The sequence below is a fragment of the Anopheles arabiensis genome, chromosome 3 (assembly GCF_016920715.1).
Source record: "Anopheles arabiensis isolate DONGOLA chromosome 3, AaraD3, whole genome shotgun sequence".
In the NCBI taxonomy this organism is placed as follows: domain Eukaryota; kingdom Metazoa; phylum Arthropoda; class Insecta; order Diptera; family Culicidae; genus Anopheles; species Anopheles arabiensis.
The window spans coordinates 71,932,030-72,072,735 of record NC_053518.1 but is presented as its reverse complement, the minus strand read 5'-3'; the positions used below and the strand labels follow the sequence as shown (position 1 = coordinate 72,072,735).

Here is a 140,706-nt window from a genome sequence, read left to right as displayed (position 1 = left end):
GTTTTATTTCTTTACATGTTTTCCTCTCTGTTTCACCTCCACCAGATTCACCGAAGACTCGATGAGCTTCACCGGCGTGGGCAAACCGGAGGGCAAAAAGTACGAGCTGAACGTGGAGTTTTTCAGTAAAATCAACCCGGACAAGGTGGCGTCGAAAAACATCAAGCGCTGCATCGAGTTCGTCATTGCCAAGGCGGAGCCGCAGGAAACCTACTGGCCCCGGCTGCTGAAGGACAAGACCAAGCCCCACTGGCTGAAGGTTGACTTCAACCGATGGGAGGACGAGGGCTCCAACGACGAGGAAGGTGGTGGTAAGTAATGTGGACCTTTGGAGGCATGGAGACAAACGGTTTACGCCACTGTTATTTTCCTATTTCCAGCCGACCAGATGGACCTTATGCAGATGCTAAACGCTTCCCAGAACAGTAACAAACTTTCCTTCGACGATCTAAGCGACGAACCGGAAGGCGAAGACTCGGACGACGAGAGCATTCCCGGGCTGACGGATTCTTAAGCCGCTGGTAGTGGTGGTGGTGGAGGTGACGGTGGTGTTGGTGTGTGTCCAAAGGTGCGCGCGGTCGGTCATCCCACTTCCGCCGTGTTAGCTGCTGCTGCCGGTGCGCTGCCGCCCCCTATCCCCCCTCCCCGTGTTTTCCGCGTTATGTCAAATAGTATGTACCGCGAAAGTTGTAGCATTTTAAGCCATCTGTTTAAAATTAGCCATTTCCTGCTCCTTCCTTCCCGTTTTTTTCCCTCTCCCACTCCGGTTCTCTAGCTGTGTTGACTCTCTAGGGGGTTTCCCGGTGTTGGTGTGGGGGAAAAAAGGGGTGTTGGGGGGAGTTTGGAGAGGGATAGCCGGCACTCCCGACAGCAGAAGGCGCACTCAAAAACAAACACAGGACACACACTAACACACTCTCACATACACAGTTCATAGCAAGGGTTAGAGGTTAAACAACAAAGGATCAAAACAGCCGATGGATGGCGCACTCTCTCGTTCGTCACTTCACCTGGTGGTAGAATGAGGGAAAATGGCGGAAAAATCAGCAGCAGAAAGGTAGAAGAAAAACACACCATCACCCACACACAACATCCCCCCGCTCGCTCCTAAGTGGTTTCCTTCGCCGCGGTGTAGCGAACGAACGAAGGAAAAATAATGGGAGAACGAAAATGGAGTGGAGAGTGTTCCAGACACAATAATACACTATAGAAATTAATCCTTAAATAACCGAGCGGACAAAACTCAAGTATGCAGATAACAAACAAACAAAACAAAAAATACAACCAAATGGAGTTTTGGGACGAGACAGATAAAAACACAACACGCAATAATCGTGGCGCATTTTTTTTTTTTGTGGTCGGGTTCGAGGGAGACATGTGCGGGCGGCCGGGCGACAGTGGTTTCCGAAATTCAAATGTTCTCCCTTTGTTTCCTTTGTTTCCGCTTTATCAGTCAGCAAGCAGTAACAATACACACCGTGGTTGGTAGTATGTAGTAGGCAACGCGAGTAGTAGCATTTTGTTTGGTTTATCTCCATAGATTTAAAAATCAGTCATTCGACACACACAAACACGCACACCTACGATCCGGGTGTGATTTAGTGTTGGGTAGAGCTGATTCAGATTCATGCATCCGAATAAATTTTTGAAATGATTCTTAATTTCGACTCAAAGATTCATGAATTACGAAAGATTCTAGGATCTCCAAAGATTCATGAATTTCGAAAGATTCACGAGTAACCTACGTGATCATGTCAGCCTATACAGGCTTTCGGGACTTCTTGGCAAGTACCACACAGCCGCATAGTTTGTTTTGCTACGGGGACACGGTCCATGCGAGGCTTGAACCCACGACATCGCCCGGATCGACGGAATTGCTCAAATTCAATATTTTGATAGATTCATGAATCCTTGGAGATATATGGATTTTCTGGATATATGAATTTATAGGGCTTCTCGCGATTTATTGGTTGGTTCCCACAATTTGTTTGGTGTGTTCCCACGATTTTTTGGCGTTTCCCAGAATTTGTTTGTTCAATTGTGTTGATAACCAATCGGACGATACCAATAAATAATGGAAACAAACCAAAAATCTATGCGACACGATGAATAAATCGTGAGATGAGTCCAACAAATTATGGGAATCGACCAATAAATTGTGAAACCCTGTATAAATCTTATAGATTCATGAATTATTGAATATCTTTCATAAATCCTTGGAGATATTTCATGAATTCTTTGAGATCTTTCATAAATCCTTGGAGATATTTCATGAATCCTGAATCTGTAGAGACTCATGAATTTTTGAAGAGTCGATTCGAGATTCGAATCACTCATCACTGAAGATTCATATGAATGAATATCAACGAAAGATTCATGAAACCCAACACTAGTGTGATTGCTACGCGCATATGTATTGTATATTTTCGAAAATAGAATCACAACATAGAATTCAAAAACTGCGTTTCTGCGTTTATAATATATCTGGCGTGGTGAGAGTTGCGTGTAGAGTTCAAAACAAAAGCGCCTTAGTAGATAGTAATGAAATGAATGATGTACGTGTGTGTTGTGTAGATTTGGATGTAACTGGAGGAAGAGAAGGCGTTTGACGCCACACACCGGTACCATCGTTACATCGAAGGGATGTTGAACGTTTGCAGGATGTTCTTCTCCGTCTCGTCGATCTTCTCCAGGAAGGCGCGGAAGTTCTCGTGCTGGCTGAAGCTCTCGATGAACTTGGTCAGATACTCCATCGTGTCGCACTGGAAGATGGGGTCGTTCATCAGCTCCGCCATCAGCTGCCGGTCGTCTTCGTCCTCTTCCTCGTCCTCGTCGCCTGTGAAGAAAGCAAACGGTTTGGGTTGTCTCGGTATATCATTCAAGTCTCGGTTATTTTTTTAGTTTGCCCAGGCATCTTACCGTCATCCATGTGGGTCAGCAGCGTCAGGAACGACATCTTGCCACCGTCGCCACTGACCTCGTCCGCCGCTTCCTCGTCGCTCGAGCTGTTCGCTTCGTCCCCGCTGTCGGTGTTTTTGTTGAGCGCATCCTTCGCCTCCCGCAGGCTGGCCAGCTCGTGCAGCAGCAGCTTGAAAATCTTCACCAGCACCGGCGTATCGACCCACACCATCGGTGTTTTGGCGCTGGCCGACCGTGTGCGCCGTCCGGTGTTGCCCGCAGCGCCGGACGGTGTTGTGGCCGGCACCTGCTCCTTTATCATGACCGTGTTCAACCGATCGTCTTTGGTGGTGACACCGTGCTCGAATAGCTTGCACAGGGCCAGCGTCGTCACCTTACGCTCGTACTGCCCGTAGAACAGATGCTGCCGGCTGAGCCAGTTCGCCAGCACGAAGCTCATGGCCGTTTCACCGGTCGGCCCTGGGACAGTGCTCAGGAAGTTCATGACCGCATCGAGCTGCAACAGTATCAGGTGGGCAAAGATGGTGACCAAGCTCATGATCACGTTCAGGCTCTTCACCAGCTGCATCTTGCTGAGCACCGCTTTGAGCAGCAGATCGACCGAATCGCCCAGCAAGTTGCCCACCTTCGTAATGATCGTAATGACCAGCCGGCCAATGAACGAGGCGGTCGATTCCGTGTTCATCGGGTTCAGCAGCATCGTCGTGACCTGCAGCACATAGTTCAGCCCTTCCCCATTTTTGTAGCGACAGATTTGTTCGGGCGCGATGGCCAAAAACGAACGCAAACACTCACCGCCCGCCTGCATCACCGAATGGTCCTCGGTGCGCAGGATGCAGTGGACGGCCGATGGGAAGGCGCTCTCAATCATTGCATCGCTCAGTGGCGCCTGCGAGTACTTGACGAGCGTCTGCAGCACGTCCAGCGCAATGTCGGGCGCGAGCGTCTGCTGATCGCCACCCTGATCGTGGTTCAGGATGCTTACGAGCGTCGGGATGATGCGATCCTGCAGCGGCAGCAGGCAGAACGGATTTTGCGACAGTATCTTCAGCACATCCTGCACCATCTCGACCAGAAACCGGTCGTCGTGGAACTTCTGGAAGACGGTCATCGTAACGGTGATTACCTTCGGGCACAGCGTGGCCGTTACGTTCACATCGAACTGTAAAGGATGTGGGGGAAGAAAAATTATTGTTATCGATGACATTTCTCGAAATCGGACCTACTCGATTCCGATTCCGTGCTCGGATTCAAGTCCGGAACTGATTCCGATGCTGGAATCTATTCCCATTCCGGAGCCGATTTTGAAGTAGACTCCGGAGCCGATTCTGGAGTCGACTCCGAATTCAGAATCGATTCCGGAATCAGAATCGGTTCCGGAATCAGAATCTGCTCCGGAATCGGAATGGACCTGGGAATCGCAATATGCTCTGGAAACGGAATCAGAATTGATTCAAGAAATGAAATTAGGTCCGGAATAGGAATCAGTTCTTGAATTGGAATAAGATGCTTTAGAAGCGATTTTGAAGTTGATTCCGAATTCGGAATCGATCCCGGAATCAGAATCGGCTTCGGAAACGGAATCGACCTGGGAATCACAATTTGCTCCGGAAACGGAATCAACAATTGGAATTGGCTCCGGAATGAGAATCAGTTTTTGAATTGAAATAAGAAGTTCCAGAAGCGAAATCAATCCGGAAATCTCCATGAGAATGGATCGTTAACAAGTAAATTTAGATTTTTACGGCTATCAATACTTAACATCATTGGACATTAATGTCTACTCTTTTGGAGATGCCGAAACTGATGCCGATTGCGAAGCCGATTAAGATTCCAGCGCCGATCCCGGAACCAATTCCGGAGCCGATTCCGGGACCAATTCAGGGACCAATTCTGACTCCGTAGCCGATTCCGGAATTTAGAAATGCCAAAACTGACCAATTCCGGAGCCGATTCCAAAATCGATTCCGGAAGCTAATTCTGGATCTACTATCCGGAATTGATTCCATAAAACATCGGAGTTTCTTCTTCTTCTTCTATTTGGCGTAACGTCCTACGCGGACATGCCGACCTGTATAGGCTTTCGAGACTTAAGATTTAAAACATCGGAGTTAGCCGGAATAGATTCCGACGAAAGCATCATTTTTCCCATCACTAGACATTTCCAACTGTAAAACTGTACGTCATCGTTACTAACCGAAATTATTGCACTAAGAGCTTCCAGAAACAGACCGAGCACGGTGTTTTGTGACTGCTCGAACAGTCCTACCAGCCCGTCGAAAAAGTTTTCCAGCTTGGACATGATCAGGACGTGGCGTTCGTCCTTGTTGTCCTTCAGGTTGCTACAAAAGCCATAAATTGCCCTGCCAGAAAAAAAGAAGGAAAAGGAAAATGGTTGCGATTGTTATTCCAATTTCCCAAACCCCTCTACGGTTCCCGTTTTCCATCTTACCGTGCGGCCATAATTCTCAGCACGATTGGCTTATCCATCGACAGGCTGTCCACCGTAACGTTCACGATCTGCTCCATGAACGGCTGGCGCAGGATGTCACACTCGCAGAACCTGCTCAGCAGCCACAGGCAGCGGCCGAGCAGGTACGGCGACGCCTGGCTCTCCATCAGCATCTTGATCAGCGCCAAATACTGTCCCATATCGAAGCTGGCCGGACTTTCCACGATCATATCCTTAAACGAGCCGACCGCCAGCATCGACGACTCGTGGATCTTCCACCAGTGCGGATTGCCCGCGTTTCGGTCCACCTCCGCCACGGCACTGTGCTTGCCGAGCGCCTCCGTGAAGCAGGGCAGCAGCTGCTGCTCATACTCGCGCCCCACAATCAGCAGCACATCGTGCGCCGTCACCCGTATCGTAAACTCCACGCCCTGCTCGTCCTCATCGTCGACAAACTTTTCCGGATCTTCCAGCCACTGTTGGGCCTGCTCCTCCGTAATTTGCATGTACAGCACGGTAATGTAGACGAGATCGGTCAGCACGTTCACGATCGCCGCCTTGTACTTCTTCATCTCGATGATCGTGTGCACAAACTCAAATATTTGCAGTATCATCTGCGTGAAATCTTCCACCCCATCGTCATCGCCGTCCTGGTCGGTGCCGTTGAACGGGGCGGCTTCGCTTTCGTTCACCACGACTTTCACGTAAAAGTCGGCCAGCTGCGTCAGCAGCTGCCAGATCGTGGGCAGGATCGTTCCGACGTACGGTTGCACGAACTTTGACATGTCCGATATCATGTACTTGAGGACTGAAATGCGGTAAAAAGCGGAAACGGATACGTTAAAAAAACGGTTGCACGGTTCGACTAGTGCCGCTACGTACTTTTAATGATTTGCGTTTTCAGCTGAAAGCTACTGTGCGGACCGTTCGGTGCGGTTAGGCCCTCGATCAGCCGTTGCATAAAGTTCGGCAGCACCGGATTGAGGATGGCCGACTTTTCCTGGCGCGTCTCAATGTTCGTGTTGATGCTGCGCAGCAGCGAGTACAGTATCTCCACCGCGTACTTGCGCGCCGTCACGCTGTACTGGTTGGCGGCGGTGAAGATCCGGTACACCTCGGAAAGGATTAGCGGCGCCACCTCGCCCACCTGCCGATCTAGCTCGAGCGTAAACTCGACCAGCACCTTCATCGCGCCGTCGACCGAGTTTTCCGTGCCGCTGAGACACTTGACGATCACGTCGAACAGTTCCTGCCAATCGCCCGGCCAATCGTACAGCGCAATGTTCGCTATGCAGTAGGCGACGACGGATCGAATCTAAAGGGGGAAAGGGAGGTGAAGTATAAGCATCGTCTTGTGAGCATTGCTTACTCTACGTCACAATCGGGAACAGCTTACCTTGCTGTTTTGATCGTACAGTCCTTCCGGCAGGATTTGTTTGATCCGGCGCTTCGCCTCATCGTTCACCAGCAGGGCAGGGGTGGCCCCGGCATCAATTGCCGGCAGGTCACCGGCACCACCTTCCTCCACCACATCGCCTCCATCCGCCCAGCAATCGTTCACGTACTGTTTCAGCATCACTGAGGCAAGCTGCCGTAAGCCGATGTGCAGCTGTTGATCGATCGTAAACTCGGCCAACAGGACGCCATACCCTGCGGGAAGAAATGAACGGACCGAGTGTGAAAGGGGAACTGGTGTAGATCGTTTGGGGAAAGCTACCCACTGCCACCGCGGTACGTACATTCGGTGAATTTGAGCTGCGCCAACCGGGCCTCGGCCGACTTCCGCTGGTCCGAGTCGGGATGCAGTATCTTCTGCAGCTCCTCAAACATCGCCTGCTTGACGGCGTCCGAGTTTTGGGCCATTGTATTCTGGGGGAGGCACGGCACCGGTATACAAGCGTGTGTTTACTTGCAAAACGCAGAGGAAAAAGAGAGAGCCTCGTGGAGTTTTTGCAATCAAAACAATATTTTCCCGGCTTTTCACGGCATGCTTCTGTCAACTGGCTGTCAGCTCCGGCCTGTCGGTTGGAAAACGTTTGCACCCAATGAACAAAATTACATTATATGACCAAGTTTACCATAACATGCACTTATTTACTTATATGGCGCTACCATCGCTTTGCGGTCTTGGCTTGCCTTTGGAATGTCCGAAACTGCTGACGGTCTCGCACCTTCGTCTGTCAGTCCGTTATCTCGGCCTTAATGGCGGACGCCGTGGATCAACCACGCATCCTCTGTCGCGTTGTTAACGGCCTAAAAAGACTTTTCGGACTGGGTTGTCCGTTTCCATGCGTACAACATGGCCACCCCACCGGAGTCTGGCGATCTAGATACGCTATACCCCAAGTGTCACAAATCCACTAAACGACCACTAAACGGGCTCTAAACAACTCAAGCTCTCTAAACACAAGGTTGGGTATCCCACAAACAGATGGCGCCACCAGCTTTTTTGCTATTTTTAGAATGCATGAGTCGTTTGCCGTCTGCTAAACGAAGTCTTTCTATATTCCGTTTAGGTAGAGAACTTGAGTCGTTTAGAAGCCGTTTCGTGGTCGTTTAGTGGATTTGTGGCTCTTGGGTCATCGATTGGAGGAGAGCTTTCTCATTTCCTCTGTACTGTTGTATGGTTTCGCATTGAAGTTATGCATCGCTAGAACTAGAACGGCGATATGATTGATTAAATAATTAACTCCAATGGAAACCACCAGCACTAAAGCAAGTGAGATTTGAGTAATTGTCGTTGGGGTTGATACCCACGTATCTGTGACCACACGACCATTCTTATAGATTTTTGCTCAGAAAGTTAGAAGGCTATATAGGTCATGATAGGATGAAACTTGTCGAAACACATTGCACGAAAAGGATAGCAATATAATAATCAGTTTTAATACGCCATCTATTGATCAAACCAATGAAGCTGTGGAGCTTTCATTTTTTTACTATGGATATTAAATTTTCCAGTCTTTTAAGCTTAATCTGTGGCGCTTGGGTAGACACGCCCGTCCCCCAGGCGCAGTCCTTTGATGGTAGCAAAAGGCCCTGAGAGTTTTCCTTTCAGCTTCACCTGACAAGTCACGTTGGTCATTTGGAGTTGGACAAGTCATTTTAACTAGCCTTGTCAGTTTTGCCGGAATTCCAAAAGAGCTCACAGTGTCGTACAGTTTTACCCTGGCTATGCTATCATATGCAGCTTTGATGTCAATGAAGAGACCAGAACATTCAAGTTCCAAGCATTTCCAAGATGCTCCAAATACATAAGATGACGTGTAAACTCGGTCTATATAATTCCAACTGCATTTGGTTAGCATAATCAAATTTTTCATAGTTTTTCAAGAATCAATTTAGCAGACAGTCGCTTCAATACCACCGAAATCATAGCATTCTCGAGTTTTGTCCATTGGGACGAACGCTTTTTGGGAATGATATATACACCTTGCTGATTTTTATAGCACACGAGCATGGCATGAAACTGTCAAATCGAACGCTGCTGGTGTTGTTTTCTGCACGTTGTTTACATCTAGCAAAGATGAGGGGAAAGTCTGGTGTACCCGATCGGTAATGTTTTTTGTTAATTTTGTGATATTTCTACCGCCAAATGTTTGCTTCTTGATTGGTAATTCGTTACTAATAACGCATTGTTTTGTTTGCTTTCGTTCGCAGGTGGTATAACTACAGCTGCCATGGCAAAGTGTTGATCGACCGATTCATCGCACTGAAGGTGCCGCTCTCGCGGGTAAGTGCTGTACCCACAGTATTTAGTAATTAGTCCTGCCTGCTGAATGCGAATTGCAACTGCTTACAAGCCACACAAATATATCCTGAAACCGTGCAGTGTAATGTGGCTTGTAAGCCTTTGGCAGATACATAGTTTTTGTGTGACACCGCAAAGCGGCTTCCATATGTCAACAAACGAAGCGTCCCGAGAAACAGGTAGAATAATAACACCTACGACGGTAAGAAAGGCACACGCCAAATCAAGCGAAATGCTGTTGCTCGTGCTTGCCCCAAAGAAGGAGGCCAGCTGTTTGCTGCCCGCACGAAGAAAGAAGTCAAAGAACGGGCACAACAATACCGATTTTCCATAGTGCACGCGGCACGCGATGATGCATCGACCGGCAGACTGATGCGATCGCGCAAGAGATAGTCGTTTCCGATTGCTGCGTGTGTGTGTTTGTGTGCCGGCGGCAACGGGCCCTTTGCTCTACCTTTTCGCGTACCATCGAGCAGCATCCTTCTCGGGACGGGACGGACACCATCCCTCCCCAACCGGCATATGCATATATGTTATGTGTGTATGTATGTGTGTGTGTGCTTATGTTGGATGTTCTTTAAATCTGTCCCATTTTGGGTTGATGGCTCTTCCATCGCGCGGCATGGACGTGCCGCCGCCGTTGCCGCCGCCTGGTGTGCTTCTAAGTGGGGATTTATTTATGTGTCTACGTACCATGCTTGACACATCACGCATCTCTCCTCTACCACGCGGTCTAGAAAAGGTAATGTGGCAAACCGACCACGGCGACGGCGACGAACGAAAACCCATGTTGCACACGATTCCGCATGTGTTAACTCCGTTTGTGCCGGCGGGTGGTGATTCATCATTTCGCCCCGCATTGGCGGTCGTAAAGTTGGCTGCGCCCGTGTGTTGGATTGCCGAGCGGCGGGACACGGTTGCTGATGTTGGCTTGGGCCGCGCTGGCCTTTGCTGCCCGAGCCTTCTGTTTATGCTTGCGGCGAGACATTGTAGGGTGAATTAACGAGGGATCAAATTTGCGCCTCTCTTCTGGCGGGAAGTAAACAAACCTCTGTGGTCGGGATTAATTGCAGAGTTTGTGTGCTACTGTTTTGCCGGCTTTTTTTGTTTTAGTATGGCAACTATCTGAGCTGAGCGTTATGAAAGGCCACTACTGCTCTATCGAAATGAATTTGTCGTTATTTGTAATATTTCAGATGATTTAAAATTTACTTTTTTTCAGACAAACTGCTGATGGGTTTTTGTGTCTTTGAAATGATCGCAGGCTGATCTTCAATATGAAATCGGAATATCTTAACCACTAGACAATATGGGAAACCAAGAGAACAATCATACGATCCATGATCGAACCTCAACCTTACAAGAACCCACTTTTGCCAGTGCGATTCTTGCTCAACTCACAATTTTCATTCAAACAACCGGATACTGCTGGTGTAGTGTTATTTTTTTTTTAAACAAAAAATCCATCAATCAATCAAAAACCCTTTCGATTGCAATTCTACCCCCATCGTATTATCTCTAATTATAGTTTAATTTAAGAAAAAGCAGAAAAAAAGGTAAACAACACCGCCTCCCGTGTGTCTTCCGTGCGCAAGCGCAAGGGGAAACATTCAATAAGCCAAAACGAGCATGAGAAAAGATAACCTCCCCCCGTTTCGGTTGGAAATTGTAGTTATTTTCCGCGTGCAAATTGCACCACGAACACTTTAACCCGCCGACGTTGCCGGCGTGCCGGCGTGACGATGGGCACTTTCCATTGCAAGCCTTTCGCCTTTGCCTTTAAACAAACAGCAATTTCATCAACCACCTCCCGAACCCGGTCAGCTACCGTGTGTTTGTGTGTGTGTGTGTGTGTGTGTGTACGGTGTCCTCGAGTGATGTGTGCAAAAGGGCAAGCCCCCTCCCCTCAATCTGCTGCACCTTTCTCTACCGACCTCCCAGTGTGTGTGTGTGTGCGCGCGCAAGCTGAACCTTTCCCGGGCTCCAGTTGGGGCCTGTTCTGTTTCTCTTTCTTTCTCTCTTTTCTCTCTCCTCTCGGCTGCACTTTGTGCGTGTTGGATTATTACAAAGTTTAACACATCCTTCATCGCCAGGATGCGGATCAAGCAGAAGAATGTCTTAATTGTGCAATTTATCTTTTCCGCCCCGATCGCCCCCCCCCCCCGTCCGCCTGGTCGCGATCTTGATGCGAGATGAATTTCGGGGTGATGTGTTTTCTGACTGGGAGGGTGCAAAAAGCGCAGACGGAAGGAGGAGAGAGTCCCTCGGTGGTAGTAGTAGTAGTAGTAATAACAATAATAAAAAACCAACTTGCCTCGCTTCCCTGCTCCCCATAGCAAACGAGGGGGAGGGTAAAGTGAGCATGATTGTGATGATATCGGGGCGACGATCGACGATGGTGATGATCATCGATGCGGATCGATTCCGTCGGTTCGGTCGCTGTCGTTTCTTGTAGGCAATCAGCCCCGGACAGCCCCGTGGTTGGCCCTGCCGGTGGTCACATCAGACAGACACACACACAGACAGTAGGGGAGGAACCGATGTAAACGGATCGATAACGGACCGCCATCTCCTTGCCACACCGTTTCGCCCTTCACCTGGGAGCAAGCAAGCAGGACGCAATGCTACGGCGCGATCGTTTTTCTCTTCCCCTTTTTGCGCGTGTTGGGCGCAACTGGATGCGATTACATTTTGATAGCGCGCGCAAGCAGTCCCCCCTCCCGCCCTCGTGTCCCGTGTTGGAGGGTGCTGGAAATCCCATTTCCTCATATTTGGCACACCGACTACTTGGGGTGGCAGTAAAGCTATCATTATGTAAAATGTAATATAGCAAACATTCTTCGCCTTGGACACACACAGACACACTGTGGGGTCGTAGTCGCCGCCTGCTTGATTCGATTTGGCTGCTTCTTTCTGTCGCAACAGGCAATCTATGGACATACTCTCATTCTCTCTCATTCTCTCTCACTCTCTCTCTCGCGATCGGAATTCTGCGTGTTATGTTTCTTTCCTATCTGTGTTTTCGCCTTCTCTACTGCCACCGTCTCAAGTGCGGTTTGGGTTGCATTTTTGCGCATTCCATCACACTGACCGTTCCAGACCCGGTGGTTGATTCGTTCTCGGCTGTGGCCCTGGAACACCAACCGGTGACGGTGACAAAGGGCGGACGAAATGTGTCCTCTCGATCTCATCCACCTCTCAGCACCACTTCATTTTGCGCGATTCTTTGCCCGGGTTTGACCGATCATCTGCTGGCATGCTCAATTCAGGCTGGCAAACATCTTGATGCTGCTGCAGACCACACTACACACTATCGCTATCTTTCCGAAACAGACGACATCATCATCATCATCATCGTTTACCGACTCGATCGTAGGGGGGAGAGACCTGTGTCTCCTCCACACGATTGAAGCCACGATGTATTAATTAAAAAAGGAGGCAAAAAAGCGCTTGAAAACAGAAACAGAGAGAATGCGGTAATGTGAGCTGGCGCGCGCGCGCGCTCAAGCACACACACTCCGGGCCAGCTCGCCCGCACACCCGGAATTGCAAACACACACACACACACACACACACACACAGAGAAGGGCTGGCGGGTCAGCCGGGCAAACAGAGGCAGTGGTGCAACGGCAGCTAAATGCGCGATCACAAGATCTTGATGCACAAGGAACCGGGGGGCTTTAATGTATTATTATTGATAATTAATATTTTTTTCTTCTACTGTTCGCTACCATCGCACACTTGCCTCGGACACACTATCAGGCCGGCACTCGGTTTGCCACTTCTGGTGACTGGGGGCATAATTGAAAGTAGACCACCGGCGTCGTTCGATCGGTCCCAAACTCTCTTCGGTCCCGTCGATTCGTCACCCGTCCGGCGGTCCGGCGCGCAAAACGCTTCACATGGTCGCTTGGCATGTCGTCTGTTGCAGCAGCAACTATTTCTCCACACACACACACACACACACACATACACACACATACACACACATTGGTGGGGATCCTTTTGTTCCGGAAATTAAATCCCGAGCGCGGTCTCGGGTGGTGCAAAGTTACACATTTTTCCGCTGGAAGGTTCGAAGCAGACGCGGGAGGTGAAGGATCGATCGTATGTCGCTTTGGCGAACTAAAATACACCAACGACGATTAGAGCTGATGAGTTTGCACAGTGTAGGGAGGGGGACCAATCATGTGTGCGCCGGAACAAGAAGTGGGTAAATGAAGTTTACACTGGTGATTAGTTTGATTAGATCGATCGAAACCTGGGGTCGCGTCTTGATGAATCCCGGCTACGGTACACCAACCCAACCCCCTACCCCCCCTGTATGTGGAGATGGTGTGGGTACGGGACATTAAATTAGGGTTATAATATTGCAATGTGTTTACTTAAGGCAGGCAATTAAAGCCCCGAGAGGTAATGATGATCTGCGATCAAGAGCTCTCGGCGCGCAGATCGTATCCTGCGGATCGCGGGGAGATCCGCAACAAGGGCGTTCAGTTGCCTTTTTTCCCATTACGGTTTAAACGCCCGTTTTGCGATGGACAACATAATGAGCGCGGAGTGTGGAGAGCACGGAGAAAGATTACATTGTAATGTTCTTTTTTTTTTTTGTTTTGTTTTGAGCGATCTTTGCTGGTACAATGGTTTTGCAGTAGTAGTAGTAGCAATAGTGGCTCAACATTGTAGGTTCGAAGTCGCACGTAAGCTTCTTCTTTAGCTCTTCCACGGGGGAAAGAGTGTCCTTCACACCGTTTCCTTCACCTCGCTAAGCATGTTTTGCATTTCGTTTCGTTTCGCAGAGAATTCACTCCGTTCAGCACGATCGCCGCTTCACGCCCGAGCATGTCATCGAGAAGCTACCGATAGGGATGCTGATCGATCTAACCAACACGATGCGCTATTACGACCCGAAGCAGTTCACCGCGAGCGGTATCGAACATGTGAAACTTAATGTTCCCGGCCAGGTGGTGCCACCGGTGCGGATAGTGGATCGGTAAGGAAAATAAAAGGATACCACATGATCATCCAGATCCTCCGTCGATAAGCATTAAAACAAGCGCCCTCTCTCTCTCTCTCATTCCCTATTTTAACACGTTTCATTAGATTCATCGAAATAGTAAAATCATATCTGAACGATCCCGAAAGTGAAGGTAAGTTTGATACACTATTTAAATGTATATTTAATCCTATCTCATTGCGCACCTGGGCACGACGCCCCTATTCTCTTCTAATGCTGTAGGCAAACTCATCGGTGTGCACTGTACGCACGGGCTCAACCGGACGGGCTACCTAATCTGCGCCTACATGATACTGCAGCTCGGCTATGACCCGAACGAAGCGATCCGCCTGTTCAATGCCAAGCGGGGCCATCGCATGGAGCGCGATAAGTATCTGGAGAGCTTGCGACAAATGGCACCGGCCGGGCAGGATAATGGCCGGCTGGGTGTGCAACCGGAAGGAGGGTACACTATCCGGTCGGGAATGCATCCGGAAGCGTACGATAGTTGCCCGGGAAACCGGTCGGAGGAAGGAGGAGAGCACGATAGCCGCCCGGAAATGCGCTCGGGAGGATATAACAGCCGCCCGGGAATGCAGTCGGATGCTGGGTACAATGACCGCCCGGGACGGTACGATGAACGCTCCTGGAGACAGCCGGAAGGAGCATCCAATGGGCGCTCGTGGTGGCAACCGGAAGGAGGAAATAATGACCGCTCGTTGAGGCAACCAGAAGGAGTGTCCAATGATCGCTCCTGGAGGCAACCGGGAGGAGGAAATAATGATCGCTCCTGGAGGCAACCGGGAGGAGGATCCAATGATCGTTTCGGGAGGCAACCGGGAGGAGGATCCAATGATCGCTTCGGGAGGCAACCGGAAGGAGCGTCCTATGATCGTTCCGGGAGGCAACTGGGAGGAGCGTCCAATGATCGCTCCTGGAGGCAACCGGGAGGAGCGTCCAATGATCGCTCCTGGAGGCAACCGGAAGGAGGGTTCAATGGTCGCCAGGAAATGCGCTCAGAAGATGATTATAATAGCCGCCCGGTGAAGCAACCGGAAGTGCACGGTGGTCGCACTGCACGATTACCACCGGCAAACGATGGGATACAGCGGTCCAATCAGGAACGATGGGACCCATCGGTCAGACGGATCGTGCGTCCGCAAAAACACACCTACCGCGTTCCGGCACACCGGCGCACCGATGGACATGAGCTGCAGTCGAAGCACACAAAGTTTGAATGAACTAAGTTCTGTTTTTTTTTTTGTTTTTGGTTGATGAAATCTATTCTTCACGTACTTTTGGCACACTTTTTATGCCTGTCTGGTCTGTCCGTGAGATTGTGTTTTCTCATACGTAATGAATAAAATGGACGCATAACAACAACCCAGTACGCAACGCCAGTGATTTGCTTCTTAAGAAGGGTTAGATAGTGGAAAGAAATGGAATAGGGGAATGTTTAAAGAAGAAGGGAAGATCGCCTTTGTGGTTTAAAGTTCCAGTCCACCCACGCGGGGCCGTTGTCCGTGCAGTCGCATAATTACGCGCCAGCGCATCGGGGAATGCCGGGACAGCTGCCCTTAGACCCGAGATTGCATTAACGCTGTCCCACGAATCGTTTGATCGTTGGCGGCTAATGCGCCGTGGCCGTGTGCGAAATTACACGGTGCGTGCGCTTGCGCCGGTGGAGTTCCCCTTTACTTTTCCTCTGCTGGAGCAGGGGCCCAAGAATTAGAACTAGCGTAAAGATTTAAAATACCTGCCCCGAGAGTCATAAATCGGGGAAAGAAGTGATCGCGAACAAACCTTCCCTTCGACTGCAAGGATCGATTCGAGTGGGCCAATTTGGAAAGAGGAAGGGCACGGCATAACAATGCGAAGTAAGGACAGCGAGTGTGCGATTTGCAGCGATAAGCAAGCAAAACATAAAAAGCGAAATAATAAAAAAAGAAGATGAAAAACGCTTGCGGTGCAGCATAAGGGACAAAACCAACCCACCCCGTTCCCCGTCGGTAGGAGCAAAGAAGCATCCATCCATCGAAGCAACCATCGGGCCCGGCTAGCAAGAGACACAAACACACGTAGTGCTGGGCAAAGACAAAACACGACACACACACGGAGCACAGCAACCATAGGGCGATAGGAACGATTACATTACAATAAAGGGCCACCCCGGTATGTATGTGTATATATAAAAAAATAGTTTGCATTATTCATGAAACATACACGACCTCACCCCCCCCCCTCTCATGGTGGGCGCACACAACAAAGGGAAGCATAACTGGTGAGATGAAAAGTGTGTGCGTGTGTGTGATGGTGCAGTTTGGGGCGGCCCAAGTTTGGAACACACAAACTCTCCGGCGAAAACGAAGCGTTAGGTCGAAACGCGGAGAAGACGCATCATCGCGCGGACCTCTTCGCCTCCGAATGGAAGGTAGGTGGAAGGGGGGGGGAGAGAGGAGGGGGTGGTTTGGGGTTAAAAAGTGAAAAAGTAAAATATACATATATTTCCGTGCACACATAAACGCAACCTTCCCTTTTGGCTCAGGCAGGCTCGGGGTCTGTCCCTGTGGCATAAATGGTTTGGATATGAGAGAGATAGCGAAAGAAGGAAAAGACAAAAGTCAATGTAAGAAAAAAAAACATAACGTACGTTGACAAAAGTTGATGAAATTGACGAAAGCAATGAGAAAATGTATGAGAAATGCTGCAGTGAAGAAGAAGGGGGTAAACCAAGGGGCACAAACATCACATCACTCAATCAGATAACGAGATAAATGGTTAATGAGTGTGATCGAGACGGAGGGATGATGATATATACATATCATCAGCATACGTGGGGAGAGGCCCAACAAAAAACAGGGGGTTGTGGAGTTTGCCGGGGAAGTTTTGGCCGGAGAAACGGAAAGTTGGAAAAGTAGAAAGCCAACACCAGGCGAAAACAAGAGCCCTTTTGCGCTTGGTCCGTGTGTGGATGTGGGGGCGTCTGTCAGGCGTGTGCTGGAAATTGAAGTGCCATTTGCCAGGGGACGCCCTTGGCAATTTGACATTTTACAAATTTTTTTGGGGAACATTTCGCTCGATTTGGTTCGCGCCCGTAGTAGGCGATGAGGAGGCGCAGGAAAGATGCACACACATCATGCTAAGAAATGTCAATCGGTCCAAAACGGTTGGGATAGCAGCATGCAGCTGTTGTTGTTGTTGTTGTTGGCATGTCAATCGTTTACGTAAATTGGTTAGTCGCGAGACAGTTGGCGCAACGAAAGGGACTTTGTTTATAGTATTGTTCATGTGGAGCAGTTTAATTTTCCTACCCAAACGATGCAAAAAATGCAAAAGAACGCTTTGGAAGGGCACCTGTGTCTCGAAGGAAAGCAACTAAATCCTATGGCGAAAGAGCGAAAAGTGAACGGTGCTATACCACACCCAGCCCTTTCTTTTTAATAATACTTTCGCGAGTGCCTTTATCCTTTTATTGCACACCAAAATCGGGATGCAATCAATGCGAAATAGTCAACAATAGACGTGTGCATTCGCGAGTCTTTTATTGGAAGTGAAGCGGTTGTAAAGTTTATTTTTACTCACCTGAAAATGTGTTTTTCTGTTGAAAAGCACGCAAAACCCTTCACTAATTCACGCTTTCTAATTTTGGATTGCAAATAGATTCGGTCGAGCAGAAGCGTTGTAGCGGCTCTGCGTAGCAAGTCCTCGATAGTATAGTGGTCAGTATCCCCGCCTGTCACGCGGGAGACCGGGGTTCGATTCCCCGTCGGGGAGGCAAAGTGTTTTTTTTATTTATATTGCTCCCCTCCTATACAAATTATCTCTTTTTCTAGTTTTATTGCTCCTTGTTTTGTTTCACTCTACACTAGGAATTTCTTCAATCTTACCGCTCTAATCTTTCATCCATTGTAGTTCGGTTCTATTATCAGTTCCGTTTCGCATGCCATTCATTCATCTTGCTGCCAAACTCATTCATAACTCGCTCATTCATCATTTTCGTTGTTTATTTATATGGCAGGGCCATACATAAGTGATTTTAATATGTTCTTATCATGTGTGTTCTTATCGTTTAAGAGTATTTAGTCAGTCGCTAGTATTTTTCTTGCAATGTATAACCTTGTTTTTTTTTTACTATTTTAGCTTACACTTGTTCTACATAAATATATGATTTTAAACACTCTTAAATGGAGTGTGGACACAATCCTTACGAAAAGACTAAAATAGCATTGAAATAATTTCTTCAGTGTAGAGCTCATTGTAGTTGTATGTTAGTCAAAATCATCAGGAAACCTCCAAAACAAAATGAGAGAGAGAGAGAGAGAGAGAGAGAGAGAGAGAGAGAGAGAGAGAGAGAGAGAGAGAAAAAACTCCCTCCCAAAGTAAGTACACACACGCACACACACACGGCCGTAAGTGTTTGCATACGAGCACTCGTACGCAATAGCGAACATTGATTTTCCCACAGTTGGCCCCCGTTGGGACCCGTTGGGTTTGGTGGCCCTCTCGTTCGAATGGAGGTTTGGGCCGCCGCGAGCATGATGCGGTAAGCAGATGCGCTTTTTTCGGGTGCTTTGAGTGTGTTGGTCGTTGTGGTGGACCCGCCGCGGAAAGGACCGCCGGTTTTTTTTTGTACTCTTCTTCGATTCAACCCAGACCAAACAGAGCAAACAAATGTGTGGCTGGGCGACCGCCACCACCGCATGGCCATTGTGGTGCATACCACACCCATACCATGGGGGGAGGGAAGTCGGTGGGTGAAAGGTTGAGTTTATCGAACCAATAGAACTTCCCCTCAGGAGAACAGGGGGGGGGGGGATAGGGATGGGATGGTTGGGGGAGGCATACATTCGCTACGATCAGCATGCAACGGCCGTGTGATGAAATGAAAACGACGGAAAAGGGTGATCCTCCCGCCCCTTCATCTAGTAGGCGGCGGTGTGGATAAAAGTGACGGCAAGCGGCACTCCAGCGGTTGGAGGTAGAACGGGGAGGCCGGGTGGTATTTAACAAAAAGGGACAAAACAATAATAGACACGCACAATGATCGTCGCGTTGCATAGACGATCGTTCAAAACAACAAAACCGCTGCCCCAGCGCTCCTGACCTCCGTTGCCCGGGTATGTCGATCCCGATGACACTTTGAAGCGGACATTCCCGCGCGCGGGTGCGCTCGCGCACGCTCGTTTATGCGCAGAGTGTTCCCGTGCTGTCCTGCCACCCCCAGCTAACCTGCCCAGCTAGCCAACCCATTTGAGCCGCTGTTTGACGATTTGATTTTGTAAAGCAAATATTTGCCCGAAGAAGCACCGCTACATTAGACGGCCCACAAAGCGCATAAGAATGTGTGTCTATTTCTCTGTCGCTCTCTTCGCTCACTGCGCGCCATACCGCCCTTGTGACCTAAGGCGGTCAATCGACCGAGCTTCCTTTTCTGTTTTGTGAACTGCAGCAATATTTTCCCTCTTCCCTGAGAACAGGTTTGGTTGCAAGAAAATGACGCAAAGCTAGTCGAGTGAATCACTGCACTAAAAAAAAGGGGGCAACTTACTTGTGTAAAGGATGTCATGGAATTTATTCCACGTGCAGAGTTGCTAGGAACCTAAGAAGATGCACTTTTTGCAGCGATAAACTAACCTAGCGCCTGCTAAGGAGCATCAGACCTCGTCAAGAATCACGCTTAGCGCGGAGGGCTGACCCAAGGCACTAAACAGCTCAAACTGCAGTCACCGAAAGGGAGAAGTCCCCCTTCTGTTAATATTTTTTACGAGCAAAAGCTATGTTTGGTATTTAACGAACGCAGGCAAAAAACAAAGCCTATTTAATTGGTCGATTAGCACGGCACGCTGTCGCTACACGGTAAATACCATTCGTGTAATATATTATTGCGCGCATAACCTCTCCCGCGCATCAGGTTGACAATTAGTATTGCGTTTGCTGGCGACGTGGATGTGTGAAAAAAACCCGGGTGCCTGTTTCTGGAATTGCTGCCGCTGCTGTAAAGAGCGGCTGTGTGTGTGCAGAGCTGATTATAGCGTAAGTATGAAGCGCAATCGAGAAGTTCCTGGTTCCCGGGAATTGGTTGGAGCGTCCGTTAGAACAGTGTGGGAGGATCGTGACTTAGCTAGTTTGTGTCTAGCCGGGAGATATTAATTCAACAACAGGAAGTGTTAGGATAGCGCTAGAAAGTGTATACTACGCTGACATAATGAGCTGTGTTTACCTGCAGCCCTATTAACATGTTCTGGGGTTCGAAAACGACTTCTATTGATACTAATCTGTTTAAGTGCTCTTAGTGAGCGTAGGTTTTCTATCATGTCCTCTTTTTAAAGATCGTTCGTCGTCTTAAGAGCACCCCAATTGCTTAATTATCCGTGTTGGTTTAGCTGTAGAACATTAAGTCGTTCATATATCTCAAGTTACCCAGACGAGTGAGGCCCTGGTAGTACAACTACTGAACCATGTCTTATCTAAATTCAGAATAATAACAATATCTACAGGTTTCTTCATTTTGTGCAAAAATCTCGCGGCTTTGAAGACAAACTCGGAAGATTGAAATCAAGTTCCCCAATATGGCATTATTTCCGTTTTTAAGCCTTTACAAAATACAGATCTCATACCCAATGAGAATAAGTGGGATATTTGCGATGGTTAGCATCCGATAGTTAATAATCTATGCAATTTTGAAGAAGAACTTGATCCACGGATATCTATCACTAATCGCGAACATTCTTCAGAGCCTGTAGAACATGATGATCGCTGTAGGATTTAAAGTCATTAACACGGAAAATGCGGATTTATGTTGGCAGCTTAAGTTTGATTGGCACCCAGTGATACCTGAAAGGTAGCGCTAGATCGCAAGAGGCTTGGGGATCATTGATCTATATGACAGCCTTTATGTCTGGTACACTTCATCAAATCAGTATTTTCTTCATAAGACCTCCCTGGATTGATCGTACACTAGCAGGCACAATTGTCAGTCAATCAATTAAGAGCTTGATCACGTCCTACTGGAGCTGTTTCTTATCTTATTGAAGTCTTGTGAAACGTACAAAGTATTCACAACTGATTACTGAATGGACCTGTCACAGCGTATTGATTTCAAATGATCACGTTTCGCTCTGTTTCCAGAAAAAAATGTCATAAAGAAACACGTATCATTAGGATCATTTTATTCACCTGAGACAGCTGCGAGCGTTGATCGCTATTAATGAAATAATGAGTGTTAATTAAGGATTGAATTAGATACGATAAATATCCTTTTGGTGATGTAATCTTTCCACAGCAATAACACTTCCATCACCTGTGCCGTTTGTCAAAGTGAATGTTTAAAACTAACTTCCAAGTCTTGAATCCTGCCCAGTTCGCATTTGTGGTGAATTGTTCAAAAACAAGCCTTCTTCCGCCTAAAAAACACACACACAGACTTCCACACCAACACATCCCGATTAGAAGCGGCGGTGCATGTGGCGTTTTTATTGCCGTAAGGTAATTATCACCTTCTAAATGGCGTCTTCCTCTAATGCTGCCATGCTCGGAAACCCACGCCGAGTCATAAGAGCGATCGGAGCCAAACCGAATAAAGCCGATAAAACCTGGCGTGCAATAAACTTCTATCCAAAACAGCACCATGGATTGGAATTGCAACAAAACAGAGTAAAAAATAAAAAAAAACACCCGACATGGCAGAGCAAAAAATCAATAACACAAAAAAACCCCAACAACAACCAAAATAAATAGTCACTCGGTCAGTCCATGAATGAAACTCTACCCTTCCTTTCCTCCGAACTCCCTGGTGACTCTTTGCGACCCCTTGTCAAGCTCACCAGGCCTGGTGGTCTATATTTGGAGAGCCTGGACGAACCATAAAAATCTTATCAAAGATTGCCAATCATACTGATCACACACATAAACGTGCTGCGGAGTGCTGGAATGTTGCGGTTGTTGGGCGCTCTCTTTCTCTCCCTCTCTCTCTCTCTCTCTCTCTTGCGCCCAACTGCATATGTGGTGGCGGCACCCCTTCCATATCGCTCCCTCACTCGTCCGGGGCCATGTATTTGTATTTCGTTCGGTGGAATTTGTTTGCTTCCGCTTTCTGCTGGTAGGTGGGCAAACATATTCCGGTGCCCGATGTGTCACCCACCTGCGGGGATTGTAACTAATCCTGGCACCACACGGCGCGGTCGGGATAGTGCCATGCACATGAAACGAAACATGCCCGCAGGTTACATCCTGCTTGCCCGCCCCAGGTGCTTTATTTGTTTATCTTTCTGCGCTCTCACTTTCTCGCTATTTCTTTGATTTACAATCGGGTCGTTGGGCTTTTCTGACAGGTCCAACCATCACTGGCCGCTGCTCTGATATGTGCTATCTGCAAGTCCCCTCTCCCCCCTTCAGTAGGTGGACGGGATCAATAAATGATTGATTAGTAATATTGGAGGACGGATCGGATGATCGGTGGCCCGGTGAGACGTATGAAGACAACTCCAGGAAACAGTGCAACACAATACACAATACTATTGTTTCGCGCATCTTTGCCGCAGGGCTTGGCCACGCCGTGATAAGGATGGCCACCGTGGTGGGGAGGTGAGGTGAAAAGGATTCCATCGAGCAGCTGCGCGCGATACGGGATTATCGGTGGCGGGCCGATTATCAACATACCGAGCTGACATTCCTGGGCGCTGACAGGTCTGGAATTCCATCTTGATCTGTTGGCGCATGGAATTATACCACCAAGGGGTTTCTTTTTTATGGGTGGAGGGATGGGTCGCGATTTGAACCGGATTTTAACCCGTGATTTATGGCACTAACGAGAGAGATTAAGCGAAACGTTTTATAGGCCGGAAATTTGTCTCGGTTTTACATTGAAGCTTCGTGCTAAATAGGAGCTTAAAACTGCCCTTCAAAATAAGCCCAAAAGTCTTGTTGAGGTACACGCGCGATCGCGCTTGACGATTTAATATTCCTTCTTTGCTGAGCTTCATGTGCGCAGCCTTCCCGTGTATTAACTTCCATTTGCATACACCGTAGGCAAATAATTTCATGGCTCAAAACGGGGATGCCAAAACCGCTCCGATCGTCGTCTCTCGATTAAGGAATAACATTTGTTTTGACGCTAAACCAACCGCCTCTTTAGCAGTGGTTCTAACAGCAGAGCACGCAAAAAAAGAACCTGCACCAGCTTCCGATCCTTCACGGGGACCATGAAATTGAAATTTAATGGGCCACGCCTCGCGCCTTTTTGCGATTATCTGTGGTGCAGGCCCGGGTTTTTTCGTTGTTGTTGCTGTTGCTGCGTTCTCCTCCTGTGTTGCCAAATCCCCTGGGGTGTTGAATTTTGGGGTGCATAAATACTGAATAAAATCGTTCCCTTCTCGTTCACCTCTTTTTACCCCGTTCTTGGTAGAGGTGCAAAAGAGAGAGAGAGAGAGAGAGAGAGGGAGAGAGAGAGATGGAGCTTTGCATGCAAATCAGAGACGCTTGCCCCACCCGGCAGGCCTAACAAGGTGTACCGCCATAGGACACGAGCTTAATTCAATTATGCGATCATGTGATCGAGAGCCCGGGGAGAGTGGTTGGAAGGCGCTTTTCGGTACGAAGATGCTGTGGTCCTGTCTGCGGTTTGCGATTTTTGCCCGCGGTACTTGTAAAATGTGAACTTTATTACGAACAAAAGCATGCGCTCTAATGAAGGTACACGGCGTAACAAGCCTAAAACCTCTTGGCACCTGCTTAAGGGAAGAAACGGGCCCAGTGTCATCGGGTTTTTTGGTCATTTTTTTGAGTATGTGTATTTTCTGGTCATCGTTTTGGGGTTCCTTTGGAGTTGCACTCAATTGAAATTGGCTCCGGGAACGTCTTCGGTGGCAGATTGGCAGTACCATGTAACAGAGATGCCCCAAGCTGTTTGTCGTTGTGTTTTTTGTGGGTTGCTTTGGAATTTAAGGTTTTTTTGTGTCTTTCTTTGCATTGGAGCTCGGCAGTTTGGAAGGAGGGATGGATAGTAGGACTAGGAAAGAAATTATAAACTTCTAATGAGGTTCAAGGCTACCGCTGAAGGAGTTGGTTGCCGTTGGAGTCTTTTGGAAAACCTTAGCCTTGTACAGGAGCTTAGATACGACTACAGATACGACTTTGGAGACTGATCATCACATCTTTAACTCGATCTTGATCATACATTGTCACTCTACTTCAGCTGAACTCTTTCGTTGTTTGTGTATACGTGCAAGACAAAACATGATTTGGTAATTCAAGTCTGTGGAATGTCCAAGTTTATCCAAGTCCCAATGCTGCCTATAACTGCTTCTATGGTATTAAGGTCTGTTGTATTCTAATGCCGTGAATTCTTGAAATCGATTGTATGATTTTATACAAAAGTCCGTGTGTTTCCTTCTCTTTGTGACGCAATGACCAATAATAGACAATACAATCAAAGTTCATGAAGCGAAGAGACCTTGCCTCGTTGGTGCCGTTGCGTCTATCCGATAGACTATCGGTACGTCCCGACACTGTCACCATTTGAATGAAGTCGTATGATTTCGTCATGCCTGTCAACATCATGCTTGTGGCAAATCTTCGATTAGGGCTTAGTGGAATACAATCATTTGAACATTTGGACAAAAATTCATTGCAAAATGGCATTGCAAAACGCATCGATTGATATCAAAATGAGAGGAAAAAACCAAAAAAAGTGTCAATCAAGCCCATCACACACATCGTTCATCTCCATCTCAGCCAGCGCGTCTAGTTCCTAGCTACGTGATAGAGGTCCGGACCACACCGTTTGCAGGCACCACTTAATCTAAACTCGTTACTGCAGCTTTGCGACGCTTCTAATCATAATGACTATGCATAAACTTCCGATAAGAAACACGGTACCCGCGCGGAAGCTGCAAACGAACGCGCCTATCATCGCATGAATGAGCAGAAGGAAGCGTTTTGTAGGGGCTTTTTTTTGTCGTTGATTTAATTCAACAATCTAACCGTGTGTGCGTTTCTTTTTGGCAAACCGTAACTGCATGCAAAATGCGGCAAGTTGCGCCGCACAAGCAAAACAAAAAACCGGCAAAGGCGGGAGACCAAAAACAATTTGCCGATTACCGATGCTAATTGATGAGGGCCGTGGATGTTTAATGGGATGAAAGTATCTTGCTTTGCGGGGGCAGGTTTTTTTTGTTGTTGTGCCCAGTGTGCTGCTGAACCAGAAACGAACGAACGAATGATCGAGCGAACGATTCGGTTTAATTGTTATTGGGAAGCTTTGCATTAATCTAATGACAGTTTTGGCAAGTTTGTTGTGATTTAAGGGGGGGAATATGGCCGCAGCTTCACAAAGCATGTCAAAACATAACGTTATGGAAGGGGATCGATGACTTGTCGGTACGATGCGCTTTGATCATAGCAGGCCACGCGTGCATTTATTAAACTTTTTGCTCTGGAGCGATCTGCACCGCTCCACAAGATCTTCATCCATTTGTTTGGCACATTAGACCGAGACAAATTTCTTTATTTGATAATTTGGCACGGATTTATTTAATGTCTTCCTCTTTTTTGCGAGGGCAGAAAGTGGGAGTGTGTGTGTGTGTTTTTTTGTCTGTTGCTTGGTTTTTGTTGCTTTTTTTTTGCGCGTAAAGAACTTGTCAGTTTTTAAAGCTCCCTTTTAACCAACGGTATGGACAGCTCATTAGCGTGTAGAGCTTAACCCATTGCTTATTGCCCTGTTCCCTGATAAATTCCCACCCTCCCACACACACACCTGCACCACATGTGCGTTTGAGTAAGAAAGAGAACGAAAAAAAAGACTTTCAAGACGTGGCGAGCCACGCGATCATTACGTAGAAAATAAGTAATCCTGATTGGATCGCAGATAAGATAGGCGGTTATCGAAGACGTATTTTTTATATTTTTATTTTTGCCAAACTTCTCCCGTGTCTGCCGTTCGTTTAGGGCTACACAAGGGGGAGCATAAATTAGGTGTCATTAAATCTGAAGTTAATGGCCCTTTTACTTGCATAACAGATCAGTTTCATCAGTTGCGGACTCGGCAGCTCAGTTGATATAGAGTGTTGATGAATGAATCGGCTGCTTCATAACACATTTTATCTAAATTCCGTGCCTTTGGGGCCCATTTTTCCGTGCCGCATCAACACTGAAACAGGTTAAACGGATCAGAATCTTTTTTTTTTTTGTCGGCACCCGGCATGTTGGAAGACGATGATGGAATGTATGGAAATTGGATGGGCACACGATTGGCATTTGGCTTTTTGAAGGCACCGGTTGCCGGCGTTTTGAAATGTCACCTGTGCTTGCGGGAGGAACTCGGGCTGTTTATTTTGTGTTGCTGTGTGTTTCGTTAAGCATTCCTTTCCACACACCAGCACCAACAGCGGGTTGACCCAATCAATCAGGGAGCAGCGAAGAATGTGCCAGCAGCAACTCGCCCGATCGTGGTTAATGTTTGCCCTGAAGATTCCTTTCGCCTAAGGTCCGACTGGTGGTGGTCCGCGCTACAGTGGTTACTGGTAATGCGTGTGTGTGTGTTGTAACGATGTTGCCCTCCCAGCAAAGTTTATGAACATGGTGGCACCAAGGTTTCCACCGTATTTAACTAGCAAACAGAGTGAGTAGTAAACAAAGAGACATGATTTTGCACAAAAATTCTATTAATATTGATAAGCCGCCGAAGGCTCACTTGCTTTTGGTCTCTTCCACCCACTGCAGTGCTTCGGAAGGCGGCCCTCTGACACACAAAAATTCTTCACTTGATTAACTTGAGGTAACGGACCCGCCACGGACACTAGCAGGTCGAGAGCAGCCTCCCCCCACCACCCCTGCTTCGGACAGGTTGTTCCTTTGCCCACTGTTTACCATCCGATGGTTTTGTGTCAATACAGTGTCAGCTCAGTGTGTGGGGCTCGGAGGGCCTGCGGCACAACCCTGTGCAAAACACAACCCGTCCGAACACCCGTCCCGGAGGTGATCGTTTGAAAAGTTTGCCATCACACCGGTTCACACCTTCGCTTTGTCACACGTACGTACCCGTGGGTGGGGGTATAGAGAGTGGGGGTGTGAAGAACAATAAATAACACACATCCTTTGGAAGGGGTGCGCGAGCATCCGAGGTTGCTGGCGCCACCGCACGCGGATATCGCACGGAATGGCGCGTCTTGATGGCGGCGGCAGGTGTCAATGGCGTTACTTGAAGCACCGAGCGTTCGTCGCTGGCCATTCGTTGGTTCGATGAAACACACTCACACAGACACAAAGAAAAGGAGGCTCCTGGAATGAGAGTTAACGTATGGACCACAAGGAGGACATTGGTGGATATTTTAGAAGCAAAAACGCTTAATCCAGTGGGTTGTTTTGATGAAGTTATTCGGAAGTTGCAGTAGCTCACTTCGGAACGCCCGAAAAACACTCACACTGACTGTTTAGGGTTCCGTAACTCCAGTATTTCCGGTGTTTGCGTTTATCGGGCTCCAGTTTTAATGCACAGTAGTTCGCAGTGTGATAGCGCTCTTGTTGATAGTTTCACGACGTTTTCCCACAGGACACGTACCGCACGGAAACACGTGGATCTCCGTGCACCCGGGAACACCATCAAGCTGTTGTTGTTTGTTTAGAAGATTCCCTATCTGGTGTTGATTGGTTGGTGCTATCCACGAGGTGCTGTCTTGCAGGAACTAAGCGAACATGAGCAAGAATCCAAAACAGCGCGTTGAAATATGGCCGCACGATCGCGGTCGCGAATCGCTGACTGGTCGAGCCACAAGCGCTGAGGTTAGTAGAAGCAAAATGGCTGCCGTTGGGTAAGTGTCGCAAAGCGCTGTACCGTGTACTCGGGTCGACGTGATGGGATTTGGTGGTAGTAGTTACTCGTGCTTTGCTTATAGTTTGCTTATTACAACAACAACAAAAACGAGCTAACAAAGTGTATTTGTTTTGTCTCTCTCCCCTCCACAAAACAACGACAAACTTGTGAGTGGCCCGGAATGAGGTAAGTGTTATGTTTCATTTATTTGGTTCTGAAGTTCTACTTTACACCTTCGGTTGAGCTCAAGGAACTTTTTCAAGTGTGTCAGTATGGCCATTCTCTCACAATACGGAACTGTCTTCACGTGGAACTTGCTATTCCCGATGACCTAAATTCCGAATACGGCCGAAAGCAAAAGTTCTTCCCTACAAAGGGCCACCAAATGTGCTGTAACATGCCCCAGTCGGTAACAAAGAGACAATAGACGCTTACAAAAAAAAAAAGAGCGCAAGAAGAAACTCCTCCCAAAAAAATCGAACGCACACACAAGAAGCGCACACGCATCGCATTTAATCGTTTTTTAATGTGACAATGAATTGCACACAAAGTTCGTAGAGCCAGAGAGGGGAGGAAAACCAACCAGCCAAGAGGAAGACACGCTGACATTTACACCACCGCAGTCATATCGGAAAGGCATGATCGTGATGGGGGAGGCTTTCGACGTCAAACGACGAACCTCACCGTGGTGGTACGGCTGGTGGCGCCCCACATTTTAACTCCGGCTTTTTGAGAATTGTATACCCTGCCCTCTTCTCATCAGAATCCTACCAAACCTCAGGGCCCTGGGAGCGTAAAAAAAGGGGCGCCAAGGCATGCTTCGATTTATAGTTGTCAACTTTTGCTTCGTACGCGTTGCGTCTGGCGTGTGAGACGCGCACGTTGTCGTCGGCGTCTTCTTACTCCGGTGGATATCTTTCCCGGTAACGTATACGCGTATCCTATCTACACACACACCAATTATGATATCGATGCCAAAGTGTTGAAGAAGAGGTTGGTACGGACCCCTCCACCCCAAAGGGGAGTTGGAGAGGTGTGTAATCAATAAACATTAGTTTCAAAATTTGACACCCACCACCTTCGTGGCGCGCCGGCTTGATTAATATTTCATTTCCGCGGGCGTCTCGCAACACACACACTGTGCTGTCTTGAGCCCTTGCCTGCCCCTCCTCGCTCCGTACAAGCACAACGTATCGGGAGGAGGTAGGGCGATTGTAACCTCACACAAAAAAGGCTGAGCTTTCGAGAGCGACATGAGGAACCAAACCAACGGAACAAAAAAAAAAGATCACTTTGAAGGATAAATGTGTTTTAAGGGGACTTTTTCCCCCTGCAGCTGGTGGGCCCGCCCGCGTCTGTCGGGATGTCTTCGTTGCGTATGTCTTCCCCGATACAAGGTTGCAGGCGAACGGCAATAACAACAAAAATGCCCCTATCGAAAGGAAAAGAAAAACAACCAAGATAACACCGAACGAAACTTCTTTTTTTTTCGCGACCCGAGAAACCCAACGCCCGGTCTCGGAGGCGCCCACCACCCCCGCATACACATTGATTGTATTGGAAATGGGGGGTTGTGTGTGTGTTGCTCGATGGTTACTCGTTGTAGACGCTACTCGACCTACCAAGCGCCAGCAGCACCCATCGATGGCGTTGATATAACTTAATCTTATCGTGCCAGGGGACTATGGCAAGGGGCGTGAAGATATCGCGAGAGAAAGAGAGGTGAGAGTGTGTGTAAGCGATAAGGTCCGTGCACGGTGTTTCGGGCGCGCTCGCGCGCCTCCATTCCGATGGATCCCCCGTGTCCCGTTTGGACACGGAAACCGGTATGTAAGGCGCCAACGAAAAGGCAAGACTCGCTTTTTATTTGACCGTTGTTGTGGTTTGGTCAATAGAGTTGTCCAACTCCAAGACACAAAAAATACGGTGCGCAACAGACTAACAACGGGGTGGGAGTGAATGGGAAAGCGTTGACGATCGTGAGGATCATCTCCATTGATCGTGAATGGAAGTGAAGGGGCCATTCGTCGGCTGTTGTGCAGAGTTAATCGTACGTTAAATTAAATGATAAACATCATACATCTTTGCTGCTTAAATCATTCAAATTCAAAATGATCCTTTACCTTTTAAGGCGTTATTTGAAAGTGGGGGTAATAGCGATGACTTCTGCTGAAAGCGTAACTGCGAAAATGCGAAACCCCGTCCGCCCGGCAAAGAACACTGCTCCAGTAGTCCAGTCCAACCCGATACACCGAGTTGTTTCAATTAATTTCCGCATTCTTCGCTTATCGCGCGCCCTGCATCTGTTGCACCGAGTCGTCACCGCTGCGTTCCCTCTGCGGCTTGCGGCTTTGACACTTCAACTGCCCTGCACAATAATGCAGACACTCAGAAGTACACAGAGACACACAAACAGAGACGGTGTGCGCAGTGAACCTTTAGCTTGGTGCGACAAGAGAGTCCCCGCCCTCCCGATAATAATGGGTGGTTTGCTTGCTGGTGCACTTTTAAAATGCGTGAATCATGCTGCAAGCATCTGGATGGGTTGCCCCATTTATTTGCTCTTCATTTGCTTTCGCACGATTCTGGCCAGTATTGCGCTGCCGTCTGCTGTGCTGTTGTTGGACCTACGGACTGCACGGACACGGGAGATGGTGCCTTGTAAAGCCATCCCCAAGCCATCCGGCTTGCCCGATAATATGCAACAATGCGCACGAAATCTTGCAAAGGTTGGGCAATCAGGACGAGGAACCAAGTTGGTGTGGGTTTAATTTCGATTTGAACCGGCTTTTTATTGGCGGCAATTGGGTGGCTCACCTCATCGCGGTGAGGTAACTCGCGTGTCTGTGTATCACTGCCCATTATCACCCATCATCAGATGTGTTGATTCCATTGCTGGAAAATAACAAAAAAATGGAAAATAACAAAAAAATGTGTTTTTGGAGGTTCTTTGTCGACCTTTTCCGACCATGCAAAATAGCCACTGACATAGACACTAAATGCATATTCTGCGGAGCTGTAGGAATTCTCAAGGACAAAGAAACGGTTTTTTACAGATTTGACAGAATAAGCCCGAAATGAATCGTAAATAAGCCAAAACAGCATTGGGAGATGTGGTAGACAAAGAAATTAATCGCTCATAATTGCTTTATCTGTCGTCTCCGTACTCCCGATGAGCTCCAAACATGCAATAGTTTTGTTGCCTTCAATCCAACATCGTTCAATGATCAAGTTCCTAGGAATTGTGTGATTTTATAGAGCTCTTAAATTTTAAGACATTTATCTCCCTTTTCTGGGAACGAAGCTCTATGATTTCTAGGCGCGTTATCTTTAGTGCCGCATTCAAAACTTCCACTCGCCTTCCACTCGACCGGTACCTTATCAGATGTTGTAATAACATTACTTTATAGTATCAATCGGTGAAATGAGCACGCTTTTTTTCGGGAAACATGGCTACTTTCACCTCTACTTTCGGTGATTCTGGTGCGTGCCGGTCAATTGTCTTCAACCCAAAAAAACATTGGAGCATGTCACAACCCTACTGTCGCATCAGCTAACAGCGAGGAATGACAACACGCATGCGGATCGTGATAAAAAAATCCAGTTGCCCAAAAATCACCTTCCGGAACGGGCTCGGGGATTTCCCTTGCCCTGCGGGTCTTGGCTACCTTTGTCAGTGTCAGTAGCGACAAGTGACATGTGCACTTCCGGGCATTCTAACGCGTCTTATTGCGCTGTCATGACGGAATTCGTCACCTGGGTGAGTGTTGGTCTGCCCTCTGTGTTCGGGACGGTGTTGGTGCCCTCGGTGACAAGGACGCAAAGACGTTTGTGATTTTACATTCACTGCATGGTTTGGCATTATTTATCTCAACACCGAACCCCGAAACATTGGTCGTCTTTGAAGGACTTAAAAGAATAAAACATCTTCAATCCTTGTAAATATTTCCGCAACTCATCGGTAAAGCTCGATCGGATCGGATGCGTACAATTATCCACCGATCGTGCGCGAATCGCGAAGGCCTCGACAAGCCGTTTGCTGCTGACCTCCTGCCGATCCTGCTGCATAAGCGCTATTGGTGAAGCGCATCGATCGCGGCACAGCGACGATGGATTGTTTTATTGTGATGCCAACCCCACGGACCCCTTGGTGTGGCTTGCGGGTTTGTGTGTCTTGGCCCCCGTTGCTGATTGTGTTTGGATGCAATAAATAACATTGTTGCAGCGAGTTCGTCGAGTGCATTTGATTCATGGTGCTATTCTGTGGAGCTGTATGCTAAGCCACGTCAAAAGGTTCGGGGTCGATCGCGAGCAACTGCTGCAGCCTTATCGATGGGGGAGTAGGTTGAATAATGATTTATTTTGATTAAATATCATGTGAGGTTATACGGGGAATGGTGGTGACATCACGCTGGTTTATATAAAAACAACAGATGAATTAAAACTGGAAATGGTTGGAGCTGGATGAATCTTTTGATTGGCATTTTGAGTATTAGCACATTTAACTTTGAGTTTGCTGGTGGCGCTCCTAGAGCCGTGAGTAAGTGAATGGTCCTTTGCAGTGCAAGTCGTTGGTTCGAGTCCTATCTATATCCAACTTTCTTCAGAGCTTTTATTATGGGCGTTTTTCATACGACCATAAAATGGTATTGAATTCCATTCCTTTCAAAATGAGGTAATGTAAAAAAGGAATTAAAACTGTCCCAGTATAAATCAGTTTCTTTGAATCCCCCCACTGAAGAAACACAAGTCCTATTGGAATCCTTCGGTTGATTAAAATCTCTAAATACACTCCGGTAAACAGGACAACGTTTTTTGTTGTCCTTTGGTGGTTAGCAAGAAACGGATCGTTCCGCAAGTAAAAACCATATTGACATGCACTTGAGCGCACTAGAAAAGTTGTGGGGTATGCACCACCTAACGCGCGCTGTTTGTGAGGACTCACTCTCTCTACACGGCTACGACTTTTGTCCGTATTTGTTTTTCGCGTCCGCGCAAAGCTCTCTCTCTCTCCCGTTTGGCTCGTTATTTTCATTGCCTGGAAGGTGCGGAAGAAAAACAACCCTGATGCCGAGAAACGGTGCGAGATCATCCACCTCCGCAGGAAGCCCTTTAGGCGGGGGTTTTCCCGTTTGAGGACACACATTGCAACGATGCACCCAGCAAAAAGAGCAGCAGTAGCAGCACGTCGCAAATAAAATAAAAAAAAACCCCGTAGCCACTGTGACCAACGTGAAATTCTCCTCATTCCTTTGGGGGAATATCCCGTTTCTGCTGTTTGCGCGAGCTGAATCCGCCGTACGTGCAGCGGGCAAAAGTTCTGGCCAAAGCGCTGCTGTGGCAGCTGAAGCGGATGATGCCCTGTGTGTGTGTTTATTTGTTTATTATACTTCGGCAGAAGTGTTGCGGTTTGGGTTTTTTTGTATTCTCAAAGCGGCAACGTGCGACAACAGCAGCAGCAGCACTCGAAGAAGTAAAATCCAGGGCACCACGGGCGAAATTGCATTGTACACCGCGGAGGGGAGGCCCGGATCCGGGAAATGGTTATGACGCCAAAGGCGGCCCGGCACGGTTCCGTTTTGCTCTTTCGTTTTCATCCTGTTTTTCTTGCGTGCTATTGACACGCGAGAAGAAGGAAAGCCGGCAGCAAACCGTGGCCGGACGGACGTTTGGGTTTGGGTGGGCGGTCGGACACAGCGATGGGATTTCGTTTACGTAGTACGTTTAGTTTGCGCTTTCTTTCTTCAAACCCCCCGCCGTCCACGCTGGCCCCTTTTCGTTTCGTTTTGCATAATTTGATGTCGCATCATATTTCTCCCCCTTGCCCCCCAGCCTTACTCCACCCCATTGGAGCGGTTGGTTGTTTCTCTTCGGGTGAACCAGAACGCTTTGCGGGCAATAGAACTTGCCCGGCCGTCTCCGTCTCCTGTTGTGTGGCACAACAGTACAACAAAGTCATCCCCATCGGGCCAGGGCTGGAATCGCTTTTGGCACCGAACCGGCATAGTGGGTGAGCTTAAGTTCAACTCCGCGCACGATAAAAAAAAATCAAAAATAAAACACCAAGAGAGACCCGCTTTCGCACAACAAATACAGTACAAATATATAAAAGTGAAGTGAAATAACAAGCACACACCCGTGTGTTGCTCTGGTTGGTCGCATAAACGCACCAACAAACACACACACACACACAAGTACTGCTTATGATGTATGAGCGTTTCTCTAATGCAATTCCATTCAATGAATTTCGCCCAAGAATGTCTCGGACTTCTTCACCCTCGCACGGTGTGGGGGTGTTCCGTCCGCCCGGAAGGGGGTCTGGAGGGCGGCAGAATGGACGAGTAAGACGAGTTCGCTTGCCGTCCAGACTTTCTGGCGGACAGCCCACTGCGTGGTGACGTACTGGGGCCTGGTTGGTAGTTGAAGTTTTATCGAGAAAAATTTCACATTCTCAAACAGTTTGCCCTTCCTCATCCTCCACCCCCATATGCGCGCACACACACACACACACACGTAACTGGAGCCGCGATGGGGCGACCTACTTGCTGCTGAGCGCAATGTATGTGTGTGTGTGTGTGTGTGTGTGTGTCTCACCCGCAGGTCCGGTAAAGGATCTGGGATCTGGTTATGTGCAGCGGAGTGTCAACGAGGTGCCTTTTTGGAAAATTGAAAGACAACCAACACCACAAACACCAGGATGACTGGGGCTGGAGGAGGAAGATGATCGGAGGGGGGGGGGGGGGTGGATAGTGCAATAAACTATCTCGTGAAGGATAAATAAATAAACTGAAACGGAAACAGACACACAGCAACCCCACTGTACCGGCAGCACTGCTATCATCATCATCATCCTTTTGCGTCGGAATCACGGACATATCGTCGTCGTTGGTGGGCGACACGGCATTCTTGGGCGACACCGCCACCACCTCCCCCACCCGCCGATATGGCAAATAGATTAACTGTCGAGCGGTGGCACTTGACTGACCGCTCGATGCCGTCATTTCGATAATTATGAATGACCGCGTGCACGGCCGCCCGGTGCGAATTACCATCATGTACTCGTACTGGTGGCGCGATCTGTGGCCGTGATTTCATTGATTTGTTCAATTTCGGATGCCGTTCGGGTGGCATTTGCGAGCGGATGTCATGCTGAATGAGATCATGCTGTGGGGCCCCCCGGTTTTGGGTTTGGCTTGATTCGCCGCCACACGGGCTGGCAGCGTCGCCCGGTACTAATTGTTTCGGATGCGACGGGTAATGTTTATTGTGAATCATTATTTACCAATTCCATTACTTTAAAACGATCATTTTGTGAGGCGTGTACATCTGTTTTTTTTTTGCTGTCTACTTTTCGGCACCGATCTTTTTGATGATTTGTTGATGTGGGAGGAGGAGGGGGAGGGGTAGTGTGGGGTGATGGGGTGAAATTTGCAAACGTAAAATCTAATTGATTAGCCTGTCGGAATTTCGGGATGCATTTTGCTATCAAAAAAGCATGTCGTTTGCCTTGCTTGGTTTGTTTGTTTTTGTTTTTGTTTTGTGTGTGTGTGTTTTTTTTTTTCGGTAACAAAGTTCAATATTTAATGTTTGTACTCGCCGCTAAAGTTTGCCGCCGCCAGCCCGTTCAATAAGCTGTTTTGCAATTTACAATTTTGGTGGAATGGTTTTTTGTTTGTTTGTTTCGTTGGATTCATTTGCTGAAACAAAAACACATGTTTTTACCCGATCAAAAAACCTTTCACTTCGTTCTAAATCAATTTTTGGTGTTGTGGTGCATCAATTTAATAGGATTTTTCTTGCAGACCGTAACACCGGTTTGTTGATTTGAGCTCAGCAGTGAGTGTCCGAGTTTTCAAGAGACTGATGAATTCTTGAAGTGCTTGAAGCAAATTGCATTTTAGCTTGCACATTCGACCATTTAAAAAGAAAAGCAAATCCAATTGTAACAATATGAGGTCAAAGGGGTGATCTTTGTCCAGTATTTCATCCCGCCGGTGACATTTCCTAGGGAATGCTTATCGCACTGTGTTTTTCTTTTAATTTGAATTTGCTACTTATAATTCCGTGTTAACGTTTTATTTCCGTTCAAATAAAAGAAATGTGGCTTCAAGGATGCTAATGGCCTGATAAATTTTCAATAATCTCTAACTACATTTGGAATTTTATTTAAAAAGGAAGACATTACCAGAGCTCAAAAGATTTTAGCTTGCACAATACTACCAAAATCCAAAGAGTGTAATTATTCCTCTATTTTGCAACAAACAACCCATCAACGACGGGGATTGTAAAATCACCGCAGAATTGCGCTTTTTAGTGCAACACTGTTACGGAGGGATGTAAAAGTGGCACGAAGCTCGGCAACCCCCATCGGTAGCCTCGTGTTCGGATGTCGGGCAGCATCGCAGCAGTTTGAAAGGGAAGGAAAGCTAATGCAACACTAGATTTATCTCGCTTGTGATAATGCATTGGCAGGCATACGTGCGGGGTGCACACTCTTCACTCTAACGGCTATGCTAAAGCAACCCTCTATATGCAGGGGTGAGCAACTTCGTTGCATAAGGGTTTGTTTATAGGGTTTTCGAAGATTATATAGGCATGTTCAGCGAGTTGTAGATTCGTTCAGGCATATAATACTGACTCTTTCAGCGAGATATAGATTTGTTCGGAAGTAGGCGTTGACATGTTGGGTTATACTGTAGAGCTGCCACTTTCGTATCCCTTGGACTGCATCATTATCATCAGGAGATAAACAAACGGCTTTCGAAAAAAATATACTAGTTTTTTAACTAATTCATGTATTAAACAGCTTGGGGAATGATTATTAGCTACTTTTAGGACTTTTAAGAATGAAAAATTGAACCCTGCGGCACAATGTGTAAACAAAACAAATGACAGCACTACAGAATCGCTAAACATGTCAACGCCTACTTCCGAACAATTCTATATCTCGCTGAAAGGGTCTATTATATGCCGGAACGAATCTACAACTCGTTGAACATGTCTATATAATCCTCGAAAATCCTGTAAGATGTGTTGTTTATTTGCATACAGATTTTTACCCAACAGGCTTGGAATGTTGGGTTTTTCAGGTCAATGTTTTCAACACGCATGAGAACTCCAACGTCGATGTCAGAAAGGTTTGACATAATAATAAATATTATCATTTTTTTCCATTAACCTGTTGTATACTAAAGTTTTTGCTTTTTACCATATCAACACTACTGAAGAGCTTCTTTAATTCTTTAAGCATTACCATTTTACCCTTTTTGAGAATTCGTACATATTGTATCTAAGCATGTTTTTCTATTTTTTTTAAAGTATCTTCTATTCCAAATTTTTCAACATTTTTTTACACATGATAATTTCTCACCAACTCTCTCTCGAATAGCAATATTTGAGTTTGAAACCTGATGAATGAATAGTAGAAAAGACTATCCTGCTATAGGTAAATCAATAAGTCACTGAAAGCCAAGACCACTAGTGGTGCAGACAGACCTTTACCGACCACAGTGGTTGTGCCATAGAAGAAGAAGAAGAAGAAGAAGAAGAAGAAGAATAAATAGTACTTGATTTATAGTATTTTTAATCATCCTCCTTGAATGAGATTTTTCTTTAAGCAATACGGCAAAGCCGTCCCACCTGGATAAAAAAAGAGAAATTTCTCAATTGTACGAGAACAGTTACATATCCTCCTATGTTTATTTAGCCGTAGGATTGAACTCCGATGCTCCGAAGAAGAGAGATATATTTAAATTATTGCAAATTCAAATGGGGTCATTAAAATGTATATTTTTTACAATTGTTTATCGTACAGCAACATTGTTTTCGTGAAAACCATTGTTGATAAATCTGTACTGTGTTATAAACTAAAAAAAATAATTTAAATTAATTATATTTTATTACTTTATTGTTTTTAGTTTATAAATCAAGCGTCTAGATATCTATCGTTCTGTGCATATTGTGCCATTATTGTGTACACCCTACCACAATCCCTTTAAACGGGTTGCTCACCTCTGTCCCATCCACCAGTCTTCGGGTGCGCGTTTGCCTTTGCTCGCTCGCTGTCTCTGTCTCGCGCCTGCCCTCTCCCGCAATTGAACCGAGCGAGTTCGGCCCGAAGCCCAGCGTACCGAAGCGGCCAGCACAATCTCCGGTGGGTAGTGCGGCCAGACATCCGTGCCGTGCGTTTTAAATCGCGTTCAAATCTTCCGACCGGACGGTGTGCGTGCTTTGGGTTCGTCCCGCTGGTTTGTGGCAGATGACACTTGTGACTTCGCGATCGCGCAAACTGTTTCGAAAAAGGACGCACGGCCCCAATCGTTTCCATTGCGCTGTGCAAAGGTTCCCAGGAGAAATAAAAAAATAACGTGAGTTTTAAGCTGTGTTTTGTGGTGATTTTTGTTTTTTAGTGGTGTTTAGAATTGTCGACAAGTGGTGCTGGGTGTTGGATGTGCGCTAGGGAAGAGCTAGCGCTTAGGTGACAACCTCATTGGTTCTCTGTCGTGAAGTTTGAAACCCAACCAAGTGTGGTGCCACGAAAATAGACTTTGTAGAAGTGTGAACAGAACAGGCTAGGCAGTTTGAGTATCACCCCACCAACTTATGGACACTTTTAAAAGCAAAGTTGTGTCGGCGACAAAGTGTGGCACAGATTACGCCGTACCGACAGTGTGTATATCCTGCCGTGGCTTCAGGCTTCAAAAGTTCAAACCCACAAAAACCAAATCAATCCCCCAGGAAAACAAAAGTAAACCATCAAAGCAATCGACGGTGGGGAAGACAGTAACGGTGCGTCTACCACGGAGTCCGCAGTTGGAGAAGGTTTTTGACACATACGCACCCAAACGCGTAAGTGGCTCGTCTGGTGCGACAGGACGCCAACGTTTCCTTAAGAAGAAAAAAATACGTGAAAAGAAAAGGGGGCAAATCTTACCTCTTCCCCCGTTCCCCCGTTCCCCAGCGAAAGAGAGACGCACAGAACACAGACAGCCGAGTGTGTGTGTGTGTGTGTGCGCGTGTGTGTATGTGTTGCTTCAAATCCTGTATCCTTCGCGAGACAGAAGACGAACGGCGTTCCGCAAGGATGTGTGTGCGCACCGCGTGTTAGCGTACCTTGCCCGCGGGGTCGATGCGTTTTTGACGGGTTTTGCCTGCGTGTGTGATGCGGGGAACTGGCAAGCAGCAGGAACAGGAAGCAAAAGAAGCAGAACATACGCACAGCAGCCCCTTAAAGTGAGCGAACCACCGCCGCCGCCGCCGTCGCGGTGAATGAACGGAGACGAAGAAAGTGGCTCCCCCTCGCGCGCTCCTACCAACAAGAGAGAAGAAAAAACGCATGTTCTTTCGCGTACCCCCCAAAAGTGTACGTGTGTGTGTGTGTTTATCCTTGTGTGTGTGTGTATTTTGCTCGACTTTTTACCTGGAATTTCGCGGCTTGGTGGCACTTTTCTTTTCCACTGTTATTTTTTTCTCATTTCGCGCAAGTTTGTTTGTTGCTTTGCTACATTTTTAAGCACTTTTCGGTCTGTGACTGTCTGTGGCTGTTGTGAGTGTTTGTTGCCCGCGTGTTGCAGTGCGTTGAATGGGGTGTTTTTTTTTGGAAATCGATTTGCGAGGCGATGGTGGCGACGACGCGTGTTTTATGATGATTGGCCTCCCCCGTCGATGGGAAGCCGTTTTTGAAAGCGATTTTTAAACGATCTCTCCTGGTGCCAGGTTGTGGTGTGCTGCTTTATCCTTAACCGATCAGGCTAATTGGGTGGAAATGTTTTCACATCTTTTCTGGTGAACTTTTTCATGTGCCATGTGTTGCATTTGTGTTGGATATTTAACGGTTTTTGGAGGATCACAAAATGGGATTTTCGAAATGTTCAATAATGAGAATCTGTAAAAAAAAGGGTTTTGTAAGAAAACATGATTTCAATTAGAGTTGATTTTTCCTCTCTTAATTGTGTTTTAATAATTTTAAAAACAAAAAAAAACCGATAGGGGAAAGCTCCTAACGACACTACCGGAGGACATCGTACGACCGAGACAATCCTGTTTGTTTCCCTCCGTTCGAGCTGTGACCCCTTCTTTTTCTCTCTCGTACTGTGCAAACAACGCCGAGGATGCTGGGAAAATGAACAGTTGACGAAAGCAGGAAACGGAATGTGAAGCGATGACAGTTTACACAACACACACACATGCACACATGCACAGGCACACACATACTTTCAGGTGTGTCCATGTCCTCGGCAAAAGGGATGTTCCGATAATGCGCCGTTGCCCGTTGGTTTGATTTTGTTCACCTCGCGGTAGCGGATGCTGCTGTCGTTGACACACGCGCGGAGTTCAGCAAACCTGCCAGCAGCCTGGCAAGTCTGCCGTGTCCCGTCTTGTCCTGCCAGGACGAAGGGACGAATACACACTCACACACACACACACACATGGCATTTCCGATAGAATGGTAGTAACCGCGTGGTGGCATGACCCCTTTTTTACGTTTAGCTGCGAACACACATGATTAGCATTTTCCCTACATTTTTTTGCATACTTTCTCTCTCCCTCTTTCTCTCTCTCTCTCTCTCGGGCTCTCAGTCTCGGTAGGAAACAAAAGAAACCCTCGAAGGGGAAATCGAAAGAGCAAAGGATGTAAATTAAAGAGAGTTTTGCTAGAGGAGAACGTAGCACGCGGATATCCTTGAACGGTGAAGTTTACCGAACTCGGTCCAACACATTGCAACTTGTTTTTGTGTGGAAGGGAAAAACAGGCAAAAAAAGGATTCTACATATGAGCGTTTCTGCATGTGTGTGTGTGTGTTATGAGCTTGATTTATATAATGCCGTCTACACACTTGTGTACACTGAAAGGACAAACCTGTAGTTGTACGCAAATGCCACGTGTCGGAACGGTTGCTTTCGCGTGTGTAAGTGTGACTCATGTGTGACCCCGCTCTTGCCCCCTTCGTGTATTTTGTTTTGCCCCCGTTCCGGTGTGTTCTAAATATTGGAATCGGTATTTCGGCTACGAACCGACAGGTTTCCTGTTTGTCCCTTTTTGTGCCCCTCCCCCCATCTTGCTCCCCACCAGACAGACAGACAGTTTTCCCGCGGGTGTTTTTCCCCCAAACCCATGTAGAGATCGCGTTTTGAGCTTCGTCCGTACCCTGTAGTGTACGGTGGGAGGACGTCTCTCTAGGGCTGGTACCGAATTATACAACACTCTGCAATTGATTTATCGATTTGTGGTTTCTATTATTAATTTCAAATCGCACTCTGCACGAATTTTTGTGCCTCCGTCTTCCAGCGCATAGTGTGTTACGTCAGCTGAATGAGTGAGTGGAAAGGAGAAAAAACCAACAGCAACAACAACAGAAAGGGAAATCAAAATTTTGCCGGTTGAAAAGCAGAAGCAACATTCCAGATAAACGGTACCTAATTCTGCACTGAAAACAGTGCTATAGTGTTCTAGGTGAAGTTTACAAACGTAAATAATATTGTGCAAGTTTCTGTGTCAGTGCATCAGTGGTCCTTAAGAAAATACCACCCAAACCGCCCAAGGTTGTGGCCGACAAGTGACGAAGAAGCGAGAGGCATCTTCTTTGAAGAATGTTTGTGAAGGAAGAAAAACGGTGCTAAAATTGCAAATGCAAGCATCCGAGCGTGAAAGGCATCGGAACGCCAGTCCTTGGGCCAGTATATCCTGGTGACCCGATTTAAAACCGAGCGCCCCTGTACGACCGCGAGGGGAATTTGAATTGCAAACAAACGTGTGAAGAGCCTCGCGGCGCCGCGCTCCGTTGAACGGTCGGTTGGAACCAAACCGACCAGCCTTGAGCAACAGGCAGCGAAGAAGGAGAGGAGAGTCGCAGAGAGCTGCGGAGTGCAAAAGAGTGTCATTGTGGTGGCCAAGTGCTTTCTCTCTTGCTCTGTGATTGTGTCTACGAGTGTGTGTGTGTGCGCGCGTGTGTGTATGTGTTCCTAAGCTGGACACAGGATCCACTGTGTCTTGTGTCTGTGTAGTGTGAAGGCAGCACAACACAATCCCAGATGCTAACCGTCCACGTGTTAATGTAATCCTTCATTCGTGTGTTTCTGTGTGCGTGGCCGTCCGTTCGTGCGTGCGTGCCACGGCCTTGTGTGTGTGTGCGCGCGCGTGTGTCGGCAATGTGGTGCGGCAGGTGCGACACCGCCAGTTCACAATCGAGCGAGGATCGCGGCCGCCTGCCGTCGACCAGGCGCTCCGCCACGGTGTGTTGCTTGCCCGCGGTCCTATGCTACGGCCTGCCGAATGCAACCTGCGCGCCCCGCCACCCAGTACTGCACTATTGAAGAAGCAAACACAAAACCCACGAGAAAGAAAGTACAATGAGGCCAAATAAATACGATGTAAGTATGTGTGCGGTTTTTTTCGATGCGGTGCTGCCGCCTCTGTGCAAGCATAGGTGTGGGGCTTTAAATGGAAGTTTATCTTAATGACACATTAGAGTGTGCTGTAATGCTCTCTACCCGCAAAACGGGGATTGTTGGTAGCGTGTGGCATTTTTGAAATTCTTCCCAGTTGTGTGACATGTTGGCTTAGAAATGAGCGTTTGTAATACATACGATCACGTTTTGCATGATCCGATCCGATTCGTCATGCTGCATTGGAGGTAATGTTGCACTATTTGCTGATGGACGCTAAACAAAGAGTAAAAGTTAATTGTAACGCCGTGCTGGATGGAGCTGTCGCTCAGCGGATGTGGCAAGCGGTTGATCTCACACAACGAAGATCGTGTACTGAAGTCTAGTTTGGACCCGCGTGCACGCGTCTTGGTATTTGAACTTTTCAACGCCATTTTAAAGGGCCTTTTGTTAATATTTATGAGAGATGTGTTTTGAACTCATTAGTTATTAAGATAAGTGGTTCTTGTGGCATATAAATTTGATGAACAATTATCAATTGCAAACATACATAATCGCTCATTTGCTTAACATTTTCTCTGAGTATGATACAATTTGTAATTCGTTTCGAATAAAATCATTGCTCAGCCACTCAAACATGGTATTCGTCATGTGACGAGGAATGGTAATGACGGTGTTGTAACCTTCAGCTGAAGGCTATATTTGCACACCGGGCAAATATGGGACCATGTGCAATTTATTTCGATCTTTCCCACCCCTCCCCGAGCTATTTTGGGCGACTTTAAGAATAAATCCGTGTTGCGGAGAGACATTTTTATTCCTGCGAACGACATTTGCAAAATTTGCACAAATTGCACCTTCCACTGCTGTTTCTGCCTGTACCCATTGGTGCCGTTTGCTCGTTTCAGGGTTAATCGAATTGCTGCCCCAACCCAACGCAAACGAGCACAACACAACAAGCGGACAGCAGGATCGTTTTCGGTTTTGCCGTCTACAAATGGCATACAATCCGGCGCTAAGTGGTTGCAATGAGAAAGCACCCGATTGTTGTTTCAAACCAACAAACCGTCATCAGTGTGGGGTGGCGCAGGCGAGAAAATGTCACCGATTATATCAGCCACACACTCACACACCCGCAGCTATAGCCGCTCCGGGTGGTCTATTTGTCTATGACCATTTCACTGCCAGCCGCCCAGCCGCCCATCCGTTCGTGGTTCGTTTTTGGCATTTGTGGGCTATTCTTGCCCCAGCAGTGTGCTTCGTCATCTTCTCGCCATCCTGCTGTGTGTGCGTGTGTGCGCGGTTGTGCCCTTCATATTTATTGCATTGGGATTTTATTGGACAGATGCTTTTATTATTATTTGATGATGATCATCATCATCACCGCAGCCTCTGCAGCGCTGAGATTCCATTTGCCTTCTGTTTGTTTTTTTGTTGTTTCCTTTGGGTGTGTGGTATTGGGTAGCAAGCATGGTAAGCAGGCTCAAACGCAAACAACCACACAGCCACGGACATGAAATTTATGCTCTCTGTGTGTCTGCTCTCGGTGGGGCGGCCGTCTCGTCAAATCTAACGTCCCAAACGCCCCAGCAGCTCTCGGACGCGTGTGCCATATCGAACCTCCCGGGGGTAGGAGAGAGGATGTAGAGTGTGTGTAGTATTGTATGTTGCCCGTTCCAACCCCCTTTACCGGGGCCAACCCCCGGGACCGACCAGCGAGCGCTTGGGATTGATTGATTTGATTTATTCGAGACATTATAACCTCTGCCGCCAGCGCTCCGCGCGCGCGCTCGTTCGAAACTGCGACGACCGTTAAACGATGGTCAAGGAGCGAGCGAAAACACTAGAAAGGTCGTACAAGCAGAACCGGGGCGGGAGGTTGTGTTTCGCATTATTAGCAAGTTACAATATTTCACCATACGATGCCATACAATCGGTTGGGATGATGTTGCTACTGCTGCTGCTGACGTAGCCTCCAGAAGGTTTTCGGGAGTTTTGCTCCCATAAGAGACGGCACACAAAGATGAAAGGCAAGGAATAAAGGGCAAACCATTGAACGGCTTGCTACCGGAAGCTGGACAAATGTGTTTTCCTGTATGATTGAAGGTGACCAGCGTTCAGCATGCTTTGTTGTTTGATTGTTAGTTGGCAAACTGCACGTTTCTTGGGTGAGCGACCATCTGACCTCCTTTGATTGCCCTTGCACACTATGTGCTCGAATGACTGAGCAAAACTGAGCTAACCTTTTCCAGCTGGCCGTGTATCCAGTCGTATGTAATGTGTATGCTTCCTGCAGGTACAGATATTGCATTCTATTTATACTAAACCAAACCGATAGCGCGACGTTGATTCGCATCGTGCGTAAAATGATTGGCACTAATAGATAATGGAACACTGCGCCAGCCAGCTCCCCCGATGCTCGGGACAGCACCAGTTGTTCCGGTTATGATTTTATTCCCCTAAACGCTCTCTCCGCTTCTTCCCGCTCAGACCGCCAAACTCTTCCTGGCAGATAAGAAAATTGGCCCCAAACCGTATCGGCCTCGGGAAAGTGCGTAGCAAAGTTTTGTGGCCACAACCCTCGTGGCGCTAGTAGTGTAACCACCCTTCCTCACAGCCAGTTGAAGAGGTTCCCCTCCCGACCTCCGTTTCCACTTCCGCTTCGTGCATCGCCCCGACTCGTGTTCGAGTGGCGCGAGGATAAGGGCGCCCCCTCCCCAGATAAGATCGGGGCGCTGTTCGAACGCGAATCACACACCAACCATTTGCAGCCTGCCCGATGTTTGCAAGACCTGTGCTGCTAATCTGGATTTACTTTGTAGCGCGCACAAACTTCGAGAAGAAGTGCGCTCGTAGTTGAGAGGGTGGTGGCCCATTATCTAAAGCATCTGAAATGTGTAACAATTGCTTGCGGGAGGGATTTGGCAAAACAAAAACCATCCATGTGAATGGGAAACCACTGCGCCAATGTTGGATTTCACCTTTAAGCTTCTCCAAATGTCAAATCTGAGTCTCAGCCAAGCATTTAAAGCCATCCTCCACAAAAATAGTCATCAAATGTCTGCTTTGCCTTGCGCTAACGCGCCTTTCATTTCATTCCCCGTTGAGCGGGTTTGTGACTTTTTGTGTGTCTGTGTCGGCGCGTAAATCAACTTCCTCTTCCGGTGCAACGGTGTGCGGGGCCGGTGTCCCGTCATAGCGTAAATGGGTGCTGCAGGCGCGAGTGCAGTGTCCGGTCGGGTCCCCCTTCTTCCGACTAGACGACACACGAGACACGAAAACAATTGCAGCCATTCTGGTGAAGCTGACCAGCGGTTTCATCATACTATTTTTTGTGGCAGTGTTTTATGGTTTTTGTTGTGTGTTGTTGCTTACCGTTACCCCCGTCAATCAATGACCGGCCCCGGTGACTACGGGTCAAATTGCTCAACTTAACACCAAGAGTGTCCCTTCGCTACCTCGAACTTCACTCCTCTAATGCCGTCCCTAAACAAACCACCGTTCGGCCGACATTGAGGGATGGGTGACGGGATGAGCGGGGCTAGTGAAGTGTACTGCACAGTTGTGCTTTTCTGATGCAACGCACCAAAGGTTGACGATGGTAAACGCATATGCCAGGCGTGTCAAACATTTGAAGTTTGCGTAGAACTTTGGATGAGTGAGAAATCAATGTTGATTGGGTATATTTTTGCCTTGAGTTTTTATTTAAATTATTTAATCAAAAATGCTGCACGGCATGTCTGTTAAAGTCTTCAAAATCGTAATATTCAAATTTCAGTTAGGAAAATCTATTTCCTAACGGATCATGAATTGACAAATTTTGAAACAAGTTGGAGAGATTTTGAGCGCGCGCGACTACGTTCAACTAGTAGAAGAATTCTTTATAGGGTTGAATAGAGTAAACCTCTTGATAATTTATGTTTCAACTGCGGCTGAGCAAATCCACAGTCGAGTTTGACATAACTGACGTAAATGATTTCGTTTTTGCACGCGCCATCGAGGACGGTGAAGAAACTGCAGCACCCGCTGGAGTGTACGTGCGTTTTTTCTTCTTCTGCTGCGTGTGTGTGATTGTTAACTGCCCGGTAGAACTTCGGTATCCGTGGTACACCGTGCGGCTTCGGGTTGTACGCAGGCAGCTGTGATGCGAGCGGCGTGACTCATCCGCCGAGTGACTGTCAGCGCGAAGATGATGGTTCCAATGCACTATTTCAGCCAATACGCGCGGATGCATTGTGTTCAGTGACCGGCGATGGCAACCATTGGCGCCCTCGGGCCCAGACTGACGGCGGCACGGGATTAAGGCCGCCCCACAAACCGATATGCTCCTTTCGCCCTTTCTGGTGTGAGACCCGAGCGCCCGCGTACATGATCATTGGCGGATCATCGTTGCCTCCGTGTTTGCGACACATTCGGAAGTTAGTATCGTTTTGGCAAGTCAACCGCACAGTAGTGTTTGGAGGTATCGCCGTGGATTAGAGCCATTTGTCGCAAGAAGTTCGTCGTTTGCAGCTGCAGCTAGGTTCGTCACGGACCAGTTCGTTCTACTATTGACCGTTCAGACCTCAGGGGAAGATGGAGCTGCGCTTACTCGGCGCTGCGATCACAGTGGTCAGAGTGGTGCGGATCAGTAAACGTTCGATCGTACTGAGGTATGTGGTCTATGTTCTCCGAAAGAAAAAAAAAACGGTACCCATAATAATGTCAACCCAACGGGGGTAGTAGCGCTCCATTCATGTCCAACACACATCTCCAATTCCATGCGTTGCGTCCCTTTCACTCTCCCTTTCACTTTCCGGGCGTCCGGCGTGTCGTAGATCCGTTGCCCGCGGGATTTATGTGCACTCCACACTCCACGGTAGCGCACGTTGAATCGGCATTACCAACCCAACACGCGACGTGAGCAGAACATAAACAACAGTGGCAACACTTGGCACGATTTGTGAAGAGTGCCGGTGTGGTCTGAAAAAAAGGGGAAGAGAGTGGATCCCCGCCGTGGGGATAGCACGCAATGAAATGCGGAGCGACAAAGTGGTTCACCGCTTGCGCAGGTTTGGTCCTTCGAACCGGATTCTGTGTACGATGAGTAGTCGGCACACACTCTTTTGTGTGTAAGGGCGAACGATTCCGAGCTTTGTCGGCATGCGAGCGTGCTCACTTACGGATCGTGAGATAGCGTGCGGCTCATCCTTGATCGAATCACGAAGATCACGCCCTTGCGGGCCCTAATGGACTGGCTGGGCTGGGCTTGGGCTTTACAATGGACGGGGTTACGAACACTTCCCGGGCAAGGTCATGAGAAAGGGCACCACCAATAACGGTGCGTCTCAGAAGGTTAGAGAGAAAGAGAACCACACAAGCTGTGATTTTCGAATTCGGTCATCAGGATCTTCCATATCAACAGCTCTGTGCCGTCGAACAGCTCGGGACGGGTAACGACGAACGCCGGAGGGTTACGGAATAGCCTACGCCATGGGTGCAACAACCGTGCACCGTTGCGCTGTCCTAATTTTGTTTTTGATAGGGCTTTATCAGGGAAAGAGGCACACACTATTCTTACGACAGAGCAAATGTGTTTTGGAGTGTATCTGCGGCACGCGGTTCCCATCCACCCCCTCCTAGCCCTAGCCCTAGGCTCTTATCGACACACGATTTGTCACACGGCGTGCTGTGTGCAGGTGTTGGTGGGATTTGAGTGTTGTGTATTGATTGTTTTTACTTCGCGCCCTACTCAACTCTTCCCCTCCGTAAACCGCTCTTATTCCAGTGTATGTGTGTGTGTGTGTGTGCAATGCTCGCGATGTTGTTGAGATAAGAAAGTGGCCGAGGGTTGAACTAAATCGTTTCGCGTGGGGCCGGGGAGAGAAAAAAAAACACACACACAACAAGGGTGCGGGTTGTTGGGTCGAGATTCAACAGCCCCAACAGTTTGGGGGACAAGTCAAACAAAACAGTCAAGTGCGCGGCCAGTGCAAGGGCCAAACTAGGTTTACAGAAACTATCACCGCACATTCCTCATGTGGGTTTGGGCGCTCGATGCGCGCACTGATATGCTTCTGGAGCTGTGTTGCAGTGTGTTGGCTCGGTTGTCAACTGGCCGTGTTTTATAGCAATGGGTTGATCTATTTATGATCATAATTTTATGGTACTCTCGTTCGCGCTCGTTCTGTGTGTGCTGGGCGGCACTTGGAAACGATTCCTTTGTTGTTCAAGGAAAGTGTCGTAGCGCCTCTTGGCGTGTTTGTTGGCAAACAATTGGAAATGAAGTTACAGTGACACCTGGATAAGGGAAATTCCTATTAGAGATAACACTCGTAAAGCTAGAAGGTGAAGAAGGTCCCGGAACATTTATTCTGGGGAAGATCTCGATTGTTGTGAAAAAGCTTTTTCTGTCTCTAACCCAAATTTCTATAAACCTCCTCGTACAGATTGAAGAATCTAAAATGCTCTTTGTAGCATGAAACTAAGCGTGAATTCTTATCTTTCTTGATACGTTCTCTAATATCTAGATTTAATCATAGTACAAACTTTCATTGGTTACGAAATGACGCTGCGTCCATTGTGTAAACTCGCTCTCAAAGAATGGAAATCAATGTTTTATCGCTAGTAACTCATCGTTGTGCTAATAACAATCCGTCATTCTCTGAGTGTGTGTGTGTGTGTGTATGTGGGCGTTTGTGTATTCTAATTACACAAAAAAAGCAATCGCCTGTTGAGAGTATTAACCCGCTCGGTTGGCTCTGCCGGCGCGCTCGCTTCTCCGTGTCGGTAGTCAGCCAGCTGGAATGTTGGGCAATAACAGTTTTACTACTTTGACTGTTTTGCTAATGCGCATAATGTGTAGTAGTAGTAGCAGCAGCAAGCAGCACGGACGACGTTTTTGCCGTATGCTTGCCAGGAGGTGTTGGCGATGAGAAGCGAAAAACAAACGCACAACACTCTCGCCAACGACTACATAGCATCCAATGCCCCGTCCGAACGGCACGGGAACCCAATAGAGCATTTGTGAACCGAACCGGAACAACACTTTAGTTTGTGGAGGGCGAAACAAAGGGAAGAAGAGGTAGGATGGAAATCACGATGCACACCCGCGGACAGCAACTATTCAGCCGTGAGGCGCCTTGGTGTTAATTTATTGATATGTGAATAATTTACTAATACATTCCATTGCTGGCGACGCTGGCGGGCGAAAGACCGACCCATGCGCCGTTCCCGTCGGCGTCGAACCATCCCGGAGATGAGAATGATGATGATGATGATGGACACTAAACGTCTCGGGCTCTTAAAAGCCTGATATATGTGCTACCGCACACACACACGCACGCACGGTACGGGCACTTCGAAAACGGGTGATTTGTAGGAAGAATTTCCAGCATCCAGCCGGAGTTGACTCAGCGCCAACCCCCAGCAGGCTTTAAATTGACATTCTTTCATCTTCCTCATGACGTCATGTTCGGGAGGGGGTGTTGCGATTGGGAAGTTAATGATTCGATTAATGCCTGCGAAACGGAGGGGCGGCTCGAACAGTTTCTTATCTTTATTTCAACGTATAACACACTGCTAAACAGTTGTGGACAAGGGACTTCACTTCATGGAGCACGTGTTAGCAATTAACAGCATAATAACGAACCGCCAAAATTTCTCCTCCGATAACCATTTTCGCGCTTACACACGCGGGGAAGGGACGAGAATAGGCAAAAACAGCAACCGCTACACAACACAGCACTGTGTTTTGAAGGTTCTCGATACCAAAAGACCGCCGCCGGATCATGAATATTCATTTGCGGAGTTGCGGAGGACATGGAGACACCTCTATGGTTGGGTCCGTTTAGGGTCTTTTTTCGATTCTCCGCTGGCCGTGGGGAGGAAGTCGTCATTAGGAGCCAACAAAAAATGGCTGGCTGTGGTGGTCCCTAATCATCGGCGAGATAATCAGATTGTTTATAGGAGTGTGTTTTATATTTCGCGGCCTAACCCGGACCCCGTGTCGGGGGCCTCGGACATCTGTTTCGCATCTAGGGAAAAGGAAGTGATTTCACACCTCACACGTTCCGTTTCGTTATCAGATTGTTCCGCCACCCTAGCCCTGGGCGAATGCTGTGTTAATTGGTGTGTGGTTTAAGGAGTTGCAGCAGTTAAGAAGAGGTGCGAAGAAGGCAAATGTGTTACATTAAGTGTCAACAAAAAAAAATGCGATGAAAACATTTTAAAAAAACTAAACGAATCGTGAACATGTTTACCCACGAAACTATCACTTTGAGATTTGTTTAACAAAAAAAAAAAAAAGCAAATTCCATTACAGAGTTGCGAATTTGTCTAACATGGCAAACGAGTTTTGATCATGCAGGGTTTTCCATGTGAAGGAGTGTAAAAAAATAATAATCTTGAAATCTAGCTGTTTTATAATGGACATTCCACAAAAGCCTGAATGAATTAGGACTGCTCATTAACAAATCTCCCGTAAACAATAAAAGTAAAGAAACAGCATGCGCAAAAAAGAATCACTGAATTCCATCATCTTTGTTTTACGAGCTTGCGAGGCGTTCATGTTCCCCACATGTCAACCACCATGCAAACGACGACATAGGACATCGGTAGTTTTGGAAAGAACACGAGCTTTTACCGTTTCGCGAGGACGGCAAACAAATGGCATAGACATTGGCTTACTTTGCATACTGCTCGTTGGCGGAGTTTTGAAGACGGGAGAATTTATGCTTCAGCGATCCTGTTCCGTCAGCCCGAACAATCTCATAAACAACCACTTTCCTTGACCAGGTCAGGTGGTTGTTGCTGTTGCGAAATGATATTCGTACATGTTGCTCGGGATTTTTTTTCATTTCTGTTTCTTTCTGCTCGCACAAAGTTTTGTTTTATTGCTTTGTGCTGTTCACGGGGCTGTAAAAACATCTGTCTAAAAGAGGCATTTAATCAAAAAACATCCACCAGCACACAGAAACCAATCGGCAAACGATCAACCGACAGCACCATCCAATGCTCGCGATGATATACGGTCGTACGCAAATGAGTGGCAGAATAGCAGTGGAAATGTCAAAGCAACGGGTTGGGCGGCTGATAAGCGGATCGGTTTAGAGGGGAAGAAGACTAATTTACGATACCGGGCCGACAGTTTCGATTTCAATTTGGGATCAGAGTTTTGTTTTTTTCTTGTTTCCTTGTCGCTGCTTTTGTTGCGGTTCCCCTTGCGACGGTCTTTTCGCGGGCTCATCAAATCATTAGATAAGTGAGATGCGCTAATGAGCGTGCGATATCGTCGGTGGGTCCAAAAGACGCTGAAGGTGTAACGCAAAACAAGAAACGGAGGAAGTATTAACGATTTGAAACAATGCTACAAAGCAATAGAAAAACCAACACAGGACAGCAACCTGGCTAACCTTCAGGTAAGCAGGATTGACAGGAGTGTGATAGCGGAACATAATATATGTACCGTATTATTGACACAACTATATCTAGGATTATCTATCCTACCTTGGCGGTTACTATCCAGGGGTGAATTGTTTTGAATTATTGCTGGTTTTCTGGTTATCATTTAAGGGATTTTTAAACACGTATTTAACACAACTCCAAGCCCCAAAACAAACAACAAACACGCCCATTAAAATGATTGACCCACATTACTGGCCTGCCGGTAATCAGTAGCCGGTAATGGTGGTCCAGTAGTCCGGCGTACCGTATTAGCATATTCAGCAAAACGGAATATCAATTTCGTCTGTTAGCCTTCGAAAGGGTTAGCACGTTTGGGGAAGCGACAAAAATGTAAACACCGAAATGAGCAACAATATGCGAGCGAGATCTACATTGAAATGTGTTCACCGTAGGGTATCGTTCGACAAATAACAAAAAAAAAAAAGAATATAAATATTCGAAGAATACTAAACCTCATTGGATAAATGTGTCCCCCTTGCGAGGCCCAACGCATTTTTTCACATGGTGAAATATTTGCATACCACCACCCGCACGGGAAACCCCCGCAGCAGCGGTTATTGGAATTTGATCGTTGTGAGTGAGAGCGAACAGAGAGGGAGAAGAGAGAAACAGACACACACACACACGCGGAAGGCTGCAAAAAAGGGGCTAATACGATCGAGCGCAAGAAGGTGCGATAGGCAGTCCGCCGAGCGCCGATGTGTGGTGTGGAGATCGACATTGAGACATTAGAGCGCGGCAGGAAGGTGACAGATGAAAGACGGGTTAGGGGGAAGTTGCGGGCTTCGATCCGTGGGGGGTGCCGAGAGCTGTCGAGAGAGCTCCCTGCGTGCGTGCGCGCGCGGTTGTTTGCCAGGCAGTAGCCACAGACCACCAGCCGTGGCGTTGATTAGTCGCACGAGTTTTAATGCAACCCGAGCGACGGGGCGAGCTCCACAGCAAGGGGGCAGCAGGGAACCGCGGATACCTAAACCGAAATGTTTGTTTTGACAGGCTTTATGATTTGCCGAAACATTTGCATTCATGTTCCATTCCGAAACCCTTGCCGGCTGGTCTGCTGCTGCTACTGGCTGGCCCGCGGTGGACCTTCCAGAAGCTGTACGGGCGTCGCTCCCAGGTTGCGCGGTGATCACGCGTTCGCCGAAGCCGTCGATCGTCAGCTTTTTATTGAAATCGTTTCTTAATGTTATGCCCCGGCGCGTGTGCGCGCCGGGACCCCACCGTGGTGGCAAATCGGTGGCAAACCGAGGGCCTCGGACGCTGATATGCATATGCGGTGTCGGTGTATCGGGCAGAGCCTGCACGACGGAATCGAGTATCGATTCCAACGCTGCCTGATGCACGTTTTGAGATATTGCGTAAAACTCGACGACGACGGTCTTCGTGGGAACCGCGAGCAGAGTACCAGTGCTGATATATTGTGGCTTATTATATTGCGCTATAAATTTTTAATTCAAGCTATCTAAGCGTCTGGTCTGGGCGCAGTTTCAAATAACATTAGTGTGTTTTATTGGATGCAATTGGAACTGGATCTTATCGTTGGGAAGCAGATGTTGGCGAATCATTGTAGTTATTATTCTCGATGAGCTAGGTTTATTAGTGGGGTAATTAATGATCTAAACTAGCTTTTATGGATCGTTTACGTATGGAGATCGACATTTGGCGAATGACATTTGTGTCAACACTTCATACCAGAATCCACATCAGTCTATTGTATGTTTATTTGTTTATTGTTGAAATGGTTAGCTCTTGTATGATTGAATTCTTTTACTGAAAATCGATTAACTTAACGATGTTTTGCAATTTTATAAAAGTTTTATAGCCCTTTCTGAGTGCGACAAAAGCAAAGTAACGATTTTGAAGTTATTAAAATGCTTATACTTCTTCTTCTTTGGCACAACAACCGTTGTCGGTCAAGGCCTGCCTTGTACCAACTCTAGTGAAGTGAGCTTTTGGCTTTCAGTGACTTACTGTTACCATAGCAGGATAGTTAGTCCTACGTATGGGGGCACGGTCTATTCGGGGCTTGAACCCATGACTATAAATACTTATACACTATCTTATAAATCTAATATGGTGGGAAACTACTGGAAAATACTGCCCGTTTAATGATTGCTTCTCTGACATGGTGCTCAATAGTTCTCCAAAACATGTCAAACTGCCAGTAAAGTATAGAAATTGTAATGTTGATATGTGTTTTACCAGTTTTCCTTCATTTGAGGGTTATGAAGCAGCTCAGCTCCGAAAATTGAAACACGGTAACTTAGGACGTAAAACCATTCAAAAACTATTTTTTCAAAGGCTCTCGTACATCAAAAAACAGCTAGCTTTGAAATGTTATGGTCAATTGTGTACGTTTAAATAAAAAACACTAGCACACAAGAAATTTTCACCATAAGAGCGTTCTTATCGTGCTCTTGATAATGTAACATTACGCATGACGCTACAGCGTGCACTTATAGTATTGACGCGTTGTTGTTTTGAGCAGAGAGAACTGCGGCTCAACGGCAATGAGCAAACGGTCTGAAGCACCCGTACCGTTTAGCAGTTGGCATAATTCTAAGTTTTCGATACGCTGATAAAATAATGGCGATAAACGGGTGCCCCGAGTGAGCGGGCAGCAAGCATAGTGGCTAGTATGGGTGGCCCGTTCGTTCGCATAAGCATAAGGTGGCCGACGACCCCTGCCATAACACGCCCCAGAGACGACGACAGAACAGAACGGTTGGCTGCGTGCAAAATCCATTTCGGGCGATGTGGTGCGAAGGGCCAACATGCGCCTACTGTCGCCTCCCAGAACGTCCCGATAAGGTTCTTCTGGGTGCAGGCGAAAGAGAGGGCGGGATGATGGTCCAAAGCAATTGCCCATCCGCATGCTAAACACCATCAGATATTAATAATTGGAAGTTCCCCCCGATGGGACAGGGCACACACACACACCCGGTGCGTTCTGTCCAAGGCCGGGGTGGCTGATGCAAGCGCCACACCGGTAGCAGCCCATCAGGCCGAGTCGAGGCTGGTGAGATGATCAGCACTGATGGGCAAAGGCTATTGGCGATGCTGAGATTGGAAGCGATTGGCGTTGGAGTCATGGGGCACGGGGCACGGATTGGCGCAAGGGATAGGTTTATGCCCGCTGTCGACGGGTGGTCCGTTTGCTCGTTTGGCGGAAATTAACTTGAGCGGTTTTGAGCGGTAGCAACGATATAAGGCGAACAGCGAGCACAGCATGTACTGCTACTACTACTACTGCTACTACTGTTGCCGTTCACTCGACTCCGTTGGCACACATGGCGCATAGTGTGTAGCAGCCACAGCAGTAGCACCTTGGACGCGCGCAGAAGGGAACATTGGGTTTGCCTCTCGACGGGGGTTTAATTAACGGCGGCAGTGCAAACGATAAGTGCACACTACGCGGGCACAGCAGCAGCAGCGCCAGCCCCGATCACGCTCCGTACGTGTCCGTTTTTTCGCACTCTCTCCCTCTATCTCTATCTCTTTCTTGCTCGTTGATCTCTCTCTCTCTTTCTCTTTCACTACTCGACCTACACCTGGCTTCCCGGTTGGGAATGAATGCCCTGTACACAACAACACGACATTGTAAACGGAGTTTTATCAGTAGTAAATTAATAATTTTTCCAGCAAAACGATTGGGCACTACTACTGCCAACACGGCCCTACCACCACCACCACCACGATAGTGCTGCTACACACAGTAACTGCTGCTACTATCGGCTGACGCCGTGCTTAGGTCGCAAACAGCAACCGGTCAGTGGAACGACGCAGAAACAGGCGGCGAAGGGGCACTACAGTGCACTACCGGCCTGTGGTGACGAGATTAGAAAGTTCTTCCGCGCGTGCGTGTTTTGCTTGCTTGCTTGGTTATCGATGGAATGTTCCTCGTATTACAGCAGCATCCTCTACCGCCGCCCGCCGGTGTGTGATAAGCCGTATCGCCTCTTTGCCATTCCAATTAACCGTTCGGAAGGACATTATCACGCAGCTGATTGAAAAGCAAAGGGTTCAAGGAGCGATGTTTGTTTAGTCGAATTTGTTTGGAGGTCGTGTTTTTTTTTGGTCGTTGTTGTCACTCTTGTTTCGCTATTTAACCTTTGTGTGATCTTTCCATCTTCAGACTGCGTGCCGCTCAGATCTTCACTCGCGCGATTACGAGCGTCTCTTGCAGCATTGGCTTGGACACAATTTCTCGGGACAAATGTACCTTCTTCGGGTATATTTTTAAAGTCTACTTATTGGGCGCATTGCTACGAAAGAGACTAAAATGCTGCTTGTCGGCTTTAGCATAACATGGCTTTAAGAATACTGCGTGCTTTAGTATTGAATTTGATCAGTATGCGCTTTGACATAACAATATTCAAAACTGCCACTCAACAGACGATGAAAACTCATCTTCTCATTACACACACACTTTCAGCTAAACACAATCTTTCCCCTCTATTAGCAGATCCTCGTGTGTGGTCAAACAATCATATCACCTCTTTGACGCCCAAATAACCAAATCATGCGTGCGCTGAAAATACGTTCACCACTGTATCTGCGCACAAGTCGCTCGCTCGCTCATCCTCTTGAACGATTGCTCGGTTTGAATCGGTTCGGTTTGGTTTTGATTTAGCTGGTAGTGCAAACTGCGACGGTGGCTACCTGTTGTCTCCGTTTGCAGCCACACTCCTCGACCATGCCCACCATGCCGATCATATATACCGGATTGATTGGTCACAACCGTCAACGATCAGGCTTGACTTTGAGTGAGCCCCCCCCCATTGCTCCTATTCCACAGGCCAATGCAACAGGCCCAGAGGGGAACGGGAAGATCTTCAAACCGACATTCTTGAGTGATTCCGACCGCTCCAGCAATCGGGTTTCTCGGTATGGCACGGGTCTTGGAGTTGGATTTGAGTGTGTGTGTGTTTTTTTTACGACAGACAGTTTGAAGATGCGGAACTGTCACGGGATGGGACATTCTTCACAGCGGATCAAGCAGCAGCCGTAGCTCTTATCTCGCTCCCTCCCCGGTGGTGAAGGGGGACATGCGAACGCGTGCTAGAGTGGTTACGGAGCTTAGTTATATCATCCTGAAAATGGGCATAAACCGGCATCGAACCGGGAAACTGTTCTCCCCACCCCGGGACCGAGCCGTTATCGCGTGATTGTTAACATTTTTTTTTCTCCTCTCCTCACTCTATCTTCTGCTGCTACTGCTGCTTGGAAAGCTCAGAAAACGAGCGGCTGAACCTTGAAAGGCCGCCCCGGGTTGGTGGCATGCTAATTTAATTAATCCTTTACGTTTTTTTGCGTGGAAAGGGTTTTGCCCGTCGTCGGGTCAATTGGCTTCCCGCTGGTGTTATGGCGCAGCCATTACTCCCCTGCGAAGGATAAGTCGCCGGTGGTTGTGCATATGGATCCACCTGGATGCTGCAGGATGGCTTTTCGCTCGTTTGCCATTTTGTGTGCCACAGGCAGACTGCCCTTTTTCGGCAAGCGGGTCCACTGCACACGCGGACCTGCGGGATCACAATCAGCAGCTGGGGGAACGACCCATGCGGGCACGGGGCTTTCGACCGCACCGCTTTTACGGCCTTTCCGCGGATGCCTCGGGTTTTGCTTGCTACAGCTCAATTAATCCGCTGCACCACGCAGCTGGGTGAACTGATTTGCGTGTTGCAGATGCTGCTGAGATACACTCGAGCGGATTGATGCTTTCGTGGATCGTTGGCAAGCTATGAAAACGGAAATGGGTTTTTGTTTAGCAGTTCTAATTATTGTAGAAAAGAAAATACGAGAAAGAAGCATTTAATAGCGACAGATTGGAAACAGGAAGGCTATAACGTTTTAATTACTGCTCATTCCAGAAGCTTATCAATCCATCGTGCTTCGCATACGGACGCACACAATTAGGGACCGGGTGAACCGGCAGCGTGATGGGCACTGTTTCAGGTCAGACAAACGCTCACTCTCTCTCTCACACACACACACACGAACCTGGAGAGGATATGACACATTGCGCCGAGGGTGCGCGAGTTCAATTAATTAAATCGTTAACGGCTTGCATCGACTTCCCGTGCAGTGGTTTTCGCATCCCTAGGGCACTGTGTGAGCTTTTGCCAAAAAGTTTATTGTTTTCAATGTGATTTTTGTTTTCTCCTGCTACAAAGTTGGGTGGGCGGGATGAAAGAAATGCTAATTGGCCGCGTGCATATTTTAACCATTTTTGCTGTGCAATGGAGGAAAAGAAATGTTCAATCCCGCTGGGGGTTGGCAGTATTCATTCAACTCCATTCATTTTATCACACCATGGGTAGACAGGGTGAGTGTGTTGCAGCAGAGGGAGAAATAATGTTTGCTCTCCATGTTATTGTATCGATAATAATAATGTTGGGCTGCCCCGCGGTGTTAACTGAGGTGGAAAAATCATTTAGAAATTTTAATCAAGACATTACATGCTGGAACCGTTTCTTTGGTCGCCCTTCTTCTTCTTCTTTTTCCTTTTTTATGTTGTTGGCCGATTTTAAAACGAGCTCTTTAAGTGCAAACAAGCATTTTGAGAGGCTATTTCGCTACCCTGCCCCCCTTATTCCCTCCATTCATCATACATTACAATGTCCTTCGCAGGACATCAAGCGGGCGACCATTTTTAAGTGGCCGGAGTGGTACCACTCTCAGCGATTACCGTCCACCAAGGGGGACGGGGGAATGATGGAAAAGTGAGCATCATTATACTAATTTCAGTCCTTTTTCTTTCTCTCTCTCTCTTCCTTCTTTTCACAGGGTATCACAGCTAACCGTCTATGCCAAGATTTTGTGCCTCCTGATGGTAAGTGTAGCATCGAGTGGAGAGCAGTCCAAAAACAGTAAAAAAAAGAAAGAAACACACAGATAGCACAAATTAAAACACCACTTCAAACCACCATCGTTTCCCTCCCGACTCTTGTGATTGTTTGGCGGAGACTGACTGACTGGCTGACTTTTGCTGACTGCTGCTTGCTCCTTAATCGCTCTTATTGTGACACACATTAAACAACACTGGAAAGCCTTTGCCAACCTTTTCCCCAACCTTGATGGGATTTTGCATCGTCCTCCCCCCCCCCCCTGTTTCTTCTTTCGGTTGCTGTCATCGCCCTTCACTGCCGTGGTCGAGTGTGTGCGATGTGGGAAGGCTTCTAACATTAGTCGACTTGTTGTGCTGAACAGCCTGCTGGAATGTGGCATCGGAAACAATCTCATCCGCTCTTGTCCCCCGCAATCACACCCCAACGTGCACACTCGTGCACTTGTCTTTTGGAGACGTTTCCTCCATAATAAGGCGCCGTCATCCTGTCTCCTGTCTGTGCTGTACGCTCGCGTCCTGTGGACAGATGTCGCTCCCGGTGGTGACGACCACTGACAGAGCCTGTCACTTGCCCCCGTTGACACGTCGTTGTAATTTTGGCGTAATTTGAAGATGGCCACACCAACAGCACGCACCGGTGGGCAAACAATACACTCCGCCTACGCGTGGCCGTGTCGCAGAGGAGCCGTTTTCAAATCGCCACTTCTGAAAGCACCTTACTCCCCGCCCGTGTGGGCGTGGGAGACCCCCACCCCACTGATAACAACGTTCACAATCAGAGCTTCCAAGCGCACGCTCTCCTGGAAGAGCTGTGGCGGTAGTGGAACGTGCTGGGGCTGTGGCCGATTGATTGCCGTAAACGATAGTGGGGGAGCCCGCTACTATCAGCCCGCTCGCATCGCATGATGGGCGACCCCGTTCCGCCACGTCCCACATCCCTAATGTCCTACCGTCGCCCGCACCTGACAAGTGATTGCTGCATGTTGATCGAGCGCGTCTATCTCTATCGAAACCCCTAACCTAGCCCATAGTTCCTTCCGTCCGACGGGCCGCGACTCGACTCAATTTACTGAAATAGATACCCCCGGACGCAGGGGAGGTTTTGTTTGTTTCCCAATTTTCCTCCCGAGCGCGATGTAAAACTAGTCCGAACCCGATTACCCGGCCCTTTTGCCGACGTGTGACAGACATCGGACAGGCATGTTGAGCGACGAGCGAGCTACTTGTCGTAGTTTTGAGGTGTTGTGTTGTTGGTAGTTTCTGCCCACTCCAGGGGGGAAAAAAGCAGGAGGTTTGTTTAACTATATTTGCAGCTTTCATCATCCAACTGTATCGACCTGTGGTGTTGTGGCCGTGTGTCCGATCAAACCACTCGGACGCGTGCACTATCTCAAAGTCTCCCTTTTGTACAGGTGTCTGTGTGTGTGTGTGTGTGTGATGACATGCAACGCCACGCATGAACCAGATAGTCAATTGTCACTATCGCGCGCACGGGGTAATTGAGCGAAGGGCAAATAGGGGTGTTATTTTCAATTATTGTTAACCGCTTTTCGCGCCTATTGACCCTTGTGATCAGCGACGGTGTGCTGCGGAGGTTCTGTTCATCACCCATTAGCAGCAATCAATGGTGGCCACGATCGATTGCGATCCGACGATCGGGGAAGGGTGCAAATTTGCATTTACACTAGTTTGCATTGGAATTGTGGAATTGTGTTACAACAATTTTTGAAGAACCTTCAACATTTGAGCGTTGGGCTTTGGGGGAAATTTTCCATTCCACAACACTCGGAGAAAGTTCGTCAAAGCTCGTTTAATTATCGGTAGTTGTTGTACTACCCCTTGTAAGATGTCCAATAGGTTGACGAAAGCAGACAGCTAGACAGTTCAGACAATTTCCCGTTCGATCGTACCTGTCCGTGGTTTTCAGTGGCGCTCGCGAGCAACTCATAAAAAACGCATTGTTTTATTTATTTCTTGTTCTCCCAACCACTTCCAGACATTATTCAGTGCAGGAGCATCAACGGGGAACGACCAACATCTGCAATCAGCGTGCAATCTAAAGTTTCTACGTGCCAAAAACGGTTCCGTGTTCGCCGACGACAACTTGGAGAATGGTCAACCACGTAAGTGTTTAAGCGTTTTTTTGTATCTAACGATTACTTCGTCCAAAATCCATCCCATTTCCGATGCAGCTATTATGCTAATGCTACCGTTCCGTCCACAAGTGGATGAAAATGAGCTTGACGTTTTATGCCCGACCCTGTGTCATAATATTGATCCCAGCTTAATACGGTCGACCTCGTGCGATCGTTGCCAATTCTATGTACAATCAAAACCAGCAGCGAGCGAGTGAAAATCTCCCCAAAAAATTGACTCCTTTTGTGATACTCCCCTTAAGCTGCAAACCAGTTCTCGGGCTCCCTTTATGGCAGTTGTAAAACCGTAAAAATCGTCACGACTCGCGCATTCAAATCCCCAAAACAGGGGAGCCTTGCATCGCAAAAATGCTGCGCTCAGCTGATTCGGGGCAGCTCATGAATGCTTCCGCGATGTTCGTTAAGAATTGAAGATCGTAAAGAACTGAAAGACTCGTAAAACCACAACACACACACACACACACAAACGGATGAAGACGAGGGTGGTGCAGACACAGGAGAGGAATTCCTGGGATTTCCAATTTTGTTTCCGCCGTGCGGCGAAGGCTCGCAGTTTGCTGAAGTCCTTTTTGCTCAGGTGGCTTTTAATTATCCCTACAAATCTTGAAACTGAATGAGGTTCCGTGTGGAGGCAATTGTGTGGAAAATGGGCGAAATTATAATCTCACGCGTCAGAATCAGCGACCAGTGGGATGTTCGGGAAGATGCAAGAAGTATGCGAGGAGAAGTTCGAGATGAATTTATTTTGGGTGTTTCGCTTTTTTGACTGCCCAGTGTAGCAATAATATCCCTCAGCAAACACACACTCGATGATCCTCTTCGTGCGTTTAAGGCAGTCGCCCCGTGACTCAGGCCCCTGTGGCTGTGTGTATCCTGATGCACTTCATTGGAGAGGGTACGGTGGCGTCTTCGAAGAAAAAACATGCTCTCCGAGCAAACGCCCTGAGCCCGTGCTATTATTATCGAAAATTGATTTCTGCTGAGCGCAGAGCCGGCACAGATTATAGGTCGACTTCCTTTTCATTTGTGGTCTTTTTGTTGTATCCATTTGCTTCTACGCCGGCGGTCCTGCTTGCCGATACCGTACCGCCTGGGCATCGATTTAGCAGAACACGCGACTAACTGCTTTGGCGCACAACGGGATCTTCTAATGTTGAATTTAGGCTCGGCTCTATTTTCGATAGCCCTTTTACAAATGTCCGCATCAAACCGAACCTCAAACAGACGGAAAGGTGAGCAATTCGATTAAAGAAGGAAAGTGTGGATGAGCCTGCACGTGATGCCGTAAAGCGGGAAGTAAAGCGATTAGCGTACAGTCTCAGCACACACCTCAATTCGGGTGTATGGTTTCATCCTTCCGGCATCGGTTGTCACTTTTGCCCAGTCTTTCTAAGCTGTGCGTCACATTAGGGATATTTTTCCTTTTCCTCTGTCCCACAACGGGGCAATAGGATTTGCCGGTTTGAAAGGGTAATATCGTGGAATTAGGCGGGCTTTGAGTGAGCTTTTACCACGTGTTTCGTCCCTGGCTCTTTCAGTAACATCCAGCACAGTGACATCTTCCCCGATGCCATCTGATGGTTTGACAGACACAGCCACAGCCTTTACTCACACACACACACACACATGGCCGGGCCTAGCATTGAGTTGTTTTTAAGCCGTCTTTTATTGCAGTCATTGGCGATTAGCCGGCGAAGGAGGAGGATTTTTGTATGAGCAGATTATACGATTGTTGTGCTGACCACAAATAGCATTAGATGAGGGAGGCACACGAAAGCATTAAATGGCTATTTGGTAGCATTAGGTTTGATGAGGTGAGGCAAGGGGCAGGTGTGTTGATGAGGCAGATGGTTGGGATGAGCACTTACTCAAAGCGACACCCCAAGGTGTTTGATCCGCATGTGCGCTATATGCATATAATAGAAGGATAATTGCTTTTGGATGGAACGGGGAAGTGCTTTTTTGGGACCTTATAGGTTTATCAAAAGTAGAGAAATGAGTAGCTTATTGTAATTTAAAGCATTGTGACTACATTTGCTTCAAAAAACATGGAAGTAATGTAAAAAATATGCTTAAATTCGTAAAGCTATCCAATAACTTTCAGAAACAAATTAGGAAAAAAAACTAATTATTACAATAATATGGAAGAAATATTGAGAGGGTGTCGTCCACGTCTCGTTAGATGATAGACTGCAGCAAACAGTGTTTGTGCCGAATGAGGTAATAAAAACAAGCAAAGCCGCTCCTCCGTACCGAACATACAAACAAAATAAAAAAAGGAAAGAAAGGAAGGTGGAAAAATTAATAGCACAAAACGGCACGTTCAATAAGAGAGAAAAAAAAACACACACACATTTCAAAAGAAGAGGAAGAAGCAGAGGTGCAGAGAAGCGTTAGAATGCAGCAAAACAAAAGAGGAAAAGGTAAAAACGGAAAGAAAAAAGCGTGCAAGAGCTTACTGCGGGAGGCTGAACGGGAAAGATTAAAAGCTAAACGAACGAGCAAACAGGGGAGGGAAAAACTATCGCTGAAAACGGCGCGACGCAACAACGGAGGAACAAAAGAGAGGGGCGAAAGAAAACTGCTCACAAAACAAAAGTGGGAAAAATAAGCAAGTGCAGCAAGTAAAGAGCAGGAGAGTAAAAAAAAACACACACACAAAACAGTTGAAAACGAAACGACCCAAGAGGAGCGAAAAGTGGAAAAGTGGCAGAAAAATGGAAACTGAAGCCGAAGAGGCTCCTCCGCTCCTGCGTCACGTGTTTGCATGGGTAGGTGTTGGGCGATGCGGTGTTAAAAAGAATTAAGTTATTTTGGCCCTCTTTCTAAAGTGAGGAAAATAACACCCATAAACATTTAACGATTCTTTTGCACAGTTTTTGTTGTTGTTTTGCTGTTGTTGGTTGGAGTGAGTGTGTGTTAAGCTCATGCTTGTATTGCGTGCCTCATTCTCTCTCTCTCTTACATCCTTGGCGTGCTTTTTCACCTCTTGAAGCTGAAGCTTTTTCCTGAGCGGAGACTCGAAGCAAGCAACCCACCAGTAGGCGAGGAGCCGCTGCACCGGTTCTTGGTGTTCCGGGCTGTGGAGTGTGCATTGTTGCGATTGTGCGCTGCCCTCTTGACTCTTGGGTACCGTCGCCGGTGGTAGACGATCGATTTGAAGTGGCTGCACCCCCACCCTCCCCCCACACTCCGTCACACTTCTCCCTTCCCAACTCAAAACCAATCATAACGAATGACGCGTTCTTTGGTGCGTGTGTGTCCCGCAGGATCGTCGGGAGGATTGTGTTGTGGCTGCGGCTGCACGTGGAATGTGTGTGAGTGTGTGTTCGTCTCGCCGTTTAAATTGGTCATTGCATTGTGCGTGTACAAATGAAGGTAGACCACACACACGCACACGTTGTGAAATGCATTTAATTTCTTTCGAACAGCAGCACCCGGCAAAAACAAACCCCTTTGAAGAAATAATAATCAACGTTGCTGGTGTGGATTTTGCGCCACTGCACGTATGCACGCACGCACGCACGCTTTCCTTTCTCCTTTTTTTGCCCCTGAAGGTGTTGGCGTCCTTTAGGGGTGGTCTCCTTCCCACGGTGCGGACAATCGGTTCCGTTCCACACATCCGCATTGACGCGTTGATTAGTTTCGGGCAATTTGGTGGAGGGAGCAACAAGAAAAACAACAAAAAAAGAGGTGAGAACTCTGCTTCGGGGTTTGCCTGCCGTGTGCTGAACGTTGACGTTGACGTAGCCCCTGACAACGCGGTACGAAGATGGCTTTATTAGATGCACTTTTTTTTGCCTGTGAAGTGCGCTTCAGACAGGGCTTGCTTTGTTTCCGCGAGTGTGCCACTCGGCTTTTGGTGGGATGCAACGATGGCTCAATTTTCGACGGCCCCTGGTCCTTGGAATACAATAACGAGAGGTTTGCCGTGTTACAATGCTCAACAGAATAATTAAATTCTTTAGCACGTCTTCGGTTAGAACTTTTTGGTTTTTGTATTTTGAGAAAACAGACCCGTCTGTCGATGATTCAAAGTCCTTGAAGCATTGAAATGCAGGAAGTGCTCAACAAAGATGATCCGAAGTACCGTCAGTGTGCAACAGAAACCCGAAATCAAATGAGAACCAAACGATAGGTTGTAGGTGGATCATATCTTTACCTCCTTTATATGCATTTTCAAGCAAACGTTGGTTAGCCACGGCAGCACCTCCCAAAAGCCTACCGGTGGAACATTACTCGGACGCTTCTTTATGGAAAAACTCCTCGCCATCTCCCTCTAACGAGCCCAGTCCAGATGATCCCGGTTTACGATCGCATGGCGCCAATGTGAAACACGAAACCCAATCATAAACCTGCCGATCGAAAATTGGATAACAAACCGATCGATTTGAGTCGGGAATTGGAAATGAAAGAGGGACGCAACGGACGCTCCTCATGGAGCTTGTGAAGAGAGAGGAGTAGGAGGTGAGAAGACGCAGGAGTACACATAGAGGCATACGATTTCAGGGACACACGAGCATCAAAACAGGCAAGATCGAAATGATATTTTATCACTGATCCATTTATCATGGGCGACCTTTTACATGTAATGCTATTAGTTATTCTCGTATTATGTGGTCGGATTTACGTTTCTTGTTGCTTTTGTTATACGGTGTGTTTGTGTGTCTGCTTTGTTTTTTTTTGTTGAATTGTGAACATTACACGCTGCATTTTATGCCTACATTTCCTTGGACGATCGTTCGGAGGATCAGAAGAATTCGATGAAGATGCGGTGTGCTCATTGGCGATTTAAAAGTGAATTTAAAAACCATTTCCAAGCGCACTTTATACGTGCGAACCTGGCCAAGATTTCTAGTTAAGAGATTAAATTGTTTTAAAGTGCCTATTTAGCATATTCCATGACCTCTCCATGAGCTCCATTTAGAGTCGTTGGCGAAATGACGGCATAAAGCGGGACGGGATTTAAAATCAGTTCTGGTTAAATGTCACATCGTTATTATAGAACCATTTAAAACGGCAAGTTTATGGGACGTTGCGAGGCATCGTAGAATAGCAATAGTATGCTGGGCTTTATGTTAAACTGTCCCATAATGCTGTAGCTAAAACACTGCTCAGGGTAATTATTTGGGTGTTTTATGGCGAGGCAAAATAAGCTACATTAATGTTGCGCGACATCGGTCGGCACGCGTTTGGCGTAGAAAATAAAATTCACGGTCGCGCGAAAAGTATGCGCACCACTTCCGCCTTTGACACCATCGTGCAGCCGCACGTATTATAATGGCATTCGGACACCGATGGCCGTTTCTGCTCGTCGCTCTCCGTTGAGTGTTGAATGGAATTGCTTGTATTGATATGATGGGTTTGACACTTCCATTCAGCGATATTAATAACCGTTTCATTGAAGTCATCGTAGTCCAACGAGCAAAACAGAAACCTTAAAGGACACGGGCGATGAGGCAAGAGCCGGCAAGTGAGCGATGTTTCGTGCGAGAGTGGCCACTCTAAGGACGTATCAGATGACATTCGGCCGCCTGTCGGCATAATTGTGTTTCGCGCGAGAAGATGAAGCACCAGCAGCACCATGCGCATCAATGAAGTGATTGTGATGTTTTCATCTGCGCCAATTAGCTTAAGCTAACACTTTACACAGCCGAACCCAGCGCTCCCTGTGACACACATCGTGTCCTGCGGCTCATAGTTTGCTTTTTTGTTGTTGTTACGGTTGCTTTGCGTAAAGAGTTTTGGGCTGTGCTTCTTCACACGCCGATCGTGGCCGATGGTCATCCTTCAAACTGATCGTGTCGCGGGTTTTTTTGTTTCTTTGCCACTCTTCACTATTGCGGCGCACGAAGTTCGTGTGTGCGTGTGGTTTTAGCATTTGCGTCTGTTCAAATTAATTAATCGAGCCGTCAAGGAAAGCATTTACGAGTAGGACAAAAAACGCAATACTTGATTGTCACTTCGGTAGCGCGTATCCGCGGGTGGGTGGGATTGGGCGTATGGCCGCTGGCCGGGGCAGTGCCTCGGTACGTGCTTTGAATTGTAAATTTTTCGTTTAGTTTTCGGTTGCTTTGGTGGGAGGAAAGAGGAAGGACGGGTAGAGCATTCTTCGGCTTGTCACTCATCGTTGTAAAATTTTGGCCTGGTGCGCATCGCGCGTTCGTCACTTTGGGGGCCCATCACAGGGGGTTCGTCACTTACGTGCGCTAACTTCTGTTTACTTTCCACAGCTTCAGCGTTCGGTAGCAGAAGCGCCTGAACATAAACCCAAAAAATAGGGGGCGGGGCGGGGGGGGGGGGGGGGTTTGTTGGCAGATGAAGAAGAGTGTGTTTTCTTTGGTGTCCGATTGCATCTCGTTTTCGTCGCGAGATGGCCGGAGGGATTGTGGAAAATGGCGGCGCAACGTTTGCCTGTCATGTTAAACACATGTCCGCAAAGCGGTACTATCACGTAGCGTAGTGGCACCGCGTTGACCCGCGGCGCGCGGGGCTACCGAAAATTAACGAAACAGAAATGCAAAAGCGTTTCAACCAACAACCAAAACAAAAAAAACGCCAACCCCTTCCGACAAAGTTGTCGACGTCAATTGCGGCACACGGTCGACTCGCTTGAGAAGCAGGGAAGCGATAAGTCAATATTTTACCTCACCGACTACAACACCGACCTGACCGGCAACTGAAGGCCGAATTGCGTGGGGAAGGATACGAAATGCGAGACGCTCGACCGCGGGATGCTTAAGCACACGAAGAATTCCGTGTGCATTTCGCTGGCAGGCAGGATGGTGGCGGCGACGGCATCAAATTCCTGTATCCTCCACCTCTATCAGCAAAACAAATCGCACAATTCACGGATACGGTACGCACCGTATGATGTCAAGGCGCGTTAAAGACATTTTTTGTGTAGTTGCTTCTGCTTCTCCCGTTGTTATAAGAACCGCTCGGTGTGACAAGTGCCCGAGCGCAGGAATTCCTCCTTCATGGGTAACCTCTTCTCTTCAAACATTCAAATTTCAATACCAGAGCATGATGGGTGGGCGAAACAAAGGGACACACACGCAGGCCTGTCTTGCCACGAAACGCTGCCATCGATACATCAATTCTACAAATTCCAGCAGAACATTCCTGACCCTCCTGGCGCTGTCTTTACGGGCCCCGGTTGAGCTGTTTTGATTGGACGGCTAAAGCGCTACATTGTAATGCGAATCCTTCCATTCCACCTGGTTGTGGTTGCCACAATATTTTCATTTTCGGATAATAAATGATGATGTGGAGCGCGCATGGACGCGAGTTGTCAATTATAGTGGAGTTTGAGTTGTGACGGTGACCGGTTGTTTATTGTTATGCCAGGACGCAACAATGTGGCAATGTGTTCTTGCAGTCTTGCCCTCCGCTCGCAGCTCAGGGTGGTCTACGATCGCCAGCTGAAAGTTGGGAAATCATCTGCCCTTTGTAGAAGTTCAAAAACAATAAAACCCCTGAACACTGATTTGCAGGACCCCATAAAGACACAAACTTCACGTTCATTGCGCTTCCTTTCACCTTTCACCAGGGGGAGTACAAAAGGGACAGGGACAGGGTTCTCCGGAGGTTTTTCCATAGAGAAATTCGGCACCTCATCCTTCGCTCAACGTCCAAACTTTCACGCACGCGCGCACTTTTATTGTCACCCAATGAATGCCCGTGGCCAGATGACACTTTCTTTATACAGTGGAAAGATATGTCCCTATCCGTTGTGCGTGTCTGTTTTTCCCCTCGCACAAAGGGTGGGTGTGCAGCACAGAGACAACGGGGCGGGATTCAACGATGATTGAGCCTCACCTGGGGAAGCCGTGCTGGGTCGGAACATGAAAAGCTAGCACGGGTTTCCGTTAACCTTGTTAAGGGAGGTGAGCCGAAGAAAGGTGAAAATCAATCGTATCGGTTGACCAGCAGGAGAAGCGAGGCATAACGTAACACGATGCATTTGCTAGAACAATAACGATCTTGTCCGGCTGTCCGTGGCTCATTGGACGTTGTGTAAACGTGTGTGTGTCTTGTGTTTGTGACACGTAACTCCTTCCACCAGGGGGGTAGAGAGAGAGAGAATGAGAGAGCGAGAAAGGTAGAGACAAAGAACAGTTACAGTGATGAGGAATCTCATCCACTATTGCCCGAATGCCCACTCAGAATGCCCACCCGAGGCACGTTGGATATTCAGAAGATCCCAGAAGATCAGCAGGAGACGTTTCAGAATTCTTCCAAATTCTACCAATTACCGACTGCTGGGCAGAGGGCTTTAGCCGGACGTCTATCTCCTCCGCATCCATTGATCGGTCACACCGCGTGTGTGTGTGTGTGTGTGTGTGTGTGGACTTGGATGACTGTTAGATGCACATGCATTCCAGGTTGTAGGCTTTCTCCTTCCCTGGGCTGACTTTTCGCTCTCTTCCGCACCTGCTGCTGCTGCTGCTGGCACTGTTCCTGGTCCAGTGTCCCACAGGTCCCACAGGAACGGACGGAAGAGGAATGTCTCCGCCTCTCGGTATGTGGCGTGCGGGAGAAAGTTGTCAACTGCCCGCTGCCTAAGAAGATCAATGCGTGAAGGTGTTTTTTTGTTGTCCGTTCGTCCCGGCCGTTGTTTTCTTGATGTAAAGCTTTTTTGGAAACCCATCCGGCCCAAAGATTCCCAGGTATGGTGTGGCCCGCGCCACATGGCATCGACTTCAGGGGCGTTTATCCCAAAAAATCAATGTTGTGGGCGACAGGTCACACACCGACACACACACACGCACACACACACACACACATACGTACGTAAGACCGTGTGGGATGAGTGGGAATGATGAGTGAAAGGAAAACGAGTAGGTGTGCACATTGTTTTTATATTAGTGAGTTGTGCGTGTGTGTATTTTTGTTAAGTTACACACGATCCAAGGGCTCTGGAAGATTACTGCAAGACGAAGAGCAGTCCGCCGTCTGTTTCCTTTTTGCTGGTCGCCGACTGCCGAGAGGAGAAAAAGATGCACTGGTCGGCGAAAAAAAAACCCAGGCACCCCTTAAAGCGTCCCAAATGCACACTCTCCAGGGATTTCCGCTGCACCGAAAGGGCATGCACCGGGTGAGATAAAGACCGACCGTTGACTGCCGAGCACGGCTCATCGGTGCCTAGTAGAATTGCCCACGGCATCCCGCGGCAAACGTCAAAGAAGATGTCAGCGTCATCGTTCGGCCTGCGTTGGCCGTTTTCTGCGGAGATTAATGCTCGATGATAAATTGATGGCAAATTGACTTTAAACTCGTCCCGGGGACCGGGTTCCGGGACGATGGAACACACGTGCGGGAGTAGGTTTGCAGATCGCTGATGTACTGCCCCATCACTACGGGCGGCTACCTGCGAGCGCAAACCGCGTAATCCGACGTGTCGAAGGGCGTCCCAGTAAGGGCGTTTGCGTTGGGCGGTGTGTGGTAAATGGCGGGGTAAATGGATTAAGATGCCGGGAACGGGCGCACTGCACTATCTGCAAGTGGCTCCTGTCAGGTTGCGTTGTCCCGAACATCGAGATATCTCGAGCCCGGTCCCAGCAGCGGTTGTCGTGTACATCCAGGTACATACTTCCAGCTATCGACGGCATGCAAGTGCAGGAGTGTTGAGCTGAAAGCTGCTAAGCGCACCGGTTGGGTGTGCATTTAGAGTGTGGAAATCTTGCGTAGTGCCGGGTTGTCTTTTCAAGCGACGAAACATGTTCTAATGAGACGTTTTGACACAATGTTTTGTAGGATAATTGCTTGCGTACTACTCTGCGCAACAAGACACACAGTTGTGACATGGCGAGCAGGTTGCCGAAGGGTGATTGAAAACATGGCAACGGTTTGGAGTTGATCCAATAATTAATTGGGGTTCCAGTTAAGGTTAAGGTTACCGGGTGAATGTCTGGAAGTGGTCCATCTCGAATGTCTGAACTGTCCGTAATGTCTTGCATGTCTCGAAAGGACATGAAAAATTACCATACTCGATATTGACACAGGCGATAAGTCATCGGGTCCTCTGTCAGCATGAAATCCCATCCCAGCATCATGATCGATCTATTCCAACCTCCCGGAACACAGAACCTTGGTGATGCATCCTGGAGCGACCAAAATCGTGCAAATAGAGCATTATCTAGTGCATCAGCCCAACTACCCAATGTATCAGCAAATCCTAATGGGCAAAAGATACGGAGGACAGCACCGAGCACCATTAATTCTCCTAATGAGCTCACCAGTTGGAAGCCAATTTGTTGTTGTGTCGCTTATTGGCCTATTGGCCGTCCCCGCTTTGCTTCCGTGCCGTCCTGATGGCATTCCGGTGTTAAGCCCACGCTGCAGTGTCCTCCCGGGGATCATCAAAACAAAAGGAAAACAAAAAGGGTCAATTGAGGAAAATTCGACCGCCTTTGCTATTAAGCATCTCCCGACGCTTACGGTTGTCCCCCGGGGATGATAGCGAACGTATGTATGAATTCCACATCCCTTTCTTTCGGGCCAGGGGTTTTTTTTTCTGCCGCAGCCTTATCTGCTGTGTGCTGTGTGTTAAAATTCCACGAAATTTGTACCAAGCCCGAAAGAACAAAAGCATTTTCCTTCATTAGAGCGACCAGCCATTAGCACTCGCACGCACGTACATATATGTGGTCCCTCTACGTTTTTGTACCGATGTGTGTGTGTGTGGGTTTGCCTCCTACCTCTCTCTCTCCCTATGGGATATATGTAAGTACCTTATCCTAGACTTCCTGCGGGGTGCGGGAACCTTAAAAGCGGCCCCTGAAACCACTATCATCATCATCCTCATCATCGCCGTCATTCGCCAAACCACGTTGACGGAAGCCGGATTTCCAAACGGATTTCACCATCTCTAACTTCCAAACGCACTGTGGCAGCTGGTGTTAGTGTTGGCCGGGGGAAGGGAGGATGACAATTGCGCTTGCAATTAGTAGCGGAGGGGCGAATGATGTATTGTTTTATTTATCAGGTCCTCCACCACGGCACGGCGGACTTCCTCGAAAGCGCGCCTGCATTGCCGTTTGAATGCGGGCCGAAGCGTTGCATCACTGCCTGCCCGGCGACCCCTGCGGGTTCTTCTGGAAGATTTATTTCTCTATCGGCGATCATCGATTGCGATACGGTTGCGATCGTGCGCGTTAGATTCGGGTGCGCGATGAAGGTGCTGGTGGCAGTTATAATTAAGTCAAGGCTGTGAGTGGGGTGAAACATATGTTTGACCACCATCTAATTAGCCATTGTTTTGTGGCCTGGCCTGCGTGCGCTTAGCTTATCGGGGCAGATAGTTTTGGAATGTTCGGTATTTTGCCCTGGAAGTTATTAAATCAATGCCCGCCCTCTCTCTCTCTCTCTCGCTCGGCTCGATGATGACGGAGGCTCCTGAGGTGGAACGAAATGTCCCGAAGGGTGTTATTTATGACCATTTTGTGCGCTCGGTTTAATTAACAGGAGAAGCCATTCTTTCCAGCGCCAGTAGTTATGAATATTAATTATAATTTTAAACTTTATTAAAACTCTCGCTGTGCGCTTCTGTTAACCCACTGTTAACCTGTTTGAAAGTATTTTCCCCTTATTTAAAGAAGCCCAAAACCCATTGTTTAAAACTTTAAAGCTGACAGATGTTCTGGTGAGGTGGGTGTGTGTGTGTATTTTTCACCATTGCCCATCTACCACGGCGTAGTGTTGTCTCTCCCACCATCCTCACGACTCCTGGTGGATGCAAATTGGATTTTAAACGTCACCCGCAAGCCGTTACCACTCCCTCCCTGGTTTCCCGGTGAGGGCGGAAAATTTGATGCACGGTGACGAGAAAAAGTTGTGTTGTTTTTATGTTTGGTTGAGCAAATCCCCTCCTCCTCCTCCTCCTACTTTAGCAAACAAATGGGACGCGATTGGGCGCGACGATGACGACGGCGACGGAAATTACGTTTCCCGTTCCGGGAAATGAGTGAAAATCGTCAAACTCGCTCTCTTTCTACATTTCTAAAAGGATGACTGTCGCACAGATTGCAGTTTTTGCTGCTTTCTCGTCGAACGGTTTTTGTTTAGTTTATCTGTGTACAGGGTGTGTGTGTGTGTGTGTGTGTGTGTGTGTGTGTGTGTGTGTGTGTGTGTGTGTGTGTGTGTTTGTTCGTGTTCGCCTATCTCACCACCAAAGTGACTGTTTTCCGTCAATTTTCGAACCAACGGTTTTTGTCGTGCACTGTTTTTCCGGTGCGATAAACAAAAACAGGCAAGGCCGGACACGTCACGTCAAAGATGGCGGCACACACTGCCGGTTAATTGCAAACTAATCACCAATTGGCTGGATTGGCTGCAGAGTGAAGACCAAGAAGAGTCACCCGTTTTGGAAAAGTCGGGCCGCAAAGCAGGCAGGTGCGACGCATCCAGGTGCCAGAGTGGGTGATTTTAATTAACATTAACCCCGTTGCACAGCGGCAGCAAACGGCACTGGGACGAGGGGACGAGGAGTGAAAAAATAAAATAAATACATTTAATGCAACCTTCGGTTTAGGGGCCCGTTTCCTGCTCGTTGCACCCTGTGGCTGTGGGGCAAATTGTGCAAAGAGAAAGTGAAATAAAGTAGCAAACACACCAATACGGCACACACATGGTTGCGCTGTCGAGCGAAAACCGCAACTTCTGGCGAGCTTCCAGTAAAGCGACGCGTTTTCTTCTCCCCCCTTCCTCCCATCGCGAAAGGTGCTAATGGCGATGGGCTGGAGCCGTGTGATGAGCGGTTTTGGCATTTCGAAGCGTCCGTCCAGATGGGTTGGAAGTTGGAAGTCAATGAAAGAGAGGTTTAAACGGCACTTTTCCGTTGGAATAAAGCAAATTCTTTGTCATTGAATTGAACATGGAAAGGTGCCTCGTTTTGTTACGCCACAAAAAAGAAGGATCCATTTGCCTCCACATTTCCATTATGTCACAAGAATGCACGCGCTGAACTGTGGATAACGAAACTGTCCCGCTGCTGCGCAATGCACTCGCAAGCGCCCCGTGCCATTTTCATGCCACTGGACGCGCCCGAAGTGTACAGATTCAATTTACATCACCAACCGCGGGACTACCGTTTGCAATTAAAATGGAGGGAAGTAGCAGCAGCAGCAGCAGCGGCAGCAACAACGACAACAACAAAATCGCACCACTCGCACTTAAACCGCCGTGTAGAGTGAGCGAAGTGTGCCCCTCCGTGCCCTCCGTGTGCATGCACATGTGTGTTTGCATTGGGATTTTGTGTCAATTTCATTGAAGAAAAATTGACACCACTTAAAGACGAAATGTGACCTCGCACCCGGGTTGGAAAGGAAGGGAGAGGGCCGCGGGTGGTTTGATGGTGGTGGTGGTGATTGGGGAAATAAACTCAAATGACTTTCTAGTCGACCCGGTGCTTCCCATTACCGGTCAATGATAATCGAACGGCCTCATAAATGCGATTCTGCAGTGTGTGTGCGGCTGCATGTGGCTGCAAAACGAACTGCACGCGTAGGTGTTGCTTTTTTCGGCCAGTACCCCATCCCCATGGGAAGAGCAAATGTCAAATTGCTATTGATCTTTTGGCATTGGTACATCCTCCGAAAACGCGGTGCGCGGTGCGCAATCGTGTTTTGCGCTGCGCAACCACGCGACCGCCGGTGGAAAGGGAAAGACCGCAGCAGACCCAAGCACACCACCGCAATGGCAGTTTTGGTAAGGTAGGTCTTGCTTGCATCTTGCTGTATGCGATTACAAAGTTTCAGCAAGGAATTAAAGGCTATTAGTTTCTGTGTTTTTTTTTGCGTGATGTAACAACGTTCGCTTTGAATGGCTTAGATGGAGAAGATCCGTCCCAAAATGAATGTGTTTCACGTCCTCTAATTGTAATTCGGTGCTTCTTAGATACTATTCCCAGAAACGCCATAAAAGCGTAAGATTTATTACACATTAACGATTCACGTCGTCTGCCTCCCTGTTCCAATCATCAACCCGCTCTCCAATCGTTTAATCTTTGCACTGGTTGGACGTTCGTCGTCTGCTGCTGCTGCTGCCGCCCGGGGGTTAAATATATCTATTAACTTATCAATCATTTAACGTCTCTGTTAAATCCGTGTCGTTCCGTGTTTTGTTGTCCGCGAGTTGCCATTACCGCACGCTATGCTCCAGCCCCCTTTCCCCCTATTACTGCGCGTCTAATGAGCAAAGGCAGTAAGCTCGATATCCGAACGTGCCCGGGTTCGAGGTGAGCACCTTCTATTAAGCAATGTCTAAATTTCAAACCCCCTCGCGCACACCCGAGATCCGATTGGTGTGGCGAAAAAATCAATTTTGTTTTACTTTTTAACGGCCGCCGTAAAGTCGGTGGAATCATTGCCCCACTCGGGGTTGGGTTGTGGGAGAGTGTAACGGGCGTAACACGAGCTGTTTCGAGAGCTGGCCTCTCGTAGCGATTTGACTGACAAATGGGTATGGGTGTGAATGTTGACAGTGATTATTAATTTCATTAAACGGGCATAAAATTAACGAGAGAGATATGTTAAGCGCTCGCGCTCGGACCTCTTTTGCAAGCTAATTAATAACCGTGGCCGCAGTAACAGAGTAGTGTACCGGGGGTTCTGCAGATACTTGAGAGAGAGAGATTTTCAACGGCACAAATGAAAACAAAATCCCAACTCCCGATAGTTTGAATAATTCAATAAAAGTGTTATCCTCGGCTGACGATCTTGGCGGGCATATGATTCTCCGATGTCATAGATATAGCTGCTACACAGCGCAGCTATGAAAAGCAGATGATGAAATGCTGCCCCGATGCGATGCAAAAGAAAGCTCCAGATGAACGGCGATAAAATGGTAACTGCTCGGCGGTCGGGGTCGAGCACGGGGAAACAAAACGCGCGCGCGTAACAAAACAAAAGAAACGAGGAGGAATGAAATAGAAACTGGCGGGCCGGTGTGTGTGTGTCTAGGGCCTGCAGCTATTACCCCTTTGCGACCGCATCGTCATCATCCTCGTCAGCAGCATAAAAAGACGTTGCGAAGCGACAGCAGCAGCAGGCGGCAGCAACCACAGCAGCCGCAGCAGCAACAAACCACTGCACAAAGAATGTGAAATGTAAATAACACCATATCGCACACACATACACAGCGTGTACGGGGCCGTTAGAGAGGAAGGGTTAATGGGGCAGGAGAGGGTCAATGTGAAGGAACCGGGGGAGAAGCGCGACCGTGTTACGGAGAAAACGCCAACGGTTCAAGCCCAGGGTTTGAAGGAAGGCGGACACTGCTCCGCGCTTATGTGCGGGTCTACCGGGTCTACCAGGGGTCTATTGAATACTCATTCTCTCTCTCTTTCTCGTGCACAAGCTCTAGATGTCCTCTGCGGTCTTCGGTCTCGATCCTTTAGGAGTTTCATGTTCGGCAGCCTATCGGTTGATTTCCGTTAGCATACTTGAACCTCAGACAGGTCAGAATGCTTTAGCCCTTTCAAGCAATTGAAGATATCATAACGTAATATGCACAATATACTATCCCGAAACTACTAAAACACTCTTTTGAGTGAGATCAATCGAAATAGAAGAGTGAAGAGTAGAGAGTCAAATGTCCTACTCTCTTTGCAGATTCATAACTCGCTATTTTGTTATTCAACTAACTCACTCTTTGAATCGAAGAGCAATTCACTCTTTAGAAAGAGTGATTAAAAAAAGATGAGTTATCGCAATGCTTTCTTGAGCACTCACTTAAGTGGTTCTAGTGACTAGCTCGCTTTTTTCATTCAACTCACTTGCTCTCCGTGCTGACCAAAAAATCACTCTTTTAAGATTTAATTCGCTCTGGGAGAGATGCGCATCAGTTGAATAGTAAAAGACTTGAAAAAAGCTGTACCTGCTGAATTGTATCCATATCTTCACTAGCAAGATTCAAATCATTCATTTAACCTCTTACTGCGGGTGCACATCGCTAACGCTAATGCTCCCATTTGATTTCTGCTGCTTGCCTCTGTACTTACCTCATGCTTTCCCAACCATCCTACTGACTAGCCCTCCGGTCCCAATGGCCGTGTTCGATGACTTACCTATTAACACTTGGGAAGTCTCTGCACAAGCGTCGGAGCCCGCCTTCCAGCATCTTGACGCTGGTTGCTCATTTAATGGCAGTGCAGAGCTCGCAACCTTAGCCGCTCGAAAGCAAGGCAGGCGCTTTCATGCCACCTAGTTATGTTTGCATGTCTGCCTGGCTGCCTGCACTCGACGGTGGGCCCAAACTCCGAGAAGTGCAGCGATGCCTCTTCTCGCGCGTTTGTGTGCAACAAAACGCGATGTTTGATTTTCTCTTTGTCTACCACACGGGCGGTGCTTGAAGCACTTGTGCCCGACCGGGTTACATTACTTTTTCGCCCTCCCTTCCCAATCCCCCCCCGTCTGCCATTCATTCCCCTCGGAGTCTCCGCTTTGCAGAAGTTTGAAGATGTCCTTTAACCTTTCGCTTTAAAAAAAATCCCCGGACCCGGTATAGGTGCCACCAATGCCTAATTTGTTGTCCTCTTGGCGTTTTAGCAGGTCGACAGGTTTTTCTTGGGCAAACATCGGAGTCCTCAGACTCCGAGGGGAAAGCGAGTGGCTTGGGTTTGCTTTTTTTTTGCACTTTACCACTCCGTAGCAAGATGGAAATGGACCCCCAGCTGGGTTTGAAGCTTCGCCGGCGATCACCCGGCGTGTCTGTGTCCTTGCCGTTGTTGCTGGGTCCGGGGTGGATAGATAAAACTGTGCGCTTTCAACCTCCCGGTCTGTTTGCCTCCTGTAAGTGTGTACATTCCGAAACAGTTCATCTTGTTTGTTGCTTTTCACTTCTTGTGAAGGTGATTCTTGGATGCATCTTGGGAAACAAACAACACGGCCGTACTCCAGCTTTATGCTCTTGCCGTGTGTTTTGTTTTTGCGCCTTCGCTTGTGATTGCGTGTATGTGTGTTTTTGTCTTACTTTTTCTGCCCCCTTTTCCGTTGTCTATTGACTTTAGGAACAATCTAACCAAATTACGCCGGGGCTCGCCGTCTGGAGAATACGCCGTCTGTGTGGCCGCTGCACTGTTTTTGCTGTAAGGTCGGCCTTTTTTCTGCTGCTCTTGAGCGTTTTTGCTTGGAGTGTGAATTTTTCGCCTACTGAGACCGAAATACACACACACACATACTACATTCTCGTTTCGTTTATGCAGCAGTGCGTCCCGGTAGGTAGACCGACGACGGCGTAGGAGTATGTAAACACTTGTCCGAACCTACGGCCAGCCACGTTTGGCGCAAAAGCTGACGATAATGATGTATGGTGGCTCTTTTTGTTTTCTTCTTCAAGGTTTGCCTTTTTCGGCGGGGAAAGGAACGCTCGGTTTCGGTTACGTCGTTCGCGTACCGTTTCTATCACCTCGCCTCGGAGTGGTGTTCGTTAGGGGTCTCTTCCAAAGATAATATTTACCCACCCCGACAAATGAGGATGATGGAATCTCACGTTGGAAGTTACCCCGTAGCCGTTTCGTTTTTGTTTTATTTTGCTCTACCACCTTTTTGCACTCCCGTCATAAAATCTCTCCTCCGAGTGGTTTTTTTCGGCTGAAGTTGAAGGGGTTCCGGGAAGGAGTGCCAAAATCCTTGCACGGTCTGGTGAGAAGTAGTTCCGAAAAAACCGAAACCGTGGGCTAGACGGTCTAGAAGCTGACAATTGCAGTGAAATAAAATTAAAAAAATATAGAAACTCACACACACACACACGCACGGAAAGACGAACAAATAAAGGTAGCATTAGATGGGCGTTTCGTCATTCGGCGTAACAAATAGGGCGAAAGATAAGGCGCGTTGCGCGCTCGCTCATTAAGAAACAAGGCCCGAGGCCCCGAATTGAACAAATGAAGGTCTGCCTTTGTTTTGCTAACGTTATGCGTTTGTTTGCTATCAATTATGTTTCGTGGATAATGCCTGTTTGCCTCGAGCGAGTTAGTGTTGCTAATTTGGAAACGTTTTTACTAGAAAGAGAGGTAGAACAGAAAAGGTTCGTTCTTCCAAAATGTGTTGCAAAGGTGTGCTTAATATTTGTAACACGCAATAAATGGCACGTTCCTCATTGTAACACCTTTACACAACCAAACCTGCACTATGGCTGGCAATCTTTAAGCTGTTCAAAATGAGTTTTCTTCGACCTTTTCGGACACATTTGCACTCCAACATACTCCTCTTTAGCGCATCACTCACCCTCTCTCGTGCAGTCGCGCTGGGTGTTCACAACCGCCTAAACAGCAATTTCCTCGACCGAATCCAACCATTCTCCCCCAAACCATGCCATACCAAAAGTCCTCTTCTTGTTAGCCACACAGTGCCAGTAAGCCACAAAAGAGCTCTTATAAAGAGAAGAGAGTGCACATACACACAACACAGAAGAAAAAAAAAATGCTGAAAGGCTCCTTAACACCGCCAAACACACGGTGGGAATCTGCCACAACTGCCAAGGCTACAGGGACCAAGGCTCTGCGCTTTGTGTGCTGCGCGCCAGATTTGCGTCACGACATATGAATTTTCCTGCCCGTAATCGAAATATGTATTTCCCACCCGCCCTTTTACCCCCTTCTTTTATGCGCAGCATTCGTAAAATACGAATGCGGATTATTACGATTGAATATGCCTTCCAGGTGTGTAAGCCGCATGTGTGCGCCTGTGTGTGATATGTTTGGTGATTTTGGTGGGTAAGGGCCGGCGCGAAAAAAAAACGGGGTATAATCGAAAAAAAGAATATACGCTGGGAATATGAGGCGGGATCAATAACAAGCGCAGCGCAGCAATAGGAGAGAGGAGTAAATTCCCTCGTTGGTCCGAATGTGTGGTTCTACTGTGGCTTCGAGGGCGAAACGAAGGGGGAACTCCCTTCCCTCCCTTCCCCCTTTTGGGAAGGGCCCTGCAAAGCGGCAATGGCAAAGGGGAGGGTGTTGGATCGCGCGTCAGTAGCGTGTCAAGAGGCGCGAGATGTTTGACTCCGGCAGTGGACGGCCGGCTTCGGGAGAGTATATTATTTCGCTGCCTTTTTTTATTATTATTAATCTCCTTGTACGGCTCACACACGCTCACGCTCCTCGTCTGCGCGTTGCCTTCGGTTGCCCTTTGCCAGCTCTGGGAAGAATGGTTGGGGCCCAAACCAAACCCGCTCCGCTCCATCGCCACCGTTTTGATAACGATCGCGCCTTGTCGTACTTCCGCCTACGATTTCTCACACTCCCGCGGTGCAAGAGCGCGCCGTGTTATGAGGTGCTTTATAATGAAACAAAAAATATTCTCACCTTTTCACATCCAACCCGGCCTAACCAAAAACGTTGTTGCCGCCCTCCCTTCACGATGCATGTAAATGCATTCTTCTACCCTTACTGCCCCTCCCGATTGCTTGCCGCTACCAAATGCCCCGGGAATGACCGCGTAGCAGTGGAGAGTGCCCGGCACACACACACACGCACACAAAACGTACCACTACAACTACCGTGTCAGTATGGTGTTGCAGGTGCCAATCATTGGAAATTTAAAATTAAAGAAACAATCCGATTGTTGAAGCTCAGGCACGCGTGCTTGGCGCGCGGGTTTCGGCGAGGATCGATCAGGATTTCAGGCACGGAAGGGACATGGAGCGATGAGTGTTGCAGCACGGGGAAGATCATGTTTCACATGACTGAAGAAAGGGAAGAGGCTTTTGGGGTCTTTGATCATGCCTCGTTGTTTATGGGTAACAATTGTTACTGGCGGTGTGTTGGAAATGTGCTCCAGAAGCAAGGAGAAGAATATAGTAAGAAGCTTTCGATCGAAATAAGAATCGGATATGAGTCTGACAATGAAATATGTCTGATTATTGAAAATGTCCAGTAAGGCGTTATTATCACAAGGCAGTAATTATAGCCATTTAAGTGAGATATTGTAATCTACCTGGAATGTGAAGGTTGAGAGGTTTTAACATTAGTCAGAACGAGCAGCTTCTCAGTGGAGTGGTCAAACCGTTGAGCTTATTTATGCTTCGAAGTTCGTGGGTTCAAACCTGATGTAGACCTCTGGATTTTTCTAATTAACATCTTTTACAGTAGGTGTATATAATTGATGTAGTATACATTTGCAAATAATTTGATCATTTATCATCAAAACGATTCAGTATTCTCAATTATGGAACGCGCGGAGGTGAGGGAATTTAAAAAATACAGAATAATATTTCTAACCAGTATTAGGCTATTTTATTCTGATTAAGCAATTTTACCGAGGTGTTCAGCAAACATTCATTCCCCCCTCTCGGATATGGTCAATCTCGGGCCTTGTGCACCGACACCCCGCCACCACAAAAGAGAGTAGTGTATAGTGCGTGTTAAGTGTATCCGGCTCTCTTACCTGATAAGAGGGCGTATCGTGGCGCTCGCTATTCCGCACTCCTCTTCTGCCACCAAACATCCTTCGATTGGTGCAGCTTTTAAAACGGTAGAGAGGTGTTCGACCCCCTCTACGTGTAGCAGCAACGTGTTCGCGGGGAGAGTGTTGGCTGTAGTACGGGAGAAAAGATTCCTTCAAAACCTTCATCATACGATGGTTAACGCCTCCCTATATACCAGGTTCCAACCTCTCCGGCTTGTTGTTGGTGGTGGCATATGTGTGTACAATACACCACACACCAGTGTCGAGTGAGTGCTGCGCGACTCCTCTTTGAGGCCGCGGGGCCATGGGGATTCTCAGCGCTCATTTTCTCAAGCACTCATGAGTGCTTTTGAGAAATCCTCGTTCTCAGCGTTTGTCGAATCGGAACAAAATCGGTTTTGAGAATCTTTGAGAATCTTTGAGAAAGTTGACGATGCAGCGATCGGCTAACTGAAATATGAGCAATTGTGCTATTTGTTTTTCGGTAATCACTTTGGAAAATGTATTCAATGTTTATAATTGAAAAAAAAAATAAAAAAATGCGATCAAAAATATATTTTCTATTTAAAGCTCCAAATAAAGCATGAGTGGCAATATCAGTTTCTCAGTGTGAGAAAAACTGACGACGGCCACGGGCTCGCGTCTGAGAACAAGATTTGAGTGCTTGAGAAACTTAAATGAGTGTTTGAGAATGATTTCTCAGCTTGAGAAAGCCCCATGGCCCCGCGGCCTGAGGTTTCTCTATGGCTTCATGGGGTCGCACAAGGTAACGTATGATTAATTTTACCTCCGGTCGGTCGGCGTCCAGTGGTCGCACGACACCCTACCCCTAACCCAGCTCCAACAATACACACACACACTCTGCTCCATTCCCTCTTGCATCTTCAACCTGATGCGACCTGCATACACACCCGGGGCCGGTTGGAAAGAACTCTATCCGACTCGAATCTCTCGCCGACCCCGAAAGTCCGGCCCCGGTCGGACAGAGAGAGAGAGAGACGGTTATTGATCCAAGGAGGGGGCATGGCGGTGATCGAATAGGGGAAGAAGTGCACTGATCGGACTGTTCGGAACCGCATTAAGAAGAAGCAGCAGAAGACCAGGTTCTCCCGGGTGCGGAATGCGTACACTGTCCCGGGCCCGCCCGAGACACTTGTGAGGCGTTTTCAAACGGTTTCCTCCCGCCTGTGCCCCAGCAGCTTTTCCGGCTCTCCTTAAGGCGCACGTATTACTGTTCTTTTTCTTCTGTGCTTCTTTCACTTCGCCTGTCCCTCCTTCCCCTTGCTGTTTAGCCTTCTTCTGTTTGTTCTTCTACATATTATGACGCGCCGAAGGGAACCTGGAACCTAGCAGAGGGCAGTTGAAGTAGATTTGGATATTCGGACGGAGGGCAAAAGGGTGTACGTTTGTTGTGTGTGCGTCCGTGTGTTCCCTTGCCAAGCGGCTGCGGGACTGTGGCCCGGGAGCTCCAGCCCAAACAGGTGATAATGAAATTACCACACAAACCACACAAGCGCGCGCGCACACACACACACGAATGGCCCAGGGGAGGAGGAAGAGTTTGTGGAGGTGATCGTATGCGCGCCCGGGCGTGTACCGAAACACGCACACGCAAGATCGATGACGGCTCCGGCGGGGCGATGGCGCACACCGGCGATGATATTCGGGGCGTCGGTCGATCACACGGTGTCCGGTCACACGTAAATACCATCGATTTATAAACACACGCACACACACACATACGTGGTGATGTACATCAAACCGGCACCAACGGTGGAGCGATATGATGTCCAAGGCTCTTTTTGTCCATCGATTTTTGAAACTGATCGACCTCCAGACCCCCGGCTTGGAGAGATATTGGGCGGCGGTGGGGGATCTTTTAAATTCCTGAAATGTCTATGAAAATGAAACGGTCATCGTTCAAACCACACTTGCTTTGCGCTTGGGAATCCGGGTGAACCGGCGGCCAACAACTTACTTACTTATTTGCTTATTAGTGAAGGAAGACAGCAACCAAAAGTGGAAGTGACGTCCCGAAAACAGGGGAAAATGGGCACCAGGGAGAATCTAGCACCACCACGGACCCGTGGGAGTGAGCGAAAAAGCGAGAATCTGAACTCGGCCAACGCGGCACCCTACCGGACCGGTTTTATTACATTTCGAGATGCACCGGGAATATCCGACGCACTATTGGGCTTCTATTTTCATTTATCACACCTGTCTCGGCGTCTTCCCGGGGCAGGCATTTCACCACGCTACTGGGGCTGTCGGGCGGGGCGGTATGGTGGGGCCGACGATCCTCTCTGGTCGATCGATTGGTTAAACAGAACAACGTTCCCCCCGTCCGGAATATATCTGGAACGAGTTAGAACGAGTCCTCAACGAGTGCTGTTGAGCCGGTTGAGCCGCCACAAACGGGGAAGGCAGGAAGTGCCTTAAGCCTTCTTCCCCAACAGTCCATCAATGCCCCGGACACGCTAGAGTTAATGGAGTTGCGCTGCGTTCTTTAATAGACAACCCCAAACGCCCTTTTAGTTTGGTTTCCGAGGGCTCATCCCCATCTCACACCGCACGATGGTGGTGGTGGGTGCCATAAACCCCGTTTTTGGCAGGTTTATTGGACATCGCGGGTCCGACAGCATCGAGGGTGGATCGTGTTTGATGATGGGCACACATTTGTCTTTAATTTTCGGCAGCCCGTTGATTGTTTTTCCCATCAGCGGGTTTTTCTTGTTGTAGGGGGATATGGTCACGGTTCTCCCGAAGGGCGAGAATGGTTGTCAGCGCGGCTTAACAAATTAACAATGCAATTATCGCTAGTGCGCGCCCTCAAAGGGATGATCGAAGATCGACAAATTAGTCATAATCATCGGCTCATTTAGAGGTGGTGAGGGCCTATAAAGGGTTTTTTGGAGGGCGTTGAAGCCAACAGTGGAAGAGAAGTGGAAGTCGTTGTCGGTTTTTTTACTCACCCTCAGCCGCGTTGGTATAAAACGACTATTGTGTGAAAATTCACAGACAATAAATGATTGACGAGTGAGTTTGTTTTTATTATTACTATAACTATCCTGCGCGGGGCTTACAAGGTATCGTGGTTTGTGTCTAACCGTCGACGGTGTCGGTGGAACACACCCATGTTCTGCTGGGGCCGTGCTGGTTTGGTGGAATTTTCCTAATGCCCCACGGGGCCGCCACGGGTGTGAAGAATGCGAGATATTTATGATTCATTTAACTCGCAAGCGACGAACGCGCGCTCGGCGAAATCGCTGCGACCGCTACAATGTGTGTATGTGCAGGATGAAAAGGGCGAAACGGGTGAAAACACAGCAAACAAAACGTTGAAACGTGAAGTGTTTTGTTTAACGGATGCAGTGTTAAACCACAATGCGCGGGTGGGCGGCTTAGGGTAAACCCATTTTCCTTTCAGGTGCGATGATCCTGTGGCCTGCACTCTATCACGTGCACAGTTAGGTGTCCTGCGAAAGGACTCGGTTTGATTATTTCCCCATACACACACACAGCCGTGTTCAATGGCCGTTGGGTTGGGATTAAGAGTCCTGCCTGGGCTAATAGAATAGAAGTGTTAAGCCATTTAGCAGTAACAGCAGCAGCAGCAGCATTGGTTCTTTCCCTTGGTCCCGAGAGGATAATGCGGAATGCCCGCCCGTCTAAAGGATGTTTTCCTGTTGTATGCGCACTTTCACCGGATCAGCACAACAAAAAAACACGCCGTTTTGTCGGCCTCTACTTCTGTAGCACACCTTTGTGTAAGGCAAATAGAGCCGAAGCGAATGTGTCGTTGTTTTTTTTTACTCTCCTGTATTCCAACCACACAGCCCCGAAATAAGCCCACCCCGGAAACAATCCCGAGGGAGTAATTTGTGTGCCCCTTTTCCTCTCTCAACGATTCTGCTCCAGCCCATTCAGTGCACTCAATGGGATTTATATTTATAACGCTTCGCCTAACAATACGAAACCATTTAGCTTTTTCAGCACGCCCTTTGCTGGGAGAGAGGCATCATAAAAGTGTCATATGCGAGTACGACTTAATTTTTTTTTCCTTCTGTCTTCATTGAACAGTTTATGGCTGCTCCAGACACAAAAGACGCCTAAATCATCGCCATTCTGATTATGGCGGGGACACACACACACACAGAGACGGTGGCATATTATTTTTGTAAGAAATTTCTCCATTGACAGTGACAGTGGTTGCATGCCGGTCGGTTTTATGTGTCCCTGAGCGGTATGGCCCTCCCTCACGAAGAAAAGTGCGCTTTCCCTCACGTTCCAGGACAACCGTTTTTTGAACGGGCGCAGACGGATGGCATCTTCCTTTGGCAAGCTTTGAAGCATGTTTGGACAAATTTATGGAAAACTCCGTTCGACAGCCGTGGGTAGGAATGAAGAGCTTTGGCTGCTCGCGGCAGAGGCCCCCAAAAGGGCCATAAATTTTGAGCCCATTCTTATCCCAGAAATCAGCTTGCTGGTGTAGTATTTTTTCCCCCATCCCGGTCCGATAGTACTGTCGTTTCCATAATAGCTTACTCTATTTGAATGAAAAATAGTTATAATGAAAAAAAAACACACACACACACCCAAACCCTTACCTCGCCGGGCGAAAAAGCAGTTGTGTTGTGGAGCGGTTTTCATTGTCGCGACCGGCAAATGAGAGAATCACCGCTGGTGGTCACTTCGACAACTGTTGTATGATTTATGCTCGTAGCCAGCATACGACAGATTTTTGCACAGCAACACCACACACAGAGAGACAGCCCGCCAGACAGTCTTTTGTTTCCTGGCCGCTGGTGGATGGCATGGTAGACTTGGAGACTTGGTGGAGCATGGGACCCGATTATTTACTAACCATTTAAAACTGTGCGGACCCGGGGGCGCTGTGGTCGCCCCATTCGGGTTTGGAATGATTCATTCATCTCCCAGAAGACAGGCAGTGATTCTTACGCTGTCCGTGTCCCATCCTAGACGGGAATGAATCCTAGGGGGGTTTGCTTGTCCCGGGGAGGAGGCCTTCCAAGTACGTAATAAATAAGTGTGGCTCGAGAAAAGGGCCTATTTTTCCGCTCCACTGTTTCCTTTTTTAAAAATAAAACGGCTGTCTCTGTGTGGTAAATTTTGTGTCCTTGTGCAACCACACCGTCTGGACGGGAAGTTTGATGTGCAGGGCCCGGTCAGAGGAACGAGTCGCTCGTTCCCACCCATGCTGGCGCATAAATAGTATGCGGCGATGGTTGCGCCGCACCGTGTGACCGTTTGCGTTGTTTTGCGATGGGATAGAATTAAACCGATGGAACACATTGGCTCACGCACAGCACGGGGGGAAAACGTGGTGATTTGGCCGTCGAAGGACACATTTCGTTTGGTTGGCGTAGACGCGCATCCTCCGATTGTACATTTTCGTTCTTCTATTTTTAAAAGTGCACTCTTCCGCGCTCATCCATAAACATTTTGAAAGCACATGAAATATGTATGATCTGTTTGTGCCTCCCTCAAGCTCCCTGCAATCCCGTCAAGTATTGGCCAAGGTGAAGAGGTGTGTCATTCAACTATTGGAACCCTCCCTCACGCCCGGGTTTGGTTCGCGTGTGGTCGGTCTTTCGAAAACAATTTTCTTCAACCGATCCTCTATGGTTAGCACATTTTGAACCGCCACATTAAGATGCCGTAGCATTAAGGTTCTAGCGTACGAGGAACTCTATTCTCTCATCCCACCCCAAATAAAGACTGATCCCCGTAAAGAAGCGGTATAGCGAAAGAGTTCTTTTATGGCTGCCCTTATCGGGGCAGGCGGGCGAGCAAGGATCGACCCAGAGCGCCCCAGAGATCCATGGATCGAGTTCAGCACAGCGCGATGGCTTTAGCGAGTTTAGCATTCGATTAAAAGTCCATTGGTTTCGCTAATTTGACATGCTTTTACACAGTCACACTTCACAGTTGCTTTCGCAAGTGGAAGGAAGAGATTCCCGGCGGCGGCGGCGGCGGCGCTGTTTGTTGCACCGATGGCGTATCGATAAACGATTCTGCCAAGAAGGGCGCTGTCGAAGCCGTTGTCGAAGCCACAATCGACGACGACGGCGGTGCAACAGAATAGCAGAACACTGCCCCGAGCGCATGGGGGCCAGAGGGAGAATGCGATTCCTTTTTGCCAGCATATGAAGTGTACCATAAAGTAAAACAAATTATATTCTGCCTCATAAATGGCATCAATTTTCCGACACGCCTCTTCGACGCAGGCAGGCAGCAGGACACATGTGCGAGTGCCAAACAAATGCAATAAGCGACATGAATTATTATGTCGCAAAGTGTGTAGTTGTTTTTTGTGTCTTCTTTTCTTCTGCTCTTGTTGCTGATGTTGTTTGTAGTTTTCGTCGTCGATTTGCTGCTCTTTCTCCTTTGTCCTTTTATATTTATCGTTTTTTGCTGTTTTGTTTCTCCTTATCCATGTCTGTTGCTGCTCAATTTGCATTATTGAATTACTTTTAAGTTTTCTTGAATAGTTTTGATGTGAGTTTTTTGTGTTTTTTTTTCTATACATATCAATAGGCAAGAGAGACGCCCTTCCTGACCTTTTAACTTTTTGCTTTGAAATGGAGGCTTCTTTTGCTATTTTTCATTCATTTTGTAAATTTATTACGATTTTAAACGAAAAAATAACGAATGAATTGATCTTGCTACAATAAATGGTCTCTTTCTTATTATTTTTACACATACCGACACAACGGAACATTGTGTCCAAGTCATCATCGAAATCTATCGTACAATGAGGAATAACCTCAATTAAAAGTTGGACGAGAACGAGCACGACGTATTGATCCGATCTAACACCCAAGAGCAAGGAAAGGATTCGATCTCATGCCCCTACCGTATGTCCGCCTGTACGCTTGCCCCTGCACCATGAAGCCGCACCTTCCAAACGCGTGCTCAAGAGCAATATAATAGCGTAATTAGTGTAATCGCACAGATCGTTTTCAAAGACGAAGGCGCCAAAACATGTGCGAATAAATTAGTCACGCTCACACGCTCGTCGGCCGCATCAAATAAACTTCCATCAAACAAAAAAAAAAACAACACAGAACCATTTAAAAAGATACCGCCAAATTGAAACGCATTAAAACAAAATGCGCAAACCCGCCTAAATGAAGCAGATTTGGAAGTACTTTATGGGCGCCCTTGCGCCGGGGATACATTACAGCCCTGTCGTAACTTGCCACACACTCACACGGAAGGCAAACGTTGCACATTTGTGCCGATAGCTTGCAGAGAGAGAGAGAGAGAGAGAGAGAGAGAGAGAGAGAGAGAGAGAGAGAGAGAGAGAGAGAGGAAAAAACCATTACCCCGGTTCCGATCGATTGAGATCGTCTTTTTCGCAGAATCGTTTGGGCAGAGGAGGTGCTTAATTGGATAAAATCTTCCAACCACACGGCGCTCTCCCTGCTGGCGTGTGATCGGCGGTTTGCCCGTGCCTTGTCGGGATGTGGCCCCGGTGCATCAGAATGTCTGTTGTGCCTGTTGCTTACCCGGGCGCAGATAAAACCGACGCAAAACAGACGATTAATGTTCGCTTAAAGATCGCAAACGATCGATAATCCATGATCGTCAGACACCGTGGCATAATAGAAGCAGGCAATACGGAGGGATTGGAAGCGGGGAAAGGGGGTGGGGGAGGCATCATGTGCAAACGGTGATGGTGCAGTTGCAGTTCGGTGCTGGGAAACCGAAATGGGAACACGGACGCGGGAAACATTAGCAACAACTCACATCTCTCTGTAAGACGAAACAACGTTTAACAAAACGGTGCACAACACACGCCGAGCGAACGCACGGAGGGGATCCCATCTTATCACAACGGTCCCTCGTACCTTGTTGTGTGTAGAAAGGTGTGTGTGGCATCGTGCGAAGGGTTTGTAGAAAGCGCTGTGTGCAAGGCTTATCCTTTTTCAGAGTAGAGAAGAGATTGACTCACTTTTCACGCGCTGCACATCGTGCAGAACAGTTTCTCCTGATGTTATTTCAACCATTTTGAGAATGTAACGAATAAAAAGCTCCAACGCTTTTGAGCTCCACTGCCGTTGAGCGAGCGCGGCAAGGAAGGAAAGGATTCCCGATGCCGGGCGAAAGATGCGATCCCTATCGGTTGCAATCGATGCAAAAAGCTTGCCCCGAAACATCCCGTCCCGTCTTTGGCATGGCTTTGCTTTCCGACGCATCGCCCCGATGCATCTGCAACTTGCCGACCGACCGACACCGACATCCTGGTGCCTTATGCCCGTGTTGGGCTCGGTTGTTGGCCACCCTACATTTCCACGAACCACGTCCAGACGCTGTCTCGCGCAGCGTACGTTTATCGTACGTCTTTAAGGTCGCTTTTTAGATTTTAGTAATGAGATACGATCTCTCAAATGCGGCAAGTTAGCCGCGCGGCATCGCACCGGGACCGGGGCATGGTTTCCCGGGTGTGTCCTCTATTGTAGCTCTCGCGCATGGCGCATGTCGCTTGCTTATTATGGAAATTAGATTAGCAGCAAAGATAGGGCGAAACTTGGGGGATTTGGGTTTGGAATTTTTAATAGTCGATCTTTTAGATCGGAATAGCAAGATGAAGAGCGCTCTCCATGTTTGCTAGTGCTCCATGTAGCGCTGGTTTTGGTGTGCTGGAATGCTGGCACTGCCCGAACGAACCACCACGCGCGGATGATGAACGTTTGATTTGTTGGCGACTTGTGCCGTAGAGCATACGAGTGATCTTTCGATCTTTGGGCATATTAAATTAATCTCTGATCGTACCATCAACCACTCGATATCGTCGCGATCTGCAGTAGAGGATCGTTTTTAACAGCAATTCTTTCGTATGCCGTTTTTCTCCCTCGACAGCGTTTGCGTTGGTCCCCCCATCGTTTTGCAAACCGTTTTGTGCCGTTATGCCAGCCGCTCAATTTATGTAATCGGTTTTGTGACACTTCCTCGCATAATGCCTCTTCATTGCACCTTAAACCCTCCAAGCAGCTCCGTATCGAATTGTGGGCCCCATCGTACGAACGCAAATTAGCGAACGCCACAACTCCTCGTAACCCGCGGCAATACATTTTACTGCACCCGCGGATACGCCCGCGGAAGAGGCGTCACCCATCGACACATGTAACAGCAGCAGCAGCAGCAGCATCACAAATCAATCAGCGGCGTGCGGCAGAAGATTAAAATAAATGAAGTTCCGCGCCGCGGTTTTTCGCGCATTTGATTGGCAAACGTGCGCGCACCGTTTCTGGGTGCAATTGCGGGCTTCCCTGCCCGGACCATTAAGCCGTTGCCCTTTCCGTTGTTCCGTGCCCATGCGGCCCATGTACGTGCAGCTCTTTACGCCCGTGTTGTGCCGTGTTGCCTTTTATTTCTTTCTTTACGACGGTTCCTAGGGGCCATCAGATTGACCGTTGCTGCTGCTGCTGTTGCCTGCTCGAATGCCGGGATCTGCGGCTTTGTTGGATACTTTCTCATCTTTCATCACGTGTACACGATGGCATAATAACATAATAACATGGCCAGTGGCAGGCGCAATGCACAAACCCTTTCGGAAGCACACGCACATACACGCACACACGCACATACAGGCATACCAATCGCTTGTGTTTAGTGAAGACATTGATGTTAAGTGATATGTCGAGATGATGATGGCTCCGTCACCTTTACTTACTTCCGAAGGCGGGTTGCTTACCGTCCCGGACGCGGAATGGAGTAATAAAAAAAAACAACACACAGCGAGAAACACACGTGTGCGACAATGGTTGAGATTGTTGATTGCAGGGAGCAGCAGCAGCAGCAATAATACACACACAAAAAAACAAGGAAAGGGTATTTGAAAGGGCCCTGTCTTGACCGTCGCATATTGACACTTGTTGGACCCGTAGCAACAGCAACCGCAAAAAAAGAAGCTATCCATAAAACAATGCGCCAGTGTGTGTGTGTCTAATGGTTGTAATGTAATGAGTAACCGAGTAACGCTTTTTTGTGCAATTCCCGGTGCAATTCCGCTGTCGACAAAAAAAACCGATGGCAAACGCGGTCAAACGGCAGCACAAAACGCCTTCCCCAAGTCTGGGACGGACGGGGAATGGGAAGGGACGTGTATCGACTTACCTGTCCCAAAAAGGGTAAGGTGGGGAAGAGAGCAGGGGGTTGCATTCGCGTACATACGCGCCTGCCGTTTGCTGATTTGTTGCACCTGTGCCGTACGCTCTCTCTCTCTCTCTCTATCGATGCTTCCCTCCAGGCTTGCCACCGGGTTTCGGGGCTTCGGGTTACCCCCGTAGGAAGGGCGAGGGACAGAGGCAGCCCATTCACCCGGTGTACGGAGCGCCGATAAATCTTTCACTTAGCACACATTACACCTCATCCCTCTAATTGTACGATATCGGATTGCAGCTGCGGGCGACGCAGAAGACGATCGATTACAGAGCCCGCGCGCAAAACGGTTATTTTATATTTCGTGTGCTTGCGCGGCGTTGTGGTGTTGTTTTTCCTTCCTTCGTCTTCTTCTTCCCTCGGTGTGTTGTACCCTCCATCACACCCCTCCGCGTCCACTCCTTTTCTGCGCACAAAATCGCCGTTCTCGACAACTTTCCTTTCGGTGCTGGTGAACGGATTTTTGCGTGCGCTTGCATTTGCTCGGATTACCGCTGGAAGCAATCGCTGGGTTGCCGCAGCAGGGAGGGGGAATTGTGCGGTGGAAAAATCGGACAGCTGGGAATGCGGTGCGGCGGCTGAAACAGGCATTTCGGTGTCCATTCCACGCTGGTGGGAGAGCAAGGGGGGAGAGTAAGGTGGAGTAAACATGCAACTGGGTAAAACAGCCCCGCAAACCGAGACGATATCGAAACCCGGGAGTGTTCATATTAGCTTTCCACGCACATACACACACACACACACGCACAAACATACATATGGCACAAAAGGGTGAAAAAAGTAAAAACGACAGTGCATCGTTTGCTAACTTTTGCCGCCTTTTCCCCTCCCGAACGATCTCGTCTTTCTCCCGTGTTTAATTCCAACACCTTCGTTTGATCCTTTTACTAGGGTCATAGGGAGAGGATAGAGACGCGAAGGGATAGGTTAGAGATTTATTGGCGAAAACTGTGTTACCGATGCAAGAACATTACTCGAATAACACTTCCTAACACGCATATATCATTCGCATTTGTGAGGAGAGAGAGCGAGAAAGGATAGGGTGAAAGCCGCAACCCAGCGGGCCCTCGAAAGGCAGCCCCGAATGGCGATAAATGTTATTATGAAACATTATTTAAATCGGCTTTACCCACCGCCCACCCCAGTGCCACCAGTGGGGGCTTTCATTACTGGTGGTGGCGAATAATTTGTTTCACATTCGTTTTTTTCCCACAATGATGGCGTGTTAAAATGGACGTAAGGCCACACGGGACGATGGGCCGGATAAGCGGTGCGAATGAATGATTGCCTAATTTAAAGCACATTTGTTTTGAGCTTTTTTGTGCGAGTAGGCTATTAGCAAAAGACGAAGTGCATTGCATTAATTTTTGGTTGGCAGATGAACCATAATAGTCCTTATGACGCACTAGCGTGCCGGCTTGATAAAACAACCGAATAGCAGTGACGCAAGCGACGCGACATCCTAGCGTAAGTGTCATGTGCATGATTTATGCCAAGGCGGATCGTGAGTTCAAGCCCAGGATTTAGGATCAGTTGAAAAATGTGATTTTAAGATATTCTATTTCAAGGTTTGCAGCTAGGAAGGTATATCAACTTCTCTTAAAAGGAATGACATTTCTGGAATCTAAAAATAGTAGAAGAATTTCCTCAATTAAATTAGCATAATTAATTAGATTTTCAAAGCAAAGTGTGTTTTATCACAACATTATCTCCATAACTATTCGAATAAGGTGTCCGAAATGAGATTCCTTTTAATTTGTATAAACACGCTCTCGTCCATCTCCTTGAGAGTAGTCAGTTGGATTAATTTCGAACTAGTTCCCCCTCCCCCCATATAGCGCTCCCTCATCATCCTCCGAGAAGAGAAGTGCTCGTGAGTTCAAGTCCAGGATTAGGATCGATTTGAAGTATTCTTTTACGCTATCCAATTTCAAGGTTTTTTGTATCCTCTTAAAAGAAATTGAATTTCTCGAATCTATAAATAGAAGTGGTTCCTTCATTCGATTTGCATTAACTATAAAAGCAAAGTGTGTTTTATCACCACTTTATCTGTCTTACTATGAAAATGGGGTCTGAAAAGAGGTTTCTTTTAATTTGTGTAAACACGCTCTTGCTGATCTCCTTGTAGAGTGCAGTCGTTTGATTAATTTCGAACTAGTTTTCCCCCCATAGAGCTCGATCATCGTCCTCTGAGGAAAGATATATCCGTCCATTTTGTTAATCTTCTATGCGCTTTAATAGAGAGAAAGAGCGTCTTCTTTTTGGCGTGCAAAAAAACACACATCGAAGACTGCAGGCCCGGCTTCTTGTACGTGCGTCATCGGTCAGTGGTTGCAATTAATTGTCCATCCGTTTCCTCCCCGCCCGTTTCTGGGAAAAGGAGACTAATGGCGCCTGATGCGGGTCTAAGAAATGAGGTGACATTCGGTGCGGCGCACCCTTTGATCAGTGGGCTTTAGTGGCAGGACCGGGGCCCGGGAATCTTGTCGACATGGGTTGCAATCGGCACCTACTTAGCAGCAGCAGAAGCACCAGCACCGGCTACCACATTCTTGTCCCGCATCAAAATGTCATATCGGTTGCTTTTTTTTCTTTCTCGCGACCGCGAATGACTCGCTGAATAGATCGGCAACAAGCTGGCGACTAATTGCTGCCACAGTCCATTACATTTTTCATCTTACCCTCGCGCAGCAGTGCACGGAGCTATATTGGGGTCTCTACGCTTGTTGCGGGCTGGCACGATCATAGCATAGTGTTGGTTTCATTCCGCTTTTTTGCCTTTATTTAGCTAGTGCGAATTAAATAGCAGAAAATTATAGCTAGAGACCCGGGAGCATAGAAGGAATGCCTTTTTGGTGAGCCGCTTTGAAGTATGTGATCTAGTATTTTGCCACGTTATGTTCACTGGCCGTCTGGTTTCTCTTCCCTTCTGGGCGGGAGGGTTTTTGGGAAGGAAATGAATTAATCACACCGCATTGGCTGGGCTACAATTTCAAAATACTTGCCAAGGGCAGTGTAAAACAAGTTCCGTGGACGCTGGAAGTTGTAGTAGGATAAATGTCACAGGGTGTGGCAAGAATAAATGTTCGGAATTGTTTAAACTTCAAGATTAAACCAATTTCTGTCGCTATGCTAACCAACACAAGAACAGAAGAACTGGACCGAATCCGAAACCAACTCGGCTCAATTAAAGATTTACCAGGAATTTCATCTGCAAATCTCCTAGAGAGGCTAATATTCTTGGAGATTCTGGGTTTTTGTTCAACAAAGATCGCCTTGTGCTCAAACTTATTGCAGTTTAGCCTCGAACGCCGCTAAGGCCTAAGTATTTAATTGGAGATACATTGCAGATGATCAGGAAATTGACTTCTCAGGATTCTCAGGTTTCTTCCGATTGAGTCTTGATGAGAGATTGGGTCTTCACTTACTAGCATATTTTGTATATCACTATTTCGTGTTATCTATATGATCTGGTTCTGTTATGATCAAAACGAGGACCTACTGAAGCTGAATGGATCATCTAAGGACATATGCAATTAAACCAAAGATCAATCAATTGCATGAAGCTTCAACTGGTTGGTTTAAGGTACTCTAGTAGCGGATGCTTAGACTTGTGGAATCAGTGGAATTGAACATATATTAAAGGAACATTATGTACAGCAAATGACCCTAATATAAAGATCTTCTTGATCATCATAGCGTGAATATGAAGTTGTACAGACAAACGATGAAATCGGAGGAATCGATTTCATCAACTTGTTCTAACTTCTGATGTCACTTTGAGAATGTCTGTTGATGGGAAAGAAGTGTTTGTTAATTAAATTTAATTCCAGAAGATGTTGGAAGCTTTTTGGCATTGTCCATTTGAGTATCTAAAAATAGGAAATACACAAAAAAAATGTCTGGCAACACCCTCTATCAAACGTTTCGTTCAAGCGATGGCACCAATTTTCCTTCTACCAAGGACCACGATCGTAAAACACACAAAACTCCGGAAAGAAATGCTTCCCGCTGATCAGCGCCACTGACAGTTTTCGGGGAAATTACGACGCTCGCAGGCGTGGGAGAAGACCCCTTCAAAGCCAAACTCAAAAAAAAGGGCCAACAGTTCTTTCATTTGCTCACTTTCCATTTCGTTTCGTGTTTGTTTCATTTGCTCAATTTTTCCATGCCCCGTTGTTGTTACACACGGTCCGCCGCGCGCACCCTATGTGGTCCACATTTTGGCGCCATAAATTAAATTGACCGTTGGCTGTTGCCGTTGGCGGCGACGGCTGCCCCATTGTTTCTCCCCCCACCCCGCGAGCCTATTCGAAGACACCATTGCGATGAACTTGTGCGTTACCCACGGCACGGCACGGGAAGATGTATGCAATTTATAACCTAAAATGGCATATTTTGTACCACTGATTATATCTCCATCGCTTCCATCGCGAGGCCAGGGATGCGGGATGGGTAAATTTTTGGGGTGATTTATTTAACCGGGGCAATGTAGTTTTGGTGGCTTGGTTTGCTTTGGTTGGCTTTGGCTGCCCTCCTGCAAGCGCAGCCGGTGACATGTGGCCGTTCGCTTATCTGCTGCGGACCGATCACGCTGTGTGCGCCGTCACACTTTTCGGCGCTCTCGGTGGGAACTGCGCTTCGAATGCGGTGCCTGCCACGCTGCGTCCTAACAATTGGACAATCGGATACCGATCACCAGCTGAGGTGGCATGGCAATCGGCAAACCCAGTCGTTCGCCCCACAGTCAACAGCCACAGAGAGACGAATTAATAAATTATCACGTAAAATATACGCACACACCGGGGTGTGTCCTCCCGTGGGATCGTGCGTCCCATGTGTGTGTGTGTGTGTGAACTGCCGCCGGGGACAGACAGAGATTGGAGATGAAAGACACGAAAAGTGTGAATTCGAACGTGCTTGCAGCAAGCTCCAATTTCTCAAGTCTTGGAGCAAGCTTCGCTTGGTGATGGTGAAGCCAATTGATATGACGATTGAGATTATTCTGCCTTGAGTTGATCGTAGTTGCTCTCTTGCGACCATTCTCTTTCAATCCAATCAATTTATCCTTTGTTGCACAATACTTGCCTGAACATTATGCACACCAAAGTTCCCTTTTTTGGGAAGTTTTGTTGGAGCATTGTTTTTTTGTGTGTGTGTGTGTGTGTGTGTACTATTTCGAATTGCTTTGACATTCCATCACTCGCGCAATGAAGAAACTGCATCGAAATCGGGGCGCCAAGATGCCATTAGAGGTGCCACACAATTACACACTGTCACTGTCAATAGAATGCGCCATTTAATTGCACTTTGTGGCGGTGCCACTGCCGCCACCGCCACGCAATCATCGCGATCGATCGTTCGGACTCGATCTCGCCCCGCTCTTGGGAGCAATTTCCGACCATTATTAATAACGAACTAACTCGCATCGCCAGCTCTCGGGCCCGGCCAGACGACTCCACCCGCCTGTGTGCCGGCTACTCCCCGCCCCGGCACGCTAATAGAGTTGTGAGTTGGCGACGCGTACTGGCCGCTTGCCGGCTAATGATACTGCGCAAAGGGGTTTCCGTTTCTGCGTGCGGCTGTGCCCGGTGGTCGTCATCTGGTTGATAAATGTCTTTCCTTCCCTCCCGCCTTCCCCTTCGGTGTCCCTCCCGAGCTCAGGCTAATAGTCTTGTTTGGCGTTGTCTTGGGCGTACGCGCGTACGGATGCTTTTGCGCGAATGGAATGTTTCCACCGCTCGGCAAGCATGATTAATAGCAGATCAAGTTTTGGTTTGAAAGGCAAAGATACTTGCTCTGTCTCCCACTAACTTACCACTGGTAAATCACAACCACTTTGCTCGTTTCGGGTGTCACAAAGCATGTTTGGCAAAGGGTGTTTATCGCGATCTTGGTAGCGATCGTTTGACGCGCGCGCGTCTGATGTAACGTGCAGAGCACAGACAAAGCACGTGTTTTTGGTTCGAAGTGTTCAAACAACACCCAAGCAGGTCGTATCCAAATAGGTTTGCGAATAATAAAACCCCTCTCCCGATTACCGTATCACGTGCTACGGCGGATCGTTAACCGTAATCTTATCACGCGCTCGCGCGCATCATTAGCTTTACGGCGCAAAACGAGGAAAAAATCGATAAAACCGGCAAAAATCACAACCGCGCTTCAAACGGGTAGATAGATTTGTTATCTTAAGTAATCATCGCCCGGGCGAAAAGCGCACGCCAGCGCACCGTGTGCGTTTATTAACCTATATATCCTGCATCAGGAGCACTCGCCATTCCGCGCCAACAAACGATCGTAGCGGCAATCTTTTTCTCTCTCTCTCTCGACACGGTCTTTCTGTCCGTGGCTTCTCGGTTCCGCCAAAACACACGATGAAGTTCTTGTTTTTTCGGCTGGCTGTACCGTACAATCCCAAGGTGGACCCTGGGGCCCGCCATTGCGCCCCAAGCGGTGCACGCTGATGGGGTTTTTCTTCTCTCCATTAACTGCAAATCGATTTGTGGACATCAATTTCCAGCCAAATAGCCTTATGTCCACACACACAGCGACTTCGTTGCACCCTCCCTCTGGTACCCTTTGCCTCCCAGTGCACACTTATTCACACACCGTGCCCTCGGTCACGTCCGCGTCGTAATCGCAATCCGAACGCGCTCTTCTCCACAGTTCTCGCGCCGGCGTTTGGAGCTCACTAGGTATCTTTCTTCCCCATTTCCCGTCCCTATAGCTCCTCCACTTCCCTCCTATCACACCGTTTTTTTAAGTGATGTCGATTAGCTGCAATTAAAGTGGCTCCTTGCTGTCCGACTCGTGGTCGCCGAACGCGGCCGGCAAAATCGAACCACGAACGTGGCGGCGGCATCGTTCTCGTCCAGCGGGGCACCGATCGAAGGGGAATTACCTGAATTATTACCCCGTGTCGAACGCCTCCCTACAAGTCCTCCTTCTCCTCATCCTCCTTCTCTCCCTTCCTCCTGTAACTAAGGGTTCTCCCGCACCCAGCCAGTGTGCGTACGAAAGCCGCCGAGACCGACCGGAGCGGTTTGAAGGATTGTCGCATTGCGTAAACAATTGCGCAAAGGCCCGAGCGCGCGCGGGGTTGAGCGAGCGCAAAACACACCACCACACCTCGCTGGTGTGGCGCAAAGTGTGCGCATGGTGCCGCGCACTTTTAGCGCGAAGCCAGGTTGCCATAGGCAGTGTCAAGATGCCGCGACCGCGCTGCTTTGTCGGGGCGCTGTGCCGGGAGGAGAAGCAGGACGCTTTCGATGGAAAATCAATGCATTAGATAATTTCTCTGTTTGTGCTGGCTTTTTTTCTGTTGTGTAGTTTGCGCGAGGTAATTCACCTGCCGCGAGCGCTCGTTGATGAGGGCGGCTTACTACGAAAGCGAATGGGTGGGCAAACGGTTTGAGCTGCGCATACCATCGAGATTCCATTCTGTTAGCGCGTGAATTATTATCTCACCACATCCGGTGCTAATTAGACATTCCAGAACGGTGGCAGGGCAGAATAATTAGATGCGATTGACACAGTGCGCCCGCCATTAGTTTGTCGCGCGATGCAATGTGTGAACCTTCCTGTACCTTGTGCGGTTATGTCGCCTGACACAAATGGTAGATAAATGCTGGATAGGATCGTTGTTGTTTTTTTTAATTGGAAATCGATTTGTTTGTTTTTATAATCCTGAAAAGTGAAAGCAACAGTTTGCAACTTCCATGGAATAATCTCGCTTGTGAAGGTTCGTCGCTTAAGCGACACAGTCGACTGGGCTGTTTTTGCAATACAGGGTTTCCCAAGTCAGTACACATTGTTATTCATCGCATGCAAAATGTTGTTCCACATCGATCTGACATTTCATTTGCATCACAATAATTTTTAATTTCTCCAGCATGATTTTCAACACGACTCAAGCTGGATTGAGTTTAACCGTTCTTTGTTATGTGTTGAAAATTATGTGTTGAAACTGAAATTTCATTTTGAATCAAATAAACCATTTGACAGCAGTTGAATAACGTCTTGGATGCGGCGAATAACAATGTTTACGTTCGGAACTGACTTGGAAACCCCTGTAAATTTAAAAAAGGTTCGTCGCTTATGCAGTTTCATACAAAATTGATTTGTTTGCCTAATATTTTAGTTTCTTGCATTTTTCAATGCAAAGTAAGTAAATAACACACTTTATTAATAAAAAAAACTTGTTTCATGTTTGTGAATATTTTCTTTTTGAGTATCATTAAGTTTTCATACTCGTTTTCTCATTGTTGAATTATTTGAATGGATAGACAATATTTTATCCATACAACACTGCTGAATTATAAGCAAGTATTTAGCGAAATGTTTAAAAACATGGTCGTTGATGTTTTTCATTTAAAATAAGAATAAATTATAGAACTCGATCTACAAAATTACAACAAAAAGAAAAATACAAAAAAAGTATTGAAAACATATGTACAGCCAGCATGCATGCAAGCATGTCTAAAACACAGTATCTTACAATGTTTAGTCCAATGTCTTTCAAATGATTTTGTCTTCAAATGCAAGGGAATGCCGTAGGTTTTGCATAAAAGAATAAAAATTTAAACTCATTTAAAGTTTCGAATTGGCAAACTAAAAACTGTCAGAAAAGATAACTTAATAACAGGTAAAAATGAGGTAAAAAGGATCAAAATGAAAATTGAAATCATTTTTGAGTTTAAAGTCATTTCAAGAGTCTTGAGACCTGACACAATGTTGGATTTCCATAGTTGCACTGGGGATGAAGGGAAAAGAGAGCTATTCAATGAACTTTTGTTCGTGCTCGTAACCGTCTATTAAAAATGCTGACTAGAGAAATACAAATCTTCATCTTCACAACTGTTAATGTTTCCCTTTTTCTTCATTTGCCCCATTGCAGAGATTTTCAGTGTCGTTGCCACGAAAATACGCGACAATCGGGTTGCCGTGACGATCTACTCCAAAGAGACGAATTCGTACATCTGCTTCGACAAAAACTGGCGCACCAAGGCGATGGTAAGCATCAGAGATCGAGTACCTCCCCCCGTCTTCATTCCATGACCGATCTAGCCCCCTCATCCACCCCACATTTACCCCACTCGACCCCTATATATTCCGCAGCGTGCCAAAGGGAACATCTCCAAGCGGTGCATGTTTATCGAGAACATCGAAAAATCGGGCGCCATCCGGTACCGGTCGGTGGTCAACAAGAACCGCTCCCTCGGCTTCCAGAAGAACGGTAAACCGATCGGGCCTGCGCGGGCCGGCAGCCGGAAGCGACCGATCGACGAGCGGTGCTACACCTTCAACCCGTCCGATGTGGGCACGAAGCATCCGGACTTACTGTCGCAGCCACCACCAGCACCACCATCATCATCACCACCACCACCACGGAAGCCGGAAGCGAATCTTCCATCACGTCCACAGCCACCGCCACCGCCGTCACCACCACTACCGCCACAGCCACGCCACCGGCACCATCGGCAGCAGGACGTCGCGTCGCGCAAGGATGCGTCGGTCGGGGAGGCGAACGCCAGCGGCAACTCGCTGCTAGCGGCCGGGCCGTCGCCCGACCAGCACCGACAGTCGCCGACGAACCGGCACCGGCACAAACACGGGCTGGTCGGTCGGACGGGTGGTGGCAAGAACCACCAGCACCAACACCAACACCAGCAGGCAGCAACAGGACACCCGAATCTCGATACTGGCGCGAGCGGAGCGATCGCGCCCACCCTGTCCTCGCTGTACGGCGCCATGCTGGACGACCGTGGGCCACTGGTGCGGGCCTACGGCAAGGGTACGCACCGCCGCAGCCACCTCAACTCGTACGCATCCGCCCCGGGCGAACTGGCGGCACCGTCGCTGCCCGCCGCCATCGTCACCAAGCTGCCGCCAAAGGTGGCGGGGGCAGGAGCGCCCGCCGGCAGTGGCAGCCTGCTGCTGGACGTCGTCGGCCAAGGGGGACTCTTCCGCAAGGAGCCGGCCAATGGTCGCAGCCAGGCGGGTGGAGGAGCAGCAGCAGTAGCAGCAGCAAGTGGGCGGAAAAAGTCGGCCGTCAGGAACGCGCCACCCTCCAGCAAGCAGCAGGGCGCGAGCACGCGAGGGAGAGACAAAAGGGCGTCGGGTTGAGCAGCCGCCCACCCGACTCAACCGAAAACCCACCCACCATCCCCGTTCTCACCGCCTCATCCTGCGCCTTTGCGAGGGGATGGCCCCACCTTTACAACAACAACAAACAACAAAAACCCGCTTGTTGGAGCTTTAGCCCCATTTTCTCTATTAGTGTTCACACACACACACACACACACACACGCACAGGAGCAGGACAGGAAGGAAGCAGCGAACCGTGACCGATTCGGAGGGAGTGTGTGTGTATGTGTGAGAGAGAGTGTTTGTGTGTTTGTGTGTAAAACGAAGAATGGTTAGCATATTACTATATTATTATTATATTAATATTATTATTATGATTATTAATATTATTATTATTATTAAAATTATGCCAGGTATGCTAAGTATGATAATATATACACACACACACACACACACACACACATACACAGACATACACAGACATACACAGACAGACACACACACACACACACGCACCTGCATGTAATATTATAGTTTTGTGACGTTCCAATGGGGTTTTAAGCCTTCCTCTTTAGTGTGTAGAATGGAGAGAGAGAGAGAGAAACAGAGAGTAAGTGTGTGTGTGTGTGTGTGTGTGTAAATGTATGATTTAGGGCACGACAAGTTTATACTTCCTTTTCTTCTTGTGTAACGTGATCTATTTTGCAAGGTTCGTTTAAATAGGCCGTTAATCGAGCGATAAGATGCTTGTGTGACGGGATGAATGATAGACAGGCGTACACACACAAACACACACACGCACACGCGCGTGCACATTGCCATAAAAAAAAACCTCCAAACCATACTCCACCTATTTGCAAGAGTGGGTGGGACAACACAAAGGTTCAATGCAATTGAGTGAGGCGTGTATGGTGTACGGCATCAAATCCAAAGGACGAACGCTCACACACACACACGCCGAGGGGCACACGAAGGGCAAGGGAGGACAAAAAGCGAGCAGGGGGGAGCAAATTGAAATGGGCCATTTTTTAGGTGAAAAAAGCTACAAAAAACACACACACACAAACACGATTGCGTTCAAGTTTTAATGTTGCGCATCGGTAGCCTCTCTATTGTAATTGTTTTTCTTTTTTTATTTAGAAGCTTTTTTTAAGAAACTCCCAATAACAGTACCAGTTTACGAGCCCTTGTAGCCCTTTTTTCCTTTGCATAGCGGCAAGAAAGGAAAGAGTAGCATTTTAAAATTTTGTTTATTAAATTTGCTTTTTGATAACGACAACAGAAAAATATTAAAAATAATTAAAAGACAAACAAAATGGAACAAAATAATAAAGCGCACAGTAGCGGGGAACAAAACCCCAACAAAGTGGGCAGGTGTGAGGCAGGTTTTTGGGGCAGGAGCGTCCACGTGGCCGTTAGCGTTGCAACGGCTCTGCAATAAATTGTGCCATGAGAGAAAAGGGAAGTCGAACTGCAAATGATAGAAGGGAAGGGAATGATAAGGATTGAAAAGAAAAAAAAGAAGCTATTTGCTTCATCCTCCACTTTCATTATTGACAATAGAAAGCTAGATAGAGCGCTGTGCGTGTGTGTATGTGTGTGGTTTAAGACATAAACAAAAAAGACAGGAAAATAGAGGTTAACAGAAAGATACAGTAATACAGTTGACTAACAGTCTCATAGCGTGTGCTAGACGTGTTGTGTGTTGTGTGTGTGTGTAGTGTAGCCATGGGCAAGCCAAGAGGGTATTAGTAGTGTGGTGGTAGTAGCAGTACTTTGTAGTAGCTGAGGTCTAGTGTCTAGTGTTAGTCGAGCCGGTAGCAGTAGGTTTGCTGAAGCGCGCGCGCGCAGATTGATTAGGAGCAGGAACGAACGAAAGCAAACAAAAACCGCAGCGCAAGAAATGATAAGGAAGAGTTCATGAAAACAAACAAACAAAATTGTGCCTTTTCTTGGTCCTTTCCACGAGCCTTTCAATAAGCAGCAGCAGCAGCAGCCGCCGCATGCTAGCCACTTTTCAAGCGAAAACGTCTAAACTAAACGCAATACACACAAACAAACAAGTATGATAATAATTAGTAACGCAGTACAGAACAATAACTCGGGCAGTGGTGAATGTTAGTAGTAGAGCAGCAGCAGCAGCAGCACCAGAACGCTTCACTATACAGCCCGGCCTTTTAAACCCAATTTCACTCTTGCGCTTTGCAACGGAAAAATGGAACCCTGCAAAGAAAAACACATCCTTAGACGACTGCCTGACGCTTGCCTGCCCGTTTGCCAGCCAATTATGTTCTCCAATACACACACAAAAAACAAACAATAGTACCGCACATAACCGCACCGCTGCGCGTCCACTTGCTCGTTTGCGTGTCGGCTTGCGCATGGTGCGGTTCGTCGCGCGCAGCGCGTTTAGCTCTCCGTGTCACCGTTGTTGGTTTACGTTTTCTCCTAGGGCTTACAACGCTATGGGGTGTGTTTGTAATCACGAGCACACGATGTCTACAATATATCAGTATTACCAGTAATAACCACAGCAATATTTAACATACACAAGCGCACACACAGACACTCACCGCGTGAAGAAATCCTTGCGAGGCTTGCTTGGATTGTTACTATTATTGCTCGACCACGGCGGGAGTGACAGTTGCCCAGGAATATGTAGTGGACTCTGTAGTGTATTGTATGTGTGTGTGTGTGTGTTTAATTTCAAACCACGTTGCCATTTCGAATATTGCGCGTTGAGTGCCTCTAGTTCGCGCGATTAGTATTTTTGTTTAGTAACGGATCGGTACATGTATCCGAATAGTGTAGAGTAGAACAACAAAAACACACACACAAATACTTTCTTTTTTGTTAAATGGTGTAGGTGTGTGCGTGTGTGTAGCATAGTAGCCCACTGAGAGTGTTTGTGTCGGTCTTATTTTTTTTGTCGAGCTGAATAGAACCTCCAGTATTTATGGTCAAGCTTATGGTAAGGCTTACTGTGTATGAAATGCTAAGATGATTGAGAGATGAAGTCGAAGATAAAGTTAAAAGTAAGGGAAAGGGTTCTCAAAGCGATGGAATCAAGTAAAAGAAGAAAACAAAAGAATAAAAGACATAAACAGAAATAGAATACATGTAGAGCACAGAAAAGGACAGTAAAAACAGAACAGAACAGAATAAGAAAAAGAAAAGGACAGTAAAATACAATCAGCAAAATGAAGCAAACCATTAAAAACAGTTGAAAATTGATTTAAAAAAACATTAAACAACACAACCACCACACACACACACGCACGTACACACTCAAGCACACTCACTCACACATGTTTGAATTTGAATTATTAGTGACAGTTTGGCGAAAACTCTCAACTAGCAATTATACTTCAAGGTTTGGCAGCCTAAAACCTTTCTGAAATGTATCTATTTAAACAAAAACAAAAAATCACACACACACACACACACGTGGAAAAGACCCAATTTAAACATTTACCCTATTTTACACTATATTACACACGCCTCCCCGCCACTATACACCGTAAATACACCTACCTTACTCATGATACCCACCCACCCAAAAAAAAAAAGAATTAATAACAACATAAATAAACGAAATAAGCGTAATTTCGACGAAGCGATACACAACGTGCGCCGCACAGCCACCGTTTTTTGCACCACGTGCGCGCGCTTGCGCGATATTTGCAATTTAGAAACGTATAAAAGGAAAAGAAGACTAAGTAAAAAGGCAGAACAAAGTACGCGAGTAGGACAGAGGGCAATTTAAATTAAAGTTATTAAAAACAGAACAAAAACAAAACAAAACACACACTATATTAGAGGTGCAAAGCGTACACTTACACAACAAAACAAATTATAGAGCGCAACAAAAAAAAACAAACAAACAAACAAACTAAAACACACTGAAATCAATCTCTTAAAAAGTGGATTAGCTTACAGCTTAACTCACAACCACCTTCACTAACCACCACCACCACCACCACCATCACCACTACTTCCACCGTTAACCCAGCAGGGAATTATGCGCAGGACAAGGCAGTGCTGAGTGCCACTGTGGGTCTGTGTGTCTGTGTTCTGTTTGTGTCGTAGAACAAGAGGATAACGCCAAACCTGGTCGTTTAATGCCAATTAATATTAACGCTCGCAGCACCAGTAGTAGCAGCATGTTGAAGAATCTCGAAATTAATGTAACTTCCGAAATATAGTAATGCAAAAGCGCCAACGCATGCAGCAATGGGCAGCAAAACGATAAGCAAAAATAATAATAATAATAACAATAATAATAATAGCAACAACAAAACCCGAAAACAGAAGAAAATAGAGATGAAAAATACATAACTAAACACACACACACACACAAACACAGTGCCCAGGCGTGTGATACGAGCGAGAGGCGAGCGAAAGGGAAAATGACTAAGAAAGACACACACACACACACACATACAAAAGAAGCGGAATAATTTTGAGAAAAAGTAGAAGAAGAAGAAGAAGAAGAAGAATAAGAAGAAAGAAGACAAAGAAAGGAGAAAGAAGAAAGAAAAGAAAAGAAGAAGAATGAAAAAGAGGAAGAAAAATGAAGAAAAACGCTTACGCTAATAATATATATATAAAACAAAACAAACAACATCAACAAGCAAAAGAAAACAATAAAACGCCAACAGTTAATGATAACATTCCAATTATAACCGCACCACGAACAGAGCATTCCGATTTGAAATCAAAAAAGAACAGTGAAAAACAGTAGCAGATTAAGAGGAGAAGGAGGAAAAAGATGAACAAAAAAACATAACGCGCGTAGCATCGTTTCGTTGATTTATGATCGTTTTCGATTTTTTTTTTTTGTTCGTTCTATGTGTGTGTGTATGAGAGGGGTAGGGAGTGGGGGGGGGGGTTGATTAGGGGAAGGAGAAGTGAGATGACATTTCATGTCCAGTTGATCACGGATCTTATCAGGGCAAAGGAGGAGGGGGGGGAGGGGTGAGTGGGAATTCACAGTTTTTGCTCCTTTCTCTTTCTGCGCTTTAATCGCGCTTGACGAGTTTGTTTGCGCTTGGCACGTGTGGTCCTTTTTTAGCCGGTTTGAATCCTGATTAAATGGAGAAAGAGCGTTGAGAGCAACGAGAGGGAGAGAGATAGACACACACAGTGAAGGTGTCACAAGCTGTTCTGATCTTTGTGCAACATGGCTACATGGATTGCGAAATTGTACTTTTCCGTGGATCGTACATCTTCTCTCCCACACAGCTCCCCACGTGGCGTGTAGCAGGCCATGCTTTCTCGTGTCTCGCGGAAGCCATTGTAAAAATAAAGGGTTTTTTGTTTGCGCGCCAACAAAGCTTCCCGCTAGATAGATAGTCTTCATCAGAGCGGGCTCATCATTGCCGCCCGGGCACACATGACATTATTGGGAACGTTTTCTTTTTTTTCTTCTTCTTTCGTTTAAGCAACTTGTATAAAAACACACACTCAAAACTTGTATTAATATGTTCTTCTAAGTTTAAAAAAGGGATGTATGGAACCCCGCCCCAGTTGGATAGGGCAGAAAACAGAGAGAGAAAGAGAGAGAGAGAGAGAACGAGAGAAAGTCTCTTTGAAACAAATCTTAGCCGATAAAACAATGCTAGAACATTACAGAAAAGGGAATAGGGAACAGCAAAGGAAGAAGCAGAAGTCATACAAATAGAATGATACCCTCACACCCAAATACACACACACATCGGAGGAGAGGACGGGGGGACAATTTTAAGTTCTCACTTTTTTATCCCATTTTTGCTTCAATCCATGTAGCAACCAAACAAAAAATCAAAAATCACGATCAATGTACTACCAACTAAAGAATGCCATTTTCATCTAGAAGAGCAGCATCCTTCGCGCAATATGACCTTTCATCCGATTCACTACAACCCCCCGCTCCCTCCCTCCACCGACCCTCACCATTTGCCACCCACCCCGCAAAAATGCCGTTTATTTATTCTGTAATGATTTTGTTTTTTGCAAGAAAAAAAACCAACTTATTTAAGTAATAAATTATCTACCACGACAATAATCGTTCATTGTCAACAGCAATAACTGTGGAGCGGTTTTTGTGTTTTTGTGTTTTTGTTTTGTTTTTGCTTGTTATACGCTGTGCACCAATTTAAATTGCCAACGTTGATAGCAATTTAAAAACTGGGGAAAGAAATCTGTATTTTATTTTATTTTATTTGCATTCCCTTTTTCTTCCGCTGCTGATTTTGTTGCGCATTGCTTCCGGATCGTTCGCTTTCATCTCGCTTCGCAACGCTTCCAGAGAGGACGGCAGAGGACGATGGCCACTATCAAGTGCTTTATTTATAACCGAACCTCGCCGACCGAAATATGGCCGGCGGCGTTGGGTGGAAACAGCGGAAAAAAGCTGCCTGCATGCGCTGCTCCATCGAGCCAAGATAATGACGATGAAAGCAGGGAACCATATGCGCTAACAAACAAGCAAAAAAAAAACGCCTGTCCCATCGGGAGGAGGATGCGCACAGTGATAGGGAACCGTGGCACGTGTCGCAATAATTCATTTATGGTCCATCACTTTTTGCGCCATTCCCGCGATGATCGCACGGCAATGGGCGAGCGCGCTACAATAAAACGGTTCGATTACACTCCTTTTACGCTCTTTATAATTCAATTAAAAAGCGGAAAACATGATTCATGCGCTCGTTAACGATCGTCATATGAAAGAGTACGCAACGGCGGAGGACACACACGCATACCCGCGACATAATTTCTTTCATTTTCATCTTCTGTGTATTACACACCGTGGGGTTGTTGCGCATCGAATCAAAACCGATCACATACACACACTTTATTGCTTTCATCACTTGTACATAATGTAACACATTTATGGCTTTTCCTATTGAATGCTTCAGTTAACGTCTTCTTCTTCTTCTTCTTCTTTTTGTTCCATTTTTGTTCAATAAGCTCACTGGTTTCCATCCTACACCGACCAAACCGATGGTGCGGGATACATAAAAGTATATAGCAGGGCATGATGATGATGATGATGATCATTTTAACCCTTGGATCCTTTCCCCCCCCCCCTCCCGGGGGTGAATCTTACACAACGATGCTGTGTAGCAAATGCTCCCATTGTACCCGATTTGTGTGCGCATTGTGGTGCTGCTACCCGTGTTTTTCCCCTGTTTCCTGTGTGTGATTCTGTGTAACAAACCCTTAGACACCATTTAATGATCGCTTAACTGATTATAAATCTTTTTTACGCTTTTGCTTTTGCAATATATGTGTATATATATATATCTATATCTATACAATGTAGTATAATGGTAGAGGCACATTCGATTGTTGCGCGTTTCGCGCCATTGTTGTACACAAAAAACATCCACACACACACACACACACGCACACACACAGACGTAACATGCTTTCGTTTCAAATACTGTTCAAACGCTGGATTAGCATTCGTTCTCTAGACTCCACGATCGATAAGCCACATTGCGGGTAAGACACAGCGGAAACCAAAACACCAGTGAAAGAAACGATAGGGAGAGAGAGAGAGAGAGAGAGCGAGAGAGAGCGAGAGAGTGACAATCCGTAACCGTGCACCCCGGGCGGGCGTCACTCCGTCTGCAGTGGCCGGATGCTGGTGTGCACCAGCAGTGTGGCCAGCTCGAGCTCCTCGCTGTACTTGTTGCGCAGCACCACGCTCCGGTAGCCGGTGCGGATCGAGCCGAGCGGAAAGACGGCCTGGCCAATAAAGTTCGGCTCGCCGAACATGTCCTCGTCCTGCACCTCGAACCGTATCATCGCAAAGTGTGGATTCGCTATCCGAAACTCGCAGATTTCGTTCCAGATCGGGTTCAGCCCGTTGTCCGCTTTGAAACGAGAAAGAAAATTGTTATTAAATGCAATGCTGGTAAGTAAAGGCACGCATACAGCCACGCGTGACACACCTACCTATCGCTCTGGTACGATGCTTGATGCCACCGTCGAACGATGCGCCCAGCACTTCCACCTCCACCAGCGGGCTGGTAATGTTGCGGCTCACCTTGCACAGATTGCGCCCGCCAATGATGCGCACGTTCACGATCACCTCGCCCACCCCGACCAGCGTGTTCGGATCGGTCGGATCGAACTCATCGCGAAACATAAACTCCGGCTTCAGCAAATACCCGCAACCGCCATTGTCCCGAAACTTGGCCTGATTCAGCTGCATCGGTTTGTCCGGCGTCTGGAAGTTGAGCGCAATCATCTGCGACCCACAGTTCCACAGTGCCGTCGGATGGTAGTTGGACGAGTCGAGCCGCTGCCCCTTCGGGTACACCCGGCTCAGATGGTTCCGGTGGTAGCGCACAAACAGGGCGCGCGTTTCCGCCTGCAGAAAGTACTTTTCCGCCTTCGTCTCCGGGAAGCTGGACATTTCGTAAAACACCCACGCCGCCGGATGATGCTTGAACGGCACGCTGCGGCAGTAGATGATCAGATCCGACATTTCCTTGGCGACGCGCGAGTTGCGCTCCATCTTGCGCCGCTCGTTCTCCATCGCGCTCGCGTTCTGCGCCGCCTCCTTGATCGCGCACATCCACTCGTACGCCAGCTCCTTCGTCTGCACGCCCACCTCGAACACGTTCTGCATCGTCGGGTTTTGGATGCGCAGGATGCGCTCAATGTCCGGATGGTTGCTGTACGCCATCTCCACCACCGCCCCATGCACGTCCAGCGAGCCCTTCTGCAGGCTGCCCAGCATCAGCGGCTCATTGGCGCCCTCCTCCACCAGCGTCCCGTCGTCCATCGCGCTCAGCTCCTGCACGTAGTTGGCGGGGAAGTAGTGCTGCCGCTTGCCACCGTAATCGCCCAACCACCAGTCGTTGCCCCGCTTCACCACGTTCGTGATGATGGCGTGCTTGCAGAACGACAGCTCGTCCTCCCGCTGCGCCTTGTAGTCGTACAGCGCCTTGACCGTCACGTTTTCGTTGGTAACCGTGGCCGGATCCATATACCCGTAGCCGCCACTTTCCTCCGGAACCTGTTAAAAATTAAAAAAGAAAAATGGTACTTTTGGAACGGAAAAGGGTCCTGCAAAACAGGTGATCACTACTTACGTCCATCGTGTTGATGCGGCGTATCATCTCGCGCGGTATCGGGTACGTGAGGGTCACCTTCCGGTACAGTGGGTGCTTCGAGTAGAAGTTGACCAGATCGACCAAACTTTCAAACTCCATCCCGCCCATCTCGTACAGGCGGCCTTCCACCCGGATCCGGCAGTGTTTAAACTTACCGTGCGCTCTGTCAAGCAGAAGAGGGCGAAGAAGTTAGTCACGATTTGAGCCAAACCGTCATACACTAGTGTTGGACACTGTTGGAACACTATTGGTGTCGAATCCGATTCCGGAGCCGATTCCGGAGTTGACACCGGAGCCGTTGGCGGATTCGATTTCGAATCCGTAATCGATTACGAGATCAGAATCGGCTCCGGAATCGGAATCTACCTAAGAATCGCAATTTGCTCCGGAAACTCCGATATCAGAAATTACTCCGGAGTTAATGAATTGAAATAAGAAGTTTCAGAAGCGAAATCGGACTAGGAATTTCCATGAGTATTGATCGTTTAGCAGTAAATTTGGATTTTTTTGCGGACGTAGCATCCTTGGACCCAAATGCATAGTCCTATGGAGATGCCGGATCCGGCTCCGATTCCGAAACCGATTTCGATTCCGGAACCGAGTCTGATTCCGAAGCATATTTCGGTTCCGGAACCGATTCTGATTCCGAGGCATATTTCGGTTCCGGAATCGGTTCTGATTCCGGAACCTATTCCAGAGCCGACTCCGATTCCGATTCTGGAACCGATTCCGGAACCAACTCCGCTGCCAATTCCTATTCTAGAGTCGTCTCAGATTCCTATTCCGAATCGGCTCAGAAATCAGAATCGGCTCTGGAATCGGAATCGACCAGACAATCACAATATGATCCAGAAACGGCATCAGAATTGACTCCAACTCCATTGGAATTAGTTCCGGAATGACGGAATGCGGCTATCAATACGTAGGATGATTGGACCCAAAAGCCTATTCGTATGGAGATGCCAGAACCGATTCCGATTTCGTAGCCGATTCTGACTTTTGAACCAATTCCGATTCTGATTCCTGATTTCCATACCGAACCCGATTCAGATTCCTGAACTGATTCTGATTCCGAAGCCGACTCAAGAGCCAATTTCGTAACTGATTCCGATTCTGGAACGGATTCCGGAATCAACTCCGGAGTCGCTTCCTATTCCGCAGTTGACTCCGATTCCTATTCCGAAGCCGACTCCGATTCCAGAACCGATTCTGATTCCGGAGCCGATTCCGATTCAGATCCCGAAACCGATTCCGATTCCGACACCAATTCTGATTTCTAAGCCGATTTCGATTCTGGAGTCGATTACAATTCCGAACCTACAAACCGAAATCGATTCCAAAAAACTTCGGAGCTAGTAGGAATCGATTCCGACGAAAACTTCATGCTTCCCATCACTACAAAAAACACACACACACAAACGAACGCTTACCGAAACGATATAACGAATGCTTTCGGTCCCTTTTCGCTCGGTCGCACCAGAAAGGCGCCATCCTGCGGTATCTGGTTGAGCACGATTTCCGATTGTTCGCGCGTGGTCGTCTGGTGATACCATTCCTTCGTCTCGTGCTTGTTCGGCTGGGGGACCGGTTCCTTTAGTGTGATGTAAAATTCCTACCAATACAAAAAGAAGAAAAAACAAACAAAATGCATTTAATGATAAAGAAAATGATAAATTACTTCACCCAAAAACCGATGATGTACCTACCGCACTTCGCAACGCATTCTGCCGGTAGTACATGATCAAGCTGTACAGACTTTCGAACAGCACGTTCTCCATCAGGTAGTACTTCGTTACGCCCTTGTCCTGCTTGAGCTTGATGCGACAGTGGTTCGGTTTGCCCTGGCGCCAGAACGACAGACAGTAGTCCCCCACGAAGGTGACACTTTCGCGCACGAGAAACGTCCCATCGCCGAGGTGGGAAAACTGTTGCAGCAACTTTTCCGCCTCCTCGCGTCCCCCCGACAGCTTGCCGTGGAACCAATTCTCGCCAAAGTGTAGCTCATCGTTCGACAGCACTGCGCCGTCCCGGGACTGTCGGTTGGTGGCGAATCCGTTCTCTTCGCGCTCATCATCCCGTCCATCCGCGTCACGATCGGGGCTGCGATGGGGTTGAGGTAGTGCAATTAATCCCTTCAAACTACATGACCCCCCCCCACCACGGTACTTACCGCTGACTGTCCGTGTAGAAGAGCTTGTGCTGCGTCAGCACGAAAAAGTGCGCATTCCATCCCTTGTCGACCGGGTCCTCCAGGTAGAGGATCCCGTTCTTCACCGTGTTCCGTATGTCCAGCTCGCTCTCATCGTTGCCGCGCATCAGTACGGCCGACTCCTTGCCCGCCTCGTCCACCACCAGCATCCCGTTCTCCGGCAGCTTCTTGTGCTTCAGTATAATCTTGCGCTTCAGCTGCTGCGGCGACGGTAGCTGCGCTTCCGCCTTGTCGATCGGTTGCGTCAGCAGCATCTCCCCGAACACTTCCAGCATCGCTTGCGCCATCCGGCGCTGCTGCGTCAGCGAGCAGTTCTGCTCGATCGACAGTATCAGCGGGTACTCGGACGTGATGAACGCGTGCTCCTTGATCGTGCGTATCACGTCCATAAACTTGATGCGCGTCGTGAACGTGTGGCCGTGGAAGATGAGCGGCATATTGTCCGGCCCGTCCCAGCAGTCCAGCTCGATGCAGCGGCACCCCATGCGCAGCGCCCGGGCGTACGCTTCGACCGACGATTCGCTGGAAAACTGGTCCCCGGTTAGGTAGGTGTTGTGCGACGACGAGATCCAGTAGTGGGCGAGCGGGCGGCTCATGTCCTGGTACACCGTGTCGCACCGCTTGTCCCAGATTTCGTTTTGGCGGGAAAACAGAAAGTCAATAAACTGAAACGAGCACATGGGAAAAGATTTTTTTTCGTTATCGCGGATTGCAAAAATCTCACTTTTGAACGCTTACCTCATGCAGCCGAAGGTACGGTTCGCTCACGTCGCGTGCCGGGTCCTGGATGTAGTCGTTGATGAACTTCGCCACCGTTTCCTCACTGTGCCCACCACCGGGACTTCCCTCATCCTCCTGCTGCTCTTTGGTGAGAAAGCGGCGAAACTCTTGCAGCGTCACCGTCTCCCCGTTCTGGCTGTACGTGGCCATCCGCAGGCCATCGAAGTACTCCGGCAGCGAGGCCGGCGGCAGTATCAGCCGCTGGTACAGGCGGGTAAAGTCGTCGAACCCGAGCTCGTTGCGGCGCCGCGTGTCCACCTCGTGGAAGACTTCGTTCAGCTTGGCGGTGGATATTTTGCAGTTAATCTTCGGCAGAAAGGACCGCACGTCCTTCAGGCTGGCTGTGCCGTTCGCCTCCATCAGGTAGAATTCGCGCCGCAGCCAGCGCTCTATCTGCAGCCAGTACGGTGCGCTCACCGTGTCCGAGATCAGATACTTCAGTCCTTTCAGCCACATGTCCGCTTCCTTTTCGGAGAATGCTACAATAAGAAGAAAATGTGTTTCATCGGTAAAGGATTGTCCTTTCTGCCGCAGTGCTTGCCCACGAGTCACTCACCCACGATCGAAACGGTGCGCAGCTTAAAATCATTCCCGTGCAGGATGACGAAACATTTGCGAGGTTCGCTCTTCTTGGCCTCTTCCGGCCACTTCTCAAAGTCTTTCGACTTTTTGCCGGGCCGCACCTCCTTCACCTCGCGCAGCTCCAGCGACCCCTCGTAGTTGCTGCGCCCGTTCGTCTGCACCGAGGACCAGATGATCTGGAAAGGGCGAATCGATTGCATTAGTGTTCCGTTCCGGCTACCATATGGTGTGCCCCACCACCACCAACCTGTCGCGTTTCGCGGCGCAGCATAAGCGTTTTCTTTTCCGGCCGTTTGCGGGGGTAAAACTTCTGGATCAGGGTGCCCCGCTCGAGCTGGCATATGATCTGTTCCATCTCGCCGAGCGCCGCCAGGCAGCTGGTGCCCGTTCCGCCGATGCTGAAGCTCATCCTGTTGCCGTTTCTTCCCTTTTTCCCCCTCTTTGGGGGCCCAAAATTGCGTTGCGCTGGCAGGAAACGAACGAATCGCGCGCACACACACAGAGGTCTATCGTTCTTTCGTTCTTCCACGAGACTATTATATCCGGGGGCACTATTATATCGACGTAGATCGGGCGCTGCGGGAACGGTGCGTGTCCACGATCTTGGGAAACATTGTGCCCCGTTTCGAAACTACCAAGAGGGCAACGGGGACGGGAGGGAAAAGAAAGTTTCCGTCCGTCCTATCGTCGACAGGAAAACTTAAGCTCGCGAGAGAGAGGAAAAAAAAGAAAACAAGAATAATAAACGTTGGTCGGATGTGAAACGTCAAACGCCAGCGCACAAGTGATTCACGGTGGAGGGGCCGACTGGACATGTGGATTCAAAATACGGCACCAAAACATTGCAGGGAGCATTTATTTTAGGGTCGAAGGATTATAAATATCATTTTCCTGACTGTGAAAAATTGCAAGAAAATGGAATGGAACTGTAAACTTATCAAAATTGGAAGAAAAAATACTCTTTTTCTTACTTCTATGTAAATTACCTTTCCACATGCAAGCACAGTGTATAGGCACCTTAATCTCTGAGCGCAGCGCCATCAAAGTGACCAGAATACCGATTTACCTATAAATTCACAGATGGGCACCCTAAAAATATCGAATTTTAATATTTTTCTAACAGAAAAAACACAGGTTTTTCTTAATACAGCATTAAACTGCTTTTTTTTATTTGAGTTTCAAATTTTAAAATCTACCGAAAACTACCGAAAAAATGTGAAACTCCTACCGAAAACCACCAAACTAATCTGGTCACACTGGCAATCAACCACGAGCTGTCAAACAGCTACCACTTTGACAGCAGCAGATAGGCAAAGATACAATTGGAACTTGCAGCGAAGACTTGCACATTGTTGTGTTATTTTCGTGCGAAACAATCGAGTTATTGGCGCGTACCGTGTTTCACCACAATCCCCCCACTGCTTCAAAGATGCATCGTTCTAAGACCGCACTAAACCTGCTGCAACGGTTGGACCGGCTGCGGACGGCTTCCAGCGGATCGCTCATCACAAGGTACGGGATGGACAAACAGCACGTTGTTCCATCATCACCCGGTGAAATGGGATGATGTAACTCCGAATGTTGCACCGCAATAGGCCCGGTTTGTGGCGCATCGTCCTGTTACTTACTACGCTTCCTATCTCTCTCCCCAAGACAAATGCAGATGGTCAGCACAGTACAATCAGCCCACAGTCGGTTGCTTTGGTCAGGGTGCAGCCACCAGGCACCGGTGCGCCACTTTTCCACAGAGAAGGACACAGCACGTGTCGAGGAACCGACCGAGAACGAAAAGAAGCTAACCGTAGAGGTGGAGGAGCTGCGCAAAGAAGCGGCCGAGCTAACAGAGAAGGTCAAATCCCTGGATGTACGTATGTGTTGGGCCTTATAGCACGTTCATCCTAATTGACGCACGGATATCTACTTACAGGATAAATACAAACGTGCACTGGCGGAAAGTGAAAACATCCGAAGACGACTAACGAAACAGATTGACGATGCAAAGCTGTTCGGCATTCAGGGCTTCTGTAAGGATCTGCTGGAGGTGGCGGACATTCTGGGCCACGCGACGGAAGCCGTGCCGAAGGATGAGGTAATGCGTTGCGTCGCCCCTTACGAAATTGATTAGCATTTTCACTCACACTGCTGCTACCTCTCATTGCGCAGATTTCCGATAAGAATCCTCACTTGAAAAATCTGTTCGAGGGACTTTCCATGACGCGGCAGCAGCTGAACAGCGTGTTCAAGCGGCACGGGCTCGAAACGGTCAACCCGATGAACGAGAAGTTTAACCCGAACCTGCACGAGGCCCTGTTCCAGCAGGAGGTGGCCAACGTCGAGCCGAACACGGTGGTGGTGGTCAGCAAGATCGGCTACAAGCTGCACGACCGCTGCATACGTCCCGCGCTCGTCGGCGTAACGAAGGGTTAAGGAGGAGCACACACACAAGAGCGAACGAGGGGATGAAGAAGCATGTTTAGCTGATCCTTTCGAAAGGGACACAAGCAAAAAGAATTCCACAAATAAAAAGAATCCGTAGGACCGTTGGTGTGTTTTGAGCGGTACAACCGACAGCTGTGTGTCTGTGGTTTGTGTTTAAATAAATCCTAAACAAAGATGTTGCAAATATAACTTAGGTATCGAAATACACATCCATTTCTTTCTATAGAACATTCGTGGAAATTGATCGTGTGTATTTGTGTGTGTACATATCTATTTATTTCTGACTTTAGCCACATACCGCGTATTCTCAGGGCGCAAAGTATCCCGAAAGCAAAGAAATTAAGGTAAGTTACTTCCCTAAAAGCCTACTTTTTGTATAATCGCACCGTTCTGTGTTTGTGGTATGGGTATGGAGATGATGCTTTGATGGGACAGAGACGCACAAAAAAGAACTGGAGAAACTTAAAAGCAGATTGATACTTTTCTTTGATTGAAATGCTCTCACCTCTCACACGTGGGTGCCGCTTGCCGTTAACGTCCTCTCTTCGCTACCTCGCGCGCGGTATTAAGGTATGACGAAGAGGGATAGCTAAAACGCGCGCGCGGTGCAGCAGAGTTTGAGCATAATTACAATTTAAAATCCTTGCTGGAACTGCTTCGAGTCCATGCGCGCCAGTATCAGCTCGAGCTGCCGTTTCGCCTCACACAGCGGGAAGTTATTCATGTCGTAGTACTGTGGGGCAATCTGCAGCAACCATTCCGCTGTAAGGGAGAAAAGTACCATTGAGAGTTACACATTCAAGCCCTTCACAAGAGTAAAAAACAAACAAGAAAAATGCTACTTACGCTTTACATCCGTGACAGTTCTGATGTAGTTTTTCGTCGTCAGCACAAACTCGTTGTAAATTACCCATTCCGGTTTGTGGTCCAGACAAGTGGACGGATGCAGTTGCACCACCTGGTTGTCCTTTATCGTCTGATAGTGCTTGGTTCGTTCCAAATGTGCGACCTGTTGGTGGAGGGCAGCAAAAAAGTATGAACAACATTAAGAACAAACAACTCGACAGAGGAAGGAACGCCGGCACCTACCTGCATGAAGAAGCCCTGTACCAATGCTTTGCGAATGTTAAAATAGTACTCTCTCGAGGTGAAGTCCGTGCTGGTGCGCTGGAGCTGGAAGCGGTCCATAATGCGCGCTAGCTGCTGTCTCACATTGTCGGCCGACTTCAGGGAGCGGTAGTTGATGAAGTTATCATAGCACCAGCCCTGATCTTCATTGTCTGTGAGGAGGGGAGAGAAAGAATCGCACAAATTAGAAAATCGCTTTCCATATTAACTTCAAATTGCGTGGCAACTTACTCTGCTTAAACGCATGGTACACGTTCAGCAGCGTCAGATGGTCGCCATCGACGTGCGCGAAGCGCATCTTAGCATCATCGGCCGCTTTCTTCATCTCGTTTGGTCGCACGAAGCACTGTGGAACTGTGGGGAAGTAGAAAAAATGCGTTGAATACCTTCCCAAACCACCAACATTCCCACTCCCCAAATGCTGACCCCCTTACCCGACAACATAGCGGTGATGGAAAGAATTTCGTTGGAGCAGTTGTGCTGACAGCTGGCAATTAGCATTTTCGCTAGCTGCGGATCCAGTGGAAACTCGGCCATAACCGCACCGAGATCGGTCAGGTTGCCGTCATCGTCCAGGGCGGCCAGATAGTTGAGAAGCTCGAGCGCACGCATCAGCGTTTCCGGCGCCGGCGGATCCATAAAATCGAAGTGAACCAAATCATCGATGCCAAGCTTCTTTAACTGCAGCACGACCGTGCCTGTAAAAAAACAATTGGAAAGAAAATTATTTGCCCGTGTGCGCAACGACATGGCGGGGTATGGCTTTGACAGCGAAACTTACCCAAATTGGAACGCAAAATTTCCGGATACGTGTTGTCCTGCATCTCCGTCTTGTACGCCTTCTCCGTGTACAGGCGGAAACACTTGCCGGGGCGCGTTCGCCCGGCCCGACCGGCCCGCTGCTGGGCCGACGCTTTGCTGATCGGTGACACGAGCAAACTTTCCACCCGGATGCGCGGATTGTACACCTTCTGCTTGCTGAACCCAGGATCGATCACAAACACCACCCCGTCGATCGTGAGCGACGTTTCCGCAATGTTCGTCGAGATGACCACCTTGCGGCCGATCGCACCGTTCGGCCGTTTCGGCGGTGCCGGTTCGAAAATCTTCTGCTGCATCGGCGGCGGCAGCGTCGAGTAGAGCGGGATGCACTTCAGCTCGCCCACGTCCGGGCCGAGGTTGTCGATTTCGCGCTTCACCCGCTTGCACGCCTCCTCGATCTCTTCCTGCCCGGTCAGGAACATCAGTATGTCGCCCTCGATCTCTTCGCACATGTGTATCTGTATGACGGTGCGGATCGCGGCCTCCAGATAGTCGCGCTCCGGCTCGGGCGTGTAGAAGATCTCGACCGGGTGCGTTCGGCCGGGGACGTTCATGAGCGGCGCGTTGTCGAAGTACTGCTGGAATTTGCCCGCATCGAGGGTGGCCGACATGACCACCAGCTTCAAATCCTTGCGCTGCCGGATCACCTCCTTCAGCACGCCCATCAGCAGATCGGTCGCGAGCGTCCGCTCGTGCGCCTCGTCGAGCAGGATGACCTGGTACGCTTCCAGCATCGGATCGCTCATCCCCTCGCGTAGCAGCATACCGTCCGTCATGTACTTGAGCAGCGTGCGCGGGCTGGAGCAGTCCTCGAAACGGATGCTGTAGCCCACCTCCTGCCCGAGCATCACGTCCATCTCCTCCGAGACGCGCTGGGCCACGGACATGGCGGCGACACGGCGCGGCTGCGTACACGCCACCCCCTTCGAGCTCGTCTGCAGCGCGTACTCCACGCACCACTGAGGTATTTGGGTGGTTTTGCCCGACCCGGTCTCACCGACCAGCACGATGCACTGGTGCTCCGACAGCAGCCGCATAAAGTCCGTCTTGTACTCGAACACCGGCAGCGTGATGCGCTTTTTGTACAGCTTGTAGTAGTTCTGCGTGTAGGCGATACCGTTCAGCGGGTTCTTGCCGCCCGACTCGGTGGCGGAACCGGCGGCCGCTGCCGCCGCCGCCGCCTTCGAGGCGGAGCTGGGCCCGCTGGAGGACGAGCCGGCCACATCGAGCTTGGACGAGCTGGCGCCAGCCGCCCCTTCGGCCGCTGCCTTCTCCTCCCTGTGAGCGAATGTGAAAAGGGAAACTATGTTAGCGTTTCATACACACAGCGAATGACGCCATGTTTGCGGGAGGAACGTGTTCAAGAGCAAAACACACACACACGCACACATGACATGTACAAACAGGCGGAAACGTGCAACTTACCTTCGCTTCTTAATGAAAGGGTCCATCACCTCGATACGCCGCTTGGACATTTTCGCGTGCCTTTTTCCCCTATTTACCCCTCGAAACGGTACACACGATGGGGCACGATGCTAAAGTTCCTGTGGCGGCTGCCACAAGCGTCCCCCGGACCGGCGTTATTCTACCTTTTTACCCCACCCTGGTCAAGCTGTGTGTTTACCCGTGCAGACCGCTGTGACCTTTCCTTCAGCCCTTTGTAGCGTGGGAATGACGGCGGGTCGCTTCGTTTTCTTCTTTGCACTCGATGCACGAGGAGTTTGATGTGTTTGATTCTGTCCCTTCCGGCACCGCGTAGCACAAGCCAGGGGCCAGCTCTTCATCCGTATGGTGCCACCGAGCGTCGCGAAACACTGTAGCACATCTTAGAACGGGGGATCTTATTGCCACAAGGAAAAGGGGATCGAAAACCGGAGCGGGCTTATAAAAGTTGGAGCGTATCCGCGAAACAATTATAACCACACTATTGATCTCGGGCTGCGTGCCTCGGTTGCCCGAAAAATGGCGTTCGGAAATGTCAAACGGGCGGCGGCGATGTTTTTTCAATCACAAGGTTGCTGCAGGTGAGGTGTATTCGCAAGGGGAAAATTCCAAAATATGTGCGTACATAAAACATCAAATTTGTGTAAAAATGAGAATGGTTGCAATTATTTGTATTTATTTTAATACTACATAAATTATAAATATTTTTTTATGGATCACAATATCTCGTAAATGAACTAAAAATACAAAACTTATATTTTGTTTATTGTTTTGGCCGCTATGCCCACCTCTACTCAAGTGACCTTGCAACATGTGCTCGGCCGACAGCCGTTTGACAGCAGTCAAAGCTAAACAAAGTTTCGCCTTTCCCCGCCTGTCCCAGTGGCCGCGGTTACGCAAAAACGTTTCCAAAACTCCGGGCGCAAACGTTTTCGGGCGAGAAAATGTTGCGAAAATCGTTGGCCGCGCTGGTTCCGTTAGCGGGCACTTCCCGCCCCCTGCACACAACGGCCGTGTGCAGCGAAATTCGCAAAATGGCTCGGCTGCGCGTGGTAGACAACAGCGAGATCGGCAAGCGAGCCATGGCGGAGGGCAAACCGCCCAAGTGCATTCACGTGTACAACAAGCAGAGCGTGGGCATGATCGGCGACAAGGTGCTAGTAGCGATCAAGGGGCAGAAGAAGAAGGGCATCCTGGTCGGGTGCAAGCAGTTCCAGAAGCCCAAGATACCCAAGTTCGACAGCAACAATCTGGTGCTGATCGACGACAACGGGACACCGCTCGGCACGCGCATTCACGTGCCCATTCCGACCATCCTGCGCACGATACTGAAGGAGAAAACGCAGGCAAAGGGGGCGGACTACACGAAGCTGCTCGGTATAGCTAGTAGATTTGTTTAATAAATCAAAAAGTTTGTTGGTTTTACAGGATTTTCTGTATGTGTTTTGTGTTCGTGTGCGGGGCTATTGTGTACATTCTACTATCCTTTCTTCATGTAATCTATACCGTTCACCAGGAGTGGATTGTCGGATTTGGCCCGCTTCTTGGCGGCGGCGTACTTTTCGCTCATCTTCTTCTTTCGCTTCGCGTTCATAATGTCCACCATTGGTTTCAGGGCGGCCGGCACCAGGTATTCCGGCACGTCGCCCAAATGTTCCTGCACGTGCACCGTGTGGAGGGGCCGGTCGTGTCGAAGCGTCTGCAGATCGCGTGGGTTTTCCTCAAAGAACGACTGTGGAATAGTTTAAATTAATTTTCTTTTAAAATCCTCTTCCTGGGCAAGCTTCACCGGTTAGCTTACCTTTAGCTTTTCCGAGTTGAATATTTCCATCTTCAGCTCCTTTATGCGGGCCTCTCGGATGGAAATCTTTGTGATCGCTCGCCATGCATCCTTCGCTCGGTACCGGAATGCTTCCACCTCGTCAAAGTTGAAGTTAAAATCCCTTAAGAAAGAAGGGGAGAGAAAAAAACCATTAAAGTATCATTTCTTCCTTCGACTCCGCGCGCTTTCAACCTACTTCATGGAAAACTCCGCATCATTCGACAGTGTTTGCAGAAACTCTTCGACATTCCGTTTCAGTTCCAGCTCCTCGATGCCAACGAACGACAGCACGCTGCCATTGTTCTGTCCACGTGCCGTTCGCCCTGCCCGATGGATGTACGAGTTGAGGTCGGAGGGGAAATCGAAGTTCACCACGCACGAAACGCACTGGAAGTCTATGCCGCGGGAGACGCTCGATTCGGCCTCGGTTTGCTGCAGCAGCTGCTTGGTGGAGGGCTTCTTGTCGCTCTTCTTCTTCACCAGTGCTGGATTTTCTGCCATTAGTTCATCCGAAGCGATGATTATATCGTAGCTACCCTATGACAAGAATCAAGTTTTTTGTTTAATTTAATGAATATTTTATAAACAATTTTATAAACGGCTAACTCACCTGATTGAACTGGTGGACCGTGTGACAGCGAATTTTGATAGGCAGCTCGGAGTTTAGAATGCACGACCGTATGCCGAACTGTTCCAAGAACAATTTCAATCTGCAATAAAAAAACCTAATTATTGATTTTTTCACTGATTCATCTTTCGACACACAATTGGCGGAAAACACACATTCAGAGAGAAGATTAGTCCAACAGTCATTCGACAGCCAATGAGTGATAGCGACCAAGATAGCCGCTATCGTTCAATGCTGCCTCCAAGAAGGAAGAGGATTCATCATGGCAAATTCCAGCACAAAACCCACCACCATCGTCCCTCCCCGCTTACCTGTAGCACCGGTCCACCGACTTGACGAAGATGATGCACTTGCCCTGGATCAGCTTCAGCTTCAGCACGGTGTACAGTATCGCCGCCTTGTCCACCTCTTCGGCCTCAATCTGATAGTGCGTCAGCTGCGTACCGACCGCCAGCTGAGGCTCCTCCAGCTTCAATATTACCGGATTGCGAAGCACCATCTTCTTCATCTGTGTCACATCTTCCTCCAGCGTGGCAGAGCACAGCACCGACTGATGCACCGGTGGAAAGTGTTTCAGCACCTCCTTCAAATCCTTCTCAAACCCGAACGTAAACATCAGATCGGCCTCGTCGATCGTCACGCAGCGCAGACTTTCTCGCACGTTCAGCGTCCCGTCGGCCAGCACGGTGCGCAGCCGGCCCGGCGTCGACACGACGATATCCGGCCGCTCGGCCAGCAGATGCCGGTGGGTGGCTTTCTCCTCCTTCGAGGACAGATCCGCCACCCGGATGAGCGGACCGCACGAGTACGTCAGGCTGGCGAACACTTTGGCGATCTGGTGGCACAGGTCCTGGCTGGGGGCCATCACCAGCACGGACGTTTCACGAACCGCCGTTTCGGTTTTGTACCGAAGCACGTTCTGGATAATTGGGATGGCGAAGGCGGCCGTCTTGCCCGAACCGGTGCGGGCGCGGATGAGCACATCTTTGCCTTCGAGCAGGAACGGGATGGCTTTCTCCTGCACCAGCGTCGGCGAGATCCATCCTAGCCGGGCTATATCCTGTCGGAATGGGCAGACAAATGAGCAAATAATGGCCACCGGAACAAAATGGCGGTTCTAGAAGGGATCAGTTACCCGCAGTAGACGATCGTCTAGCTCAAACTCGTGAAAATTCAGTCCCGGTCCCGGTTCGTCCATGGTGGTTTGTTTTACCTGCTGCTGGTATGTTTTCCTTGCTAGCGTAGCGCGTGCTTCTGCGACAGGTCATTTGACAGCTCCCTTCTGCACAGGGTGTATACACAAGGTGTATATGATGTGATATGTACGCGATGTTTTCCATGATCTGAACATTTACAGTAGGCTCTTCGCTTACGTTCATTTTGAAAGAAAAAGGTAAACATTCTACAGTTGTAAATTGTTACCAAAATAAACTTTAGCGGCGATGCTTATAAGTAAAATTACTATAAGCTTTAGGTTTGATCCCGTATTTGTATGAGGATAATGGAACAGCTGCATCAGGAACTGGAACAACGATTTCAGAGTGCAAATGAAACCGAAAGGTCAAGTTTGTTTGGCAAGAAAGTGTACGAAGAATCTACTAGCGTACATCGTAACCGATATGACACAGGATAAAGTAAGTGCAACGTGGAAATTGTTGATTAAACTTATTAGGAATTCGATTTAAGATAGTTTAAAGTATCAAATAACTACAATACGCAAACAGTCCTTAGATATGCCAATGTACAATAATGTCGTACTGCGAATAAAACTCGCTAGTTGATATCATTTGTACAATACCGGATGATCTAGCATCTCAACAGCGAATTGACCCGAATGGGGACTCTCAGCGTGCAAAGGATAAAGGCCCTGCTGATGTGTCGGGAATGGAGTTTCGTGACTCGAAATGCAAAGCTGAATCTGCAACAATTCACATGCAATTGGGGAGTGGGCTTCTTACCTCGGGGACCCAGGCGACCGCTTAATTCACGTTTTATTTGGTTCGCCACTCCCTTCTAGTGATGGGGTTTTTGGAGTGCATCCACGGTTCAAGACCAGGATTGACTAGAGCAGGTCTCGGTAAGGTCGGTAGTGTCGGGAGCCGCATGCAGTTCTACCCAGCCTGGGGGATCTTTAGCCTTCTAAGAACTGCCCACAAACAAGCCCTCATATTGATGCTTGTTAGAATATAAATTTGGCGCTTAATGTGAAACTGTGACTTAATGTGACTGTCGTAGTATAGTCGTCAACTCGTACGACTGAACAATATGCCCGTCATGAGTTCAAGCCCCAAAATGGACCGTGCCGCCATACGTAGGACTGACTATCCTGCTATGGGAGGATCAATAACTCATTAAAAGCCAAGCCCACAAGTAGTGGTACAGGCAGGCCTTGACCGAAAACGGTTGTTGAGCCAAAAGAAGAAGAAGAAGATTGTTCATAAATATTGGCTTTTTATGCGACAAAGCTGAACACTGGGCTGGAGTGATTGTCATCGCCGCCGGTACAGTCTGCACTTGACGGAATCGTGGGATGCGTTGCAATTCTTTGGAGTACTTGAAATCGTAAAAAAAATAACCCTCACATGCTAAAACTGCTGTTATATAATCGATGAATCGTTAATGCTTTATGTTACAATGAAATATGCTGTTTGCCGATGATTGTATATTCCTGCAAGACTGCATCGAGATCTTCTGTTCGTGGTGCAAGCGTAATGGACTGACTATCGGCATCGAGAAATGCTTCTGTGTGTTTTTTTGTCGATTCAGGAGCCCGATTACTGGTACCTACTTCAACACTGGACGGCACTGCAGTTAATCGACAAAATCATGCCAAAGAACTGGGCGTTCTTGTAGCCATGACGTTCTAGCCAGTGGAAACCAACTACTTGGCGTGGTTATCCGGGCAACTAATGAATTCCGCAACCCCATGTGCATCAAAGCTCCCTACAATAGTATCGTTCGTTCGGTTCTGGATTATTCGTGCGTAGTCTGGAGCCCAACTACTGCTTCTTCAATTGCTCTACTTGAGACGATTCAACGTAAGCTCTACGGGTCGCTCAACCTCGTTCCAGCGCTGGTCGGTCTGATCCTATGTTCCGCATAGCGGCTGTTTTCAACACTGTTTCGGATTGGCCGCAGTGAATTGCGGTACAAATCTTGATTTCGCTGTGTATTTTTGTTTGTGATGTTACTTATCTTAATTAGGCCATACGGCCCTGTGAAGATTAACCTATTATTTATTGGTTAATAATAATAATAATAATAATAATAATATTAGTAATATTTTACATAAAAAGGTAAATTATGACCTTAATAACTTCATTACTGACACTTGTCGATAGTAGTAACGAAGTTAATACAGTTATAATTCACCTTTTTTCTGTAAAAATTCCGCTAGACGAATACTTGATGGGCTCGCTGTAAGGAAAGCGTTGTGGAATGCAAAGCTTTTTTTGTCAAAAAAACGATGTGGATGCAGGATTCAATTTGATTAATTAAATAAACCCCTCTGTGCGAAAAACGAAGAAAAAGAACACGGGAATAGATTCCAGTCTTCCTTTGCTCCACAGGACGTCTTTTTTTTGGGCATCCGCTCCAGGATATTCTGTGCAGGTAATCGGACACCTTCTTCTTTAACCCATCCGCAAGGTCCCCCCGTTGATGAGAAGTCGCACGGAAGTGTTTTGACATTTGCTCTGACGGAAACAAAACAGCCTTTGATGTCCTTTGAAAGTGGGTTTGCTTGATGAATGAAGTTGTTAAAGCATAATCTAACAGGCATGTCAAAATATATGTGCTCGCCGTATAGAGGTAACGAGGTCAGTGTTGGGAAGCACAAATTGTTCCACAGATGCGAACACACACACGTGTTTGACCTTAATTCTCCACGAATTATGCGCCACATCAAAGTTGACCACGGAGGCGCTTCTTTCTGACATACAGAGGAAGTCGAGAGGACTTACATTTTGAATGTAAATGTTACGATTTTCGTCTTTATTACATACTGAATAGAGGGTCTCGTTCGCTGATGTGATGCTTACAACTAATTTTGTATTTTCTCCGCCAAAAAGGGACACCCCAATTCCTTGGCAATTAATTTACTCCTCTAAACTCTACTTCTCATCCGCCTCCCTGCCAAACAGACTCATAAACCGAAGCATCGTCCGGGCCGAGTACAGGCACAGTGGATAGCGCCGGTAACATTGCTTGTAGTTATCCTTCGCCTTCAGGTTGTCGTTGTACTGCAGCCCGTTCTCGAACGATTCCCTCAGTGGTGCCGGAACCGTTTTGCTGTTCTCTACACTAAACCTGTGCAATGTGAGCGGACCGTGTGTTGTTGTTTGAGTGAACTATTCGTATTCGGTTATCGTTTAACTCGGTACTTACGCGATAAATTCATAAATTATCTTTGCCTGCGCGTCCTGCGGTTCGGCACCGGCGGCCAGCTGGCAGACGAGGGAAAATGCACACTTGAGTGGATCCGTTTGCAGGATTTTGTTCCAGTTGATTTTTGACTCAAAATCCTAACCAAAAAAAAAAAAAGGATAAAAAATGAAGAATGAGGGTGGAATTTTAATAACTATTTTCGGGTGGTAAAACACTTTTTCGTAATATACGTTTTTGCACTTATTTACATGAATGTTTTCCTCCACCCATTCCTCTCATAGGCACACACACACACGGAATGGGAAAATTCTAATCCTAAGCTCCTCCCACTTTTCCCACTTTTACGCACGTTTTTCATATGCGCATGGCCGTCCGCAGCCAGCAACAGCCGAAGCATCCTTACCCGGGGAAAAGCGCGACCCCTGTGCATGCTTGCACGATTATGGCCGACGACTTTTGATGGCAGTCGGTATCACCCCGTCCATATTTTTGTTTTATTATTCTGTTTTTTTTTCGCTTCCCGCCGAATTGGAAAATACATAACACACATAATAATCTAATGGCGGTTGTACGTGGTTGTGTGTCCTGTGCGTTGTTTGCCATTATCTCTCCAATCCCCCCCGTAGGATGTAATTTCACTCCCACCCTCCCCTCTCCCCCTCTCCACTTTCCGTCGTGGGAGTAAAAGCACACTTGAAATGTGCATTAACTGGATAACAACTATCCTGCCTATGTGTCCTATTTGTGTCCTGCGGCATAATAGTTTGCCCGCACATTTCCTTGCACAACAGATAGGTCTTAAAAGGATTGCATAGTGAAAAGGAAAGCAGTCTAAAGCAATGAGTAAGAGTCCCTTTTGCAAACCCCCTTTTGTGAAGGATGTTGTGCTTTTCCGTGACAAATCTAAGCAGCCTGGCAGTGAGATGTAAAATGACCAAAGCCCTCTTTTACACTCCAATCCGTCTCCACCCCAACATACTTAACATGGCACTCGGCACATTGAATGGTGCAATGTGTCTTTCTGTTGTATTTTTTACTTCTTCTCCAATTTCACTTACCAACAGTGCGGCGGTTCGATTGTAGCGTAACGATGGGCCCAGATCTCGCTTCCCGGACGACATGAACAGCGGCTTCGATAGTTTCATAAAGTCTTGCGCTAGAAGATGTAACGTGAACAGCGAGCCGAGCGTTACTATTCCGAGAATGATTAATCTGAAACATGGGAAGAACAGGGATGTGTATGAAATGGTTTTAATATGTATTAATTGTGAATGCTTTGTAAGTATTTGCAATGCATGCCGTCGGTAATGTTGCCCTGCTTTTACATTGTTCTCGCAAATGATTTAAAATACTCGTTATTTTCAACATGTTTAAAGACTTTTTCTGCCCAAAGACCAAAAATCTATTCGATATAATATTCTTGACTCCAAAAAGTACTCCTTATATGTGTTCTATGTGGTCTATTGGCAATTTTTGTGCAAACTTCTACAGTAGTTCAGGACACATTCCAATGTACTATGCACTAATAGAATTCCGTACCGTAGTATGACAACTGTAGAAATTGTGCATGATTTTAAATACGGACGGTCCCCGAGACACACGGTTAATGGGGACCGATAATGGCCGCAAAAGATCGCGTGTCTCGAATTTCCGCCTAAGTCGAATCTTGTAATTTTCTGCCCAAATATTACTAATATTCGTATACTTTTACAAGCAGGGGGTTGTTTTATCCACTTAATTAATTATTTGATATGATTCTGACTGAATATACAGTGGCCGGCAATATAAAGCGGCCACTACTTACAATTTTACATTTTTTCCATTTTTTCCGTGAAAAATGAAGTTATTGTACTTCTTTATTTTTTGAAACATTGTTCGTGATATGTTTAAGAATGCGCAGTACCATAGCATGACAAAAGGAGAAGTTTGCTTCAAGAAAAAATATTTTTTCCAAAATTGATCAAAATCACTGTGCCAAAATAAAGTGCCCACTTTATTCATTCTACAAAAAATATTTTTCTGAACAAATATAACACCAAACTTATAATTTATATGCGTTCCTCTCGCATTCTTTACATGTTCGAGGATCTTTGACATAATTTATTTTCTTTTATTTGCACATATTTGGCATTTGTTCCTCCTAGGAGTATTTCAGAGCTTTATTTTGTTTTTCCTAATCACGTCATTCTCACCGCATTTGCATCAAAATTTGCACACGAAATCTCGATAGGATTAAAGTTAAGACTAAGTGGGAGTCATTAAAGAAGTTTTATTCGATTTGACTGAAAAAAAAAATAAAAAAATTCTTCGTGTATAACTTGAGTCGTCTTCCTGTTGTAACATAAATTTATTTGCTAACTCCGTATTTTAACTGGTGTCACAAACAAATAAATTTAAATTTAAAGCTCTTGATAACGCTTGTGAAGAACCAGATGCAAAAACTAGATGCAGAACTAGATAAACCTTTAAAAATTAGAAAAAAATACACCAAAGATCTTCGAACATGTAAAGGATCTTTGGTGTTATAAATTATACATATAAATTATAAGTATGGTGTTATATTTGTTCAGAAAAATATTTTCTGTAAAATGAATAAAGTGGGCACTATTTTGGCACAGTGATTTTGATCAATTTTGGAAAAATATTTTTCTTGAAGCAAACTTCTCCTTTTGTCATGCTATGGTACTGCGCATTCTTAAGCATATCACGAACAATGTTTCAAAAAATAAAGCAGTACAATAACTTCATTTTTCACGGAAAAATGGAAAAATGTAAAATTGTAAGTAGTGGCCACTTTATATTGCCCGCTACTGTAACAGTTTTAAACATTTTGAAATGGTTTTTTTTATATTCGTTTGAAAGGGTAATTATTGAGCATTTGACAGTTGATGTCAGTCAAATAAGTACAATTTGCTCTAAAAACTGTCAAATTTAGAAAACTGCGTATCTTTGAATTCACGTATGAGAGGTATCGTGTATCTCAGGGACTACCTGTACAAATACCTGTCTTTATACTGTGCGACACTGTGTTGACTGGGTTTTCCATACAAACGTGGCCTTTTAGTTGCACTGTAAAACATCCAATTGCATAGTGCAAGTGTTCTACTATTTAATTCGTACTGTACTTGTATGCCGGGCCGAGGTCCCGTGGTAAAGTCGCCGAGTTGCACGACTAAACAACATGCCCGTCAAAGGTTCAAGCCCCGTACGGATCTTCTATTCTGCAATGAGTACATCATTCAGTCGCAGATAGCCTCAAGGCCCCATTATTGATTTGTGTGGGTCTAGATAGTGACTGTGAGTTGTTGCACCAAATAAGACGAATAAGCAAGACTTTTTTGTGTCTACTACACAGGACACATCAGCATGATAGAAAATTTAAATAAACTTTATACATTCATCAACTTTGTATTTAAATACCACGAAAGTTGAAACGTTCGTGTCGAGGATCTGCTGTACATATTTTAGCCATTTTTTATTAATTACAAAATGAATTCTTAACAAACATATATTACTCCCGAGGGGACATAGCAAGGCCGCCGATCTACAACGCCCTCTCCACAAAAGTCTATTGCTGTTTAAAATTGAAATATTGCTATAGAACTTTGTATAGCATGTCTTGTTTTTTTTAAATTTTCTTATCACTTTTACTTCTAGCACATCATTAAACATCATAACACACTTCTAGTTATGCTTCGAGCAAATCATTCACTGTTGTTGTTCACAACCACGCACATTTTTACTTTTTCCAGCACGATTTCTTATCATATCACTAGCTTAAACCTACCTCCATCCCATCGTAGCTGTGTAGCGTTGTCCGTTTTGCGCAAAACCAACAAAAAAAAGTCACTCTTTACATAACTCTTGCTTCGAGTATCACCACCGCGACTCCCAAAGCCCTATATAGGAGGAGGTTTGGTTCTGGTTTGCCAACCGTTATCACACGCACACGGCCTCTTTTCGCAGCTTTTCACCAACCCGCCGCTGCGTGCACCACCATCGCAAACGGTGACCGCAATGGGTGTGATCTATTTTCACTTTCGCTTAAATCCACCCAACCGGCTCACCCAATTCGGCGAGTTGCGCTTCAGCAAAGGTCCTGCACGCGCAAGATCGAGATCTCAAGCTTCGCGTTTGGTCCAGTGCGAGTCGCGCGCGCGTCGCACCAAAACACTTTCTTCGATTGCGCGTACACGCGAACGTACCGACAGACGGCAATGGTTTGCGCGAACCGAAATCGAAAGTGTGCGCCGAGACCCTTGCGTCGGTTTGCTGCGAAGGAGAGGGGAGTGTGCTGGGTTGGTTAGTTAGGATATAGTACGTTTTGTATGTATGTTTCCCTACCGTGTACGATTTTTTTGTGGGTTTTGCTCGTCATACACGCACCAGTCATACCCAGGTGACAGTGTGCATTGCTGTCCGCTCACACGAACTCCAACGTGGTTAGTCGGTGGATAACGTTGCGGTGAAGCTTACCAACGGGCATCCAACACGTTTGTGTGGATCAGTTGATCCGAACCTAAACTCCCCTCAAAGCAGCTGGAAAGTAATCATCTCGTTGCGTACGGCCACGAGCTCCTCGGCAAACAGCTGCAAGATACGGTTGCCCGGCACCACACGCGGATTACGTTTCAATTGCCAGCCATTAGAAGAGGACCGCCGACCGACTAACCCGAAACCGGGCCCACCTGAACGACTTTTTCTGGGGTTGTCTCAGGTGCGTTGGGGCTGCGCTCTTTTTTTTGCAGACGACGAAACTGCACGAGAAAGAGATTACGTCGTCTGTCGTTGGGCTGTCGTCTTCAGCATGCGCGGTTGCCTGGGTAACTTGAGAGGCCGTCCGTCTGGGTAGCCGATGCTGTGTATGCCCGGAAGAACGAGCATGATGAGGTGATGAGATATTAGATACACTATTGATGGAATTACTGAACACCGTTTAGTGTGTTATTAAAAGGGGTTTAAACTTATTGAACTTAAGACAAGATTCGTTGGGTGCACTCCTCTGTCCACTTGCGATGACAGTTTTGAAAGGTTCTCTGCTCGGTCGGTCACCGATGGCAACTCCCTTACTTTATTTGAGTGGATTGACCAGTTTACTGTGATGCACGTGTGTCCTACATGTCACATCTATCCTCAAACGTGTTTGCTCTCTTGCACGAGACACACCAGGCCCGGGAAAGAAGTGATGTTGACATTTTTTTCTATCAACCACGAATGGAGACAAAACGAATTCCGATGCTCCAATGTACTCCAATGTACCGTGTACCTGAGCTAACCAGTACCACATGGGAATGTGGGTACAAACTTACTTTCTCCCAACAACAAGATCCACCCGCGGTAAAGGGGCACCGGTTTGTCGGTCATCGGTAACATCATCTGGCATCAGCTGCTGGCACAAACAACATCTTTAGGAAAGGGGGCTATTGACTGTTGCGCAATGCAGGAACACGGCAGGCCTTTACTTACAAAACAATTGTCGAATATTTTAAGCCCGGCGTGCAGGTTCGAGCAGCTGTGCGAGCAATGGTTACTTTGCTTGATCATCATTAGGCAGCGGTACATCGGAGATCGTGCATCTATAGGCGAACAATTTGCCTTTCGGTGGGTGGTTGGGTGAAGAAGATGATGCCGTGACTTCGGGGGTTATAAGATTAAGTGTTTACCGCATCGCACCCCCCCTGCCCTCCCCCTTCCCCAACTTACCGGTTTGTCATTTTGTTTGCACTTTTGGTTATGAAATTAAGCTGATGTTGTGTCTTTTTGAAAAATGATACCGCGGTTTTGGAAGCTGTTGCATAAACACTTTCTTTTGTTAAGGATGCGCCATAAATCCGGGTGAAGGTTTTAAGGACGCGTGTGTTACTTCGATAAATCAGCCTCGATTGTAGTATTTATGATATTGATGAGCCCTGAGAAGTCTTTTCTCTGTGACCTGCTTTTGTCCTTTTTGGGAGTGGTTGTAATCTTCGCAGTACAAGGAGTTGTTTTCTGTTATGTAAAGGCTGTTTAAATTAACTCATCACTTTTATGGGGCTATTATACTATCTCTATGATATATCTTTTATACTCATATTTAAATAAAATATCCAATTAGTTCTACTAGAATATGTTAAATGTTGTTATTAAGCAGTTTACTTGCAGTTCGTTTGCCGTGCCTTAATACTTGAACCTATAGATCAGTGGTCGTTAACAGAAGTGGTCTGCGGAAAAAATTATTTTTTAAAGAAAATGCATACATATATTGTTGAATTTTCCCCTACAATAAAGATTAAATTTTTAATAAGATTTAAACATCTTCTTCTTCTATTTGGCGTAACGTCCTTACGCGAACATGCCGGCCTATACAGGCTTTCGAGACTTAATTCATTACCACGCAGCCGGATAGTCAATCCTTGCAACGGGGGGACGGTCCATTCTAGGCTTGAACCCATGACGGGCATGTTATTAAGTCGTTCCGAGTTGACGACTGTACCACGCGACCGGCCCAAGATTTAAATATATTTTTGGTTAAAAACTTTGAACTAAGTCTGTAAAATGTATCCCCTCATTAGATGTGGGCTGCGGTAAATGTATTTTCAAATCAAAGTGGTCCGCGATGTTTAAAAGGGTAGAGAGAACTGGTATAAGATAATAATAATCATTGGTGCCATTCATTGCAGGAATAAAGTAACGCACTTTTAACACTAATGATAAGAAATTTAGGATTTCGTTAGCTAAGGAAACAGTTTCCAAATATGTTTATATTAGCTGAGAGTAACAACAAATTGAATAAGCAATTCAAACGCTTCAGGGTCTTTCGAAGATTCAAACAAAGAATTTTTGAAACATCCTCAAATTATCCCATTCCAATAGATCCTTATAAGTAGATAATTAAATATTCCTTGGATCAAACGGTTGTAAAGACTCTTTCGAGATTACCAAACCACCCAAACCATCGAATATCAGGCTCCAAACTTATTTGCTGCTCTAATTCACAGCGATGTCAAAAGGCTTCATAAAGCCTCTTGTGTGTCGGTGTATGATACACAATTGAATAACGATGATAATGTGAAGTAGCAGCACGTGAATGCAAAAAAAAGGATTGATGCGACATGATATGATCATTATACGAATTTTTTTATACCCATTACGCATTTCCCTCAATATGGAAACCGTTGCAGGAGTGGATGTTCAACCGAAGAAAGTGTTAACGATGCCCGAAACGACACTCTCATTTGCATTCGAACAGGGGACGAGGGACTGTTTTTACGCGCGCTCGTTTTCAGTGTAAATTATGCTGACGAATTGCTTTCCTGTGATCTTCCGGCTCGATTGGCGCGATCGGGCCGAGGTGTCGGCCAAGTGGGGGGCACGGGTGATAGCAAAAACCTCAAGCAACCTCATTATAACCGTTAATGGTGCTTACCGCATTAGGCGGAATTTCTACAGGCTTTATACAGGCGGGTGTACCGAAAAGCAAAAAAAAAAAACTCAATCCCATAACCAGAGCGTGTAGGAGAATGTGTTTGATAAGGAGCAAAAAATAAAAAAATAAAACTCCACCAGGACACGGGAGCGAAAAGCGGGTTGTATTACTGGCTAGAGGTCGAAGCTGAATAATGTATGAAACGAGTGAACTGCACTCCTGCTTTTCTGCAATCCCATCCGTTCCTTTGGCTTGCCTTTGTGCCTTCATTCCCACCACCTTTGGGATATTAGGATTCGCGTGATTTTTAACACGGCGTAACTGCTGCAAAGAGGAAAAAACCAGTCGGATAATCTATGAGCAATAAAACAGTGATGGTAATGATTTTATTTAAAAAAAGTTATTTTTCAAATCATACACAATCACAATCAAATCATAGTCACAGAATTCATGCCAGACAGCATATTATGTAGAGACAATTATGTCTAAAAGATAGGAATAAGCAAACATGTCTCTTTTACAGTGTCCCTAAGCGCCTACAAGTATGCAATGTTTGTAGTATTTCGAGTAATAATGTAGTACAGAGGAGCACCGTTTATCTGGGCTTCTCGGGACTTGCCTCCGCGCGGATATGCAAATAGCACGAATAATGAGTCAAATGATATATTTTATCACCAATTTCTGAGTAATTTTTGGAAAGTTATCTTATTTTTTGATAAAAATAACCTAGCTTTTATTAACTTCATGTTTTTCCAATGAGAATATTTGAAATTTGCCTTGAATTATCGTTATTATGACAATGTGTTCTTTAAACCGCTTTTTCAAATATCCTCCCCATAACGCAATGTCACCATTGTATTGAACAATCATTTCTCAACAAGCACGGAGAAACGGACAGCCGGATAAAAGGTACCCGGATAAACGGCGCTTCATTGTATTTATTTATTTTTCATTGTCTTTTTAATAAACGCAAATTTGCGTTTTCTTCTATTTGGCCATCGTGGTCATGCAAACGTTCGAAGTATCGTTTTGAAATCGGTTTCTTTTCTTTGATGTATGATGTATTTTTCATTCATTACAGAGAAAACTGATATTTAACAAACATATTTTTTGGTAGTAATAATTTTACATCGGTGGTATAGTTTTTTTTTGTACATTTGTTATAATAACTGGCAAATGAAACATTTTTGGTATTTCATTTGCATGTTTGTTGTTGATTTGCCTTAAAAGATCTTATGTAAAGAATAGATCTAACTTAGAATTAATCGATTTTATCCTCTGATTCCATCATTATTTTGTATGAATTAATAGTTTTTTATCACACTGAAAAGCAATGAAAGCAAGACTAGTGAAATTGCCTTCATAAACCTACCTTTTGGCAATAATTTCGGCAACCACTGTAGCCATCGCCCGAAGCGTTTGCAGCTTGCACTGCAGATTTGAAGCATGGTGAAGTGCCCTATCTACCAAACGCCTCTGCTGAGCAGGCCATGGAAGGCGAAAACCACCCAGTGGGACCCAACACCACATAGCAACAGCTATTAAGCAGCTAGCCAGCATTCAAATCTTTCATGTTTTCAAATCTCGCTTACAAACCAGTAGTGCCGGGTAACAATCGCTGTCACTGCCGGCGATGGCTGCAGTTTCTTATGAATATGGAGCTTCGCTCCGTCATGCTAGTGCCATTCTTTGCGCTTACCTTATCCATCTCGTCGTCCTGCCGAGAGCAAAAAGGCAGCAGACAGGGGGAAGGGGGAGGCTTACTAACAATGTCGTCGTCTACGGTACGCGGGGCTCCTTCCTTTCCTTTCTCACACCCGTTCAGCGTGTGCGTGGGGATGGCTGCTACCATTATCGGCGTCAAAACTGATGACGCCATCAGCGGCAAGGATTTCGTACCGTATCGTAGCGTTTTTTTGCTGCCACAGTTTCTGCTGGGAGTGTTAAAAAATGCCATAAAATTAATTACTGAATTTCGCCATTAGAAGCATCCTGTCCTGTGACAGAAAAGAAAGAAGAAAAAAAAAGTTCGTGAATGATGTAGTGGAAAATTATGCATCCCCCAAAACCAACAGAGAAAGAGAGAGAGAGCTGGAAAGCATTAATTCGAGCATCATCATTATTCCTTTTGCGCTTGGGCGCTTTCAGCAGGAATGACGCTTGCTTGCACCATTTTCCCTACAACCAGCATGCCCACCGCCAATGATGCCCGCGAGTGATAAAGCGGAGTAGAAATAGAGGAAAAAGGACAAAATTAACTCACACGTACACATAAACACACACGCCCACGTAAGGTTGGTTTGCCCCCTAAGGGCCCAGGACATATTGTACGCTTGGGGAGTGAGAAAATGGAAGCGAACGGGCAAATTTGTACGGGAAGGAAAGCAACTAGAAGATTGTGTTTCTTTTCCCCCAAGGTGTGGCGGAAGGGGGGATGCTGTGGAAAAGGCATTCCTATATGATCGGTGAAGCGTGTATCGTTGCCGCTGTGGAGTGTTTAATTACGGGAAAGAAACTAAAAGTTATAATATGTCTCGCACCGCACCGGGGCGTCCTCGTCGTCGTTCTCGTCGTCGTGTGGCTATTAGTGTGGCTGCTCATTTGGCAGTACCAGCATTCCGGCCACACCAGGGCATCCAATTAGGGATGGAAGCGCTGTGATGACTGCGGGCTAAAACACGCTATCCCCATTCCTCGTTATCCTGTAGTGGGAGCTTTGTAAAGGAGGTGGTGGATGATGTTTTTGTGGGCTTCTGTAAATTGAGTAATGAGCGGTGGTGTGGTTTTATAGCGAGAATATTTATGCAAGCGAATAACGATGTGGCTCCGTGTGAAAAACCTAAAAATAGTAATTAAATCTAAAGCTTTTGTGAAAGTTTTTCCAAATTAATTTGAAGGATGTTATTGTCCTTTTTTTGGGGAAATTAGACAGATTGTCGTGAAATAATTGTTCATTTTTTATTTCATCAGCAGGTTTTTACTCTCTGGTATTCAAGGTTTTAAATAAGTGATTCACAACAAAATATCTACTTTTCTTTTCACTGTAGCTGCTTTAGTTGATAGTGCATGCATTTTAACCAAACCTAATTTAAACCTGACGGCAAGAAGCTGCATTCTAATTTATTAATTTATTATGTCTTTTAATTTATTTACTGCTTCAATAAAAAAAACTGATCCATCTCATGATTTCTTTTGCTCTTGAAAGTTATTCTATTCCCACTTTGCACAAATGAATGATTATCACAACTGTTAAATCAAACGCCTAAATATAGAATTTGAACGATGTTCGAAAATGTCACGCGGATTGCATATGCCACAGCGTTTACGCGGTGAATGCGGATTGCATACTACTTTTTGAATTGTTGCACGCAATCCCTCTATTGGAAAAATGGGTGAACCAACGCTTTCAATCTTCGCAAGCAGCCAGAGCTGCTGCATGTTACAGCGGTACTTGGTTTTGGAACATTGGTTGAGGGCCATTTGACGCTACCTTTAAATGATGATTGAACGTTTAAATCTCGTTTTGATAACAAAATACTAACGTTACTTGTACAGCTTCGAGTAACCAAAGCTTGATTTTTGTCTAAGAAAAGTAAAAAATACAATTCTTTTTGAAAAAGTCATAATATCGTAATATTTATATCAACTCTGGCAAAGTCATCGTGGGCCGCATTATAAGCTCTTGAGGGCCGCATGCGGCCCGCGGGCCGTAGTTTGGAGACCCCTGGCCTAAAGGAAGCGCTGGTCAATTCGGTTTTATGTTTCTTGTTCACTCAAGTCGTGTCTGTTGAAGGAAAATACTTATAAAATGATAAATATAAACGATTTAAATTGTTATCGTAGAGATTTTCCAATGTCATAAGTATTCAAAATTGATTTTTAATGACATGTTTAAAAACATCTTCAAAATTAACTCAAAATTAACTGTTCAAAAATTAACTTAGAATTTTTAGATAAAAAGTTAGAAAACAAAAATATTTGAAGGGTTCTCATCTCTCTTTCTCTGTATATTTCTCTCTCTCTCTTTCTCTCTCTCTCTTTCTCTCTTCATCTTCTTTTTTCCATATCTTTTGTTTTTTTTTTGAAAATGTTAGAAAATGAAATGAACACACAAGCCGTAAGCATATTGATTGTTGTTAATAGTCGTTTTAATATTTTAGCAAAAGTAAATGCAAGCCTCCTCCAACTTTGCTCCTCAGTGTCATGTTTCAAAGGCACACCAAACGATACAAATTGACCGTAAGCTAACAATTGGACAATTAAACCAAAATCGCTAGAACAAGCAAATCCAGCCAGCTGAAACATGAGCCGGGTTCTAACGGGTCTAATTGATTGCCATGGAACGTGTTTTAATTAATTGTCGTTTAAACGATAGCTTTCCGGTCAGCTGTGTGAACCATTCTCCTGTTACAACCCTTTAGTTGGTTGTAGCTACCGAATACATTGTCAGTTGTCGCTTTTCGAATTGTGTTTGATAACTAAAGGTTAGTAAATGATCTACAATCGTAAAGATGAAAAGGGAAAAGGTATAGCTTCTTTTTTTCACACTCAATTCAAGTGAGGATTTCTTTCTGCTTCCAGTGTAAGATACATAACTTTTGAATTAGACGAAATTTTGTTAAAAAAAGGTTGAATATTTTAAAATCGCTGTAAAAGGGCCTAGGTGAATAATTGAACGAAATAAATTGGATTTAAAAATGGTCCGACGGTATTTTAACCACCGTCGGGCCGGGCGAAGGTTAGCTTACCGTAGCAGTTAGGAGATTTCAGCAAGAAGTTCAGTATAAAATTTTACACAAAACACAATGAAAAACCTCTATAATATGCCGAAAATGAACAGTGGTGGGGAACGAAGCATTAGTGGATGAAACTTTTTAATCTACGCTAAATCCATTATAAATGCAACTGATGCGATGGAAAAATGCGCCTACAAGAATGTATGTATGCGTATGCCTCAAGAAGCTTGTTCATGTAATTGTTGCATTACTTTGATCTTTGCACTTGAACCGGCATGATCAAAGGAGGGGACCCTCTGACTAAAGCTCCAATTGCATTTATTCCTCCGACAGCAACCCTTGGCGCATTGGTGCTTGGGGATACTTATGTATTTAACCTACTGTTAAATGCTAAGAGGCTCCTTTTCCCCCACAAGAGGATGTAAATTATTCCACAGCCACAAGTGAAATCATACATGGTTTTGCAAAACCACCGACGAGTAAAACTTTGTGCTGATCAGTTTAAAAAGCTGATAATACGGGGGAGCGCGGTGCTTGATGTTGATGAGATTTTAATTATTCACACACGCTGAAACGAATCCTTTTGATCGTCTGAAAAGTAGTCTGCAGCAGCGAGAAGATCTATAAGCGCAAGTTTATTTATGAGGGCCTAAAATCATGGTTTTTTTCCCCTTCCAATGTAACCGTGTTGTGTTGGAAATAAAACATGGATGGGGGATACAAAAAAAAGTTCGAAAATAGTCAAGGAGCAATCATCATTATGCAGTCAATGTTATTCATGGAATATAAATGCAATGTTTAACAAATGCTTGTAGTTGTAGTAGCACATTCATATTGAAGAATATGAATAAAAAAGGAATATATAATTTGTTGACTATATAACTATGAAATATTACTCTGATATAGACCACTATTTAGTGAAAATCAATCTTAATAAGCGTAGCAAATATACAAATATAACATATTTTATAAATGTGGTGTAATTTAGCTTCAGTTATGGTTTATTTTCGGCTAAATGAAAATACAGAACAAAATACAATGGGAAACGTTGAAATTGGGTTTAAATACATAAGAAGTCTAGAAGTAACAGATTTATTTATTTATTTATTAATTTATTTATTTATTTAAATCAAAGTTATCGGGCATTATGCCTAAATAACTTAATGCTTACAGAGTACAAGTTTAAATTATGGCCCTAGAACTAACCTGAATATGCTGACGCAGTTGACTAACGGATTGATTGAAATCTGCTGATAACCCTACCCTATTTTACACATCTATCATTTTGAGCAGTGGATCATTGGCACCAAAAACAGTCGATCTAAAAAGGCTTCTTAGTAGCTCTCTACTTTTAAGACCTCTAGAGGGAGTAGAAAAGCAAATAAAATTTAAAATGTCAGGTGCATCAAAATCTCCAATGAATAGTTTATGCATAAAAGTTATCTGAGCCGTAGTTCGCCTATGCTGTAAAGTCTCTAAGCCAAATAGTAAACACCGAACATTATACGAAGGACGTGGAATTTGGTTTGACCAGGGAAGACGATGAAACATAACACGTGTGATTTTTTTCTGATTTTTTCAATTTTATCTATGTATGTGATTTGATGGGGACACCAAACTACACTGGCAAATTCCAGGATGGGACGGACTAAAGAACAGTATAATGTTTTTAAACTGAAAGGATCTTTAAAGTCGGCCGAGACACGTAAGACAAATCCTAACAGTTTAAGAGCTTTAGTGACGATAGTTTGATAATGGCTAGATAAACTAAGCTTAC

General features: G+C 47.1%; 10 protein-coding genes and 1 non-coding gene across 12 annotated transcripts in view; 6 read left to right on the top strand and 5 right to left on the bottom strand.

Moving 5' to 3' along the window:
- Window positions 1–1,332, top strand: part of LOC120901502 (uncharacterized protein CG16817) — a 2,535-nt gene extending 1,203 nt beyond the window's left edge. Inside the window, exons 3-4 of the mRNA XM_040309502.1 lie at window positions 46–311; window positions 381–1,332. Coding sequence (XP_040165436.1) covers window positions 46–311; window positions 381–514 — 400 coding nt within the window. The 3' untranslated portion in view covers window positions 515–1,332. The remainder of the gene's footprint in view (window positions 1–45; window positions 312–380) is intronic.
- Window positions 1,333–2,393: 1,061 nt separating this feature from the next.
- On the bottom strand, window positions 2,394–7,373 carry LOC120901501 (importin-9). Its single transcript, XM_040309501.1, has 7 exons — window positions 7,111–7,373; window positions 6,768–7,021; window positions 6,254–6,686; window positions 5,372–6,179; window positions 5,117–5,282; window positions 2,920–4,081; window positions 2,394–2,836 (listed from the first exon to the last, which is right to left on the bottom strand). Exons 1-7 carry the CDS (start codon window positions 7,232–7,234, stop codon window positions 2,631–2,633), a joined length of 3,153 nt encoding a protein of 1,050 aa, XP_040165435.1. The 5' UTR covers window positions 7,235–7,373; the 3' UTR covers window positions 2,394–2,630.
- Window positions 7,374–8,848: 1,475 nt separating this feature from the next.
- Window positions 8,849–16,064, top strand: LOC120903577 (RNA/RNP complex-1-interacting phosphatase). The gene is made up of 5 exons (XM_040313097.1): window positions 8,849–8,926; window positions 9,032–9,104; window positions 13,922–14,115; window positions 14,226–14,272; window positions 14,362–16,064. Exons 1-5 carry the CDS (start codon window positions 8,898–8,900, stop codon window positions 15,357–15,359), a joined length of 1,341 nt encoding a protein of 446 aa, XP_040169031.1. The 5' UTR covers window positions 8,849–8,897; the 3' UTR covers window positions 15,360–16,064.
- Window positions 16,065–17,820: 1,756 nt separating this feature from the next.
- Window positions 17,821–17,892, top strand: Trnad-guc. The gene has a single exon. It is a non-coding gene; the product is annotated as a tRNA-Asp (tRNA).
- A 20,176-nt stretch (window positions 17,893–38,068) lies between these two features.
- On the top strand, window positions 38,069–101,613 carry LOC120901385 (espin-like). Of its 2 annotated transcripts, none has more exons than XM_040309293.1 (6): window positions 38,069–38,292; window positions 41,214–42,295; window positions 58,541–58,586; window positions 60,598–60,724; window positions 100,250–100,365; window positions 100,471–101,613. In XM_040309293.1, coding segments are annotated over exons 2-6 (1,299 nt in total). In that variant the 5' UTR covers window positions 38,069–38,292; window positions 41,214–42,293; the 3' UTR covers window positions 101,479–101,613. The 2 variants fall into 2 exon arrangements, with proteins under 2 accessions (XP_040165227.1, XP_040165228.1); XM_040309294.1 differs by lacking the exon at window positions 38,069–38,292 and adding an exon at window positions 38,345–38,773.
- A 6,616-nt stretch (window positions 101,614–108,229) lies between these two features.
- On the bottom strand, window positions 108,230–114,870 carry LOC120899719 (1-phosphatidylinositol 4,5-bisphosphate phosphodiesterase gamma-1). The gene is made up of 9 exons (XM_040305868.1): window positions 114,368–114,870; window positions 114,095–114,296; window positions 113,497–114,017; window positions 112,720–113,423; window positions 112,256–112,649; window positions 111,980–112,161; window positions 110,529–110,712; window positions 109,384–110,452; window positions 108,230–109,301 (listed from the first exon to the last, which is right to left on the bottom strand). The coding sequence occupies exons 1-9, from the start codon at window positions 114,527–114,529 to the stop codon at window positions 109,045–109,047; spliced, it is 3,675 nt and encodes a 1,224-aa protein (XP_040161802.1). The 5' UTR covers window positions 114,530–114,870; the 3' UTR covers window positions 108,230–109,044.
- Window positions 114,871–115,404: 534 nt separating this feature from the next.
- Window positions 115,405–116,732, top strand: LOC120899723 (grpE protein homolog, mitochondrial). The gene is made up of 4 exons (XM_040305871.1): window positions 115,405–115,632; window positions 115,774–115,984; window positions 116,048–116,209; window positions 116,284–116,732. The coding sequence occupies exons 1-4, from the start codon at window positions 115,550–115,552 to the stop codon at window positions 116,545–116,547; spliced, it is 720 nt and encodes a 239-aa protein (XP_040161805.1). The 5' UTR covers window positions 115,405–115,549; the 3' UTR covers window positions 116,548–116,732.
- Window positions 116,733–116,812: 80 nt separating this feature from the next.
- Window positions 116,813–120,484, bottom strand: LOC120899721 (putative pre-mRNA-splicing factor ATP-dependent RNA helicase PRP1). Its single transcript, XM_040305869.1, has 7 exons — window positions 119,935–120,484; window positions 118,469–119,787; window positions 118,122–118,385; window positions 117,919–118,041; window positions 117,649–117,839; window positions 117,406–117,568; window positions 116,813–117,321 (listed from the first exon to the last, which is right to left on the bottom strand). The coding sequence occupies exons 1-7, from the start codon at window positions 119,982–119,984 to the stop codon at window positions 117,194–117,196; spliced, it is 2,238 nt and encodes a 745-aa protein (XP_040161803.1). The 5' UTR covers window positions 119,985–120,484; the 3' UTR covers window positions 116,813–117,193.
- A 310-nt stretch (window positions 120,485–120,794) lies between these two features.
- On the top strand, window positions 120,795–121,382 carry LOC120899724 (39S ribosomal protein L14, mitochondrial). The gene has a single exon (XM_040305873.1). It carries the CDS (start codon window positions 120,897–120,899, stop codon window positions 121,350–121,352), a length of 456 nt encoding a protein of 151 aa, XP_040161807.1. The 5' UTR covers window positions 120,795–120,896; the 3' UTR covers window positions 121,353–121,382.
- On the bottom strand, window positions 121,331–123,673 carry LOC120899722 (probable ATP-dependent RNA helicase DDX56). Its single transcript, XM_040305870.1, has 6 exons — window positions 123,538–123,673; window positions 122,714–123,462; window positions 122,385–122,484; window positions 121,971–122,311; window positions 121,754–121,895; window positions 121,331–121,684 (listed from the first exon to the last, which is right to left on the bottom strand). The coding sequence occupies exons 1-6, from the start codon at window positions 123,598–123,600 to the stop codon at window positions 121,433–121,435; spliced, it is 1,647 nt and encodes a 548-aa protein (XP_040161804.1). The 5' UTR covers window positions 123,601–123,673; the 3' UTR covers window positions 121,331–121,432.
- A 2,692-nt stretch (window positions 123,674–126,365) lies between these two features.
- Window positions 126,366–130,996, bottom strand: LOC120902422. The gene is made up of 4 exons (XM_040311144.1): window positions 130,576–130,996; window positions 127,847–128,000; window positions 126,789–126,925; window positions 126,366–126,710 (listed from the first exon to the last, which is right to left on the bottom strand). The coding sequence occupies exons 1-4, from the start codon at window positions 130,584–130,586 to the stop codon at window positions 126,515–126,517; spliced, it is 498 nt and encodes a 165-aa protein (XP_040167078.1). The 5' UTR covers window positions 130,587–130,996; the 3' UTR covers window positions 126,366–126,514.
- Window positions 130,997–140,706: the final 9,710 nt, after the last annotated feature.

Excerpts from the sequence above, each read along its gene's own strand:
- LOC120901501 (XM_040309501.1), bottom strand. The coding sequence starts at position 7,234 with ATGGCCCAAAACTCGGACGCCGTCAAGCAGGCGATGTTTGAGGAGCTG. Across the intron at positions 6,180-6,253 it reads GAAAACGCAAATCATTAAAA|TCCTCAAGTACATGATATCG; the intron begins GTACGTAGCGGC and ends ACCGCATTTCAG. Across the intron at positions 2,837-2,919 it reads GCTGACCCACATGGATGACG|GCGACGAGGACGAGGAAGAG; the intron begins GTAAGATGCCTG and ends CTTTCTTCACAG.
- LOC120903577 (XM_040313097.1), top strand. The coding sequence starts at position 8,898 with ATGAGGGGAAAGTCTGGTGTACCCGATCG. Across the intron at positions 9,105-13,921 it reads TGAAGGTGCCGCTCTCGCGG|AGAATTCACTCCGTTCAGCA; the intron begins GTAAGTGCTGTA and ends TTCGTTTCGCAG. Across the intron at positions 14,116-14,225 it reads CCGGTGCGGATAGTGGATCG|ATTCATCGAAATAGTAAAAT; the intron begins GTAAGGAAAATA and ends ACGTTTCATTAG.
- LOC120901385 (XM_040309293.1), top strand. Across the intron at positions 60,725-100,249 it reads CTTGGAGAATGGTCAACCAC|AGATTTTCAGTGTCGTTGCC; the intron begins GTAAGTGTTTAA and ends GCCCCATTGCAG. Across the intron at positions 100,366-100,470 it reads ACTGGCGCACCAAGGCGATG|CGTGCCAAAGGGAACATCTC; the intron begins GTAAGCATCAGA and ends TATATTCCGCAG.
- LOC120899719 (XM_040305868.1), bottom strand. The coding sequence starts at position 114,529 with ATGAGCTTCAGCATCGGCGGAACGGGCACCAGCTGCCTGGCGGCGCTC. Across the intron at positions 114,297-114,367 it reads TGCGCCGCGAAACGCGACAG|ATCATCTGGTCCTCGGTGCA; the intron begins GTTGGTGGTGGT and ends CGCCCTTTCCAG. Across the intron at positions 114,018-114,094 it reads GCGCACCGTTTCGATCGTGG|CATTCTCCGAAAAGGAAGCG; the intron begins GTGAGTGACTCG and ends TTCTTATTGTAG.
- LOC120899723 (XM_040305871.1), top strand. The coding sequence starts at position 115,550 with ATGCATCGTTCTAAGACCGCACTAAACCTGCTGCAACGGTTGGACCGG. Across the intron at positions 115,633-115,773 it reads AGCGGATCGCTCATCACAAG|ACAAATGCAGATGGTCAGCA; the intron begins GTACGGGATGGA and ends TCTCTCCCCAAG. Across the intron at positions 116,210-116,283 it reads AAGCCGTGCCGAAGGATGAG|ATTTCCGATAAGAATCCTCA; the intron begins GTAATGCGTTGC and ends CTCATTGCGCAG.
- LOC120899721 (XM_040305869.1), bottom strand. The coding sequence starts at position 119,984 with ATGTCCAAGCGGCGTATCGAGGTGATGGACCCTTTCATTAAGAAGCGA. Across the intron at positions 119,788-119,934 it reads CCTTTCATTAAGAAGCGAAG|GGAGGAGAAGGCAGCGGCCG; the intron begins GTAAGTTGCACG and ends ATTCGCTCACAG. Across the intron at positions 117,322-117,405 it reads AACTGTCACGGATGTAAAGC|CGGAATGGTTGCTGCAGATT; the intron begins GTAAGTAGCATT and ends TCTCCCTTACAG.
- LOC120899724 (XM_040305873.1), top strand. The coding sequence starts at position 120,897 with ATGTTGCGAAAATCGTTGGCCGCGCTGGTTCCGTTAGCGGGCACTTCC.
- LOC120899722 (XM_040305870.1), bottom strand. The coding sequence starts at position 123,600 with ATGGACGAACCGGGACCGGGACTGAATTTTCACGAGTTTGAGCTAGAC. Across the intron at positions 122,485-122,713 it reads TCGGTGGACCGGTGCTACAG|ATTGAAATTGTTCTTGGAAC; the intron begins GTAAGCGGGGAG and ends TTTTTATTGCAG. Across the intron at positions 121,685-121,753 it reads TCAACTCGGAAAAGCTAAAG|TCGTTCTTTGAGGAAAACCC; the intron begins GTAAGCTAACCG and ends ACTATTCCACAG.
- LOC120902422 (XM_040311144.1), bottom strand. Across the intron at positions 126,926-127,846 it reads ATCGAACCGCCGCACTGTTG|GATTTTGAGTCAAAAATCAA; the intron begins GTAAGTGAAATT and ends TTTTTTGGTTAG. Across the intron at positions 126,711-126,788 it reads ATAATTTATGAATTTATCGC|GTTTAGTGTAGAGAACAGCA; the intron begins GTAAGTACCGAG and ends CACATTGCACAG.